The 144179-nt window shown below is 42.5% G+C and overlaps 2 protein-coding genes across 3 annotated transcripts; both read left to right on the top strand.

Moving 5' to 3' along the window:
* Nucleotides 1–33001: 33001 nt before the first annotated feature.
* Nucleotides 33002–89393, top strand: efna3a (ephrin-A3a). The gene is made up of 5 exons (XM_069176410.1): nt 33002–33611; nt 78878–79179; nt 79477–79542; nt 81261–81338; nt 87024–89393. Exons 1-5 carry the CDS (start codon nt 33502–33504, stop codon nt 87140–87142), a joined length of 675 nt encoding a protein of 224 aa, XP_069032511.1. The 5' UTR covers nt 33002–33501; the 3' UTR covers nt 87143–89393.
* A 36663-nt stretch (nt 89394–126056) lies between these two features.
* efna1a (ephrin-A1a) lies at nt 126057–140208 on the top strand. Of its 2 annotated transcripts, none has more exons than XM_069176712.1 (5): nt 126057–126354; nt 136902–137197; nt 138061–138126; nt 138252–138347; nt 138478–140208. In XM_069176712.1, the coding sequence occupies exons 1-5, from the start codon at nt 126257–126259 to the stop codon at nt 138600–138602; spliced, it is 681 nt and encodes a 226-aa protein (XP_069032813.1). In that variant the 5' UTR covers nt 126057–126256; the 3' UTR covers nt 138603–140208. The 2 variants fall into 2 exon arrangements, with proteins under 2 accessions (XP_069032813.1, XP_069032812.1); XM_069176711.1 differs by having other exon boundaries at nt 138475–140208.
* Nucleotides 140209–144179: the final 3971 nt, after the last annotated feature.

The following is a 144179-nucleotide window of genomic DNA, read 5'->3' as shown; positions in this document are numbered from 1 at the left end:
TGCTTCACTAGCCTTGTCTCTTTCATCATTTAGTTTTAAAATGAGTTTGTAATGAAATTATATATATCACATCTCAAGTACCTGCTGAGGAATAAGAGGAATAAAGATTATTGGTCTTGAAAGCGTTTTATCCGTAGATTAACGTGAAGCTGGACTGATACGCAGTTTAAAAATGTACTTCCAATGTGTCCAACTCCTTATTAAATTTATAATCCTTCAGGTTTTCAAGAAATCAGAACCCATTCTTATCTCCGCCAAGGAGGTTATGTTTGCTGTGCAGTTTGTTTATTGGACAGCAGGATTGAAGAAAAACTACCTGCCCAATTTTCATGAAACTTGGTGGACGGATGTTGTATGAATCAAGGAATAATCCATAACATTTTGGAGAGGCTCCAGATCCCAGCTCTGAATTACAGGGCAGATCCACAACTCATTTGCCACTTTCATTAACATTGGCAGACAGGGCGTTTGTTCTACTAAATGCCACATCTGAAAATCCAGTAGGTGATATTACAGATCAATAGTCATTCTTATCTTCTATCCCTTAGTTTTCAGTTCACAGGAGAGTCATTTGCCTCGCGTTATCAGGGCAAATGCTAAAAATCAAAACCGAAAAGTGTCTCTGTCAAAGTGATCTGAGTCTGTCGCACATGCGCAAACCTGTATTAATTAAAGTAAATGGTGCGCAAGACTCGACATGTAACAAAACACAACAGCCACATTAAACATCCATAAAAAGCTGCCACGTTCATGAGGCTTATTCCTTTCTAAGCATTTGATATTAGCACATATGTAGAGGATACTACAATGTTTTCTGTTTTTCACAAATGTAGGCTATGTGTTAAGGGTTAAATAAGCCTCTACATGATTTAAAAAGTATATTAAAAAAAAAGCCGTGGGGACTATAGCACAGTTAATTGTTTTGATATTAAGTTCAAAATTGGACAAAGTAAACAGCCCAGTATTTTTTTTAAATTTTTTTTATTTCATTGTGTCTTTAAAAAGCAGGTAAAAGCCGAATCCATTGTAGTCTTGTCTTGGTATGATGCTAGTGCAGTAAGTGATGACCGTGCAGTAAATCGTTAGGTGATAACGTGCAGTGTTTTGTGTTGAGTAAATCTGATGTAATGTGTAAAAGTAGACCTGTTTAGCCAAACCCTGCCATGCTAGGCTAACGGGCCTGTTTTCATATGTTGTTTTACTGCTCAATATGTAACTGAAGAACATTTATGAACATTTACGTGGTTCATTTCACAGTATGTAAGTTTATTATGTGTTTATACTGACCGAGGTCACTTTTGTATTTTCTGGAGCGGTTGTGACGTCTGTTTCTACGTGAAGATACTGTAAATCACAGTGATTCATTTGTTAGTTACCTCTGGTTAGTCGTTGGTAAGTGCTTCATATGTAGGAGAAAGCAGAATAAAACCCCGCAGTTAAGCTGGACACAAGCGAAAGTTTTCTGCCTCTTAATTTCTAAATTCAGAGCGGCAGGGTTCCCAACGACACCCCTCCCTGACTCCTACCAGGATAAGTACGAAAAGTATTTTCAAATTGTTAAGTACATAATAATCGCACAGCCGAGATGTGAGTCTTCAGCTTTGCACAAGTGTATTATGATAATCTAATACTTTTGGAAATATATGTACACATATAAAATGGTTGTTGTTGCAGATTTGTAGATTATAGAACTATGGACTATTGACCTTGATGGAGGTCGGTGCTCTCTGTGTGCACTCAGTTGTTAATGTATTTACCTTCTGTAATTATCTAGACATAATAGTTTATATTAACAGTCAGGGTGTCCACAACGTCTCCGCTAGATGCAAATTGCCTTCACATGCAAAAGGTATTCACAGAAAACATGTACTGCATCATACAGTTTGTGATTTTATGCATCTTAGTGATATCAATCTAACTGTGAACAGTTCGCTCTCTTAATGTCGTAGCAGAGCTGTATTAAACGACGGTTAACCCAAATGTAATACTTCCTACTGTGGCCTCCTCGCATCACAATCATTCAACCGTCGAAACACAGGGTGGCTTTTCTTGTGGGGCAGTCACAGCGATGTAATGTATTTGTCACCGAGGTTAGATCTAACTGCAATCATTTAAAAAAATTACAAAAAAAAAAAGCATCGGTAAGAATACATGTGGTCATTTTCTGCATTTGTTTCACTGTTGTTCATTTTGGCAGGGAGTAATGGAACAAGGATGACCAGCCACAGCTGTAAGATGAAGAGTTTCAGACGAGCTGCACACCTTTCAACACCTCAGCAAGGTAGGCAACTTTCTTATGTCCTGCTGTCACATTGAAAACTACAAATGCTTAGTGCTTGCCTGGTATTGCCAGACCCAAATTCACATAGTGATTAGGTGGGTCTGGCTATGCTCCATTGGGGATTGTGTCCAGTTGTTGCATCCTAATGGCCATGTACCTCAGGTTAATTTTGAAATGGCTGGAGCAGCTTTTAACCAATCAGTATCGACTTCCATACACCATATGTTGTCCGCTGAAACTCACCAAGCTGTCAACGATGGAGACCCTCCCCCAATATAAGCAGAGTCCAACGCCATGTGGCTAGATTACCTTTCCACACTCATTCTTCTTTATTTTAAGCATTGTTCTTGCTCCGGCTTCAATACCTTAATATTTGATAGCGTTGCTGCAACTGTTTGTATCGCTTCATCTAGCTCTGCCACTGCCGCCATTGTTGGAACTACATTTAAAAAACAAACGCTTGGCGTCAAAGTCTTCCCATTGGTTGCTGATTGGTCCGCCCTTCAGATTGACGGAGCAAACATTCACGCGATCAGGGTTTCTGGACTGTAGTCACAGCAAAGACTTAAGCTGTGAGCAAGAGTCGGATTTAGGCTTGTTTAGTGAAGGATGAAAACAGATGATGGCTGTTGAATGAGTTTTGTTTGGCTGCACTGTAAACAGGTACACCAGTAAATTTCTGATTAAAGGCGTAGTAAGCCACACTTACTATTACGTTCAGTTACGATGGGTTTTGCTAAATCAACTGGGTTTGTAATTTTAAGGATTACACTTTAAATGTCTTCGTCTACTTCACTCTGATGTCACAACGCTGTAGCCTGGAGACAGTGTTTCCACTTTACATGCTTCAGAAAGGAAGCAGACACTTTCAAATGAGTTATTCACATTTTCAGCTCATTCATTAGTGAAATGATATTTGTTATTGTAATTCATTATGACAATCCTCTATCATGTGGCTCTGCTCCACCACCACCCACCAACACACACATTCACACATGCCTCCACCTCCACAGCCCATCCACTACATCATTCACAGATCCATTGACAGCTAGAACACTTTGTAGTTCTATAGAATCGGTTGTGTTCTGCGTTGCCCTCGCTCTCAACACTACTTTATAGCCCCGTGAGTCTGGGGAACTGTGCCATCGATGACAGTAATGTATTCTGGCCCTCCACACAGGCCTCTATGGACCTGGCTCCCTTCCTTCTTCTCCTGGGACTTCCGTGATGTTATGGGAGCTGAGGCCTGCTGACTACCTCCCCACTCATCCTTTTATAACGTGTTTCCTCCCCTGTTGATTCTGTCCCCCTGCCTTTATCATGGGTTAATGTCTTCTCTCCTAGACCCAGCAAACAGCTGGAGAAACGGCATGTGGGACAAAGAGAGGATATGGTGCAATATAGGCTCATAAAACTGAAATGCAGATTCTGTGCTGTAGACTCAAATAATGCCAAGATTACATTCTTGCTCCAAAAATTGGATTATGTGACAGACAATAGCATGATTTGGATTATGAAAAAGTGGCACAAATTGGATGAGCCTTCTTTCATCAGTGCGTTCGTGAGAAGCAAATGTTACAATCAGGCAAGAAAAACAACTTTTATTAGGGTTAATGTCAAGTTTGGGGAAACTAAAATGAATTTGAGCTTAGAAAAGTACAAAAAGATAAATTAAATATCACTGTAGAAAATCTCTATATCCACTTTACTATTACCTAAATGTCTGCACCATTTCCTTTTGTATTTGTAGTATATAAATAATAGACCACAGTATATTTTCACCACAGCTAAATGCAGTCTCTTCTTAGAGTTGTGCTAAATCCAATATAAACACAGTCTACACTTGAGTACTTCACTGTACCTACGATTTTCAGATAGCCAATGTTAAATTTGCAGATATGATTGATAGCCACAATGCATATTAGATTTGAGATAGAAGACGTAGAAGCTGTGACTCATAGATGGAGATAAGAGAACTGTGATTTTGTCACATTTTATACCATTTGATTGTGGGTCCCACATGATGACGATACATTGGTTAATAGCAAAGGCTCACAAACGGTTTATTGCTATCAGTTTGTCACCTAACCCAATGGACACCTGTGGTGAGACATAAATACGTTATGAAGCTGCTGAGGTCACCGTCTTTTGACTGTACTAAACGTTGTGGTTACGGACCTTAATTCTACATTGGCTAAGGGAGCTAATTTTGTTTACCTGTTCACACGCACACAGTGCTCATTTCATCCTGTTCTGCAGTGCACCACAGATTGAAATTCATTAGCGAATAGCTTGTCAATTTCAGACACTGACAATACAAATGCACAGCAGGGTGAGCCTAAAAGGAAAAACAAAAACAAAAACAAATATTTTAGCGTGGTGGATACTCTAAAGAATTTGTTTTTTCATCTTGTTGTCTGCTGAGACAATATCAGCTGCCACTGCCAACAATTTGTAATACCAGCAGGCACAAAGAGAGACCTGTGGCGTTTTTAGCTGTTAGCTGTAACGTGGAAGCACCCGGTTGGCCGGTTCATATCTTAACCACAGAATACATGTTTGCACAGAAGAAAAGACATCAGAAGAGTAATGGCAGTGTCTTTTTCTCTTCCCTTATTTTTTTCCATATCCCTGTGCTCTCTTTGTGTGTGTTGTGTCCTTGTGTTTGTCCTCTAACCTGAATTATCTCATTGACATACTGATAAGTAGCTGTGTCTCACATGCACACACACACACACACACACACACACACACACACACACACACACACACACACACACACACACACACACACACACACACACACACACACACACACACACACAATGTAAACAAAGGCGACAGTCACATGGGCATGCACATACTGCATACAATAAACTCACTGTCACAATGAACACTGCACATTCACTGACACAAACACCTACTGGGAAACTTTACTGACCGCTTGATATCTTGAGCAAACCTGTTTGGCAGAAGTAACATTTGGCAGCGGAGTTCCTCTACAGCGAATCACACTGAACTAATGAGTTCATCTCTTTCATTCCTCTTCTCTCCGTCTCTGTTTTGCTCCTGTGTTCACATTTGCACTCTTGTTCTTCCAGTTTTTCTCCTTAGTCTCACCCTCTGTCTCAAGCTGTCGCTCTCATCCACACTCCTCCTCTTAATTTCTCTGCTAGTCTCTCCTACTCCTCTGTTGTCCCTCTTGGACATCCTCTCTCTATTCGCACAGATGGTTTCAGTGACTCCTCTGAGTCTTAATTATTCCGTCAATTACTGTGGGAAAATGTGCAATTAAAGTGGACAGTTATACAGCGCCGTGCGGCTCCGTATTTATTAGGCTTACACCTGAATTTGGGCCTCGGGAGTTTTCCGATGCTCCATGCCATCTTTTCTGTCACCTCTAGGTACGCGTGAGGGACACCTTGGGGGAATTAGCACATTTTATTTCCCTAATCCTTTTCTCTGCAGGGTTTCCCACTAATGGATGAAACAGTATTGTGAACATGTGGCTATAACATTAGATGACAGACCACTATATCTTTCTGAATTGCTTGACACTGAGCAGGCAGTTCGGTGTTGAAATAGGAAACCATATCAACATGTAAACATTCAGATTTTGTTCTTTGTAGTGGCATTGATCTGTTTTCGTGATGTGCCAATCTCGCTCGGGCACACTGTGTTCATTGCCGGCCTCGCTGCAACCCATAGAGAGTATTTCCCTGGGAATGAGTTTGTCAAATCACACACTGTGGTGCAACCAAACACTTATGTGCTGCGTTAATCCGTCGGAGTACTTTTCCAACCCAACCTTCAGGTCTGTGACTCTCCCTCTGCTCTTCATTACGAGGCCTTAATCCTGACAGCGACACTCCACACACAGGGCAGTGAGGAGACGGACGGACAACAGGAGACCTGCTTACTCACAGAAAGCCCAGAGCAAACATTGGAGCTGCTACGGGTGGGTGATGCTGACAGCTAGAGCAGTGTGTGGGGGCCTAGAGAAGGAGGGACAGGTATAATAAGAGTGATAAGTGTAATATATATTTATATATATTTATCATAGGCTGTATATGAAAGTGGATGTAGCCTCCGGGTCTAAAAAAAAAATGGCCAATGCGCAAGTGCCTTAAACTGCCATACCACTGAGGGCTGCTTCGGGGTTGGCTTCAAAAAGGCTCTGACTCCATAGACTCCCATTAAACTTCTCTCATCAAATATGAAGTCAATACATTTTTTACACTAGTCATAATGGTCTCATTCACTATCGATATCAGTGTCAAAAAGCTGTATTTTGGGGGAGCCTGTCTGTTTGATTGACAGGCCTGTGGTGCAGTAAGGTTTCTGCTATTGGTGGGCGGGGCTTAGTGTCCTTGGATTCCCAATCAGATTGTGTCGGATTCACTGCTTGCTCATCCACAGGCTTGTCCAAATATGGTCATTTCTGGCTCCAAAATAGTAAGATGGAGAGAGCAAAAAAACTAACTTGAGGGTTCATAATAGCTGTTTCCAAATCAATAGAAGACATCACGGTTGGTTGCCGCTCGATATACATGTATATATTGTCTGTATATATACAGACAAACCTGTACCCAAGTATGACAAGCAGCAGAGCAATCTAGACCAGTATGCAATGTAATGACAGTCACTTAGACACAGATACAGAGCGAAAGAGGAAAATGTGAAGAGGGTGCTTGGCTGATGAGAAAAGTGAAGGAGAGAGAGAGAGGCACGAAGGGCGTTGTGCAAGAAGAAAAGACTCAGAGGAGGAAGTTCAGGAGAACAGCACATAAAAAAACGAGAGAGAAGTGGGAGGAAGGGGAAGAAAGAGAAGGAATACGAGTGAAAGATTAATGGGGAGAAGACGGAAATGGAGGATGGTGGTGGAATAGAGTGAAGGGCCCGTAGCGCCACTCTAAGTCATCCTAACCAATGAGGACCTGGATGCTGAGAGGGCTTGTTCACAGCATGCAGCTGCTAACACATAATTTTGAAGCCTCTCTCACATCCCTCTTCTCCCTGTCTTCCCTGCTCCCCTACTTAGATTACATGTCACTTATATGAATTGTTTATTTTAAGTATTTCATTTTTGGTTTGGTAGTGGCTTTATATGAAGCAGCTGTTGAAGCTAGTTAATTAGAATTTAGATCGTAGTGGGAGTATCTTAAAGAAAGGTTAATCAAAATCGACAATAACATGAAAACTCTCCTCCTCCTCCTCATTTTCCTCTGCATTTGTAGATGCTCTAAACGTATGGGTTTAACTGTGCAGAAGCCTCCTCCTCCTGCTCATTAATGAAGAGATGTGAAGAAAGCTGTAAATAGTCCCAACATGATTCGTGAATATTTTCCTGTCAATGTAGAAAGAATATAAAGTTTCTTTACACATTAATGTTGAGGCGCATTGAGCTGCTGATGGAAAACAAAAATGGCCCTGTGAACATATCCATTATCAAGTCTTTGGTGTTGACTTCAATCTCGTCACAGTGATTGACAGATTGACAGGGGCCACATTGTGTCAGTTCAGTGTGCAGGCAAACCTTAAGTCCATATTATCCCTCCATTGAAGTTCAATAATCAAGTACAGAGGGAAAAAATATCGCAGACTGATAATTCTCAGTTAATGGGAAGCAAGAAGAACAACGGGGAACCTTATCAGCTGTGTGATGTAATGTTTACCGGCTTTTTAATTAATTATGAAAATTAGCCAAAGCGGTAGGAACACTGAGAAGTGAAATCAGATCTTTACGCTTATCGCAGCCTCGCAGCGCTCACAGTGCGTCGTTTGAATGACATCTCAAGCAGAACACACAGTCCCACACGCTGTCCCTCACAAGCCCACACACATATACACAGCAGGCCCTCGCAAATATACCTTCGCACACCAAGACACATGCAGAAACGCACACACGAACATGGAAGTTCGTAAAGTTCACAAATTGACATTAATGTACGCAAACATAAAACAAACAAAAAAAAACACAATAGCACTGAAAAACAAATTGGACGGATTTACACTTTTTCAAGGTCTGAGTAAATTTAGATTTTTTTTTTCCTTTGATCCTTGAATGATGACAGAGTACTCCTCATTAAATTCATCTGTCAAAATGGACAGCAAGTGCGAGCTTGCCTGATCTATATTTGTAAGCATTGATCTGGAAAAAAAGGTGAACCAAATATGTACAGAGGAACACAAACAAGCAATTACTCCAGTGGCTGACATGACATTTCTGTGCTGTTAGTTTACTCAAAAGACACATTTTTCTGTGTTGTGTCTCCAATCAGCAATCAGTTGCCTCAGTGTTTAGTCTTCAGAGAGAGTTTTTATTTTATTTGCAGGAGAGAAAAACATTCCCAGACTGTTGAGAATATGACCGCCATACATGATAATGTACAAGTATCGCTGCTGTATTCTCATTGTTTCAGTGTTTATCATTACCTGTGCAGAGCTGGAGCAGGGAATCTCCTCTCTGTTAGGTCTTAATTACTCATAACGCAAAGTTGGTCCCTGCAGCAGGGAGATGGGCAACAAGGCAGAATCCAATATTCCACCTTGGAAGACAACCTGCTCTGTTCCTGTCATCTCCAGCCGGATTAGGGAATGGGGGGTATTTTTGGAAATAAGAGCGCGAAGGAGAGCGGTGGAAGCTCCACTGCCAAGTTTCCTCCTCCTCCCTCTGGACTTGAGTGGAGAAGTAGTGCAAAAGAGAAACATGGACAAGACAAGAGTTTTTTTTTTTTCCCCCTCTGCAACTTTGGATCAAAGGAGGGGAGCCAAGAGAGGAGGTGTCTGTGGGGAGAGGCGGGATTATAGCTGGATTAGCTCAAATACACCAGACTGGGTCCTACTGGACAGATAGTCAGATGCTGGCAGCTGGGATAGTGTGCGTGGGCCAGATGAACGGGGCCCAGCATTGTCTCTACAAAATTGCTCAGGGCTCGGTTCACCATAGAGTAGGCTGCATCTACTATTTTCCTCCCACCTGTGTTTGTTTGTCGATAATAAAAGGGACACGCATTCACTGTCAGGTGCAATGATTTCTAGTTTAGGTCAGTAAGTAGGTCTTTCACCTCCTCTTCTATGGAGAATCTCCTTCTTTCAGCTTCGGTGCCTTCCAGAGACTTGGTGAGAAGGTGTTATGAATAATTATTTCCCTGATTCTCAACATAGCATATTGAGAAAAAAAACCCACTGCTATTAATAACTAATTTATGAGAAATGTACGCAGGGATAAATACAAAAATGAATAAGTACAGTTGGTAGCCATAACATAAACCAGTAATTTATTTGGTTGATTGGTCGTGTGAGACAACATTAATGATCCACTGCCAATGTACCGTGCACTCTTCTAATTTAACAGTGTTTCCTTCTCAGGATGTTCAATTTCCCATGTTTTTACTTCTCCTCTCTGTGCATTATGTATATGTTATTACACTGGAATTTACATTGTAGGTGCTTTGTCACAGGCACAATGCCCATAAGTCCTCCATAGCATCATGTGTGCCACACACTGCTCAATTTAGGCACTATATATATATATATATATGCATCTCGTGTGATGTGGTCTCAGCATTCATTTCTTTGCATGTTGCCTCAAGGGTTCCCAACAGAATAGATTTCCTACACTGTATCTGTAACAGAAATCACAGACAAGCTGGCAAAAGAGAGAGAACCAAACAGAGAGCAGCGGAGAGGAAGCCAGAGAGCAAACAAGAGAAACGAGAGCCGTGAAAAGATGGGAGGGGAGCAATTAAAGGAGTGAGGGAGAAAGCCAAAGTGGGAACGTGAGAAGGAGAGAGATGTGAAAGTGTGAAAAGGGAGGGGGAATTGCATGTTATTAGCCATGCTGGTGTCACATTACAGCACCATGGAGTTTGTAAAGTGGCAAGATAACTCTCACCTGAGGCCGTATGCCGCTGCCATCACTCACAAGGACAGTCATGCGGCGAGACTAATGCTGCGGTGCCGACTGTTTCCACTGGGCATGCATGTGTTTGTGTAGCTGTGCACAGATTTGCACGTTGGCGTGTGTGTGTGTGTGTGTGTGTGTGTGTGTGTGTGTGTGTGTGTGTGTGTGTGTGTGTGTGTGTGTGTATCCATCTCTGTCTGGATTGTTGACAATGTGTGTATGGCCATGTGAATGAATGTATGTCGCGGGCCAAAACTACAGAGGAACATCTCCTGCATGCAGGCCTAAAGCTGGTCTGTAGGAGTTGCGGAGTGGCTCCTCCGGCCGTGATTAATTCTCTGGTCTGCACACGGTCTGAGGAGTCAAGCACGCTCTGGTGTTTATCTGCACCCTGGTTAGTCCCTCACAGGGCTCCCCCTTGGTCGCTTGACACGAGACCACGGTCTTATTGTTGTTCGCTGGTGCCTTATCTGCAGTCCTGTCGGGAAAGACAGAGGGAGGAAAAGGAAGGAGGGGGAGGGGGAGGGGGAGGCGGAGGGGGGAGGGAAAGGGGCAGCGACGGGGCAGAGCTTTACCTGGATTGTCTTTACTCTGGCTTTGCAAAGAAAGATCGAATGTAAAAGAATACGGCATCATCTGTCGGCTCAGGTACTGTCTTTAAATTTGAATGTAGATTAAAAAAAAAAAAAAATTCTCTCACCATCTGAGCATCTCTGATGACAACTTGATGAAACAGTTTATTGTGCACTCCAGATGTAACAGCCTGCTGTATGCATGTCAGGGGTGGCATATGTAAATTTCATACAGACATATTACAGAGATTTACAAGTGGATGTGGGTGTTCAGGCTCCTCTTGAATACAATCCCAGTGCATTACAGGATCTGTGCGTCATGTGTGCGTTGTTTTTACAAGTGCGTGTGTGTGTGTGTGTGTGGGGGGGGGGGGGGGGGTTTGAAGGAGACAAAGACAGAGCCACAGGGGAGGAGAAAAGAGACATACAGTAATAGAGAATGGCTATTCGTTACAGTACATTAGAAAACATTATGCTCCAGTAGCAGGGCCTCAATGATGAAAGAACAACAACAGCAAATGACACGCACACTTGAACATTTGCAGTCTTGCGCACACACACACACACACACACACACACACACACACACACACACACACACACACACACACACACACACACACACACACACACACACACCTAGTAATCACTGTGCAATCACACAGCTAAAGGGTAATTGCACATAGTAGGAAAGCGCTGCAGCTCTGTACAGTATGGCGAGCACGTACTGATACAGGAAAAATGACCTCTACGTTCCATGTTCACTCTCACCTTTTTGTCTTTACTCTGCCAACATCATCACCTACCCACTGTAGTGAAGGTGTGCAGTAACTGCTTGTGATTTTACACAGCGAGGCTGAGCACCCTGGAAGCTGCTCACGGTAAAAGGGAAGGATTGAATCTCTCCCTCAGCGGGGTAAAACTACAGACCAATCACAGAATTATAGAGCCCTGGGGAGCACGACCTGTTTTCTGCTTGTGTTTAAAGGAAAGCGATGAGTTTGACCATCCCTCGGTTTTCTTTCTCCTTCTACAAGTCGAAGGTTTTCCTCTTCTTTTTAATTCCAACCAACCTCTGAGTGATGTGTTTTTTAAAAAAAAATTTAATACCCAGCTTTCCCAGTCTTCTCCCTCTCTATCTTTCTCTTTACTGTAATAACTAGCCTGATTCTCGTGATGCTGGTAAATGGTGGCCCAGTTTGCCCCCCCTTCTTGTCCCCCGTGCTCCCACTAGCCAAATTACCAGTTGGTTACTATAGAGACGTGTTTATAAATGCAGTTTATGACTCCCTTTCTGCCCTTTCTCTCGCTGCATTTACCTCCTCATTTTCCACACCTATCTTCCCCGAGCCTCGAAAATGACATCTTTCTGTTTTCCTTTTTTCTGTTTCCAATCTGGCTCACTGCTTTCTCCTTCACCTGACCCTTCCATCCGGATTTGTTGCCCCTTCTCTCCTCTCTCTTTGTCGAAATCTCATTATTTTGTTAATTTCGTCGCCAGCAGCTGTCAACGCCACTTGCCATGCTAGTCTCATTGCATAGTATTAATACCTAATTTACCCCAATACCGAGATGGGCTCCATTCAAATAGCCTCCCGATTTAGATGTTTACAGTAACACGGGGCTCCCATCTTTGTCTGGCGTGTGACTCAAAACTCGTTCTCCTACGATAAGTCACTGTAGGCCTCTTCTTCATGATAACGCATTTGTGTGGGTATATGCCATATATCATTGCTTGCAAAGCACTCTTCCACCTTTGTAACTAGAGAGATAATGTAAAGGAAATAAAAGCTGTGGGTTGTCTTCCTGCTCCCTCATGAAAGTCTAATGGAGAGCTGATTCATGCTTGTATCTACCCGAGACGACAATGGACGTATGTATTTATAACACTCAAACCAAAGTGCTGCTGAGGCTACAGTTTTACTCCTACTGAGTTCAGGTGTGGAGGGGAGCTAATGCACAACAAAGGGTTACGCTTTATGTAATTATGTAATAAGCAAACTACCTCCACACTGACTCCAAGTGAAACACTTAGCACCAGTTTGATTTTTCCAACAGTTGTAAGTGCTTGTTTGAAAACACATTTATGAGCCTTGTTGTGAAGGCAGCTCTGCTAAAAGTCATATGTTTAACATTTCAAAAACTACTCAACATATCAAAAACACTATTAACCTAAACTAAGATGAACTGAGAGGAAAACAGCTCCGTTTTGAGTGGATGCCTGATGAGTTTGACGTGATTGATATATTTCCTTCAGCGATAGTGATTTTAGTAAAATGTCACTTTTCCCTGCAGCCAGGGAAAGTTCACAATAGAGAGGATTTGGATGCCTCCTGTCTGTTCACCTTTAATACCACTTTGATCCTGGCAATATTACAGTATGCCGATCTGAGTCTATCATGTGTCAAAGGTAACACACTGAGCACTCAAGATGTAGGCTATCACCTTACAACATCGATAAAATAAAGAAATGAAACGGGAAAAAAAAAATACGTTGTTGGCTATTAACTCAAATGGGAACATCATTTTGGATTTTTTTTAATGTTTCAACAATAGTTTTTTAATAAAACATTGTAATTTTACTTTCATAGTGTTTCCACTTTCTTCTCACAAGCACATTTACCCTCAATCTTTTTGTTTGTTTCCAAAAACTAACAGTGGTAGTGAAACAGTGACAAGAAAAGGGTCATTTTTCTTTTCTCCATGAAGGGAAACATTCTTTCTCTTACAGTAGCTATTATGTGGCTGCAATATGTGGTCCTTTTAGATAATTATAGACAGTATCTCCATCTTTTTTCCAAAACAGAATTTTCTCTGAATTACTGACGAGCATTAGATTGTAGGCGTATTAAAAAAAAAGAAGACTTCCTGCAGTTTAATACTGCCTGTCTGTTTGTGCATCTGCCTGCATCATGTCCCTGATTTTGTGTGTCTCGTCATTGCAACTCCATTCCAAGAAGCCATATTGGCACGGCAGAAAAAGCCTGTCTAACACCCGGGCTGGTTAGATTATACCGTACAAGACAGCAGGACGCGCTGCCATGACATCGATGACACAACGCGTGTCACCGCACTGCTGTCTCTGCCATTTAGCTATGTGGCGCTCTGTGTGGGGCCCGTGCCGTTATTTTTTTTTATTTTTTATTTGTTTTGCCGTTTCTCCTTCAAGGATGTGATGAGGTGCAGCAGTATATAAGAAATGACTTGGTGGCAACTCATCTAATATGATTTGTGTAGGAGCTCATAAAACCTCACCAAGCGTAACTTTAAAAGAATGAAATGGAGCTGCTGTGTTGATTCGGCTCCCTCTGTCGCATTGCAGGGATCATAAATGTGTTTAAAATCAGGCCGTGGGATGAGGATTTTCTGTGAATTTCCATCAGCGCTAATTGCAACCACATAATTTTGTCATAAAACGTGTATGTGCACAATGTGTGTCATCGTGCAGCCACTTTGACAACACCGACCTGCACCTCGGTAACTCTCCTTCAGTCTGTATCATCCTGTAAGGAAGCAGTGAGGCGTCTGATTCCCCCTGCTTCTCTCCTGCAACGACTCTGGAAATAAATAATAAACACATTTAATTAAAAACGAAATGCGCTGCATTTCTGCGTTAATCCTAATTTATTCGCCTTAATTGAGCTTCCATTTGCTTTGCCAATGGTTGGCAGAGGTGTTAATAAATAAGCCATTGTCTAGATGCCATGAAGCATTTAGCTGAGCAAATTCTAATATACTGTAGCACTTCACCTGCCTAATCAGCAGGAAGAAAACTCCTCAATGTCATAAACCTCAACAGCAATCACACACAAACTCCAAGCTACAGACACATACTGGCAATTTTTCTGCAATAATTACAGCACCGCAATCAACTGTTGTATAATGTGCAATGATAATATTTCCTCACTCACTTATCTTCTTCCTTGCCCAACATTCAGTTGCTGTTTGGTCAATTGATCCATTTGTCCCTGTGTTCCTCAGCTCAGTGTTGCTTATTAGTGTAATTTTGGTAAGAGGATATCTCTCTGACGGCAGCCTTTACTCCCCTTCTAGCTCCTCATCTTTCCCACCTTGTCTTCTCACTTTACTTTTTCTCTTTTTTTCCACTAAATGATGAAAAGCTAGCTTTCTTTCTCTCAGGGCTAGAATAATCATTTTCCAAAGCGGGATTTAATTGCAAGTTAAGAGTCCTCTTCTGAGTCTTTCACTGTTCTTGAACTGTGCTCCTTTGTCTGTCACCAAACCAGCATGGAAGCGAACGCTCCCTCTCTCGCCTTCCTTCAGTGTCTCTCGTTCTCATTAGCAAAGTTTTCCCTTCATTACCCTAATGTCATAATTTTTTTGTCTCGTTCTTCTTCTTTTCAGAAAATGTAATTGGGCCTTTGCGTGTTGGTGATTGTCTCTGTATCTGCTTGCATGTAAAATCACCCAGAGGGAAGTTTCACCTGAGGCGTATTCTCCCTGTCTCTCATCATCCCTCCTGGTAAATGCAGAGAGCATAAAAAAAGGTTGATATGGGCACATCTCTATCAATCCCCTTCTCTCTGCCCCCTTCAATGACCCTCCAAACATTATTCGATGTAATAGAGGCAGGCCAGCAAAATATTACACCTCATGCATTCAAAACAGTGTTTATTCTGAGCATCTGATTAGAGTCCATGTGTTTTTCTCGGGGCGCAGTAGATATCTGGTATGTATATATATATATATATATATCAAGTGGCATGGTCCTCTTCCATGTTGCCCTAGGCGAAGCATCTGCACACATCTGCAGAGTGCGCAGTATCCCCCGTTGCCTCGTTATCTTCTCCAGAGCTGCTTAGTGATTTATTTACCTGCTCACCACATGCCGCTCAGGCGAAAAGGACGAGGGGCATAAAGAGAAGAGAAAATGGAGTGAAAGAGAAAGAGAAGGGGGGAGGGGGGAGGGTCCGGCTGAGGACAGGTGACGTGAGACGCAGGAGAGGAGAGAGAAAGGAGGCAATGAGCGAGAAAGAGTGTTCAGGCGATGATAACATGCTGACGATGAGAGGAGCAGGTGGAGAGACACATTCAGTTGTCGCTTACAGACTGACAAAGCCAATGAAGGTCCAGGCGCAAGGAGGAAGAAGAAAATGAAAACGACATGAATGAGATTCAGTAAACACATTGCGCCTTCTGGGCCACTTTTAATTCTAATCAGGAGATTTTATTTGGGTAAAATAAAATCCATGCAAACCCCAAGGATGCCAATACGCATTAGTTTGGACCCTGTCATCCATAAGGAGACACCAGGTGGTGGGAGAGAAAAGTCTGTTAACAACTGCACTCGCTTGAATGCATAAATATACCTACAACATATTTTTAGTGATAAAAATATATATATAAAAAAATATATGCTGTAGACATCCATTTAATATCACATAATTGTAAATATAAAGATAATACTTTGGCATGTGTTTTTTTCTCTCATTGTATACTGTACCAAGTCCAGACCTCGAAATCTAACAAGTGCTTTGAGCTTTTTAGTGTTGGCTGTAGGACACGCTAACATGGTATGAGGGTATTAAATGCAAATAAGCAACGTGCCACATTACCTTCACAAAATATGAAGCTGTAGGCTAAATAAAGCTGACAACTTACAACATTAGGATATTTTTATCTGACTTATCGTTGTAATTCAACCTGTTATAATCCCAGGGAGTCAAATGCTGCTGTTTTGTCAAAGTTGTTGGTGTCACACAGATACGCACAAGGTGCCCTTTGACCTTGGCACTGTGACCTCTGGGGAGGGGAGGTCATGTGACGGAATAGAAAGTGACAATGTCTGCATAGTGAGGAGGTGAGTAATGGCTGGGGGAGTGAATACAGGACTGTCAACATGTAGAACAGTGTTTGAGTCCTTGAGGAAGCAAAAGTCAAGTGAATTTTTTCTAAGTAACCAAAGTTAGTTACTTGTGTAATAATGCATAACAAGAAAATGATGTCATATGCGTAACGTTTCCTACATAAAATGACTTATTTTAACACAGACAATAATCTTTTCCTCACCCTAACCAAGTACTTTTGGTGTCTAAACCTGACCAAATTGCAACTGTCACATTTAACCCAAACCATGAACTATTCCTAAGCCTAATCACGTGGTTTTTGGAGTCTAACCCTTCACTGTATAGCCCTTTGTGCGTATCTAAGACGCCAGCAGGCTGCAACAGAACGACACTGTTTGACGCCCTGGGATGAGAACGAGTTGGTTAATTGTGTAGATGTTATGTTGTATCAGGAAAGAAGCTGAAATAAGAAATATCCTGGATAAGATAAAAACATTCAAATCAAAATGCAAAACACTAACAGGCTACAAAATGTTGACAACTATCAACCAAATTGCAGCAGCGAGTCTAAGCCAGGATCCTCAGGTTTTAGGCTCAAAGGCTAACGATTCCGCTGTCTGACTCTGGTATGTGAGCAAATCTGTCACGTCCCAAAACCCCTAGTCAGTCTGTTCAGGATTCCTCAGCTTACCAGTTGCAGTTCGGCATGTATGGGATGTGTAGAGGGCATGGACTATGTCCAAGAGCTGCTATCAGCACCGGCCAAGTCGAGTCAAGTCGAGTCAAGTTGAGTATACAGATTTGCAGGAGTTTGTAGTGCTGAACAGTGGCAGTGGCAGCTTCAGTAAACCCAGAGGGGAAAACATGTATCAGTAAGTCACCACCTGCACTGCTTAAAGCAAGCTCAACTTTGTCACACTCAACTCAGTGAGTTTGGAACAGTATCTGAGGCTTGTATGCTTTCATCTGGATGGCCGGTAGTTAGGTTGGTGATATATAAAAGCCAACAGGGCAAAAGCTTTTTTCATGTTGGACTTCAGAGTACATACACAGGGCGATTACCTGGAGGTACCAGTGTAGACCTGACATGTATCCAGCTAGCAGAAGTACCAGTCGGGCAGATTTCATACATAGTGTAAGCACTGTATCAGAGACTTATTAGTTCCCCTTTATGGTGTGAAAGTATCACTGTTTTAAAGTCATTTTGGTGCATGCAACATTTAAAACAAATTTCTAATGACAAACAAAGATACCCCACTTACCTCCCTAACCACTACATCTCTGTGACAAGCAGATGGGCTGGCAGCAAGTGCAGGTTTGCCAAGGTCAACCCCAGGGTACTCAGAGATATCAGTGCCTGTGAGGCAGCACTTTCATCCACAGCCAAGACTCACGCTGCTCCCTGGAGCTCTGCCTCTCCTCCCCATGCCACCCCCTCTGTCCCCTCTGGATCTGCAGGCTTAGCTAACTCAACCGTGTAAGCACATCTCCCCACCGCTGGAAGCAGCCTCTGTGGGGGCCCTTGCTTGCTTTGCCACACAGCACGCACCAGGCACGCACCGCCAATTTCACTGGAAGCCAGACAGACGTTCGTGGAGAAATCCCCCCTGCAGCCACCCTCCTGTGCTCTCAGCCCTTTCCCCAACCCAGCCTGCTGGTTTTACCCCAGAGGTTCAGTGCCAGTCATGTCGCAGCCAAGCCTTAAACCGTCTAGGGGTCTGAGATCTTGCTACTACATTCCGCTGATTCCTGTCTGCTGCCGTTCGGTGTGGGGGGGGGGGTTAGGACTTGTTCAGCCCGATCAGGGTTTTTGGAGTTGCAGTGCTAAATGACCCTCTTAATGTCACTGGGGAGAAAAATGGGCAATCTCTCAATTTGGCATGAGCTGGTCCGTGGCAGCATGGCAAGAACTTGATAGAGTGTGGAGGTTTTAAGCGGCAGGAAACCTGGTGACCTTTCCCAGTTTTCTGACGCACTGACTCGATTGCCCTTTTGAAAATGCTAATACCGAATGGTTCTCGACAAAACAGGTCCTCCAAGAAGGCCCTTGGCGTGTCAAATAAAAGGGTGGAAGAAGACCACACGCAGCGTGTGTACAGAGGGCACTGTGTTAAGTTTTGGGGTTAAAGCTCTATGTAATGTGAAACTGGCTGCATTTATTACAGACTGTATTCTTTAATGTCAGAGTAACTTTTCAGCGGCATCTAAATAACTTCAAACACTCAATTAAGTTCATGTACAAAACCAAATTCAATTACTCTCTCAAAAATTCATCGTCTAACGCTTTAATTTATAATTTTATGGAGCTGTTATGAATTCACTGTAAGCTTGCATTTTATATTGATTAAGCCAGTCTTATTTTTCCTCTTATAGATATTTATTATCTCCCCGTAGCACCTGCCAAACCATGCACCTGACGTGTAGCTGTTTCGTTTCTTGAGCACTGCAAAAACACATTAAGAGAAACTTAATTATTTGCGATTTTATTCATTCAATAGGCCACAGAGGTGTGCAAAAGGCGCTAGAAAGCATAATTATCTTAATGGAAGACTGAGATGCATGCCCTTTGTAACACAAGCACCTCTTAACATCCAAATCAATAGCGCACTACGGCTGTGCCCTCAACCCAGGAGTGGATCACCTCCATCTCCACTATTGAGCACTGATCATCATAATAAGCCCCTTTGATGCGATTCACATCACCACAAATAATGAGGCATCCTCGATCTAGAGAATGCTATTACCTTGTCTGTCTCCCTCTCCCTCTATCTCTCTCACGGCAAAGTTCAACATTAATGTAGCAAAACAACTTTCTCTTCAAACCTCTCCAGGGTTTTAAAACCCACTCATTTACTATCTCTCTTTCACTTTCCTTCATTTGCAGTTTGGGTGGCATTTTTCAGGAGATTATCGAACAAAAATGATCGCATCATGAGAAGCAAAAATAGAACAACAGAATCTGGTGACAGTGGATTATCAGCTCATTTTAAGAGCACGGAAAAAGAAAAGGACATACTGTTTCAAGATGGCTGCCGCACATCGGGTACACTCTGCTGAGAAATAGATGCAGCTCCACATGAAGTTAAAATCTAGCTCCACGTCAGCTGCGTGTCACTGGGCTATGAACAAGTAACACTGATTGCTCGGCTCATTACTCCTCCTCACTGGACGACTGACTAACAATGCTCCGCTGAGGCACTGCACTTGGCCTCTGTGCAAGTACTTACAGCAAAGCTAGTTGAAATACCTCTTTGAGCATCAGCTGATCGTCCTGTGGCTTATACTTACATTCACTAAACAGTAGAGCCGGGGTGTTCGGGCAGATGCCAGAACAAAGGGGTTTAAATAGAGGAAGATGCAGCTTTGTGAATCTCAGCTGAGGATAGGGTCAGTCTGGAAGAGTTCTGGTGAAATGTCATTAGGGGCAGAACAAAAGGCATCAGGCTTCCCCACGTGTGGACGATGTGCATGCTGTTGGTTGACCAGATGACTCTTATGGCTGATTTTTGCGTTCGCTTTCAGGAACTGCTACCATTACTGCAGAGATGTGGTTGAACTGAACACTTACTGTACAATGACAGCAGAGCTATTTGAATTGTTCCTCCGTCAAGAGCAAGGTCGTCTGTGTGAAACTTACTCGTCTGAAAGGAAAAAATAATATAAAGGAAAAAAATAACATGAAGTTAGTGCTTCTGTCCATTGTCCATAGTGTGAATGTGAGAGTGATGTGGACAGTGTTGCTAGATTTGACTGATATACAGTAACCATTCTTACACTAAAAGTTAAAGTCTTCAGTTGTTTGAAGTGATGTAAAACCTTTACTAGAAAAAGGGAAATATATGAAGCACGATCAAAAAGTTCAGAGACAGTTCCTGTTGTGCGCAGTCATGAGCATTGAGCAGTGTGAAGCTATAGCTTTTGTAAATAAGTAAACAAGTTACATCGTGAGATCAGCAACTGGGTAACACATCTTTTTGTGAACACTGTCATGTGCATATTTGTAGTTTCACGACAATCCTGGAACTTAAGCAGAGAGCACACATTAAATGTTGTTTCAAACGCAGGAAATCAGCAATGGATACCTTCAGAAAAGCCTCCAGCATGAAGCGATAACCTGGTCGAGGTGTCTTTTGAGTGGCCTTTGCATTTCAAGAAGGGCAGAATTTCACTGTCCTAGAATGAAAAAAGCACATCAGGTCAGGAGTTCAGTCAAGAGCATGGTTGCGGTTTTCTTTGACATTCATGATGTTGTAGACCATGACTTCGTCCCCCCGGGTCGGACTGTCATCACCGGGTTCTACTGGGATGTTTTTGAGGTGGCTGAGGAAAAACCTTTCCGAACTATGCTAGTCGCTCGCTACCTGCGACTGCTTTCTGTTTCCCAAAAGGGAATCCAAGTTGCCGTTTTGACGTTGTGGAGGAGACCCAGTGCAAATTACAGATGGTGCTTGGCGTGCTTACAGGATGGGACTTTCATGCAGTGTTCCAATTGTGGCAGGAGCTTTGGGAGCGGTGCATCGTACAAGAGGACTATTTTATACAGGATGACAGCCAGCCTCAAATTTTGGGATTTTAGACTTTTATGTCTCATCACTCAGGCCTCTCGTTCCCTGTTTAGCACGTTCAGTACGTTCACTCCAAGTGAAAGGACCTGAGTCGTCAGCCACCAATTTTTTTTCACTAAAATCTACTTGTCCTTTTCACCAAATGCATCTTTTGTCTCTCCCTCTGCACCTCCCTGCACGTCTCCCATGCCTCTTACACAGATCGGAAACCTTTGTCCTGTAGGCAGGTTGCTCGATATGTGACAGTCCACAGTTGGCTCAGAATGAAAGAGAAACATTGGATTTAATGGTTATTTATCATTTGTTTCTGAGTTGACATTTAGTTGACATTTTTTCGAGATTATAACCTTTATTTAAATGGTATATGACAACTGTATTTTCTCAGTGGAACAGGTTCGAAAGAAACTATTGGACAGATTTAATGGATAAAGAAAAGTGTGATCCTTTGTGAAAAAGTGATTCTAAATGCATACTTTAAAGTGTTATAAGTGGATTAACAAGTGAGGTGAGACTACAGTAATGGAGACTTGTCTACTTTTAGTTCTGTTCACAATCCAGACTCATCTATATGAATGAAAGGTGCCAAAAATGTTTCATTTAATGCCAGCCATCTACCAGATGTCCTCGCTGTCACTCCCTCTGTTACTTAGACACAAGCACTGAAACACACACACACACACACTTACATACATCAAAATCAGCCACATGCCAGGCAGGAAGGCAATTATTCAAACCGCTAATTAGGTCAGTCAGCTCCTTCGGCACCGGAGGCGGAGGGTTGTGCAAGATGGTCAGGCCTGACATACTGACCTCATGATGGCTTGCCTGGGCCTCACTTGCTGAGATTGGTCCAAAGCCAAAGGATGAGTGACCTGAGCGTCAGTTGGACTCATGATTGAAATCCTGAGCATCAAGTACAGGCCTTCTGGGCAGTTTGCCATGTATCACTGTGATATTATACTCTACGGATATAAGACAGCCAAGAGGAAAATCCTTTTGTACAGTTGAACAGGGTTATTTTTTCCCCCAGTAGTCAAATCTTGAATCAAGACAATAAAGATATGCCATTCACACATGTTTATGCAGAAATGTATTCAGGATTTGGTTAAATTGTATTTGCAAATCATTTTTAGATTTTGCTTATCTGCATGAGGTATCATGAGTTTTCAGGAGAAGTGATGCGGTTACCAGTTCTGTTGCGTAGCAGCGTTGCAGGTAGAAGGGCAATGCTGCATACTCATGAGACTCATAACTCATTTTATTTTGTATTCAATAGATAAATATTTGGGCACACCTTGTTTTTCAGGGATCATCATGAATTTCTTCAGGTGCTTAAGTTTTTCCTGCTTTCCCCAGGTTTTAATTTAACTACTTTTACAGACTGGAAGAAGAGAAGAGGGAAAGCAACGTTTTGAAGAAAGAATTATAAGCTACTATAATATTTGATTTTTTAGCTTAATAGTTGATTCTTTACTTTGAAAACAGTGTTCAAGGTCCACCAACTTTCTTTTGTAGCTTTTTCTAGTTCAGCTTTTACCCAACAGAGAAATCAGCAATGGAAAGCCTTATACTCATGCATGACAACACAGCTTCATCTGCTAATAAAGATCAGGTGAAATGGTCAAAAGCTCAAAAGTAAGAAAATACTTGTAGATCCTTATGTACACAAATCTATTCCCATCAGCGAATTTCGTCTTTATTTTCATTTGGACTCAAAGGAAAGTGTTGTTTCTCTAAAATTACATTTATTGGAGGCCATTTACTGTTGTGTTGTTTTGTCAACTTTATCAAATCTATATAACAGATTAGACAAGGTTAGCATGACCCATTGTCAGAAGTTGTTAAAATATGAAGGTTGTAAAATCAAAAGAATTTCCCTTTATTTTTCTCACAACACTTCATCTTTATCTTGCAACCTGGTATTTGTTTATAAACTGTAGAGACTAATGTATGATATGTATATAAATACTATGTAATTTGAACATGTTTATAGCAGGTAAACAAATAGAAAAGTAGGTCAGTGCAGACTGACAGGATGCAATTTGAATGAATGCGGGAAATAATGGCGCTTGAGCCACAGTAACTTGTTGCATGCTGACCATTTGGTATTTACAGCTGTCCACAACATTATGAGAAATAGCCTATAATGAGCCGTGCTGTAGATTACATCGCCTCTTGCTCTCTGCCTGACAGTATATACATAAATAATCAAATCGTTATTTTGCAGCCAGATGGATGTTGAATTTACATGGTCATCATCCCCCATAATCTGCTTGTCTCCCTCCTCATCACAATCACAATCTGTGTTTCCATTCCATAATTTGAAGACATAATCCAGAGGCTCTGTTTTTTCTTCTTCCAGGAAGCACACACAGCAAAAGGTTGATGTCCAAGCCAGGCCTTGCTCTGGTAGTGATTGTGACATTTCTTCTTTTCCCTCAGGGCTTTGCTGAACCCCTCCACCCCCCACCCTCCCTCCTCTGTGCACCCTCTCATCCAAAATGCTTCAATTTCTCAGGAGCAATATCTTCTGCTCGCAGAGAAAAAGGTCACATGCTCCATTATTTCAAAGTGAACTTTCGACCTAACATTTACAGAGGAGGCAAAAAATAGCTGTCAATGTGAGGACACAGCAGGTTTAGTATGGCTGTATATTTTTGGATGAAGGATAGATGGATAGGTGAGTGGAGGCAGCGTGGAAGGATTATCATTGTTTGACAACACAAGGCTCAGTCCTGATATAGAGAAAAGGGATAACAAGGCTGACAGGGATAAGTGGTCACACATTGATCTCGGGTGTTCCAGTTGCACGAGCTGTACAAGATATTTCGGACTATTGCAAGTCGTTTCTATGCTAATAATAACTGTTTTCCTTGTGCATTATTGAGCCTATACATGCAGGATACAGCAGGCCCCTGAGGCTGTGATGGCAGTGACTAACACTGCTTTTTGACTCTGATTCACTCTGCCAAGATCAGTTCTCTGTGCCAGTGAAGCTTTACCTCCATAACTTCTCATTAGAGCTGTGGGCAGGCACAATGATGAGATGCAAAAAGAAATTTTATGCATTCAGGGTGTGTCGTTAAGTTAGCAAAGTGACAATGCGATGGAAGCTGTGTTTACTGATGTCGCCCTTGTTCCAGCCAGTTACTGATCATTAAAGGATTTCAGGAACATTAACTTTACCTACCAACCAATGACATGGAGAGAGAGGAAGGGAGAATGAAGAGAGAAACAATCCTTTATGAATACATTGAGATGTACACTTAATTGCTTCTTCAAGCGATGCTTATTCTGTGGTCAGTCGAGGCTGCTGATTCTTTTTTTGTCTTGTTATCGACTCAGCTGTTATTTGCTTTGTTGTACAAAGCCAATCCTCTAAGCTTCACTAAATGCAAAGCCAAGTGAGGAAAAATTACTTTTAATCAGACAAAATAGTGCACAATAAACATCACTTCCTGTCTTCCTGATTTTTTTTCCTCCTTTGCAACTCTTGTTGCTCCCAGCATGTTATCAAGTTTGACAATACTTGTTCCTGCTTGTGCTTGTCAAATGTTATTGTAGAAGGCTTATGTAGGCATTTTTAATGCTTGGTGTTCTATAATGACGTGCAACACACAATTTCCAAGACCCAGCTGCAGTGAACAAAACACTTGGCAAGAAGATTTGTCATTACTTGCATTGATTTGTAGTCAGTCATGAAGAAGCTGGAAGGTTTTTCTTCATTTTTATCTATCTATCTATCTATCTATCTATCTATCTATCTATCTATCTATCTATCTATCTATCTATCTATCTATCTATCTATCTATCTATCTATCTATCTGTCTGTCTGTCTGTCTGTCTGTCTGTCTGTCTGTCTGTCTGTCTGTCTGTCTGTCTGTCTGTCTGTCTGTCCGTCCGTCCGTCCGTCCATCCATCCATCCATCCATCCATCCATCTATCTATCTATCTATCTATCTATCTATCTATCTATCTATCTATCTATCTATCTATCTATCTATCTATCTATCTATCTATCTATCTATCTATCTATCTATCTGTCTATCTGTCTGTCTGTCTACAAATGGCACATAACATTAACATTTTGTTGAAATTTTTAGAATTTAGATAACTAAATAATCAGCTTAGTCATGGGAAATGGGGGTAGAGTAGGCCCACCGCCACATTTATCACGCCCTCAAATTAAATCCATAAATTTAGAATCAGAGGTTCCAGATTAAGTGTCAATAATTAGAGCCTCCTTTGGGAGTAACAGGTGGAACATGTCTTGATTAAACCTCTGACAATGTTGAAGTTGAACCGGAAGTGACCCTTTCCATAGGTTAATGATCCCAAGCACACCATCAAATCCAGCAAGAAATGTCTCAAAGAGAAGGAAATGTAGGGTTATAGGGGAAAAAAACAAAACTGATTTGAATCCCATCCAAAAATTGTGGAGGGATTTGAAAGCCACAGTATATAAAAGAAAACCATCAAACGTCCTGCATCTTTGTTCAGTAAATGAACATGATGAAGCTAATGTTTGTTGTGGTATTTTTGTACATCACCTTTGTATGTCAGCACTGTTAAAGAAGATCAAATGTTTGCTTTTCCAAATATGTCCAAAAAAAAACCCAACAGTCTTCACATAACTGTATCCATGCAGTTAAACCTTATTAATTTTACAGCCTGTACGCTCCTCCCATCATTATTTATGTAGCATGTCTAACTCACTCATTCAGTTGAGCACTCAGTTCTCTAGTATTCTTCAAACTATTTCTCTTTAACAATGCTCTGGTGTCACAATGTCAAAAATGATTAAAAAAAAATAGCTAGCAACAATTAAAGTTTTCTGGATTTTTGACAGGATGCTGGATAAAAGTGAAAGCGTGTGTGTGCTGACTAATTTGGGTTTTGAGGGTGTCAGTCAATGAGAAGTTAGAATATTCTGTGTGCAAGATAATATAGTATAAATGTTACATAAACCAGCCTACACTGAGAATTATTGAATTTCAACAAAATAAAATACAATTCTGACATTTATAAATGATTGTAAAAGTTTCATAAATGTCAAACAGGTATTTTGTTGATAGTAAACTCTAAAAAGGTTACAGGGAGTTGTATAATTTTGTGGAAGTGGCTGGAGATGTAATAGTGTTTGAAAAGTGACCTCTGCGTTTAAATCGTGACATGCAGCTGCCCATCTTTCAATGTAGTATGAAGCCCTTATTCCATTTTTATACAACATCAACCTTCCTGGTGGTGAAAAAATGTCCCGTACTGTTCTGTTTGGCTTCCTGAAGCTTCTGTGCTATGGAAAATATTCCTTCACCCTGGAACAGTCATGCTAATAATTTCTCCTCTTTTTGTTTGCTCATCAGACGCATGCTGCTCGGCTCTTGTTTTCTCTCTCCTCCTCAATATTTCATGCCACTGAAAGTGCATCTATTCTCAGCAATGCCCGTGCCCTACCACCTCCTGCCTGTCAAAACATAATTTTCTATCATTGGACACCCCTCCACCTTTTTAACTCTCTCTGTGCCTCTCCGTCCTCCAAGCAGAGGCTATTAAAGTGACCTTTGGTGTACTAAATGAGCTTCTCTTTGCCTTCAGAGCCACATTTAGATTTAGGTCAGACTTTTAGTGTGAGGGGAAATATGTGGCCTATCATAATACTGGCCTTTTGTCATAATTGGACAATGTGTAACATATTTGGTCTTCAGAGAGTTTTGAGGGGCCTTGCACTACTTGAACTGCATAGCAAGGGCCATGAATTATATCACATGATCTGTCTGATGAAATCAGATAAGAGTTGACACACATGGCCCAGATATTATGAAGCAAATCTGTTAGATTGCTGAATACTGAATGTGAGTGCAGCCTATAAAAATTGTATTATACATAATTATATATATAATTACTATCCAACTAATTGTGCAGTTGATTAAACATCGGTTTGACAAAAAACTGAATGTGGCACTCTCGTTCTAAAAAGCATTTTAAACATGCCAGACTGCTGCGATGCTACGGTGATATTTAAAAAAGTAATTTCTGAATCTTCAAGTTTTCTTGGCAGCAGTCATCCAAGTTTTAATTAGTTGATCAGTTTGTGTCAGACATTTTTTGGACGAACAAGGTCATAATACTAATATCTAAGTGGGCTGTGAGCCATTGATTTGAGACATTTTGACAACTTCTTGACATTTCTTGACAACACCATAAAGACAACACGAAGCTTCAACTATAACGTACCTTTCAAGCGATTGAATAGCATCTGAAAGCTTCTTTCACACCTCTCTGATGTGGTAACAAAGAAAGCATGATTTGAATATTTCTTCGAAGCGTTCTTTCTTCATTCTTCGCATCATTACTTCCTTCATGTATGTGAAAATGACTGCATCACTATGGATGACTTTGTAGAAAAATTGATCTATAATCACTGTTGCTTACCAAAATACAGTGTCGATATATTTCCAACCAAATAAAACATTTGCAAAGTTGACATTTTTGAATAATATGGACCTGGCATTTTTAACACTTACTTAGTCTGCTTACCAACACTGTAAGGTTTGTTACACACGCAGAAGAACAAACAAAACAGGGAGCCGGTGGTAGAAATCCTACCAGCTCTCCACGGTGCTGCTAATGGTAAAAAACTTGAGCTTTTGTGTAGCTTACAGAGGGCTTAACAGGGCTACCACACTCATGTTTACCTCTATGTCTTTACAGAAACTAGAAACTGCTATATTGTTGTTATTTTTTCAGCTTTTTTTCCAAGCGCTCATATAAAGACAATATTGTGACTTATTGAGAGGCATTGTGCCCTTAAACCATATCAATTTACTCCCATAATTACACTAGTATTTCATTTCTATCTGTTCCACTAAACAGATTGTCCTCACCGTCCATCGCCTTTGCTCCTGTCCTTTTCAACCGTTTACTAACACATCACTCCTTTCCCCAAAGGCTCAGCCTTCATCCGAGCGTCCATTTCCTGGTACTCTGTTTCCATCGCAGCCCGATGCTAAGGAACATTGTTCCTGATTGCTTGGCAGATGCCATTATTCTGGGCTTATATCTTCACAATCACATTAGCCACTTGCACAGCTGGGTACTTACTGAAGCGAGGCAGGTTAAGCGTCACACTCGAGGGGACAAAATGATGGAGGCCCACCTGGAGCTTAGGCCAGGACTCTCCTCAGCACCATACCATTAACAAAACCACTGTTGGCCTTTCTTCCATTTGGATAATGCTTCCATGTCTCCCTCTCCATTTTCTCTCCCCACACTCCTTTTTTTTTGCTCACTTAAGTCTTCTATAACTTTCTCTACCTCTGCCTTGATTCCTGCACTTTAATTTCTTCCTCCACCTCAAACCTCGATCAATTGGCGCCGCCAGGGATTCTTTATTTCTTTCTGTCTTCTCTCGCACCTCTTTGTCCCTCGCTTCATCACACTTGCATGGGCTGGGTGGAGCTAAAAGACTGCAAAATGCATATTCACAACAAATGAAAGAAGTAAAGGCAGGAGGATGAGGGAGGGCGGGCAAGGTGAGTGTGTCACTGTTGAGCACGGGGGGTGGGGGCATGCCAGAGATACAGATTTATTCAATTCAATTTTATTTATATAATGCCAAATCACAACACGGGTTATTTCATGGCACTTAACACATTAAAGTCCTTACAGCATAACTTTACAGCATTATACAGAGAAACCCAACAATTCAACAATTCCCACATAAGGTAGGAGGGAAAAGCTCCTCTTTAAGGGAGAAAAACCTCCAACAAAGGGAAGGAACAACCTCCGACAGAACCGGGCTCAGAGGTGGGCGGCCATCGGCCTTGACCGGTTGGGGTGAGGGGTGAGCAGAGAGAGAAAAGGACAGCATAGAGATCCAAAACATGAACTGTTGCTGGGGCTGACAATCGCAGAGCAGAGACATGGAGCTACCTGGAGATCTGCAAAAGAAAGAACAGAAACTACGCGAGCGAGGGAACTGTATGGAAAGGCAACAGACAAGCAAAAAAAACATTTATGCATTTTTACTTTTACACGGAGATGTTTATTTGTCTGTGTCGCTGAGTTCAAAAGTCTTCCACTTCCGTTGTTATCTTTGTCACAGTCACTTTATATTCAAAGTTTGACATTTCACTAGATTAACTGATTAATCAAATAAATCGCTGTTTACTGACACCGCCACTGGACATTAAGCTCAATCACAACAACCTCCTTTTCATCCATTAACATTAAAGCTGAGATAACTCCAAAATGAGACGTAGGGAAAAGGGGAACAGATGGGAAATTAGAGATAGCACCAATGGAGGCCAGGAGGAAGAATAAAGAAATCTCGCTAAGGGAGAGACCAGCATCACATTTTTTACTAGAATATTGCTTACAATGGGAATGAAGTAGGGTGAGGAAGGAAATCAATATTGAGCCAGCATGGATATATGAAAGTGTTGAGGCAGATTGATGATAACAAATTATCAGAATAATCAATATGCCCATAGCTACTGTTTATGAATTAATCACAAACAGAGTCACAGTCAAGGTAATGGGCCATATTTACTGTTACAATAGTGTACATCCAATGCATCGCGAAATAGCCCACAAAGAGTGCAGCCACAGAGGCTGCAGCAGGCAATAAGCATCATAATCAGACGAAAGAACAAATGTGTTCAATAAGTTATGACACTGGGAAGCTTCACTCAGTCACATGATCAGAATGCACACTCAAACCCACAAAGCATATCATAAATATGCATCTGTGACTCTGCTGGCTGAGACAGGTCCAGGAAACATATTAAATGTCATTCCCTATATTTTCATCTCACTTTCATTGGCACTGTGTGGTCGGCAGACGCTGCAGGAAGCGAGAGATCATCAGTTTATGGAGAATTGGGAGAATATGCTCCTTGTATACAGCACTTTCCCTCCTGAGTGAGAGGCGACAAAAGGATGACAAATGTTAGAGTGGATGGAGGCGAGTGATCCAGTGGAGCTGCACAGATAGGTGGTGGGACAGAGAGAGGGAGAGTTGGAGGGGGGAAAGTGATGGTACTTGCTCTTTCATCCACCCCTTTACTCCAGTCGCCACGGCAACATGCCTGGAGGGTACTCAAGAGAGGCGTCATCACTGACAAAAACAACAGAGGCAGAGAGTGAGTGAGAGCAAACGAGAGCAAACTAGACAGAGTGTGTATGAATGAGAGCTGTAAGAGGGGAAAGTAGGGAGCAGATCTACAACTGATTCGGGCTACCTCTCCTCACTCAAAGAAGTGCGAGTTTTGACCTTCAAGGACTCGGCTAAGAAGTGTAATGAACACTCATTTATCATTGGAGGTAATTCAGATTAATGCTTGGATCGCTCAGCTAAAGTTTCACCAACAGCGTCCATGATCATGTTTATGGGTGTGAATATCACTGATATCCCCTCCAAAAAGGACACTATTACGAGATATGAAATTGGCAGAGTTAATCAAACCGAGGCTAATGCCTAATATTTGGAATTAACTGAGCCATTAATACTGTGGGCTGCCGTTGGGCTAGATAGAGTGGTTAAACCACCACCGGCGAAATTAAACAGGTTAATTAAAGTCTCCAAATTTACATACACTCCCCCTAAGTCTGTGTTTCACTATTCAACACACATATGCACACAGATACACACTCATATAATTACTTAGACACATGTATGATTACTGTACTTGTGATGGCCTTCCACTTTTTTTCTAATATTCATTAGAATCTTAATTCTAACCTTCACCTTAACCCCTGCTGAATTGTATATCTGAAATAACCTAATTTCTACAAAACCCTTCTCTCCAAACGCACAGAGACTAAACAGTTTCTTTTTAAAAAAAAAGAAAGAAAAAAAGAAGCATATCACATAATAAATCACACAAAAACATCCTAATGTTTTGTGCAAAGCCTTTCACTAATCATTACATGTGGTCTTTTTTTTTTACAATGTTCATTTTGTATGTGCATTGGGCATCTATGGGAATATGCTGATTGTAAGACATAATTTTATTCAGCAGGTCCAGGTCATTATCAGCTTTACATCACTGAACACAGTATGAGACGAGGCTCTCCACTGCTTTCATGTTGGTTCTTCCCATAATTTGTCACCAATTTCTGTATCAAACAGCTTCCACATTTTCTGGTTGTTACAGGAATTTGAACAGTGTGTTCATAATGCAGGGTGATAATCATTAAATGTGTGATAATGAGTCATTTCACAGCCGGAGAGGATTTTTGTCATTGAGCGTGTTCTTCCAGCTCAATCTCAAAGTTAAACCCTAAAACTAACCCTCTGTACGTTTCGAGAAAGGAAACAGCTGTAGAACTTCCAAGATGGGACCTGTGGTGTATTTATAACATCTCTTACTGTTCAGTGACTGGAAAGCATTTTATTTCAGTGAGTTACGTTACCAGTCTGTGGGGGGGGGGGTGAGGTCTGAGAATAAAAGACCAAACAAATAAGCAATCCCTTACAGCAACAAAAGTGGCACGTATGCATTTCCCAGTCATACAGCTGGCTGGTTAGCAGTGGTGGAAAATAGCTAAGTACATTCACTCTACATCAGTACTGTACAATTTCTAGACACTTGTACTTGACTTGAATATTTTTGCTTTATCGTGACACTTCCACTCCACTATTTCACAGCTTTAGTTACTTCTAAGATGGAGATTTGACCTTTTGAAATACGACACATTGTTAAAGATTAAACCAGTGGTTTCCAGCCTTTCTGGCTTTTGACATCTTACAAAGTGTGAAGTCTGTGTCACATTTCAGATATCTGTGAGTTGTTAACAGCTCCACCGAATAGTAATGTTTTTTTTCCTCAAAATTTCACACATGGTTTAATTTCAATAAACGTTCTCATGGTCCAATTACTCAACAAAAATCAAAGCTCAGACAAAACTGGAAACAGATTTGTGTATCTGAACTTCTTATGTCCTCTCCCAGTAATCATTTGACGACCCTTCAGATTTGTCTGCTGTCCCTGTTTATAAAACTGGACATAAAGTAGTTCAAACTAGCTCCACTTGCTACAACATTAGCATGCTGCTTACATACAGATCCTTTAGTATTAGCTACTAATCTAATGATGTCATACATACGAATATATCAGTCAGAGGAAACCAAACCCGTACTTGTACTTCAATGTTTTAGCTACTTGCGTACTTTTAGATAAGCAGGATTTTTGATGCAGGACTTTTACCTGTAATGGAATATTTTTACGTTGTTTTATTGGTACTTTCACTTGTGTAAAGGATCTAAATACCTCTTCACCATTGCTCATAATACACTGAAATAGTATATCTACAATGTCATGTGTATACTCACAAACAAGCATGTCTTAATTTGAAGCTATCAAATGGCAATCACTAACAAACGTCCAAATATGGAAATCAATACATGGATTCTGACGTTAACTGTCATTGTTAGTGATTATTTACAGGTAATGTAAGTTACACACAATAAGGCAGCAGAGCTGGATGCAAACTAGCCGCTGGGTGTAGCAATGAATGAATGGCTCTGACCTAATTACTAATTAAGGGGTAGTGCAGCGCAGGCTTTGCTGGGTTTATGGTTTGTGAAATGAATGTACATTAACTAAAGCTGCTCCTAAAGTCTCACCTTCTCTCTAAACTCAAACAAACATTAATTGTAATCCTTATCCTCACACCGTAATCCTTACGCAATCTTTAACCTAATTCCTTACTAAAACACATCCGATATCCTTAAAAGATCGCGGGTGAGTGAAACACACACGCACACACACACACACACACACACACACGCTGCCTGGTTTCAGGGGGCGGGGCAGCAAGATAGATGGACATGTGAGCTCCACTCGGCCATCAGAGGGCGGGTTTGTAGCGTTGTGTGCGCAACGTGCGGCTCCTTCTGCTGCTGTTGATTATGAGAGAGACGACAGGTACATAAACCTTCCAGCAGAGACACATCGGCTTGGATGCGCCTTTAAAGCTGTGTAAAGAACCATAAGACCGACCTCAGATCTTAGCTGTAAACGTGGTGCCTTTTCATCTCCGGTGTTGTCCCCCTCTAATGAAAGCAGAATTGGAAAACAAAAGGAGTGACTTGAAAGTGCGCAGCGGCCACGAGACAGAAGTCCAAACAGATTTGGCACAAGTAGGCTAAAGAAGTCCAAATGGGTCTCGTCGCAATGGGATTTCAGTTGAAGAACACGTAACCACTCAAAGTCACCCCGATTCAACCCGTTGTTAAGGTAACTGGGAACTTGAAAAGGCGTTTTTGACCGCTGGGATGTTGTGAACGACACGTCGCCTGGGACAGAAGGAGCGGGGACGCAGAAGGAAGAGGGGAACCAGGGCTGGACGAGCACCGGAGGGGATTATGGCTCTCGCAACGCTTTCTCTCAGCATCATCACGCTGGTGCTTACAAACTTGCACCTTTCGAGAGCCAGCGACCGGCATGCGGTGTACTGGAACAGCTCAAACATACTGTAAGTGGCTTTCGGCACCCGCAACGCGGTCCTGTCCGTGTTAACACAAATTAACTGGTGTTCCTCTTTGTTGATGCGCACCTGTGCTGATAACTTGTTTACAAGACAGTGGTCATACCCTGCAGCGACGCGTTTCTTTTTTTGAAACACCTCTGAAATGGGCTACATTACAATACATGCAATAGTTATTTTAATTTTTTTGTTTTTTTTGTTTTTTGCCAGCTTTCAGATAAGACAATCAACTGATTGCAATAGTGAATAACTATCTGAATGTTTCTTTTCATCTGTAGAATAATTGTGAGTCATATTTTCTTCCTGTATTCCAATCACTTAATCGGTCTGAGTACAGTAATGCATCTCCAGTGGGAAACTGTTTCTACGACATTGCTTCTGTTCACCCTGCCTGCAGAGTGCTTGCTGTATGAATATTTGATTTCTGTCTCATATTTAGTCCATCTACTGGCTCTCGGTAATGACTCATTTAAGCAGTTATCTTTTCATTTACCTTGCTTTCACATTTGTGCTGTCAGTCACCCTCTCTGCCTCCATTCAGCATCAAAACGGCTCAAACTTCCATAAATCGGCCTGAGTATGTGTGCACGCATTAACTGTGCTTGCCACACACACACACACACACACACACACACACACACAGAGGCATACATTATTGTACAGAAACGCACATCTGAGCCTGTGCTCAGGCCCTGATTCCTCCAACAACAGTAAGGTTGCTTACCTCAGGTAAGCTTCCTCAGGCTCTCCTATCTCTCTACCTGTATAAAGCCAGCTTGCTGTGGGGCAGAGATCGATGTGGATTCTACTGCCTTTGTCTTCTCATTAACCAACAGTGAATCCATCTTTCTCACATTCTTTTATCACTTCTCCTCACACAACCTCCCTCTTGCCCCCCTCCCCCGTCCTCTATCTGTGTTCCTTCTCTGTCCATTTGTATTCACCTCAGACGCGGGTCTCTCCTATCGCCTCTCTCTATCTCATACTTGGTTATTTTCTTCCCTCTTATTTTTCTACTGTGTCTCACCAGCCAGCCTGTCCCCCTCAATTCCCTTTTTTCTGCATCTCATTACCGCCCCCCCCATCTGCTCCTGGTCCCTCACTCACCTCCCAGGCTCTCAGTTGAAGGCACACGTACAGTAGATGATGATTAGAATCAGAAATTTTATGGAAGTTATTTGAATTCATGTGAATGCATTCCGATATTTGAAGGTTTCCTCTCGAAAAGCTGAAAAAAAGGCTATAAAACCTCAGAAACAGTCAATGTGATGCAGAAACACTGTCACCTCCTCATTAATATTAATGTGTAAATGGCAGACTAACATTCAAAAATGATTTTACATTTATGACTGCAGTTAATCCCATCAGTGTGACATGAAAAGACAAGCAGTGTATTAACTCAAACTTGGTTGCATTTAAGTGCTGTAAAAGGTTTTTGAGTGTCGCAATCAGTATTAGTCCTATCTATCAATTTTAATTAGTCTTTCGTTATGTGCTTCATCTAAAATGATTTTCACAGCATGGGTATGGTCGCTCAGTGTAGTTATTCATTATGGTGTTAGCACATTTGGTGGCTATAAATTGACATTTATGTGCTAGAATGACAAATATGTGCTCATATTAATGAATTCAGAATACTGTGTGTGTGAGAAAGGCAGAAGGGGGGCGGGGGGGGGAACGGAGAGAGAGACAAAGTGCAGGTGTGGGTCTGCCTGCGTGTGCAAAACCTTGCTTTTCTCCACAGCGAGATACAAATCTCTAAAATAATGCAAAAAGTGACCCAGTTTGCAGGTAGCAGACAAATCCTCAGAGGCTATGGCAAGAATACTGATGGCCATCAAGCTTTAAAAGGCCTTAGGCTTGGAGCCACTTCTCCACCACTCTGTCTACATGCATAGAGGATCAGCTGAAGGCCTCACTTGTTCAGCAATGCACCTCTTTCCCTCATCCAGCTCTTGTTATAGTGACAAGCTCAGAAGGGAGCAGCAAGAAATGAAGGCAGCAACAGCGAGACAGAAACCAGAGGCCTTTAGGGCCAAAACTCTGGTTGAGGCTGTAATGTTTTACCCTTGAACGCAGCCTTCAGCCCAGATGGTTACGGCACAGCTGCAAGAAATGGGATCACATGGAAGCCAAGCTGTTTGTGCCAAAGCCATGAAAATGGCTTTTTATGAGGACGCTCAGCTAGATATGTCTTGCACTGGTGTACTGAAAGTCAAAAGTGGAATGTCAAACAGGTGCAATCCAGTAATATTGTGCTGTTTGACTTTATGCAGCTTTGCTGAGGTAAATCAGATGATTTATTACAGTTTTTTTTTTTCTGTCTCAGATAACTTGAAGCGAGATGTCTCGATTATCAAAACCCAAATAAATACCTCGGAGTGCTTTGATTACCTCCCAAGTCCGTCACGACTGCACTACCCCCCATTAGAAAGTGTTGGGCTCAGCTTCCGCTCTCAGCAGTGCGCCTGGCCAACTCGTTACAGATGTCCCTGCTAATGGCTGACTGAGGCAAGAAAAAACACACACACAGGCCATTAAATCATCTCGCATCTGAGGCCATCTGCCAATTAGAGGGGGGAGATGTGGAACATCTTGAGAGCATGCGGGAGCAGCGATGCACTGCGGTAGCCTCGCCTACCCACAGGCAGCGTCCTGTGCGCCTGCCACCGCCTCCCATCAGGTGTTTGGTCTCACTGGTTAAACAGGACGCATCTCCATAATTGGGCACCCCATGTCAGCATGATGAAAACAGGAGCACAGCTTTCATTCAATCTCCCACACCTTTGCTAAGTCACACAGTGTCCCTATAGCATTTAACTTAGCAGAACACCAGGGCATAAGTCTTGCATGGGTGTAGGAAGGAATAGCAGGGAATTGAGTTTGAAAATGTCCCACGTCTCTGCTAAATTGCCATTCCTTTGCCTGCTCAGCAAGATGAAAGCGTTCTTTCGCCGTTTGTGGCTGATCCTCAGTGATTTACAGCCCTGTGTGTTTCGTGCTACACATTATAACCCCGATTTGGACCTGAAATGGTGTCTGCCAAGTCCATAGACCACATGATGAAGAAACAACTCAAATTATCCGACACACTATACGTGGTGCTACAAAATATATTATCACCTTGACAAATAGCCTCAACGAGAGTTCGAGGGAACCGAGGCCTGGTGATCAATGTTGAGCCGAGGTGCCGTCTTCCTCAACAGGCTCATTAACCGCCAGATCGTATGTGTGGGCGTACAGACCAAGCTAGACTCGGAGTTGGTTTCCTGTGGGGCAAAGAAAAACCTGGCGCCCTGCAGGGAAAACTTTGTAGATGTTTAGCTGCAGGAAAGGTAATCATTACTGAGAAATAAAGGGGAAAAAAAAAAAAAAGAAGAGATGTGTGGTGATGGATAAAGAAAAATTCTGAAAATAAATGGAGAGGAAGAGAAGGGTGTAAAGTGTGAAGATTATTACTGTGGGGAACAGGTGTGCGTAATGGAGAGATTGTGGCAGAAAGGAAGAACATCATGCTGGAAAGTACAGCAGTCTTTCACCTGAAAGAAAAAAAAAAAGAAGAGGGGAAAGATTGATTGAGTTGGCCAAAAGTCATGAAGGGTGAACGAGAACGTGGGCTCTAACGGATATGGAAGTTCGCTTATTTGGCTGAATGTGCTCTAGCTGCTGTTTTCTGAGGAGATGACACCCACAGGAGTTGATCCGAGCTAATGTGGACACAGTCTGGGTCATTCATGTGGACCGGTGCTCAGAGACAAAAGCTCCCACCATTCACCTGCTCCTCTGCCCCGCGCGACAGACGGAGCATGCAGCAGACAAGCAGATTTGCTACCTGATTACATGCACGTTCGTCCGCCTGCAGCTCCGTCTCTTGGCTGTCTTGGCAAGTTTGCATACAAATGCATCTTATTCACTGGCATTCAGTTGGTTCCTGCACATTCACTGTACCACAAAGCCACCTCAAAGAGCATTAGATACTATGCAGTTTTTTCCCTGCTTGCTTTTGAGTTAAATGAGAGTGAATGCTTGTGAATAGCTGGCAGAAAAGTGCAAATTGTCTTACTATGCCTTTTCGAATTGAGCATGTGTCTCCATTTCTAATGGAGCGTTTCTCTCGCCAACTATTCAAGTTGTTTGTGAACATTGTTGCATTTTTATTTATTTATGTAATTTTTATGGTTTGGACATCCAAAAGATTAATCTGATGAATACTTTTAAATGGATAATTAACTTGACAATGTCACAGAGCTTCATTAAAGCATAGATCTGCAGGGGTGTCTTAAAGCTTATTGGTCTGCCAAGTGGTGTGCTGGCCATTTTTAGCTCATTGGAATCTGCCATGAGTCACATAAATGGATAGAGAAACCCTGAAAGGATATCTAATGGTTCGTATGGATCCACGAGTGGGCGTGAGGATCAATACATTATATGGTATGGGAAGGTGAATGGACCCCGGCCGAACAAAAACACAAACCAGCTTGCTTTCTGAGCAGCAATCAATCTGAGTGCATCAGGTGATCAATTTCCCAAATGCATTTTTAATTTGATTTTGCGGTGTCAGTAAATTGCTGTGAAGCATTTGGAGCTCAGCTCGGGAAGCTCAGCTCCAGTATTGCCTTAGAACAGCATGCTTGAGAATTGATTATTACGGGCTTGTCAGTCACTGCTCCGGGGTTCATGCTCCTTGGAGGCCTTAACTGTGTCTGCACTACACAAGGTCTTGTATCTGCAGAGGCAACTTCAGAGAAAACAGGTTAAAAAAAACATGAAGCCGGGCACGACGAAAGAAAAATACGTTTTTAATAAATCTTTCACTTAAACATAGTGCAACTTAGTCCCATGAAACATAAAAATGAAAGAATTTTTTTTTTTTGAATGAGTCTGTGAGACCAAAACAAACCGTAAATTAATTCTCCATGAGATAAAAATGAAAGACTTTCTTCAGAGCATACTTAAGATTCTGCTGGCTTTACAGATTCAAAGGTTAGGTGAGAACATCAGTGTACGCTTGTTTTTGCCAAATGTCTCACTTAGTTAAAAAAAATCTACCCTATTTCATCATGGGAAATTTTGATTTTTCTATTTGCGTTGCATCGTTAAGAATTCTTAACACTTACAGTCAAACCTATGTGAAAATAATTGCAAAGACTAAAGACAATTACATAAACTTAAAGGCTGCTGCTGTTGGTAAACAGTAATTTGACTCTAGAGTGTAGTTAAATTAAAAGGTGGCTGGTGACGCAGAGGAAACCTCAGGAGGAGGTACTTAATCAACCTGGAATTTAATGGCTATAAACCAGGGGGGGAGATTGTGAAAACTTTGACTTTGACCCTGTCACAATAAAGTCTCCCATCTTGCTTTTTTTTTTTTTATCCTCTCTGGTCCCTCCAGACGTCCAATGCACTCTAAGCCTACTGAGCTTCATTATTATGAGGAATTGGCAAGCTTGGTGAACCATTATAACCCATTCATGGGCTCTGATGGAAAGGTGCCACGAGACTCATCTAAGAGCTACCCCCAGGTGAGGAAGAAAGGCGCTTACTTTCTCTGGAGGAGTCCAAAGAAAAACATGGTTAGGCCCTTCCTTCATATGCCATCAGAAGCCATTAGCATTGCTGTGCTCCAAGGTTATAAAAACTACAGTTAACTGGCAGTGGGAACCCACAGGAGATAGTCTTGATCCCAGCGAGGTAGAACCAATTTCAGACTCAATGATTTGAATGCAAATGCTTTTTAAAAAGAGGGCTTTCCAACTTCTGAATGGCAGCTCCTCAGAACATTACACTGGGAGTCTGCACTGCAGCGCCACTCACCCAGTGGGAAATTATATTGCTGCTATGATGAAAATGGCTGCCATGGAGGAAAAAGATCAAAGCTGTTGATAGGTGGATGGTCACCGGCTGGACTTTGATTATTTGGAGAATGGGCCTTGTTATGCTACATGGCCTGAAAAACGACATGGCAGCCACAGCAGTTGGTCAAAATAATTTGTTTTTTTATTGAAGCAGAAGGTATGGCAATCGAGGTAGTATTTTCCAGCGCCTTCACGAGTTATCGGTGTCCCTTCATAAAAAAGGCAGCGAGTGAGGACACAGGTTTGTGCTCTGTCATATCTTGTTCTCTGTTCATTCACTTCAGGTCTTGAGCCGTGACAGGTCTTCCCTCTAATGCTCTTGGGTGCTTAACAACAGCGGTGTTACGAGAAGTGGAAACTGTCCTCACAGCTTAGTGGGTGATACGGCTCCAGTTTTCCTTTTTATGTGAGGGCAATTTCAGATATGGGCAGCGTAATAATTAGATATTCTGTTATAATTGAGATTTTTCCTATTGAAGATGTAATTATATGAACGTCTGAGACCCTGTAGCAGCTGTCATCTCTGTAATAAGAATATTTGAAGAAAATTGAAATCTCTCTCTTCTGCTCTGTGCATCCAGAATGACAAAAAGTAATTTGACCCCTCAGCAGCAGCAGCAGCAGCACCAGTAGCACCACCAGCAGCAGCACCAGCAGCAACAGCTACCACATCCACCGGCTTAATGTATCCCTCTTATGCTGTTAGAGGGAACATTGAAATCAGTGCATCTTCAAGCGAAACTGCTCCATTACAAATATGATAGGAAAGTCTTTAGAGCTTGAAAGTGTGATGTAAGTGAATTGGACAGGAAGCTACCTACTGGCAAAAATGAATTTTTTATTGTTGTGAGGGAGCTGGAGGGCTCTGCAGCTCAAATTTAACATTTGGAGATGCTCTGCTTGGTGAAGTAGTCACATAGTCATGAAATGAAACGTAATTTTTATTTAATTTTTTAGTTGACTTATAGCTGTCGTAAAATGTACAGTATGACCTGTACCAGGTAGTATTGAGCCGGGGGTCACATGGGCCCAACAGTGCTTTTAGAGGATGTCGTTGCTTCGTTCAAAGGACGCAATAAACAATACTGTACTGTACAAAGCTGTATCCCTGGTGAGTGCAACGTAATATCAGAATATTATGTCTAACTCATTTTAGACATTATATTACAGCATGTCATTTTTCTAACTTCAGTAGGGGTGTCTGAAGGAGCGTTACATCCGTCTTGCCTTCTCATCGCCCCCCCGTAGTGGCGTTACTCTGAAAACTGTTGAGTGACAAGGACAGATACAGGAGATCATTCCTGCCCACCACTATCAGACTACACAATAACTCACCTCTGGTCAAATCCATCACCCAACAATAATACCGTTGGTTGTTTGTTTGCTTGCTTAATTTCTTGCGCTATTGTTGAGTTAGTTTAATTTAATATTATTCTATTTTATTGTATATATTGTGCATTTTCATATTTAATATTTTTTACTCTGTTATTTTTATTGCTTTACCTGTATCTATAATGCTGCTGTAGTGAAAAAATTACCCCTTGTGGGATTAATAAGGTGTCTGTCTGTCTGTCTGTCCGTCCGTCCGTCCGTCCGTCCGTCCGTCCGTCCATCCATCCATTCATCTATCTAAATATCTTATCACCATGTTGGTTTTAGAGAACAGTAAAACTATCACATCCTTGCCCTTACGTAATACAATACACAACACAAAGTCAGCAGATCAGAATACAACTCAGTGGTAGCACACTGCAGGCTTCCATATCTCCAACCTCATCATTTAATCAGGTCTCGTGTTGGTCTGTATCAAAAATCTATTCGGAATTCATTTGCCGCCTTGATGTGTAAATTCAGCTATGGTTAATACATGAGCCACGGCAGATGCATAATCATGTCTCTCTACTCGCACACATGTTCTCCTTTTCCTACCTGGTGTTCTCACCCATTGATTTATATGAACAATACGTGACTCATATCTGGCATGCTCCATCAATGGTGGCGTAGAGGGTGTGTGTGTGTTCCCCTTCCTTCTACGGCCTTCTCTCCTGATCGGTGCGTTGGTAAAAGAAAAGATCTACAGTGCAGTCTGTTAATGGTATTTGTTACGATCGGGTGTGCAGTGTGCGGAGGGATGTGGAGGGGCGGTGTCCTGCGCGTCATCACAAAACTTTGAGTGCCGTGGTATTAATGACGGGGTTATTGAGGAAATGTACAGCAGAGTCAATCGTCTATCTGTTCAATATGTTCCCCTGATTAAACTGTGCACACTCTCCTCTGGCTATGTACCAATCTGCTGCAATGCTTTGTTTGTTAACTTATTTATTGGGTTGGTTCAGCTGCTTTGCTGCTTCTGGCTTTGGGCTATGTACAGCAGACATCTGTGGGTGGTACCCTCATGACCGGAACTGTGTGAAAGCCCCTATTTCTTACACGACTTCTACTTTGTGTGTACAGTATGTGTCAGAAAATGGCTTGCGTCTCGTGCTCTCTCTCGTGTGCGTGTGTGTGTGTGTGTGTGTGCTGCCCGGGACCGTGTCTAGATGCGCATTGTGTTTAAAGCTGGGAAACACAGAGACGAGCCCAGCTCCTCACCATGCTGTGTGTGGGTGTATAGAATATCAATGTCCTGCTGTGCTCTCTCACTCCGTGTTGGTCTGGCTGCTATTAGGTGGCATTTAAGGTGTTTTCATGTCTCATCGCCTGTCTGGGATATTTTGTGCGTGTGCGTACGTGCTTGTTTGATTGATCGTCTTAATGCAGAATAATGATTCCGTCTCCCTGTCTCTTTTGGTCAGCTCCCCCACCCCCTTCACCCCCCCCCCCCCCCACGACGTTTGCCTCGCGGAGCAGCAGCCCTCGCGCTCTTCCTGCCGTGTTGTTTGAAGTGTTTTTGCTCAGCCTTCTGTTCCTGCTCTGTTCTCACCTTGTGTGGAGTCAATGGGAAGTCCCTGAAGACTGCTCCGCTCAACCGCATTGCCGTGCGTGGGAGGACAGTGGGCACTGCCGCCCATTTGCCTCCCTTTAATTTATCGCTCTGTGGCAATTGAAAGAGTAAATCGCATTCGTTGTGTCATTATGTAGAAATCCTTTTTGCTCACTGCACGTGCACCTGAGATGAGCTGTGGTGTTCTTGTTCTCTGCAGTCTCCGAGTTTGCAGTGTGTCTTCCAGTATAGGATAAAGTAAGTATAGGTACAGTAAGAGATAGATGGTTATGATAAATAGATTTGCTTTTGTAGCACTTAAAGGGATTCTGTGCCACTTCCCAGGAGGAGGAGGTTGGAGGAGGAGGAAGAAAAAGTTATGACAAAAAATAACCAAAAGGGAGGTTGGGGGGGGGGGGGGGGGGGGGAAATGCACATAAAAAAAAGGCGATGCAGGAAGGAGATACAAAGCAGAGATGTAAAGGCAGAGAGTGGAGTGTAAGTTGGGGGAGGGGGACGGGGATATTCGCATGTAGAGGAGAGGAAGAGTCTGTATGGAGAATATTAATGGTGTGTCAGGAAGTAGAGTATCTTTAAAGACCTCAACCTTTCTGCTGTTGCTCATGCGTACTGTATCGGAACAAGCAGCTCAGAGGCACCGCTGTAAAACCAGGAAAAACGGCAGAATATGCATCAATGGGTCGACTTGAACCCGCACATTTTACTCCGAGTATTTGTCAGGAGCTGATCGCAACGGCCAAAACAGCTGGAAAGGAAATCTTATCTGTCCCCGTTCAGCAGATATTTCCCCCTGTGTGTCAAACAGCATTTAAGAGCATTTGTTCGGCTCGATAAAACATGTTTATTAGAGGCGACTTGTTTGTCCCTCTCTCATTATCAAAATCAGTGTGCCTAGAGGTAGGGATCTGGCCTGCAACACCTGCTCTGCTTGTTGACGTAGATACAGCAAACATTTACCCTCGTCCTCACCCATTCACTCTCCTCTCAAACTGTATCTCTTTCTGTCTGCATTGTACGCTCAAAAACACTCGCTGATCTTTGAGATTTTTGTGTCGGGGCTCTGAAATTCCTCCCAGCACTGACAGACGCTGGGATCTACAAGCAGGAAGGAGAAGGAGCTGCGGGAAAGAAAGAAAGAGAGACACTGAGACTGAGGTGATGCTCATTTACCACATGATGCAAGCTAGAAACATGCTGTCGCTCATGGAAGCGTGTGTCCTAGGTGACAGTCAATGACAGGGCCAAGAACCAGAAGAGGAGGAAGCACAGGAAATAATAAATAAAGTGTTCCTCTTGTAGAAAATGGATGGAGATATGGAGGGGGCGGGGGTAAGGGGGGAGGAGAGTGGGGGAGGGGGTAGGGTGACGACAACAACGGGAGAACAACAGAGCATGTTGTTAAGAGTTAAATGATGTAGTAAGGAGAATAACATATACAGCCTGAGGTCATCGTTATGATGGGAAAAGCAAGTGTGACACACGGCGACTGCAGAAGATGGATTGTCCCCCTGTGGAAATTGGTCTAACACCAAGGGATTTATTTCCTGGGAGCCTTGACTGCTGTTAAAAACAGCGCGGTCTTGATTGAAAAGAGGGAGAGACTGTAGATAATCAAATTCACATCCCTGGCTGTTATTGTTTTTCATTTGATCTGGAGTAATGTAAATTGGAACATCAGGCTCTCTAGTTGTCATTTCTGTCAACATGAATTCTGTCTGCTGAAAGAAAGTTGTTGTACTTTGATCAATCCTTGTGAAGATTTCTTCAAATCTATAATACTGTCCGACTTGGCATTTGGCAATTCATAAAACAGATTGCAATCCCTAATTAGACGGCTTTAATTTTCCAAACGGGAATGAACTTTTGGTCAAATTAGAGGTTCCATTAAGTTTTGATTCCAGCGCCTGCGCTGTTGGGGTAATTTAGTGCCAAGGAAACGATATCTCTCGCTAATGTGCAGCGCCAGGAAGATAACGGCAGTTTAAAAAAATGCAAGGGACATTAGCATTCCTGCATCGTGCTACGTGTGAGAGGTCTCCGTTTTTAAGTCTTAAAAATAATAATAATAATAATAATAATAATAATTGCTGTTTGTCAGCAAAAAACCCTCTCCCGCCTCACACACCTCCTCTTCATTAGTCAGTTCATCAGCAATCTATCATTATATGTATTATTTATGAGCAGAGTCAAGTTAATTGTAAACACAGTGCAGGTTTCTCTAGTATTTAAGTTTTAGTTATATTTTCCAACTGGTGTCAGCGCTATTGTAGAGAGAGAGCACCCCGAGCTTCGGAAAATGGTGCTTTTCCGCTTAATGAGGACTCATTCCCTCCCTGCGTTGCCACCTCAACCTGAGCAGAGAGCCAGCGTTCGCTGCTCTGCCTGCCCCCCGCGCACAGGTTTGTATGCAAATAGCCATTTTTCAATCAACCTTGTGGTTTGCTCTGAGGTGTTCAATATAGAGGTCTGGCCTTGTGCGAGTGTAATTTACCAAGAATTTCTTCGACCGCCGAGGTCGCCGGGTGCAATGACACCTCTAATCACCGACCTCCACTCGGTGTCATCCGAGACAGAGGGAGGTCACTAAAAGTAAACTAGCTCTTGAGTTTTTATGTAAATAAGAAGCATTGAGCGAGTTATGTTGCCACCACAGACTGTGCAGCCCGGTATAACGCCAAAGCGTGTAATACGCTCATCAGGCAACAAGACAATACCGTGTCAGTGTCACGTTTTGTCTGGTTTAGGCTTGAATAGTACACGCATGTATGACCAGGTTCGAAGAAAGACTTTCACTTGGGAGCAGCCAGAAATTAAAAGTCAACATGAATTTTACTTTTAAGGAAGGTAACTAAGTTACATACATAATGTATTTAACTTGTGTAATGTACATTAGGTAAGTTACATGACGTATGTACATAACATTTTTTTTAATTTGAACCCAAACCGTGATCTTTTCTGAACCCTAACCGTTAGTTTCGGTACCTCAACCGAACGACATTGCGTCCGTGTCGCATCTAACGCAAACCGTTACATCTCCCAAACCGAAGGCGCCCTTCGTTTCTGGCCCAGCTAAGGCAACATGTGACACTGACACAGTATCCTCCAGTGGACTGACGGGTGTAATACATGCCTTGGTGAGATACAGGTTTCGACTTTAACACAATCAAATATTTGAATCCAGTTTTTGGAACTTTAATAGGCAATTCTGCATCATAATAACAGAAGCCACTGACCTAAGATTGCAGTTTGTTAACTTACCAGGTGTCTTCTTTTCCTCGTCAGGAAAAACTCAGGTGCCACTAAAACAATCTCTGGTCAGGCAACATTTTACTGATGAAAAGTAAGAGGACACATTGTCGGGGACAATATGCAACAAGGTCAGGATGTCAGCCGCACGAATGAGGCAATTAAAAGTGAGCAAAGTTAACTTAATATCCCACATTTTTTTAATATTGTAATATTGTCTTAATGAATTGCAAAGCTGTTTTAAATGAACATAAGAAATGCAGATATGAGATTTTTACCTCTTTAGAAAACGTTGTTGTTGAATTAAAACAAGCAACCGAAAGTAATGGATCTTTAAACAAAACAAAAACCTATTTGCGAAATATGCTGAAAATATATTTAGGGTTTACATCCATATTTGAACACACTCCACCTCACAATTTATGTACGATACCGGAATTCAGTAGCATGTTCTTTATGTGGAGGTGGATAAGCGTGTTGCACGTCTGACTTTCAGAGTCCTGTCACCGACCTAGAACTAATGTTCTGCTTTTTAACCGTTTCAGGCCCCAGCTAAAGTTTTTCTATAACTTATTTACCATAATTGTTGTCTTTTGATGACCTTGCTTGCCATAAAATCTAAGAGGCAAAAAAAAGTTGTTACATGTTGGCATTGAAAGTAAAAGAACATCTTTGAACATAATTTTGTAAAATAGTCCAGCGATAAGCTTGAGCTGTCTATTTGTGAACCATTGAAAGAGAGCGACTCCACCCTTTTTCAACATTTACTGCCAAGGTGCCCTTGAGCAAGGCAATAAACTATTAATAACTCAAGTGAGGCAGTTTAATAGCCAACAGCACAGGACTGATTTTACTGTGTGTGTAACCCTCCTCTCTTGCGACTTTGGGCCGCTGCTATAAAAATCAGCGTCGTCCGTGTAAACAAGTCCGGACGCCAAAGAGTTGGAAAACACGATAATGAGTCAGCCAGCGGTCCACCGGTCTGAAACTGGAGGGACGAATTACGCCTTAATATTGTTCACTCTCATTCCCCGAGACTCTCCCCTCACTTCAGCATCGAGTTACAACCACTGAGCTGTTTATCTGAGATGAGCGTCAGTCTCCGTGCAGTAAGACATCTCGTCTCACACACAAGCCAAAATGCCAGTTCTTCTGCTTTCCCTCCGTAAGCCCTGCGATTTACACCGAGATACGCCGTGAATCCACTTGAAGATGCTTTGCGTCTTCAGTGGACGCCAACAGACACGTGGCTCTGTGCGCAGTTCTCTTCAGCTCGACTGGAGGTTCTCAATAAGGAAATAATTGTGAAACTGTATGTATTGAGAAATTATGCTAATTTGCCAGTTCGACACATCATTTTTTATTTTTTTTTCATCAGAAACATGTAGAGTAATCACGACGAATTGATGAAAGTTTTGATTAGCTGAGAGTTTTTGAACGATGTGGAGTTATCAGTGATGTGCTTTTACAAAACTGCTAATCAACCCAACAAAACTAAAGTTTTTGTACGACCAGAATAACATAATGTGTAACTAATCAAGGAAGAAAGGAGCTGCACGCACGCACGCACGCACGCACGCACGCACGCACGCACGCACGCACACACACACACACACACACACACACACACACACACACACACACACACACACGTTGACAGAAATCCGGTAACTCTGATTCTTCTCTGTCGAGCCCTGCAGGTGTGGTCCACTCCTCCTGCGCTGGCTATTAGCACAGCCTATCATTGGTATTCATTTCCCGCTCTTAATTCCCCCACAGTATTTTTTTTCCCCTCCTCACTTGACAGAGGACCGCGGGTTAAACGCCGGGGGGAGAGCTTCATCACGACTAGATCTGATCCAATTAAATACAGATTTAATCAGCCCCGCAGTCGGCGAGTGAATACGCAATGCGATCAGGCTGCTGGTAACTGGAGGCCCGGCTCCGTTGGCGTTGGTTTCCATCCCCGGGACGGAAAATTAGCTTAATGGGTGAGGAAGGTACCTTGATCCTATCTGACCTGTTGGTTGAGCACATCCACGTATCTGCACATACGTTTTGGTTTTCAATTTGAATAAGCTGAGTGCATGTTGAAGCTGCATCTAAATTCTCTGCAGCATTCTGATGACCCCTGACCTTCTGATCGAGTGGCGTGAGATGCTGAGGCATCTGTGGAAGATCTGCGAGATTCAGTGTTGATGAAAGCGATTATTTATCGACATGGGAACTGGATTGTATTGGTGGCAGGTGGGAGCGATCTGCGGGGGGTTAATCTTTCATCTGTCGACTGTCCACCAGCGGCCGCACGGAAAGCATGTCGAAAAAACATCTCAACCTGCCAGAGAAGGAAGATTTTTACCTCCTTTTTCCCAAATGGCTGCAGCTGCTGATTTTTTTTTATTTTTTTTTATTTAAACCTTTTACTCTGCAGAGGAAGCAGTCCTGTGATATGAAGTACAGCTCCCCAGTGCCCCATCAAAGTCCACTGTAACTGCTGTGTCACCTTCAGAGTTCCAAGGGAGGATTGTACATGGGGAGCTGCTGCAGAGCCTACTAATGAGAAGTCATTGGAATCAGGTTGCTTTTTAACATAGCCCAGTGTCTGGGGTCATTTTACTTACGACCCAAGACTTAATTACAAATCCTGCTATTTAGTGTATGGTGGTGTGTGTACTCTTATGCGACTGCCAATCTGTGACTAGATATCACCGTGAAAAATAGCGAGTCTGGCTGTCACTCACATGTGTAACTGTAAATAAGTGATCCCTGCTTCAGTTCTATAGCCACGTCCCACGCAATGCAAACATAACACACCATGGCATTAAGTGCACTGTTTAGTGTCTGAACCAGATCCAAACTGGCAAGCCCATCGTCCTGGCTGCTGAATTTAACAAGCTGGGGGTTTGTTTCTCATCCAGCATGCCAGTCATTTATGTTAATGCAAACAAGTTCCTTCATTTTCTGTCCCTTTAATGTTTACACTGATGAATTATGTGTTATCAGATCGCAGCATCCCATCCTGGGTATCATTGACATTCAAACCATCCCGCAACCTTTTATTGAAAAACCACAGACCGAGATGCTTTTAATGCCTGACATTGTTCAGGAAAGCTTATCACAGTCTATTGTATAGAAAAACCTGGAATGAGTACAAAAATGAGTTCAGAAGAATTCAGAGTGTTTACCAGCGACAGGTCTAAAGAGGTGTAATTTGTTAATTACTCCGTGAAATGATTCCATTTTTGGACTGCGAGCATTTCAGCCACATCCTGCCCCTGGGATGGCCATCTTTCACTCTTCCTCCACCTCAGATCAGTAGTCTTTAATTGCCTCTTGTGTTCGGGGGGAGCCTCACCTCACTTGTTATTTCCACGTGTAAATGAGATGAGGAGAGAAAGGTTACCCTGAACCCCACAAGACTGCGCAGTCCTCCAGTATGGTCTCCGCTCACCCCTGATGTAGTCTGAAATCTCAAACAGAGCTGTGTTTGAAGTGCGCGGTTGGGTGCCTTCGCGTTCTGCACTCGGGCGAGAGTCGTGGTGCTTGTTCGACTCTGGCAGCCCTTCTGTAAGTTGCTCCTTTTGTATTTGCATACCGAACAAACAGGAAATTGTGTTAATTTGTATGCAAATGTGTTTGTCCCCAAGGCTGGGATTTTGAATTAAAAGTTTTACCGTCCCATTAATTCCAAATTACACACAGGCACTGACATGGGCTCCTCCACCCAGCAGGGGGGGTATCCGATTTGCCATCCAAACGCATCTCTGTCAGTTTAAGCCGTTTAGTTTGCCATCTGCGAAACTGAGTCGGAATTTGGATTTAATCTGGTCCACTGATTTGCAGATTGATCGTCTGCACCACGTCGCAATCTCCTCTTAATTATCTCACGAAAATATGCAAAGATTTTGGTGTGATTGATATTCGAGAATACTACTAGAGACAGACGTGAGGAGGCCTTGGAGTGTCTGACTGACAGGTTGAGGAGCATGGTGAATGAGAGGGAGTGGTGAAGGCCGTCCGCCATGCCGATGCAGCACACCTCATCAGCCCCGCTCATTAAAATACATGTACAACCTCATGAAAAATGCATGGCCCCATCAATGACGTGTGGCATGTATGGCCTGATGCTGACAGTCAAGGTAATATGAAAAATTAGCACCTTTACGCATCTGCTTCTCAGATGGAATTTATAAAGGGCCTTGTCTTTGCCATAATATTGCAGATCAAGCACTAACATTGTACTAATTCCGTCACTCTATGTATCGATGATAGAGATTGAATATCTGGTGTATCCATAGGTGTAGGCAGACAGCACGTGGCACTCCAAGTGCTGAATGAGAAGTCAGCTTGCAAGAAAAGATGAATTAATCAAAGAGGGATGGATCGATAGATGTTCTGATCTGAATTACGCCCTTTCCAGCACAGAAATAAATACCACCAAATGTCACATTTTTTTTTATCTTCATGTTTATTGTTTCAGCCAGAATTATGGAAATACGATAACAAAGGAGTAATAAAGTCATTTCATTGGAGGTTTTTGAAGGGCTTTTCTGACAGTATTAAGTGATAGGCTTGATATTCTTTTGTCTGTTCCTGTCTTTTTTTGTTGTTGTTGTTCTACTGCTGCTGGTATTAAATTTTTATTGTAGTTTGTCTGAGAATACTTTTAAGTCATGCACTTTGAGGCTCATGCTTGTCCATCGGTTGTACTTCTACTTTTAATGCAGTGTAAAATATATTAAAAAAATGTATCAAGTAAACCTTTTATATAGAACTTTGCTGCAGCTGCTGAATGAACATCACCACCTATGCATGTGTACAAATGATTAACTTTAGCGCACAGAGAAAAGCACACACACGTACACACAATACTGTTCACAAATTAATAATGCATGGAGCACATCTTGTACACACGCCGACTTTTGGCAGACATCTAATGTCTCTGTGTGATGAGCCAAGTGGGACACATCATTTTTGACTCTGCAGTCAGAGAGGGATGGTGGCTGAGTGCTCGGATGCCAGGTTTGCTAATGAAAGAGGGAATCTGGCTTTGGGTCTTTTCAAAGACTTTGAAAGCGGCTATGATTTGTAGGTGGTACAGTAGCTAACCTAGAAGGAGCTAATGACTTGACAAAAAATGACTTTGACATTGAAACAGACTTGAAATTCGAAATGTCTTCTCTGAGAGGAATTTTCCTGTTTGCTAGAAAACACTTGCTATGTCTTAGTCTACCGGGTTTAAGAAATTCAGTTAACATCGCTAGATTGGAAAATATTTGATCAGTTATTTGTTTAAATCTGGTCCTTGGGTGTTATCATTTTTGTCTCGTTGAGATTTTAAGAAAGTTCTAGTAGTATGATTACATTTTATTTTGTTAGAATAAACACATTTGGCTGTCTTTCTTTCTTGAAAATCTGCCTGGAATAGAAATATTGCTATAATTGAAAAAATAAACTGGCTTTTAAAATAGATAAATAAATAAGCCATATAATGCATGAAACACAGCATTTTTCATGCGAGCAATCTCCTTGTATTGAGTGCTGCGGACACAAAATGTCGTTATTTTAGCGATACTTTATCTCAGTAATAGAACAATATTCAGAGCATCTATTCAAAGAAATTGGTTTGCGTGTTTCATACAGTTGTTTATTATTTGCAATGGGGAAAAAAAATCAATGAAATTCATCAGCAAGAGATGGAACCAGGATTGTTTTGCACTTGAACAAAACCATTTTTCAACACTCTGAAAATACGAGGCAGATTTCTGTTTTCATTAGCAGGACTGGCCTCCACACTTCCTGCTCATCTCACAGGACTCTGACTGCAGAGAGGATGCTACATCTCTCATTGGCATCTGTCGTCATGTCAAACACCCACCTGAAATCTGTATTGGTAAAAAAAAAAAAAAACATGTAAATTTCAAATATAAACTGCATTGTATTTCTGATTTTGTATATGCCTGAAAACATAGATTTTTGCTTTCCCAAATGTTTTACACACAAAAATTCTCAGAAATTTGCATTTGTTTAAATATCTCTGGATGCGTTATGATAAAGTGAGTCCGCATGCTAGTCGCTGTTCATTTCAGTAACTACTGTTGATCTAGAATAAATATGAAATAGATTTTTGTTCAGAGAATTGGAACGAAGACTGAAAACGATTGCGCTGTCATGTTTCATGCTGCATCACCATTTCTCTCGATTTTAAAGGACCTGCTGCCTTTGTACCATCTGTGACAGAAGGTACTGCTTTGTAATGGGAGTTGTTGATGTGTTTCTGCACCAGCGCCACTGAAACAAAGTAGAGCCTGATCATTGTATTTAGTGGGCAAGGTGAATCTGAGATAGTAAGTGAGAAAAATAGAGAAAGTCGTGTTGAGTATACATGTATTAAATATCAGAGCTGCTAATTCTTAACTTGTAATGCAACGCGATAATGCGGTTGATGTGCTTTTTATGAAATTTAGATTAACGGGCTGCTACGTCTCGCTTGGAATAAATCTGTTTGGCATCCCTGGTTTTGTCAGTTACACATATTTAAGTGAATGCATGTGGAAAATAAGAGGCTACTTTAATCAATCACAAGACGGAACAAGTGACAGCTGATTAATATTCATCAGGAGAAAAACCTCTACTGTGCTTCGAAACCCAATCCCGAGCAGCATATTCATTGAATGAATCTGCTGACTGCTCGCGTGCTGTTTCAATACCGACACCATTGTTCTGTCTTTTGAATGAACTGTCGGAGAGCACAATATGGTCTGCAGTGTACATTTCCTGAGATGAAGAACGTTGCCACAAGTTATTCCAGGTGTCATGAGTGTCAGAAAGAAAAGCGGTGACTTGGAACTTAGACCAGAGGAAACCTGCGGTGTGTGGGAGGCTGCAGCTGGTAAAAGTGGACGTTAAAGGTTAAAGGAGGCGGCAGAAGAACGTGACACAAAATGTACCTGCGCCATTATCACAACCCCCCCAACATGGACACCGTATCCACCTACTATGAGCATTGAATTGGGGGGATTGAATTAGACTGACTTGTCTTTAAAGGCTCCTCGCTGCCAGAGACTTGCCGCCTTTCTGCCCGAGAGCTAGCGAGGGTCAGCGGGAGTGCGTGAGTGGGCAACAAGCGGCAGTCGCAGCCACTCAGAGACACCCTGGAGGGGGGGGAGAGAGGAGAGAGCCGACCACAGCTTGGCAGCTCCACTGGAGTCTGATAAGCTTTAATGGCACCGCCACAATGATTCACACCATGTGAGACACACAAACACACACGTACACACAAGCAATCACGCACACACGCAGAAACACACACACACACGCACACACCTCGAGCAGCCTTGTGAGGAATAATTTCTGGACCCTGGATAAATTTGCAGTAGCAGGGAGTCTCTATTTACCAGTAATTGCATTTCTCTGCCCTCTTTCAGCCCTGCCTTCAAAAATGTTCTGTGCCTCAGGAAGTTGAAGGTGGCTTGGGAAAAAGCAACAGAACATGTTGTCGGCCTCACACGGTGCTCTGCCACAAGTTGACAGCTTATAGGCCAATCTGTACCACACACGGATACAAGCTGTGTACGATACATAACCTGTCAGATGGACATGTTGCATCATCTGCATTTCCCCTGAAACCTGTTCAACCGAAACCGAATATATTTAACAAGTGCATGTGCGTCTGCTCTCTATACAATGACTTAATAGATCCATTACTCACCATCACAGACGCAGCAGAACTATATTGCAGTAAATGAAGATGTTCAAACACAACATCTGTATTCTCTGCAGCTGTCTGTTGATGTAAATTATGATGAACGGTCCCGGTAGTTTGGTTAATTTTTCATGGTGGAAGCGACAGAGGCTCGTCTGTTGGCGGTGAGTGAACAGAATAAAACAGCCCAGCGTCTCTGGAAATTTAGCTCATGTTGGATGATTCTGAAGCACACAATTTACATCAAGTGCCAACGTTTGGTGCCAGTAGAGGAAGGTTGGATAAGAGACAGACATAACAGGGGTCTGGGTGGGGGGGGTGGGGGGGGGTGCATCTGATTTTTATGCGGGTGATCTGGTGAATTTGCATGCTGGCACAGGCCTGATTTTAATGACCTTATTTTATAATCACCATCTTTCTCCCGACCTGAAAAAGGGTACTTCACTGAGATTGTGTTGCATTACTCTGATAGTGGGGCATTTCCAAGACATATTAACAAAAAAAGCAGTCAGAAAAACCTCCCAAAACACGAGATCCTATATTTCCCCGTACTCCAACCAAAGAGCGTGCTTCATTAGAGCTGGCCTGCTGGATTTAACTCTTCCAGTCTTGGAAAAGCTTGAAAAAAAAATGACATCATTAAGAGAAATTAAATGCAATATTTAAGAAGCGAATGTTAATAAAGTATGCTTTGTTAAAGCATCTTTAAAGGAATAGTTTGACATTTTGACTGGTAGCTATAAAGCTACAGCAAGTTAGACTAGCGCTGCACAGAGACTGGAAACAGCGGGGAACAGCTAGCTTGGCTCTGTTCAAATGCAACATGTTTGGGGTCGTTGTCATGCTGCGCAAAGAATTTGGGACTGTCTTTTTTCCCCCGTTTCATTCCTGATGGTATCGTGTGATGGAGAAGAATCTTTTTTGTTGTATATTTTAAAAAAAATGTTGTGCCTTTTTCCTGATCAAATGGATTGGATCAATAAAGTTAATATTGATTGTGATATGTGCTTTAAGGAAACACGTGTTGCACACGTTAGGAATGGAGTTCAGAACAATCACAAAGTAGGGCCTCCGCTTAACCTACCATGTTGGAGACATAGGGAAACACCACATGGACAAAAAAAAAAAAAAAATCAATGGTGTGAAACAACCACTTAAATAAAATACCCAGCTCTGTCCAGCTCACTGTAATTTTTGCAGAGTGAAAATTCTTAAGTCGAAGAAAATATCTGATCCTTGTTAGGAGGAAGTCACCACAATGCAATAATGTACTAAGCAGCTTAGTGTGTGGCGAGTGACTGCTGCACAGACTGCTCGCAAGTGGAACAGATTGCAGTATTGCATATGACTCAAAATATCCATCTGCCCCCATTATGTGTGCAGTGTCTTTTTTTTTTTTTCTTTTCTTTTTTTTGCTGCTTTTTTGCTGCATTATGTGTAAAACATAATCACATCTCTCTGCTTTTTAGAGTTTTTTTTTTTTTTGCACATGAACATGCAGGGGGAGGTACTTAAACAGACACATGCAGGCAAGCCTGAGTACAACAGGTAATTATTTGCAAAGAATGGAGCAAGTGCGTGGGGTGCAAATTGCATTGTGGGGTGGCTCTGCGGGAATGAAAGATGTCAATTGGAGAGGCTAGCGTTTTTATGTCCACCTCATCCATTGTTGTCGGTGGTGAATGGCTGGGGGCAAGGTCAGTGTATTTACATGTACCCGTTAGAACCTGAGTGTGGGTGTATTTGTTTGTCTTTGTCAGAGAGGATGATTTGCCCCTCGCCTGGAGAGCACTGGCTGTGCACAAACTGCCGGTAAATGGGAACACGAGTTTAGCGATAATTTTGAACCCCTCCTGAGAGTGACACCGAGGTGTGCAGAAAGCCTGTCGCCACCTGTCATAACCCGCAAAACAGCAGGCAGGGCAGGAAGAAAAAAAAAAACTGCACACACACCTGCCTGTCAAAACTCTTTTCTCTCTAATTGTTCTGCGCTCAATCGCAGGATTGCCGGTTTAATTCCGCTTTATAATCACTGCACATTGTTCCCACTTATTGTTTCCTTGCTCAATTTGTTTGTTTGTGTTCACACTTTGGCAACACAAATGTTCTTTTGTCATGCCAACCAAGCGATTTGTGTTCAAGGCAATTGAATTTGATTTAATTTAAGGAGAGCGTAGAGGAAGCAGGCGCTAGAGAAGGGATCGGGGGGACGACTAGGCACCTGCGGACATGGGCAACAAGTAAAGCAAAGTATAGGGAATGCAAAATTAAGACTGCTTTAGTAATTCTTTGAAGGCTGTGTGGGCTCAATTTTAACCAATATATCTTGACAGTAAATGACGGATTGTTCATTTAAAAGGACACAATTACCATATTAAGTAGGCAGCTTTTCAATTCATCAATCGGGCTGCTAACCTATATGTGGTGCCTATTCATCTGGAGATACAATACAATAAGAACAAAGCAGCCTTATCACTTTTGGTTGCCCGTGCTTTTGCCTTACAAGATGGTGTTCGATGATCACAGGTTGAAGTTTTACACTTCTTTTGTTGAGATTAAGCTTCAGGACCAAAAAAAACAACAACAAATAAACAGATGCTGTGGTTGAGATTGGGTTACAGTGTTTTTCAGCTCCAAAACAGAAGAAATATTACTTATTTTGTCAAACAAAAACATGTATTTATTTGATGTATTAAAGTGGAAAAAGGGAATTCGCAGCTGCAGGATTAATAATACATATAATGGCAGTAATTTTGTAATAAAATAATATGTCTGCTGCTTATCACTATTATTAGAGCTATTACTGCTGCTAGAAATTTTTTTATGACATACTGCAGGATTTTTAAGTTTAATCAATCCAGTATTTACAGAACCGGTTAAGATCGGTACCTGTTTTGTGAAGTGTGACTTTCCACAGGCTGGAACGTGTCCAGCTCGCTCTCAGCTGGGCTGCTGGGTGGTTCAAGGCCTTTTGCCCAACACGTAACGGTGCCGAGGAGCAGTGAGGGAGGAGACTGATCGAACTGGTTTTACACTGGGACTGTCACAGGTCTCCTGGAATCAATATGGGCCTTAAATTGCAGCCAGAAACTGGCTGCAATTTCCTCCAGGCTCAAGCTCTGTCCACATGTCTGATCAAGTAATGACTAAACAGTTTGAATTGAGCCAAACGCCCCTGTGGGGTCCGGAGAACACTGACTCATGTTGTCCGCATGTATTAATAATGCATTATAGCATGTAGCACAGGATAATTAACTCTGCTGTTAAATACAAGCTCAGTCCAAAGTGCCATTCGGCCAGGATGCTGTTTGCTGAGAGTGAGACAGTGTTGGGTGATGACTAAGCCATCCATCTTTGTTGTGAATGATTGTAGGTTTTACACATTTTGTTTAGTTTGCATTTTGCGTCATCATTATGTCAACAAAAAGCGCTTCAATTACATGAATATTGCTCAGTTATGTGCCTGTATTCAGTCTTAGTGCAGAATTACAATGTGTGTGTACCATAACATCTCCTCCATGCAGGTATCATTCAATATTTTAGCTTTCGTTGCCAATACAATATGTCAGTGTCAGTATTAATACCAAAGTAAGGAACATTCATTTATTAATGTCAATTAACAGAAAAGTGATCATTCATTTTCAGCAAAAAATTAATTGCCTAAACACATCTGACAGTCTTTCTCAAAACCTCACCACTGAGGAAGACTGTGAGATGTGGTTAAAACCTCTGGGGGAAAAAAAGCTAGATAGGACCCCAAGTTAAGATTTTTATTTTGTAAATTTGCTGTTTTCATTATCTAAATTCGCAAAAATACAAATAAACCCCAGAATTGGATCAGAAAATATCTGGTCAAACTGTGGATAAGTCAAAAAATGCTAGCAGCCATTTGACGCTAGGTTTTAGTACTTGACAGTTATTGATACGCCTCTTCCCCAGTACACAGCATGACTCAGTTGTTTGTATGCTTTAGTTGTCTGGTGCCTCTGAGCTCTTTTAGTGTTGTTTCCTTGTACTGAATGTGAAGTCTTGTCTCTTTCACTCTCTCCTGCTGCTTTTAAGTTGAGACGGTCCACGTTACATTTGCTGCACATTACAAATAGGCCGATCCGAAGTGTGATTTGCATTCTGCCAGCCCTAATCTAACCAATGTAACAATCTAATTGATCACTTACGTGTAATTGAAATCATTTGAACCTCTATGCTCCAATCCATGTTAGCCATGCTTCAGTCCCCTCTAACACTGCCCCCCCCCCACCCCTCCTGGCTCTCTCTTTCCTCTCGCTCTCTCTCTATCCTTGGTGGTTCTGGTCCACTGCTCTCCCTCCATCTCCCTTGGCTCTTTATTGACTGTTGAGTGTAAGGCGGTGTTAAACCAGCATCGATGTAATAGTGGGCATTAGCCCTTTGAACTGCCCTTAATCCGGCTGCAATAAACTCACATTTATTTTGACATTTCCACACATGTATGTATAAATTATATATAGACACACACATGTGTGGATAGATGTCATACGGAGGTGTGTGTGTGTGTGTGTGTGTGTGTGTGTGTGTGTGTGTGTGTGTGTGTGTGTGTGTGTGTGTGTGTGCGCGCATGTGTCCAGACTTGGTCTGATGCAGAGAGCTGGTCCCTGCATTAATGGCCATTGTAATGGGGATAGCATACCCAGCGATACCCTGTCAAAAGCTCTCGTGTGCTGCGGTGTACTAGAGCCGTGCTTGAGACTCGCCTTTAATTGGAATGTAATTGGAGAAGCACCATTGATCATGAATCGCATTTCGGCTCCAGCTCCCTCCTCCCTGAACTCCGTGCTGTTCTGTTTTCCACTGATTGACTCGGACTCTTTTTCTCCCTCTCCCTCTCCCTCCCTCCCTCTGTACACCCCCCCCCCCCCCCCCCCGCTTCCTCCTCCCGTAAGGAGAACGTCAGTCATGTGCAGTGGAGCGACGCAGAGGAACAAGGCCCCCTACCGGGTCCAGAGCGCGTGGGTCAATGTGCGTCTGGGGCACGAGCCACAAGAAACAGGGAGGTGGGGGGACGGGGGGGGGGGGACGGGGGGACGAAGGAGGAGTGTGGGATGTAGAGAAGGGAGAGAGATAAAGGGAGAAGAGATTAATAGAAAGAGAGGGTGGGAGCGATGGGATGGAGCGCACAAGTGGAATCATTTGTAATAGCTTGCGCGCTCTATTGCGCCATTTCATCCAGCATTTAGTTAAACGAGATTTGTTTTGTTTTGCCCATGTTGTTTGGAATGCTCGAAGAAGTCAATTTGTTGGCTCATTTGTCAAACGCTGGACTGCGTCAGTGGCATCTCAGCGGTGTCGCGGAGCGGAGAAAATCTCTCTCACTCAGCTGGTGTGTAGATGGGAATGAGGCTGGTGAAGATTGCCTGTGTAGCGTCTAAAATGTGGACTGGAAAACAACGAAAACTAAGGCCACTGGCAGAGCACCTCTGTCCCAAATTGATTTTTAAGCGGAATATGGGCAGCATGAGTGAAGCGGTGGGAGGGAGATAAAGAGGGAGAAAACTATGAAAAACAGGTGAAGATTGCTATTCACTGCTGGTATCTCGCAGGGCTGAAAGATATTCAACGCTGCAGTTTTTGAAGGAGCCTATGTTTACATTTCAAAGGCCACAATTGAAATCATAATCTCAAATAAACAGCAAGCTGAAGGAGGTAAAAGCTTTACTTGGTGACCATTGATTTCCCAAACTATAGTGACAACTGTTGATGGCAAATTATTCATCCGTAGCAAATTCAAACTGGAATTGGTGACTAAACATCTGATACGCTCTTGTCTGATTAATATGCTCTCTGCACGCTGCTGTTCATTTGTCCCAATGTTGTGCTTTGTGAAGGAAGAAACGCAGCTTGGTTTAATTTTGATGCTGGCCTAAACACTCCAGTTGGCTTTATGAGACTTTTGTGTTTAGACAAACGATCTCGCGGATCAAGTTAATAAAGGAAAATAAGCGGACAGCTGGCGGCCAGTGTTGTGGAATCTCCCAGTTTACGTTGTTTTAGTTTATAAGCCTTTTTTTACAGGAGACATTTTGACACGTAACAGATTGAAATGCACAGATGAAAATAATAACTTAAGTGATGGCTGAGTTCCATTTAGCATCTTCTCTTTGTACTCCATGCATGATGCATGCTGGCTCTCTGGAAATCTTGAATAAAACAGAAACACCATTAAAGTTGTTGGTTACATTCCTGCTGACAAAGTATAACTGACAGAATATGTCTCGTGTGGTCAGTATGAATATGATAAGGAAATATGTCTCGCATGCGTACCTCATTTGGAGAAAACAAAGTTCATTTAGAGGTATTTATATGGTCTGTACAATGTGTTGTGGATTTCAAGAGGGTTCTTAATCCAATTATTTTACATCCAACAATCTAGATCTAGGTTGTTTATGTTTTAAAGTTGTAGTTTTTGTTATGCTCAAAGCAGGAATGTATGGGCGCAGAAGGAGCAAGTCATACCATCATTTCAACACGTCCTCCAACCCATATGATCATAGATGTTGTTTGTACCATATTTGAGCGCTCCTGGTCAGGTTTAGGAACAAAAACCACTTGGTTTGGATTGGATGTATTTGGACTAAAATTGATAGAACCTTTGTCGTCATGGCAACAATACTTTTTTTATTTTTTTTTATTTTAAACTGTCCCAACATGTGGTTGGCAGTTTCTTGCATCCCAGTCCGTTGTCTTATTTAACATCTGCTAGAGGTTGCTCTACTCTAAAACATAGCTGCGGGTCATGATAAGCTGCCTTCACACAAGACCTATGGGTTTGTTTTTTTTGGAGGAGGACGGTGTCCATCATTTTAAGCTACCCTTCAGGCTTCAGGACTGTGAAGCAGTGACTCTCCTCAGTCTGTGAGACTAAGGTTAACTCAAGCAGCAACAGTGCAGAGCTGTCAAAAGTGCTATTAGAGGTTGTCAGTCAGATATCAAAACATTTTTAGATGCAACTCGGAGGCAGCTTAACATCGCTTTGTATCTTTACAACTCTGTAGCCATTATAAGTCCAATTTTGAATGAATCTGTGTTAGATATAGTGTGGTCGTTTTTAAAATATACATTTCAGTAATGCTTCTTTATGCATTACATCCTCTTCTTCAAACCATTCAGCTCTACCAAGGATTCAGGAATGAAAAGGAGAAGAGAGAAGCGGATTGAGTAGGGTCAAGGATCCTTCTTGGATATGTATGAGGCATAAAGAGTGACATGAAAATGATCAAATGGATGAGACCAGAGTGAGAGATGAATATTTGAAAGAGCAACGATCACTGATGAGACGCTGAGAACCGGTGTCGGGTTTCAGTATTAGAAAGAAATAAAGCAAACAGCAGGCAGAACCCGAGCAATCAAAAAGACAAAACGCAAAACGGCAGATGAATACGAAGCTGCAAATGAAAATGAATGGCGAAATGAGGAAATGAAGTAGGGGCAGTCGTGAGATATGAGGAGGGTAGGAGAGAGGCCAGAGGGAGATTGAGAGTCGGTGTGAAAAGAGATGGAAGGGAGGGTGCAGAGAGGAAGAGGCGAGCGAGCAAAGGAGGAGAGGGAGAGGGAGAGGGGGGGGGGGGAGAGCGGGGGGGGGGGGGGGGTTGTTGTTTTAAGATCAGTACGGATGAGTGCGTTTCCCCTCTCTGGGGAAGGTGCCCATCGGCTCTCTGTCTGTCACTCCACTCGTTTATGCCTCGCTCCGAGGGAGAGGTAAAGGGCACTGAGTTGTTGGCGTGTGCTCGTTTGAGAATGAGGGGCAATTTGGCAAAGGGAGTGTAATGATCTTTTCATCATCAAATGAGTCACCCTTCCTGTCGTTACGTTGCTTCTCTTCCCTCGGACACACTTTTTTTTTTTTTTCAAACACTATCCCCAATCTCTTCATTGTTTTTCCCTTCCAAGTACAGATTATACTGCTCCTCGCTTCTGTAGTTGCTTATTGTTATATTCTTGTGACCATATCTTTTTTTTTTATATATATATTTTTTTTTTTTAGTGACAGGTTTTGAGGTTTGATTGATCGAAATAATTGTTTGGTTCGGTTTGTGTTGGTGTCTTGAGTCTGACCAAAACCAAAGCAGCGAGAAGGAAACACTGAGGTACTGCACATGGGAAATCATGTCATGGAATTTAAAAGGAGTACACGCGGTGGAATTTATTAAGAAGTTATCAAAAATGTTTGAAACTGTTTTTAGCCGGTACTTACTGTAAATAAATTGCTCATTAATTTGTTTATTTATTGACATGTTATGCTTCTTCAAATTCCCACAGAACTGGGTTGGAAAGTAGACTTAAATTTCAGTTTTCTTCTAAAAATGCAGGAAAGCAAAAAGTAAATTTGTTGCAGTAATGGTGTTAATGGTAATTATTCACTTTCCACCCATGCTGCTGATTTAAAATCATTGACTTATGAAATTAATTGAGACTTGGCAGGACTCTGCACACTTGCATACACAAGTATGGAAAAGTCTGGGTTATACTACTGATTTGAAATACAAAATGAACCTTAAACAACTAAATCAATGACAAAAGAAATCACAATAAAATAAGACGTTTTGACATATGCACATACTTTTACTGTGCAGCGATAAAAGTCCATGATTTGACTTTGTAGCACCGACTGTCTGTCATCTGATATTTAATTAAAAGCCAGTATCAGTCAAATATATTAGCCGATTTAGCTGTCCAACCCAAGCAATAAGTAATATCCGCTCTGTCGTAAAATTAACGCTGAAATACGACTCTGTTTCAATGCGATAACATTCATTTGGCCTAAATTACATCATGTCAAATGTTCCATTTTTGGGGCAAATAATTTGATCAGTATTGTAACTAACTGGCAGCAGCCGGAGAATCCCTCCCAGACAAAGTTATCATTGTTTTTCCAGGTAGGCAGACCTGTCACCCTGAGTGTGTGTTTAGCCCAGTTGCCATGAAGGTTATCAGGCCAGCGCACAAACTAGACTGGAGGTGGAAGGGAGGCAGGGTGGGCTCCCCACAGGTTAGGAGGCATAAGTATGCAGCACCAGGTGCTTATTTTTACCTGTGTGTGTGTGTGTGTGTGTGTGTGTGTGTGTGTGTGTGTGTGTGTGTGTGTGTGTGTGTGTTTACAGAGCTGTCTGTCCATGTGTCTGTTTATCCACCTCTCTCTTTGTGTGTTTGTGTGTGCTCATGTGCAGAACCTCCCAGCAGGAGCAGCCAAAGTGCGTTCCTCTAATGTCATCCCGTGGCCGTCCTCCAGCTAAAAGCCAGCGGCTTGCTCTCCCCCACTCTCCTCCCCCAATGTCACCTTTCCTCCCTCCACTTTTTACTTTCTCCTCTTCTGACACCTCCTCCTCCTCCTCCTCTGCTCTCTCACTCTCTCTCGCTCTCTCTCTCTCTCTCTCTCTCTCTCTCGCTCTCTCTCTCTCTCTGTTTGTCATTTTTCATCATCCATCCGTGTTTGCTAATCTTCGTCCTTTCTCTGCTCTCCGTCTCAATTCATCATCTCTACTTGGGTCTTGTGCTGAAGGTTACCGAGTCACTGATAGAGAGGAGACGAGGAATAGATGATCATAAAGACTGACAAGGATGGAAGGAGGGACTTTTCCTCTAATCTCTCTCTCCCTCTCTCTCACTCTCTCGCTCGCTCTCTCTCTCTCTCTCTCTCTCTCTCTGTCTCTCTTTTCCTTCTGTCTCTCTTCCTTTTGTTTTTCATCCTCCACCTCTGTCCCTTTCTTTTCGTCCTTTCCCCCCCCCTGCCCTCTGTTCCTCCTCTCCCGATCTCTGTCCCTCCATCTGCTTCTTCCTGTCATCGCTACCCTGACACCACTCACCTCTCCCTCCCTCTGCTCCTCCTCCTGATCCCCTCTGTACTGACAGCCATCAATTTCAGACGGACGGACAAACATCACAGAAACAACATGTGAAGTGTGTGTGTGTGTGTGTGTGTGTGTGTGTGTGTGTGTTGCGTGTGCGTGACCTGTTTGTGCTTAATATAAAGTGAAGCCTGTTAGGGTGACCCACGCACGAGGTCATCGCTTAACCCTGTGTTTCCTGTCGCCGCTCTGACCAGCATGTGTTTATAGTTTGATGTGTGCATGTTAAATACGGTCACATCACCTTGCCCTGTCATGCTTCAGCACATACAGCCGCACACTCTCCCAGGTCTGTACATTAGGCTGTTGGACGATTCTATCTTGACGCTCGTAAGGTCACATTCAGAGCTCCTGCACGCCTCAGTACACGGGCCGACTGCATTAGGCCCAGGAATCATGGCAAAGCGGCCTGCCTGTCTGTATCTAAAATTCTAATCACCACTCGCAGACATTACTATTCAGTCTGTGCTCCCGCTGGCTGCCAGCAGCAACGGCTATGCACTAAAGTTCTGGTTAAACCGTGAAGGCCAAAGCCCATTTCATAACACCCACATTTGTATTACATATTGATAAACACAATCTGTCTGTTACTTTCTGCCCCCAATCTGCCTTCTCGTTTCCTCCCTCATTGCTGTCGCTCTCCCTTCACCTTGGCCTCCGCCGGTCCCAGCTCCAACTTCAAGACAATCTTTTTTTCTCCACATTCGCAGCGCATTCAGCGGATCCGTTCCTTTTGTCAACAGTTATTTATGCATTACACATCTTTTCTTAATAATCTGTTCTCTCATCTTTCAATTTTCCCTACTTTGCCGCCCCCTCCCCCTCCCCCCGTCTCTGCATTCCTTTCTTCTGCCTCGCTTAAAGCGTTTCACCTCTCTTCTATCTCCATGCCTGGCCACGCTTCCCCCATTCGACACAATTCTTATCTTCCCCTCTACATTCCTTCATCTCTTCTTTTCCTATCCTTCTTCTCTATCTTTATGCCCAGCCACCTTTTGCATGCTCCCTCTGTGCGCCCTCTCTCCCCTCCCTCTCTGTCCTCCTGCCCCCCTCCTCCCCCCCGGCTGAAATTAAACCCCGCCTGCGCGAGCCTGGCCCGACCACGTCTCCCACCGAGGCTCAGCCGCACGGACCCAAGAAAACAGACCTTGAAAAACAAGATAAAGTACATCAAAACTGCAATGGGTTCACCGCTCCATGGGCAGTGTATATTTTTGGATACCATTTCACATTTTTACACCCTCCCCTCCCTCCCCGCTCCACCCTTTCGGTCTGTGTTTCTCTGCCTTCGTCTATTTTGCTCCGTCTCTCTTTCTCTTCATTTCCTTTTCAGACAGACATTGTCGCAGTCTTGACAGTGAGGCGAGTCTGCAGTGATTAACATTGATTAAAGTGGCTAACGAGTCTCCTTTTAATTCTGTGGGTGTGAGGCTGTGCGTGTGTGGTTGTGTTTGTGCGTTTTAATGCATGGGTTTCTGTGTGCATGACTTTGTTTTTTGTGTTCAGAACGTGTCCATAAAGCTGTCACTCATCTGGGCCTGGGTGGGTGAGAAAAGATGAGCCCAGCTGTGAGTGCTTAGCGGCAGAGGTGTCTGTGTGTTAAATGATGATTGTGTGCAGGGTTTTTTTAAACGCTACTTCAGAACTACTTGTGATTTCAGCTACCTGTTTAGCGGAGACTATCATCCTTGGTGTTCGTGCCACATGGAACATTTTACCCGCAGATTTGCTCAGTGAGAACCAAATGTCCCCCTCCGCTTCCTGACCAATCCAATCTATCATTTTACATCATGAACACACTGAATTTGTCATGGTGGCTCATCATTTGAAATCTGTACACGCATTTCTACACATTCCGATTTTTCTTTTCTTTTTGTTTAATATCACAATAGAGACAGGCATTGTCTGACAAGTTCCTTTCAATACAGGGATATTTAAAGCCACTCATTATTTTACATTAACATTGAATTTATCAGACCCACAGAGAATTCTCACGTGACACTGCAGTTTCCCTCACTTCAGAGCATTTCAGTATCTTTATGATCCCTGTTTTCATCATTATCCAGCAAATTGGCTGATAACCATAGCGGAGCATTTAGCCGTTAAAGAACCTGAAATGTCCATCAGGAGGAAACCAGAAAGAAGTGAAATCACCAGAAACGACATTCAAACAGTTTCTAATGTTGCAGTATATCTGCTCGATGTGCAAATAAACAATTATTTGCCACAACAATTTCTAAGGTGATAATATGTGCTCGTTGTGCTGCCCAGGTGGTCTAGTAGATAAGTAGTAGAGGTTCATGGACATTAACTAATCACATTTAGTTACACAGTATGGACACTGCATGTAAAATCTGATATTCAATCATCAAACTTTCTTAGTTTTTAATTGCCACCACTTCAGAATCAGAACTTAAAAAAAAAAAATCTTAAATACTAACATAATACAATCATGTCATCACGATGCAATTGTTAAATAATAGCATTCTGATTTTTGCTCAAGCCTATTATTTGCTGCATAAAAGCATACCAACGGTAGAAGCCTGTAGTCTGTGTAGGTTTAAAGAAACGCAGACAATTTGCATGTGCTGCATGATTCGGATGTGATTGAGTGTGTTGATTTAGTCCTGTATGATACCTGAGCACAGTAGCTCGAGCGGTAACCCTCCTGGCTGAGGCAGTGCAGGCTGAGTGAGCCTCTGAGGCGCACAGATTCACATTCGACATGGCTGCCTGAGCCATAAGAACAACTCCATGAATTATGAAAGGGCACAAGCCCATTGCTGGGCCACTCTGAGAGGGGAAGAGATGGAAGGAGAGATAACTACACATTGTAGATAGATAGAAAGATAGTGTAGAGTGAAGCAAAGTGGAAAAAATACAGGAGGAAAAAGATGCACTGGCACAATAAGAGGGGGAGATAAAGCGTGCATGTGTAGTGGAGTGAAAGAGTGTTTGTTTTGGGGTGAGGAAGAGAGTGTGTGCGCTTGTCTTTGTGTGAATTTGTGCTTGTCTGTGTATGTCGGTAAGATCGACACTTCATACTTCCCAAATCCAACCAGCTGCGTGAAGAATCGCTAACCATGCCATTGGATTTGGGCTCATCACTGGGCCCACAAAGACAACATTTTCACACAGACATAACATACAGCACACAGGCTTTGTTCCAGCCTCTTCAAACAGTTTTCACTGTGGAGGTGTGACAGCACGCCAGGCGGGGATCTGCTGCCCACCATTTCCAAACCCCAGCAGAAAAACAGAGGACAGACAGAGATGGGGGATTTTTTTTTTCATTTTTTTGCACCAATTATCTAATGTGTGATCTTGGTTCCTGGCTGCTTGTCATGCTCAGCCTCCGGTTTATTCAGTCTTTTAATCTTTCTAGTAATCTTTTTGCCACTGCTGAGCCAGTGTCACAGCAGTGAACTCCAAGACAAGGCAATTCCATTAGGAGATGGCATGAGGCGGCATTCATTAATGGCCCCAGCCAGATGCTGCGCTGCACATGGAAGGGAGCGGGGAGGGGAGGGGAGGCGAGGGGAGGCGGCGGCGGCGTTTGAATTTGATTTGATTCCTCAAGATAATGTATTGTGCCTCTCCAGAAAGGGGGTTTCCGTATTCGAAGGGAGATACTGTGGCTTTTGAGAGAGCAGGTGGATTTCCTCAAGTATCATTGTGTGGTCTAACCCGCCTCCCTCCCTTCCCCTCCACCTCCCCTCCCATCCTCTGCCATCCCTCACTCTGCTCCTGGTCGATCTCCATGAAGCCTCATCTGAGCCTGCTCACTATTCAAGGCCCTCAGCTGTCCACTCAAATCGTCTCTCAATCAATTGGAAGTGTTTAAACAGCAAACGGTAAACATGTAGCATTTCAGCCTCCTGCACCCAGTGCACCCAGTGCTCCCTCTCCTGTCACCATCTGCCTGCATTGCCAAACAGCAGCAGCTGTGGTGTTAGAAATCGTCCAGAAGAAGTAAACACGCTAAAAGATGCGTTGCCTCTCCCAGGATGCCTCACATCTTTCACTCTTCTCCTCTGTTTATGTCCTCGTTTACCTATAAGCACCTATATGTACAAGAAAACCTTCACAATTCATACCCTTAGGAGGTGTACAGTGGTGGAAGCAAAGATGGAAGAAAAAACAAACGTCAGAGAGATGGGGGGGGCACAATGGAAGGAGTGGAAGCGTGCAGGTGAGGAGATATAGAGGAGCGGGGGAGGGGGGGCACAGCCAGTCAATTATTCAGAAGAAAGGTCTGTCGTACCCTGGGAGCAGCTTTGAGCGCTCCTGCCTGGCATCACCTGCTAATGGGCCACAGATTGACATGCTACCTGAGCAGACTCTCCTCATCCACCCCAGTGGCTCGCTCTCCTCCTATACGGCCTCTTATCAGTGTTCTCTGGTGGAACGTGTAAATAATTACTCCATGACCACTCTGCCGTGCGAGCCGGAGGGTTGTTTGCACAAAGAAAAGAGGATATATTTTAAAAGGACGACGAGTTATTTTAGGAAAATGGTTGAATTATTTATGGTGGTCTGCAAGGAAGTGTTTGTGCACTTGTGGTTCTGTGTTTGGTGTTTTTTGGGTATACCTCAAGCTGGAAATAACATAATAAGAGGGTGTTTATCTGTTAAAAGACGTGTACGTTGATTATATTTAGCTGAAGTAATTAGGAAGTGTGTTCATATTGCTTTTTGAAAGTGCATGAGTGTGTCTGTCCTTGTGTGTTTGTTGGTCTTGAGGGGCGTTACGTACCTACATGAAACCCTGCAGTTGCCATGGCTTGGAGATAAAAGACCAGATTATTCCACTTGGCATCCATTAGGTTGGCGCTGTCTGAATATCAGTTTAAAACTGACCCAGAACTACTTTCCTTCATCTTCTTTTCTTCCTCTCCACCTCTCCCCCTCTCCTCCTCTCCCTATTTTTTTTTGTCTTTGTTCTGTTTCCTCTTTTTTGTGCTGGCTGAGAGGGGGATATGTGCGGCAGCCCAAAGTAGGGGCTTAAAGAGAGTTATTTATTTTTAAATGAACACCCTACTGTGGTTGACTTCCTGGGAGAGCCGCCGAGCCCCTCGCACACTAAACTTCAAAGCTTGCGTACTGCACTTTATAAAGATAATGTAAGTGCCACTGTTGTCTCGTGGCTCATGGGCCTCTCTGTGGATTTACCCTTGTGTTGCGTTGCACTGTGCCTAAATTGCCTTATGTGTTGTGATTGTTTCATGATCACTTTTACCAGCACGCCGGCTGAGACGCCTGATTTGTTGAAGATTTACTTTCCAGGCATTAATACTGGAAACTGATGTGTGTTGGAAACCTCTTAGTCTTCTTCCTGAGCGTGTCCTCTGCTCTTTCATTCGCTGGACAGTTGGAGATTGGTTAGATAAGCACTTTGTTTATGGACATTGCCATGTGGGCTAGTGGGTGCTGCCTGGCACCCATGTGAGGGTGTGTACTGCAGAGAATTCATCTTGATGAGAGCTCCTATTGTGCGTCACAGCTTCTCTGCTATCTCACTTTCTGTCAGTCTGACTCTGTCTCTCGTAGGCCAGCACGCTTTACTTTTAAGTGGCAGCAGACAATAAACAAAATCGAAGTTGACCTTTTGTTACAGGTAATATGGTGGATTTAAAAAAAACAAAAACATTTTTACATAAATACACGCCACATGGGGCTCTGTTTGCCACAATGCGCTGACACCTCTGGTGTGAACTGGTCAAAAATTTCAAGCGATCTTTTTTCCATGTTGTGTTGCTGGACAAGCTGTAGCACGAAGATGAATCAATTCTGGGTGAAAAGAAATTGATTGTGGATGTTGCTGATATCATTTCAACAAATCCAAGAATGTGTTGCAGCAGAACAAAATGTATGAGCCAGAGCAGGCTGGTTTTTTTTATTTTTATGTTATGTAATTTTTTACAGTTTTATCAAATAGTTATTTTATTGCAGGTTAGGAGATCCATTAGGTAAAGGCTTTTTTTTTTTTTTTTTTTTTAATTATAATTGTTTTGTCAATGGGTTGAATGGAAGTCATTGTTTTTCAAAAATTACAAGAAAAGAAAAAAAGGTAACCTCAAAATCCTCAGATTCAAGCATCCACTCACACGGTCACCTCCACCATGCTCCTTGTGTTTGGCTACATAAGACTGCATGATTTCTAAACCCTGTTGGATTTAAGAAACACGCCATCTCTGGATTAATTTTTCTATTTAAAAAGCAGTAGCCGATCAGATCATCTTGCGCGCTACTGAAAATGAATCACAGCCATAACAGCATTTTTTTGGAGATTTCTTGATATATACATATTTTGGGCATCACCTGCTTAACAGGCTCCAAATTGTTCTGATTTATTCCCAACTTTGTATTCAATGACAGAACATGTCACATCCCATCATGTTCAGAATGTATCAAGCTGTTACTTGAACATACACAGTCCATGAACACACACAATCATCTGTCTGAGGTCTGGTAAGGTAAATTATGTCCATGTATGAATGTGGAACCTGGGAGAACACGATGGAGAGAGAGAGAGGGATGAGTTGCCTTTTTCATGATCTGATGAGAGCAGATAGATAGCGAGGGAGAGGTAGGAGGGGGTTCGGTGTGAGACAGCGAAAGAGCAGCAGGCTCGCAGAGAGAGCAGATGTGGGCGATCAAGCCTTTAATAGTGAGGTACAATTAGAGCCTCACCTTGAGGGAGATGGACCCTTGTTATCACGGCATGTCGCAGGATATAATCACACCAAGCACTCAGTGGGATGGATCACTTTTCTAGACTGGCCGGGACTGTGGATCGGCAGCATCTCGTTATCCCTCTGAAGGTTTTCTATCTGCTGTCATTTGGAGAGGAGGGATTCCCGTGTCCTTTTATTTTTCTCTCATTCCTTCCAGTTTGTAATTACAATTTCCCAAATTTTGGACATAACAAACACTGCGGCACTGATATTTTAGCCCCTCAAAAATCCCAGTTGCAACTAAACCATAGTCATTAACACGGGGACTTTAATTGCTGTATTTGAGTGCTCACTAAAGTGTGAGCCATATTGCTGCCAGTGTGAGTTGCCACACCAATGCAAAACCCAAAGCCCAGGGGCCAGTTATAGCCAGAAAAACATTCCCAAGTGGTTCATTGGAAACATTCCACTGTAATTAAAGCAAAGAAAAGATGCCTACTGGCCTCTGTTGTATGTATTCTGTGCAAAAAGTCTTTCTAGAGAAGAGCCACAGTTTAATATTCAACCGTGTCATCCATATTTCCGTTTGATATTTAAACCTCCTCTGTGGATGTCTAGAAAGTAAAGAGCAGCTTAAGCCACATAGATTAATCAATGAAATGTATGCCTGTTCATATTTCCTCTGAACAAGCTGGAAGCAACCCATAATGCTGTGCAAGTGATTTAATCAGAGGTTGGAGCTGTGGAAATGGCATTATTATGTTGATCTTGATCAGTTTGGTTTCCCCGCTGTGACAAATCAAATAAGTATGCCCAGTGAGCCAACAAGCAAACACCAAATGCCCTTTTGCTTCAGGCCAAAGTCTCCCAACATTTTGGGTTTTGACTCTTTAAAACAGAGTATTGTCTATTTTTTTAAGTGTTAGGTCTGTCCAAATGGTGATTTTTCACTTCAATTATGAAGAGACTAGAGACCTGAGGAGGTAAAACTTTAAAATATTCCACAAGAAGAAAGCTGAAAAACAATATTCAGCACACATGTGAAATAATGAATAATTTGTAATGATAATTAGTTAATTTTCAAAGGCATTAATGAAGCAAATTCACCAAACATTTCTAGCCTCTGAAGTGTGAGAATTTTCTGTTTTCTGTCGCTCTCCACTTTTCTATTTAATAAATTGAATATTTGGGGATTTAGGACAAAGCTAGTAATGTGAAGACCCCTTGGGGAGCGGGGATATTGATTTCTTGACATTTTATGATCATTTAGAGACTGAATGAATTATGAATTATTCATAAAAAGAAAATGCTAACAGAAGAAGCTCTTGTATCAGACATATTGAATGTTTCATTTTCCAAATTGAACTTGTGTTTATCATCTTCTGAAGTCGTTGGCGGGTCCGCTGTCTATACTTTTCATTTCCGAGTGGATCCCTCAAGCTCCCTTCACCTACTTTACACACATCCGGAGCGAGAGACATTCTTTGACCTAACTCAAGGATTAAAATCACAATGCAGCATCAGCTAAAGAACAAACGGTCTACGACCCCACCTTGCCCCACCAGCAATTACAGGAGAAAGTAAAGAGATTTCACTTACAGTAGATCAATAAAATATCACTTTAAGGCTGCATCTATATCCGTCTGCATATTCAAACTACAGCATCACTGACCGATTATTTAATGTTGCTCTTATGAAATTGTTTCCTCTCACTGTTGTTGGCATGTGGTGTAAATGTCATGGTGAGCCAGCATCAACACAAATGTATTAATCACCGATATTATTAATTCATTTGAAAGCTTTGGCATTTCAGTAGTTCTCTGTAGCAGAGCAGACAGTGTCTCCAAGCAATTTTCTGTGTTTAATCTCAGATCTTTGCACACCGTGGATATTACGACAACTGAGTCATTCATCGGTTTATTCGAAAACATCCCTTCTTGTAGCTCCTGCTGCAGGCTGATGTTTGGTTTATGTGGAATGTAAAGCTATATGCTGTGCCAACACAAAGGTTAGTCAGTGATTAAAAACGCTGACATCTGATTGGTTTGAGTCGATAAACTGCTCTTAAGGCGATTGGTATGAAAAGGTAAATTTTGTCAGTGTCCTTGACCGAGACTTTTAATCACCTTAGCAGAACTATTTATTGTAAGTGGGTTCGATACATGAACACTGCAGCTTCACAGAATAGATCCTATATGTGGATATCTGTAAATGTTAGCCATGTATTGCAAAATAAAAACATCCCTCAATAAATAAAGGCAAGGGTATCAACATGGCAGAGCCTTTCAAATGAAGCAAGCGAAGGTGGAACATCAGAGAATATATGTGGGGAGTTTTGTAGAAGAATGAGTAAATACAGTATGAAAAGGTAATGTTCCTCAATTTTCTCTGGACAGAGGTGGTGGAGGAAAGCGGCGGATGACTCCCAGCGGTCTAATAGTACCAGAAGAGAGTTGCTGCGTCTGCCTCTTCCCACAAACTGGCTCAGCACTTGTTTCTCCCTCAATCCTCCATTTTGGATCGAAACATTGTAAACCGGGCCGTTAATTGCAGCGTTAACTCAATCAGTGACGACTCACAGGAGATATAGCGTTTGTGTGTGTCTTTGTGTGCGCGCGCGTTCGTGTGTGTGTGTGTGTGTGTGTGTGTGTGTGTGTGTGTGTGTGTCTTATGTGTGCATGTGTGCGTGCACGAGTAATGAGTTTTGGTGCTGAGGTACAGAGAAAAACAGCAGAGTCGAGCGTGTCCCTGCCAGAGGACTTGATTGGAGGAGGCTTGTTGGTGGTAAACAGATGATTGGTGAATTGCATTTAAGTCATGCCATTTCGTGCCTCGGTAGTTCATCCTCCTGATGAGGCTGATGTTGATTACCCCAGAGAGCGTGTTTTTTAAGGTCATCAATGACGATGCCATGCTGACTTCATCTTTACAAAGCGAGGCTTCTACGACTCTGAGAAAACACCGTGTACCTCTCGCAAACACTGCAGAGGCACACAACACATACAACATGACTTTAATAAAAGGTTCCGTTTACAAAATTTTTCATGGCAGCCGTATTGGAAACCAGTAATGGCAAAAAAAACCTCTGTTGTGACATTGATAGTGTCAGTGTATAGTGTGATTGTCTGTGCATTTATCCAAAAAGTCCTCTATAAATTTAATCATACTAACATTATTGTGGTATTTTGGACGCAGAAAAGCGCACATAATTGCTTTGTCGGTGTTCAAGCACAAAAAGCAAAGACATTTTCTGATTTTGATTTTATCTGCTGAAAGAAAGCAAGGTTTTGAAAACTGCGAGGTATCGGACAAAATGAAAGCACTTTGCTTTCAAGCTGCTTTCATGTATGATTGGTATTATTCCATGAAAGTGAGCCCCTAACAGTTGTTGAAATGTGCATTTGCAAAGGATAATACTGGTGTAATTTTATTCTCTCCAGTACCCATCAGCATGAATACCTGTGAAAACCACAAGTGCTTCGCTCTACAGTCAGAAGCTATTACTCTCTTTTCTGCTGCAAGCTTTGTCAAAAGCAACAACTTGTCTCTTCCAGCTGTTTTTAATAGATTTTTGAAAACAGCAGGAGCCTCTGGTGGTAATGTAGGACGAACCTGCAGCAGAACAAACAGCAGTAACTTCTGTGACAGTGAAGAATACCTCAGTGGGTTTAGACTTTCATATCCATTCTTGTCAATTGACAAAAAAATAAACAAATACTGTGGCAGTATTGTTCTCCTTGAAAGTCAGCAGCGGTTACGCATCTGTTCTTTCCTTTTTATGCAATCCTGCAAAAATTCTTCTGGATGTCGGTTTGAGTTTTAAGCTCAGTAAATGCAAAGCAATAAAAGATTGACATCTCTCATGTTCAAGTTACTTGAAAACTGTAATCAGTTACATTTGAAACAGAGTTACAAAATCACAAAATAAAAGTAATTGTAATCAGTTACATTTACTGAGAAAAAAATATGTAATTCAATTCAAGTTACAATTCAAGATATTGGTGCGTATAAAGGGGTCATACGCGAACATATTTTTTTTTTGATACAAAGCTTATATATAGAATATAATAATCATTGTTGCTCTGCATCTTTTGGCAGGAATCTCATAAAGACCCCATTTGTTTGGCAGTATGCGCTTTGTTTTTGAATGGTTTTCTTGTTTCAATTTGCACCAGCTCTCGTCTGTCAATCAAATTAATCTGTATTGCTCTATGCAACCGCGCCAAGGCGGTAGGCCTATCAGCCTATCATCAGTCAGCATTGAGTTTACCTGAATGTTGACTTGGTTTGAGGTTCTGGGAACATTTTTCTGTTACTGCAGTCACCTGTGATGTCCATACTTGTGATTTGTTTTGTTTTTTGTGCTTTAAAATCAAAACATTTTAATCTTAACTCGAGTTATATTGAAGAATTTTTAATAAATGTTTGACTGTACTGTTGAGGTTTACACTGCCTAGTTTACGTAAAAAAAATTTTTTTTAGGACTTTTCAATTTCATTGCTCACTTTAAAACATTTGTGGAAGAGTAGCAAAAAGTTAACAAATGTAATGAGTTTCATTACTTTGATGATGTTCTTGAAATAGTTGCATCACTTATTGCATTTTTAATAGGATAACTAGCAATCTCTTACTGAGATATTTGTATCTGTAATCTATCCATCCATCCATTATCTATACCCGGTTTATTCTGAACAGGGTCACGGGGACAGGGGGCTGGAGCCTATTCCAGCTCACTTAGGGTGAAGGACATAGAGACAGACGGAAACAAAGACCATTCACACTCTCATTCACACCTAAGGGCCATTTGTAGAACCACCAATTAACCTGAGACGCATGTCTTTAGATGGTGGGAGGAAGCCGGAGTACCCGGAGAGAACCCACGCAGGCACAGGGAGAACATGCGAACTCCGCACAGAAAGGCCCAGGCCCGGATTCGAACCCTGAACTTTTTTGCTGTGCCGCCCTAGTATCTGTAATGTCATTTCAAATTACACATTACTTTCCACAGAGCAAGTAATCACATTACTGTAATTAGTAATCCCTTATTGTCCCATAACACACAAATGATTCATTATAGTGTTGTCCTGTCTTAGTTTTTAATGGGAGAACTGATATTTTTTATGTATTTTTTTATTCTATAAACGCTGTGTTTCTGTATGTTTGTAAGTGTCTTCCACAGTAGCGCTACCTCACCATCGTTATTTATTACCATCAGTAATCTCCAAAGACTCTTTTTAGCGCAGATGTGAAGGGTGCAGTGGTGCTATCTTTGTCTCATTCTTCCTTGCTTGTTCTGTCTGCCCCCCCCCCCCCCTCCCTACCGCCACCACCACCACCACCTCCTCTCCTCTCCTCCCTCCTCTTTCACTCTATCTCCCCTGCTGTCTGCCTCCCCTGGCAGTCTTCACCAGCTTGTGCAGCCTTTACTAACTAGCTGCGCACTCCCACTCAGGAAAATGATGATGAGACAGCAAAACCGGCTACAGAGACAATGCACAGCGGAAAGAGAGGGCGAGAGTTGCATGAAGGGAACGGGCTGCAGGAAAAGAGAGACAACGCGCGAATGAGAGCCATCAGTCTTTTTTTTTTTTTTAAAGCACTTTTACCACATATATGTTCATCCCTGGGGAGCACTACGTCTCTGTCTCGGCCTCTGCCTCCCTTTCTGTGCCTTTTCCCTCCGTAGTCATCATTCAATGTGTTTTCCTCCCTCACCCCTTCCACACCCTCCTTCCCCCTTCCTTAAGTTATTAAATCTGTTTTCACCCCCCCCCCCCCCCCCCCACCCTCCCTCTGCTCCTCTCTGCCCCGCAACCTTTTTGTCTTGTGCCACTAAGTGGACTGCTTATATAACAGTGTACACCTAGAGGGATCCCCCGCCTCCTTTCGCCCAGCTAGCCCGTTCTTCTCACTCCACCCTTTCAGCCTCCTCTCCTCCTGTTTTTCTCCTCTGCCCCACCTTACCTTCTCCTCGTTTTCCTCCTCCTCCTTTTCCTTTCTTCTCGCGCCTCCTCTATTGCGGACTATGTTTTGGAACAAACGGTCCTCCTGCTGTGTAGCCACGGCTGGTCAGGCTGAGGTGATAACCAAAACAGTAAACAGTAAAGTAACAGGACTGCGTCTTTGTTTAATGCAGAAACAGTTAGTCGAACAGCAGAATATTAAATAGTAGATATTTTGATAATCACATGCCAAGAATTATTTAAGTTATATACAGAGTTAAATTCTAAACATTCTCAATAAAAAAAAAGAAGCAATTTGAAAATGTCCCACTGGCTTTGTGAGATTGCAATGGTCATTTTTCACTGCCATTTTATCGACTTAATGATCAGTGCATTCATCTACAAATGATTCAGTGAAATAAATCACTACGGCGGTACATTTATCCCCAGCTTATCCACTCAAACCACACGGATGCACCAAATATGGTTAAATTCAGTAGCCTCCCATGTACACTTTTGCATATTTTTCCGTCCGTCCAACCAGTAAATGTTCAAGCACAAATGCTTTGCTGACAGGTGTACTGCGTTCGCTGTTCTGTCTCAGCAGTGCCCAGCAGCCTTTCATCCATAAATACTATTGAGCATTCAAACACAGACGCACTCTCTTCCCCTGATCTTCGTCTCCTCGCGTTCAGCTCCTCTCTCTTGTCGCACACCGCTGTCCTCTCACTTATTTCTCAATGACTGTGAGTCTGCCTGACTTTTTACACGCCACTCGCATCCAGGATTCTCCTCGGCGCATATTTTCATATTCAGCACACCATCTATCTCGCACTTTCATCTCGGCTCTATCTACCGTTCTCCCTATCCCACACCCATTGTACTTCTTTATCTATCTCTACCCCTCCGTACCCCAACCCCACCCGCATCTCAATCCTCCTCCCCTCCTCCTCCTCCCCCTCCTCCTCCTCCTCCACCAACCCCCCTCTCTAAATATAGTCCTTTGAAGCATAGCTGTGTTGTCTTCTTCCCGCAACACAAAACAAAAGTCTGTCATCTCACATCTTAGCAGCGGGGATAGAAAGCACAGATAAGATTGATGGCCCAAAAAGAACACTGGTTAAGAGAACTGATATTCATCTGCCTCAGCATGTGTGCAAATGAAGAGAAGGGAAGGGATGGATATGAGAGGGGGAAAAAGCAGACCAGAGTGGAGGAGAGGATCCAGAAAAAGGAGCAGTTGTAACACCACAGTGAGACAGAGAGAGTGAGAGAGAGTGAGCGAAGGGTGCTGTGACATTTCTGATCTTCATTTTGTAATTGAATGATAATCTCTCTGGGGGCCTGACCGAGTAACACGTGCGCATGTTTGTGGGAGCCAGCTGTGTGTGTGTGTGTGTGTGTGTGTGTGTGTGTGTGTGTGTGTGTGTGTGTGTGTGTGTGTTTGTGTGTGTGTGTGTGTGTGTGTGTGTGTGTGTGTGTGTGTGTGTGCGCGCGCGCGCACAACGTATGCACAGTGAGCGCTGGTTATGTGAAAGTGTGGGCTCCTTTGTATGTGTGGAACAGATAATGTGTAAGAAAGAGGAAACAACCGAGAGGGGGAAAAAAAAAAAAAAAAAAAAAAAAAAAAAATGGGTGCAGAGGATGAGAGGGGAACTTTGCCCATAAAGGGGGAGGTTTGCGCACATAACACAGCACAATACCTCCACCTAATGGTGCTTATGAGTCATTGCAGCCCGTCGGTGCAGGTTACACATCACTGCTGCCGAGGACAATTCCCATCTCATCAGCTCACCTGCAGGAGCCCTTCTAATGACTTCTACTTTGTCTAATTACAGATTGTGTAATTTACATAATAAGTATACTTAGTATTATAAACAGTGAAGGTAACAGCATGGCAGCTGTACATGAAATCATATCACATCATCCCCCTGGTTGTTCGGTGAGGAGTTTTAAATCAACTAAAGGGTTACTGTACCGTCATGTACATCTCACACACACACGCTCCAGCTTTGAGTGCTTTCTTTAGCTGCTAACAGCCTGCTCGTCCATCAGCAGCGGTTGCCAGGGGAGCTTGGTCCATGATATGTACAGTGCTCAGGCCGTTTCCCCTGCGGCCAGAGCATACATCGCCACGGACAGGATCTACTTCCACCTCAATGACCCGGCCTCGAGCTGGCTTAGGGGTGGAGGGAAGACAGGAGTGCAGATTATCATTCTCAGCGCGGTTCTCAGCACTCGTCACGAGGCATTTAACAGAAGAAAAAAAACCGTGTGTTTTTATATGCAGAGGACAAAGATGTGATAGTTCATCTCTTGAAGAAAAAAGGTGTTAAAATGCTGAGGGAAAAATCCATCCCTCTACAGCCTCTTTGCACTGCATTGTGTTAACCATAGTGCTGAAATTATTAGTCCATTCATTTCAGCTTGTCGATGGGCAGATCATTAATTGAAAAGTAATTGATCATTTTTTAAAGTAAAACTGTTGATTATTCAGTGTCTCGCAGAGATTTTCAGCTTTTATCTGTTTCACATCATTGTGAATTAAAGGTCTGTGTTTTGGTCATAAAAAATAAGCTATGTCAATTTTATGAGTACTGAGCAATTACATATTTAAATAGGAAACTAACTATCTGTGAACTTGAAGAAATACTTGGAAATTTGCTTTTTTTGCTTAGTTGCTGAAAATCAAATGAGCAAACTGATTCCTGTCTCCACCTGCAAGTACTGCTCATGTTCACTCATCATCACCATGTTATGTCTTGTTTGTTTGTAAAGTGGAGAAACAAGTTGTATTTTTCCAGGACGTTTTGTGCAGAACTACTTTTGGCTGAAAAGTGAGTTCCCGGAGTACTTGGCACCTTCACAATTACAACAAGCTTCCAAATGTAAAACTATTCCTTTAGTCGATAAGGAAAACACTTATTTGCGGCCTCGGTTGCTTTCTTCTTTATGTCTGTCTTTGTTGAATTTTTCTAATCACCTTCTGTCTGTGTTTTTATTTCAGGCTTCGAAAGGAGGGATACACGGTGCAGGTTAGCGTCAATGACTATCTGGACATCTACTGCCCGCACTACAACACCAGTCAGCGGGGCACGCTGGAGCGCGTCATCGCCGAGCAGTACATCCTCTACATGGTCAGCTACCGTGGCTACCGCACCTGTGACCCCCAGCTGGGCTTCAAACGCTGGGAGTGCAACCGGCCCCACGCACCCCACGCACCCATCAAGTTCTCTGAGAAGTTCCAGCGTTACAGCGCCTTCTCGCTGGGCTACGAGTTCAATGTGGGCCAGGAGTACTACTATATCTGTGAGTCAGGCCAACAAATACCAGCGCTGGTATATTGTGATGGATAGGAAAAAATGCCTGAGGGTGCAGCACATCCAATATTTTGATCCGAGATTATAATGAGGAGCCGCTCTTCAGCTGCTGTCACCCACATGTATTGACGGCGTGTGGGTGTTGCTAATAGATTCTGGAAGTTCAGCTGAGGACGGGCAGTAGCTCATATGCACTGCCGCAGTTTACACAGCTGGTTGTTGAGGGTACTTTGGCCTGCAGAGGGCACATGGTTGACATGTTTTGTGTGTTTGCTCTCTGTCTTAGCCACGCCCACCCACCACCACGGCCACAGCTGCCTGAGAATGAGGGTCTTCGTCTGCTGCTCCACTGGTGAGACTCTGCCTCAGCTCCACATGTCTCCTCCAGTCATTGTGTAGCATCTCTGCTCTTTCTGTGTCACTTTACTTCCCCTCCTATCTCTTTGTATCTCAAAAACACACAGAGAAACAGAAAGAGGCAGATAGGGAGAGGAAAAACTAAGATCTGACAGTCTCGTCTCAGAGAAAGGCCTTTCTGTCTCATGGTGTTTTGGCGAGGTTTTGATGGTGCCGTCTTTTCCCTGGAAGCAGTGCTTTGAGAGTGATGGCTTAATGTTATTCTCTGTCTCGGTGCTATTACGGTAATGCTCCTTCTCTCTCTGTAAAGGACACACTCTCGCGAAGCCGTACAAAAGATGTAAAATGACCAAAAAAAAAAAAAAAATAGATTCAGTTGCAAGGAGCAGCTCTCTCTGCCCTCCTCTCCCTCTGTCATTCCTCATACCTCTCTCCCACAACTCTCCTGAGCACCTCCTCTTTCTCCCTCTCTGTCTATCTCTTCTCTCTTTCTTGCTCTCTGATGCCTGCTGCTCTGTATAGTGTGTGTGTTATTTTTACCCCGGTAGCCTGCTCTCTCCCCTGCAGGCCTTTGATCAGGCAGCACAGTGCTGAAAGGCTCCCCCTCTCCTCTAACCTTGTCAGCACTAATACATCCCACACTCAGGCCAGTGTCAGCCCCTGTGTACACATCACCTTAACACCCCCCCCTCGCCCTCCGCCCCCCTCCCATCCCAGTGTCAGTGCTAATCTATTGATGTGGCTACCACGCCTGCATTTGGCTCGGTTTGCGTGCATCTATTTGTGTTTGTTTGTGTGTGTGTGTGTGTGTGTGTGTGTGTGTGTGTGTGTGTGTGTGTTTTTAAAGTTTGAACACGTGTGTGTCTGTCTGCACATGGTCGTAAGTCAGCCGTAAATTTTTCTAATGTTGTGTGCGTGTGCGTGAATTGCCGTGTGGAAGGGTGCATTTAGCCGGTTTACGATCCACAACCTTTGCTTCGCAAGGTCATTTTAACACCCTGCTATCAAAGCCGCTGTTGATTTCAGCTGCCTTCTTTTCATTCTCTCCAAGTGTCTCCCACTTTAGCCCTCATAAGACTTTGAAACAAGAAAGCCACGTAAATATTCATGAAATACGCTTTACATCTGCGAGGAGTTGCAGAACTGATTGCTACCAGCATCTGTGTACATCTTCTGTAAAAGCTATTTTAACCTCCTAGCAATGCATCACAGTAACAGGCTCACACAGACACACATATTTAGCTGAAGAAAAACAAAGCAAAAACAATGCAGACGTATACGCATCAACAAACCCACACATCATTCATTTGCAGATAATTTGGCAATGTAGACTGATTATAATTCCATGTCTAGACAAACAGTAAATGTAATAATGATTTCTGTCTGCCAGTTACAAATGCTTTTAATCGTCAGATGGGATTCACAGTCCAGGATTTCTCCGTTCATTTTCTGTTGCAGGAGTACTCTAACTCATGTTTTCATGTAACTGTGTACTATAACCGTACACAGTTTAATGGTACCTAAATCACACATTTTTCTTAGTCTTGTCATTTTAATGTGTTTTCTCCTCCTGTCTGTGTCTCATTTTCTCTCTCTCTCTCTCTCTCTCTCTCTCTCTCTCTCTCTCATATCTCTGTTTCTGTTCTCTGCTTTTTAAATCTCCCTCTTCTCTCTGTATCTCTGTGTTTGTTGTGTGTGTGGTGTGTTTCTCAGTCTCCCAGGCAGATGATGAGTCCAGTCAGACCTCTCCCGACTACACAGTCAGGCCGAACATCAAAATACACAACCTCGGTGAGTGACTCTGAAAATGAACGGCAGCCAGTTGCCAGATGCAGGTCAATATTTGGCTTTGGCTGCAAAGCCTGATTTGTGTACCAATCATTGTGGGAAAAGAACCAAGCATTTGTTAGTTCTTTGATTCAATGGTTGGCAAAAGAAAATCCACAAGTCATAGCTGGTCGATGAATAAAACCTTTATTTTCTGCTTTTGAGAGTTGTGCAATAAGGACAAGACCATGAACACGGCAGCTTCAGGGATTTAGCGATACTGTATTCTTACATACTGTATTTGTGCGGTATGTGTCAATTTTATTATATTTCTGGTCCCATTTTCATCATCATTTCTTTTCGTTATAATATAACAATCCCAAGAAGTAATGTGGAAGCATCGAGCCAATACACTGAAAAAAGAATGGGCCTCAGTATTGACCTTATTACACCATTCATTCGTCAGTGTCGCTGCAAGATTAATTGTTTCCCCTATCGGTTGCATTAATTCAGATATGATGCTACACAGCAGTCTCTGACCTCACATTATCTCACATAAAAATGATTTTAATGAGTTTCCACACGGTGAGGAATACAGATTACAAATTCAGGGAGCACCAAAAAAAAGGAGCGCGCTATTTGATGCACAGCAATGCAGACACACTGAGGTAAAGTATCAAATTGAGCATAAACTGTTTAGCCAGATTATATAAAGTCTTACTCACAATCTCAGTAAAAATCTGTCGTCAAACCAGAAAAACTGCTTTCAACTCAGGGAAGTACAGCAGGTCATTGTTGCTCCAAGTCCGTGAATTATGAGGGATGTGCACAATGGACTCTTTTGGTAATAATTGTACTGTTTGCCTTCTCTTCCAAATAAGTTTGGCTTTGAAAGCCGTATCTAACAGCTTGTCTTCCTGTCTTTTTTATGTGATCAGATTCCCAGATCTCAGCTTGTAACTAGTACAGTCTTGTTAAAGAATGAAAAATCTGAAAATAATCATTTGTTGTTTTTAACAATCTTCAAATGTGGTAATCTGTAAAACAAGAACAACACAAATCCCCTACAACGTTCCCCTCACACAGGTCAAACCTTCCTTCTTCCTCTGTGGAAAATACACAAGGTCAGTAGAGGTCTTGTAAGAAATGAAAGGTCCATGTTTACCTAAGGAGAAAGCATGTCGGCAAGCGAGTCAATTGTGCAGCTGAGTGGTTACATAAACCCTCTATTTTTCTTTCTCTCTCTCCATCCCCGTCTCAAACAAAAGCCTCTTGCTGGCAATCATTTAGTATGCTTGTTTCTGGGAGCTCTAGGCAGTCTATGACGAGGGCTAAGGGAGTGTGACCTGCCAGGGATGGAAACTGAGACCAACAGAGACGAAATGAAAAGAGCTCTTGAGCCATCAGCGATGAGTACCTTCAGAGAGAGCGATAAGCCAGAAAAGAGAGAAATAGAAAAACAGAGAGAGAGGCAGGCAGAGAGGGAGAGACAAAGTAGAGACAGAGAAAGTCAGAGAGATGAAAGACAGGAAGGAGGCAGTGAAAGAGAATTGCAGCAGGAGAATGTCTGACTGAAAGGACAGATAAGGCAAAGTGAGGCAGAAAAAGAGATAAAAACCGGAGTGGGGGCAGAGAAGGGGGAGTGCAGAGAGAAGGGGCAGAGGAAGAAAGAAAAGCACAGTGGTGGGCGAATTGCTCAGCAGTAACTTAGGCTCCAAGCTTACGTAGAATTTAATATATAAAAAAAAAAAACACATTGGCAGGGAATCATAAAAAATCATAGCCTCGAGCTTTGTGATGCATTTTGCTGAATACATTTGGTGGAATAACAAAATCAGGGCATGCACACACATGCACACGCAAACACGCAAACACACACACACACACACACACACACACTTGAAAACAAGCCATTGCCCTGATGGCCTTGCTGACCGCTGGACTCCCACTCTCTGACTCACCCTCAGGACCAGACCAGCCCACAGACGAGCATCAACAGATCTCTCCATCGCTCTTCACATATGTTCGGGCTTGCTGTCATCCTCGTTTCTTTATTATTAGCTTTGCTCCTGCGTCACATTTTCCTTATTTACCACGGTGTTTAAAGGATACATTGGCTCTTTGACAGCTAGAGTCTCATTGTCAAAGTTTTACACGTTATTTCTTGTGTAATAAATGCCGAGCTCTGGAAACCGAGACGTTGCTGATGTCAGACAAGAAACATAACATACAGGTTTTAAACAAATCCCCAGGTCAGCCAAATTTACTTGGAAGAGAACATTTAAGGGCAACGATAAAAATGCTATCCGGGCTGTCCGCCATTAACATTCATCACAATTTATCATCTGAGAAACAACATGCTGATACCATTTGCAATCTGCATGTAAGCAGTGCTTACGAATCGCTTTTGCCTCTGTTGGTTTATTTACAATCTGTCACATGGTCTGATTTGCTTGCTTTTCTTTCCCCATTAAAAAGTGTTTCCAATTATGAGTCCACTGCATAACACAAAACATTATTCATGAAGTGTGAAATGTCTGGATTTTGCCATTTTTATGTTTACTTCCTTAAACTGCTTTCAGCTCACCTCTCCACTGTTTATAGCTGTGGATGTATTCAAACATGAATTATGAATAGCAGAGATTTGTTATGGTACAGCTTTTTACTGCAAATGGCTACCAGTATTTCCATAAATGCGCTACGTGATTCAGCATCAGTATTGCCTCTTCCTGCTTGAGCCAATCATAAGTTTCTAGTTTCCTGTAGCAAAAGCAAAAGCTCAGTATACATTCAGTCATGTGTGAAATACTTGTCCTTAAACACTTTCCACCTGAGTATCTGCAGCCACAGAGGAGGGCTAAAGGCTGAAACCTGTATATAGTAGGTTAGAAAAGAAAATACAACCGGAAACAGAGTTTAAAATGTATAAATTAACATTTAAAATACTTGTTTCATCTGTTTTGTGTCTTCTTTTATGCAGATTTCCTCAATACTTCTTCCGATATGTTCAGTCTGTAAACTCGTTTGAAACCCTCGTTCACAAACGTGACAGCTGCTGCTGTTAACAGATGCCATGTGTTAGCAGCAGACTAACAACAGACATGTAGCCTCCTGACCTCATAAATTCATTCATGCAGCCTGACACAGCAATCATGGTAGCCATTTTTCTCTTGTTTTGTTTTATTTGTATTGTGCTAACCAATCACTAATGTTCTGACAACATATTCAATTGACACAGAAGCTGCATTAGTGATTGTTAGTAGCAATTTAACTCATGACAGTAGAAGAAATATTTTGACCAAGTCATTCTGAAAGTTAACTTAAAAAGACTTGTACAGGTATATCGGTGTCATCCATGCTAGATGTCTTCTTTTGTTGCTATGTTTTAGGAAGCTACTAGGAGAATGACAACCCCTGATTAGAATCAGTGAACATATCAATGTAGGCAGCGATTCAGAGATCTGACACCAGGCTAATAGCTTCCTGGTCTCAAAACAGGTTTAACTGAAAACATCAGTACGTTGTCGAATTGCTCACGGTTAATGAGTGATTGGTCATTTCTCTGGCGGTTTTACTGATGACAACAATCAGTGGATTGTTATTTGGACAGACTGTAAGCCCTCTGAATCTCTTCCACATTATTATGCCTCCCCCCACTGACCTGTAGAGCTGTAGGCGTGCATGATGGGCCCATTGCCTCATGTTGCTTACGCCTCGTTGCGAGTCTACCAACATTGTGGCTTAGCTGGCACAAGGATTTATCAGAGCAGACAACCTTTTTCCTCTCATCGACAGTCTAGAGCTGATGTTTCTTATCTCACTGTAAATGCCTTGGGCGTTTTACTGTGGCCAGGAGAGCTACTTTGCCTGCCCGTCTGTTGTTATACCCCATACAGAAAAGACTGCACCGGATTCTGCGCTTGGAAATTGATTGCTGTATCCCACAATTGTACTGTGATAAGTGTCATACTGTGGACCTTTTGATAACTTGTTATGGCCTGAGGCCCTCGAAGTCCCCCACATTCATCTTCCAAGGCCGGCCTCCCTAAGTAGCAAGTGGTTTTGAGGTGGTGCATATTGTGCGGCTTAGTGATCGTCAAAGCTCCTGGCGCCCACAAACAGGTCTGTGAGAACCCGTTAATAAGCAAATGAACTGTGGAGATGTACTTGTTTATTTTAAAGGTGAGGAAGGGCCCTCTTCTTCTACAGGGGACAGCATGTCTCTTCTTCTGGTCCCAGACTGTGCATTGCAGCTCAGAAACCTGTCTGATGAAACCTTTTGGAGAGACAATCCACATGGTTTGACGGCCCTGCTGTGACCTGTGGGTCCCACCTGAGGCAGTGCTGGTTTATATTCTCCATCCTGCCTTCGCTTAGTGTTTAATGTCCGAGTTCATCCCCGGTGCACGGCGGTGTGAATGTCAATGTTGTGTGTCATCAGGGCAGACAGATGCCTCGTGTTCCTTTAAAACAACTCTGACGTGGGCTCAAGTCACACATCACCAGGACAAACCAGAGCGGTCGGATGGTTTGCTCTCAGATAGAGACGGCAAAAACAAAATTCCTTGCATTCATCAACCGTCACCTGCGAGGCCACTGTTGTCTCTACCACTTATGTTATCATCTTCCTTGTTTTTACACACAGCCAGAGACTGTTCTGGCTATATTTAGAAAACTCCAGACAATTATCTTCAACATTGCACTGATACAGAAGAAGACGTCTTGCTCGCTCAGGTTCATGCTTTTCCTACTAAAAGCGAGTTTAGTTTCGTGGAAATGTCTGCTGAAACTTTTACACAGAGATATCATGATGACAACATGAAATGACAAAACATATGATTTTGTCAGCTTTTGCCTGCAATTTGTGTGTATATATATCTATATATATAGATATATACTCGTATGTCTAAGGTTTTTAACCCAGATTAATTTACCATTGATGCGATTTAAGAAAAGTAGGTCACATCTTAAAGCTTTAAACTTTAAAATGTGACACACTTTGAACACCATCATCTCCATCAACTACATCTATCTTTCATGTCTGATGTCGGCTGTTGCTACTAACATCAGTAAGAAATTGCAGCTTTCCTCTGTACTTCATAGATCTCAATGCAGCTCACCCAGGTTGTCCTGAAACTGTGATGGATGTGTAAACGCTGGCTTTATTTTGATACGTAATAACTCTCTGGATACAATGGGGAGCTTTATGTGAAGACAGAACATAATGACTCACTAATCCACTTTTGACCAAATATTACTAAATGTGTTCCTCCAGCTCTTTTCCATCTTTCCCCTCAAGCTAATGTTCTGTTGTGTCTAATCAATAGCAAGGCCATAGTAATTTGGTTTGATTGAAATCCCTCTAGGATAAAAACATCATTAGTGTGAGGAATACATGAAAAATATAAAACAGCTCAGAAACAAAAGTGTTTTTAATTTTCCATCCCACGGGGGGAAACGGCCATATGTAGCTGATGATAATTGGTGGTTTGTTGATAATTGCATCATGTCTCTCTGCATAAGTTGAAGCACAATTTGCATGCATCACACACTTCCTTTAGATTGATGAATTAATAATGTAGTAATGGTTCGTTTCCTTCTTTCTGGCACACACACACACACACAGACACGCACATTATCTCTCTCGCTGTTGCACACTCTTCTCTTTTCTCACTTTCTTCTTTTCTTTTTCGTCTCTTTGCTCTGCAGATGAATTTAACCCTGAAGTTCCCAAGCTGGAGAAAAGTGTCAGTGGCAGCAGCCCATCACGTGACCGCCTTCTTCTCACCGTGGCTATGCTGCTTGTGTCTGCCGTCCTTTTGTCCTAGCGACTGTCGCTGAGAGACACTTCATGCATAGCTGGACCGCCTTGTCCAAAGGGCTTTGTATCCACCCAGTTTTTGATGATGTGAAAGTTGACAAAAACACAGAAGTGAATCAAGCGGAGGTGCAACAACCACAATCAAAAGGATACGGGGGGAAAAAATCTTGAACTTAGCTCATTGGACTTAAAAGAGAGGCCTTTTTGCTGTCATATTTACACCAGTGTGTTTTGACACTCCGTGTGTTGTTGGACATCATCGTCACATGAATACCACAACATTTTCATGCAGGTGTGGTGACCACATGGAGACCACAACCACAACCGATATTCAGAATCAGACTTGCGTGCTGCTCTCACACCTGGTGTAAATGAGAAACCTGACTTGTATTGAGTTGGGTGCAGACTACACACTCCTATTGTAGCATGGATATTAAATCACCTGAGTAATTTAAGCTGCACTGTCTTCAGCTGACAAAAACAAAATTTTTGTAACTGTGGCAAGAGTGGACGCTGCTGTGGATTTTTAGGCCTTGGACCACGGACCCAGTATGTTTGTTGATGTATTAAACCCAACTTTGATGCAGTAAGGAGCAAGATGGACTCTGGAGCTGTTCTGATTTTAACGTGGGCTATACAGGATGTTTGTATAGTCGATCGATGATGAGAACGGCTGACATTGTCCAGGATATTGAAGAATGTTTTCACACTGGTGAGAGGGAGCTGCGGGAAATAAGAGCCCAAGAGAAAGGGAAAGACTTTGTGAGGATATCCGCAGGCTTTTCAAGAATCCATTTTCTCCAGACATCAAAAATACCCCTGGCTTTGTGATAGGTACAGATGCAAAGCCTGTGTTTCTTAGAAGGTAGCTAGTGCCCTCTTAGAACTAGTCTTTTGTCTGCATTTCCTGCCTTCACACTGTAACAACCTTAGAAAAATACAGACCTTGGACTAGTAATTTGACGGCACTTAGACGTGGTAGATGTGTGTTTTATTCCAATGCATTTACCTTCAGCACTTGGCATAGATTTTCCAGATGTCAAACCTTTCTCCTCGCAGCAATCAGCACAGTCATTCAGAATGCCAATAATTTATAATTCCTCAAAAAAAAAAAAAAAAAAAAAACTCAGCATCAAGTCCCCTGTTAATCCCAGACAACCCTGTCTATTCCTTTTCCACTTCAGAGGTTCACAGCCTACCAATGCTGATGGCCATTACAGCTGTCACAGTCACCACGGGAACGACCCCATACAGTCGCCAAAGTGCGGCAGGTGCCTGAGGAGAAATTGTGCTTTGACTCTCAAAGTAACGCTGCCGCCATTTTGTTAAAAAAACAAAACAAAACAAAAAAACAGAAACACGTGTGAATGTGCAAATAAAGAGAAGTTCACTTTTTTTTATATTGTAATACAGGACAACGTAGGCTGGCGTTAATCAGATTACAATGTTGTGCTTTTTTAATTTATTTACTTTTTACAAGTATTTATTTTAACATTAAAGTATATTATTTATCTACCTAATTTATCAGTGTGCATTCGTAGGCCTTTGCTCAATAAGCTATTGTGCCATTTTTTTATTGTTTTTTTTAAACAGTGGAATTTTTACTGCAGCATTTTGCTTGTGTAGATAAATAGATGTAATTCAACCTGACACAAAGAGAGGGTTATTGGTTATGACTAATCAGTAGGGAAGTTCACTCAGTAACCCCACTCTCATGTAACAGATACTGCTAACCAGATTATGTTGCTGAAGAGCACGTCATAAACCAATTGTGATTGCACAGACAGAGTCGATGTTGATAGAAGTGCAGCATTCCTCAAGTGCTGCACTCGCAAACCGAGGGAGTCAGCATTGTAATGTATATTTATGCCGGTTATGGAATGTGTATGCGTGTGCACATGCGTGTACGAGTGTGTGTGCGTGTGTGCGAGCAAAAGGAAAAACATATGTGTGCACACTGGTGCGTATGTATGTAGAATGTGTTTGTCCGCGCTTTTCAAGTATGTGGCATTTAGAAATTTCGTACCCTGTTAAGGAGTCATTTGTAGGATCTGAATATGCAAGTGTGAATGAGAGAATATGCTCTTCTGTAATGTTACTTTATGTTACAGGGTTTGGGAAGCGGGCAAAAAGCATTTACTGATGTTGAAGACAACCACAAGAAATGTGTTTACCTTTGACAAGAATGAATAAACAACTGTAAATTGAACCAAGAATGATTAAAACAATGCCAATTAAAATCTTTTTGCAAATTTAAATTCTGTATTTGTTTGGAAATGTTTAACCAACCGATTATGTTGTTTCTTTACGCAATTTCTGCTCCCCTTTATATTCCCTCTTTATCTGAACTTTCACCTTGACTCACCCTGCACCCACTCGTTTGGTTTTCTTGTGCACTACCTCTTTTTCTTGTTTTCTCACACCCCACTTTTAGATATGTTGGTCCCGAGCAGACGTGTAAACAGACAACACTTGTGCTGCACATAAAACTATCGCTCCTTTCCACATGGCCTATCTTCTCAGCACCTCGCTTTAGTTTCACAAACACTTTTTCTGCCATAAAATAAAATGACAGCATTGGGGGGTGGGGGGAGAAGTCACGGTTCCGCATCTCACCCTCGATCCATTCCTCTTTCTCCTTTTTCTCAAAAAAAAAGGGAAAAGAAAAAAACACCTGCAAGCCATTCACGTCTCCACAAATCTGTTTCTCCATGTCGTTCTCTTTTCCCTTTGCTCCAGTCAGTTTCTTTCTAATCTTTGCACGCAGAACCGAAAGGAGCTGACAATCGGGAGGGACTTTCTCGGAGCCATGTCCATGTCTAAAAGGACTGAGGGGGCAGATAAGATTTTGTCTTTGATGTTACACGTCAGGCCTGAAATCACAAGAGAGAAAGAAGTGGAGCAGAATCTGCTGTCTGCTTTTGGTTTTCATTTCCAGACATAGGTCAAAGAGTGTGTGTGTTGAGGGCTTGTGCCAAATTAATTTGATGTACTTTGTGTGATTGACAATTTACTTGACATAATGTGAGTTACCCTTACCCAAGCAGGTTACAGTGAAGTGATCGCGTCTATTAATGTCTGTTTCACAGCCGTTTGACTCCGCTGTGAGGGAACAGCTTCTGATTCTGTCTGACATTTGTGCGTTTAGCTGACAGACTGATAATTGTTGAATATTACAGTAGGTCTTGGCTTACAGTCTCCTGCCTTTTTATAGGTCTGGACTTGCACATAAACGTTTCAGGGTTTTGACACCGTGAAACAGTGGAAGGGTTTTAGCTCCTGCTCCGGGGCCCAAGTTAACAACTTATTTTTTCAGTAAATCATCCTGCTTAGTTTTTTTGGCAGCGAGGATGTCTGTGCTTCGTTATGTAAGGGAATTAACACTGTCATATTTACACCTTAAATTCCTCCCTGGAAAAGCTTATGCTTTGCTTTTGCCTAACTGAAACATTAATTGATCTGCTTACTATTCAAATGAGAGGATCAGGAGTGTTGCCAGAGGATTAAAGATGCCTACCTTTCCATGAGCAGCTGACAGAGTTTCATGTTTCCACCGTGAAATGGATATTTACCAAGTGCTCTGTCCAGACTCTAACTGAGGAAGACATTCCATTACCCGAAAGAGATGACCTCTTCTCTGTTTGGAGGCATATTATCGTTTTCTGAATCATTTACTGTGAGATAAGCCATCTGTAGCACAGGCAGGTCTGTGCCATCAAGAAGCAATTCCCCTGACAAGCTGCACCGTCTGGCCCAAACAATGAAACAGATGTCTTTTCCACAGAGAACTTGTTATAACTCAGGACATCAATGAGAAAATCACGGAGAATAGTGCAGCATTCAAGTGCTGAGTGGAAACTCCTGAGTCATAAAGATGAGTTGTGGCTCATTCAAATGTCTATGCCCCAAAAAAATTACGTAATTGACAATAGCTCGTTTTCTTTAAGTGTTTTAGCACAAGAAACAAACAAATATTTTAATTGTAGTCATTGATTTAACAAACACTGATTTAATATGTAAAATAATATGTGAACCCTTTCAGACAATAGCTTGTGACAAATTATGTGAATGATATGTCTCCAATAACAAATAATCAGTCTCACATATATGCTTTGGGATTTTTGCTCACTCATTGTTGCAGACTTCAGCCACTTGAATGAGGTTGGATAAATGTCTGTCACAACCTGTTCGCTTCATGTCGAGCCACAGAATTTCGATGAGCTCTAGAGAAAGAAAAGCCCAGATCTCCACGTATTCCACCACCATGCTTCAGGGCTGGGATGGAGAGTGTTTTGGGTCTGTTCAGGTGCTCTGTAGAAAAGTTCAGACCGCTTGGTTCTTTTTGGAGAGCAGAGGCTTCCTCTGAGCAACTGTCCCATCAATTTTATGTCAATTCATTTCCTGTGATTTATGATGCATGCACATACAGTGTATCCCAGATTGAGCACATCTCGAGATGTCATGTTTGCGTTGGCTCTTCCCTCACTTATGAGCTTGCTTGTGTTTGTTGTGGATATTTTAGAAAGGCGCCCACTCTTAGGCAGAGCTGCATCCATGTTAAATGATGTCCATTTGTTAACTATTTGCTTCACAGAGGATGGATAGAGAGGATGTTTCAGCTCTCCACAGACGGATGTGCTCCCTCTCCCTGGTGTCCTCAGAATGGATCAGTTCAATGGGTTTACTTTGGTAAGACTAAACTGACCTGGTTTCTTTTCTGTTTGAATCAGTGCCACCCAATCTTTCATTAAGATCTCTCATTTGATCAGTTAATTAAGCACTCAATTATGCCTCATCTGATTTCCTTGATTTACCACTTGAATTAAACAGCACAGTGAGGCTCCCTTCCTTTTGTACATATTCCTTTTTTAATTTTATACATGATTCCTTCTTATATAAGTAAAACATGGAATTGATCAATATAAAGCTGGATCTGAGTAAACAAGTGAAAAACATGGTAAAACAACATAAATTCTAAGGTCTATGGCAGCTCCACATTAAGCAGAGGGAGCAGGAAAACATGTATTAGAGTCAGCTATTTACAGAAAATGCTTCACACTTCTCACTGTCCATTTTCTTTGATGCTGAGCTTGTATTTGTGGTATTTCTTTTTCTTGGATGCTTTCAATCCAGAGTAGCTGCAGAACCAAACCTCTCTCTGTGTTCTTTAAACCATTCAACGCCTGCATTTTTGCACATCTTAAGCATATTACATTTCTGCATTCGGCAGCTCCCCTCCGTTTTTCTTTCTATCCCTGCCTGCTGTGGGGAAAAAAAATGTCTGCAGTTTTTCTATGGATATCTGGATTCTTTTTTGACAGTGAGGTGAAATACCTACAGTCTATGTGCAACCATGAATTTCTTGTGTATACATGTAACAAGGCTGGTTTCAGTTTCCTGTGCTCTCTAGTCATATGTACTCTCAGATCCTGTAGCTTCAAGAAAGAAATCTAATGAGACATAAAACATTTCTAACATGTTGGCAGACAGCAGATGTCATGTGGAGTGTGTCACTCAGATCAATGTGCAACCAGCTAAACAACTTTCCACCCATAGATGTCACCAAATCTTTCTCACATTCCATATTTCTCCTGGTGAGAAATACAGAATAAAACATGCAGGACATCTGAAAACAATATGTAACAGATTTACTGTAAGTATGTCTGCCAATAAAATAGATATTCAGAAAAACAATAACGACAGCACTGAGCTGATTTCTGAATTACGTGATCCCTGCCCTGAATAGATTTTGGTATCTCAATCAAGCAGATTTAAATTACGACTAAAGCTGCTGTTCGGTAACACTTTAATGAGATCTCTTTTCATTCATTCAAGAGTTACGTGTGCCATCACTGCTGCCCATGTTTGATATTTGTTAAATGGTGCCAGTGAGGCGGCTCTGGGACACTCGGTATGAACAACAACATATTGAATTAGATAAGAAATTTAAATATAAATCAAACTTTGATGAAGCCCACACAGGACAAAATAGAAATAGCTGCTTAATATTGTATATTACGTAAACACTGACAAGATGGCTGACCTACTGTACTAAAAAAAATTCTACACTTTGCAGGATTATATTGCTTCAGAGGTGATGACTGTATCATAATGCCAACTATTTCTGGCCAACATGGAAATCAAAGTTTATTCTTATCATAATCTCTGCACACGGGGGGACAGTTTTGTTGAAGATTTTTGCTCTTTTAATATGTTTTGATATCACAGACAGAATGTTCGTTTCACATGTACGGGTTTCAGAAAGACCAGAGTCATGCCAACTGTTGAAGAAACTGAAGTCGACCTCTGTATTTCTTCTTGTGAATTTTAGAGTTTACAGACATTCTACACTTAAAAAGGTAACATCTGGGTATTTAAAGGCTGGTGCCAGTACATTTCTGACTTTATATATTTAAATATTATTTTATTTTAAAGGTTCCATATTTTCCCATGCCATAACTCCCTTCCTGGCTTTGTGGAAGAGGCTTTAAAACAACGTTTTTTTTCATGTTATATAATACAATTAATACATGACCTGAGTGATTGAATCACTGAATTGTACTGAACTGGCGCTGTCTGACTTGTTTGATGTTCAAGAGCTTACATTTGTTAAACAGAAAATACAGTACCTTAGAATATCAACGTAATCACAGTAAAACACAAATAACTAAGAAAGGACTCCGTGTTCTGTTAAAGCACCTTGAAGTTACAAATGTTATAAAACTGTCATGAAGGGGAAATCCCTCAAATATGTACTTTTAGGAATAGTTCAAGATCTTTGGAAATATGCTGATGTTTCATTGACTTGCTGAGATAGTTTAGCTTCGCAAACTTTACCCTGGCTCTGTTCATCATCTACCCTCCAGCAGCTCTAGTTAAGCCCCTCTAATTAACACATTTGATCTTATTTATATAATTCATTCAAAAGCATAATATGACAAATTGCCCTTTTACAGAAACCCCAAGGACATCCCTGCACTCAGACAAAACATAATCTGGCTCATTATCCCCTGAAGAAAAAAAATGTCATCTTTGCTTTCTGCTAAGCTAAGCTAACTGGCTGCTTTAGTTGGCATACAGATGAATGTGGCATCAGTATTCTCATCTAATTCTCCGCAGCAGTCCATTTCCCAAAGTGTCAAACTATCCCTTTAAGTACAGTTAAAGTTGAGCATTACACTTCTAACCGTACTTTTTAAGCGCCCAGGGACTGGCAACAAATCTATTGATTCTGTGATCAGAAAAAATCCTCCTGTAATGTGACTTTCGGAGCACTGAGTGAACCATAATGATTTTAGATCCAAAGCTGTATTAAATGTACCTGCTCGCCTTGAAACAGGTGATAGCTAAGATCCATGCTCCCTTGGTTGAAAGTGTCCTAATGGGACCTCTTCAAATCTTCTCAGGAGTTTGGATCTGACTTGACACTCCCACAGCTTCAGGTCATTGTGAGGCAGCACTCCTCCTCCACACACAGAAACTGACCCAGGTGGAGGTTTGAGCTGAGGAGAGGTGTGGAGATGTTTTGGGATCCAAAAAGACGCCATTTGATCCCCTGGGAAATAGGGGAAAAGATACTGACAAGAAAGGGGAGGATGGTGTGACAATGCACTGGAGACGCAAGCGATCAAGGCAGTTAACAAGTGTGATATGTCAGCGTTCGCTTTATTGCGTTTCACAGCTGCTGATCTGATACATGCTGCACTCAGGGTGAAAGGGATCTGCAGGGATGGCATTCAATTTCATTAATAGTCCCTTTAATGCTGCTGATTGGCCCTCTGAGCAACAAGAGTCGTGATAAAATATAAATGTGAAACCCGAGAGCAAGAACATTGTAGCTTCCTTGAGATAAGCAAAAACTTACATTTATTGATAATGGGCCTAAATTAAATGAAAACTTTGCACTTAACAATGACAGCCCACTAATTTAAGGTTTTAATGAACAGACTTTCTTTGACATGTTGTTAAAAGAGGCAGGAAAATGTGAATGTGCATCTTAATTAGAACAGCGTTAAGCTTCCTAGAGGCTTTGCTTTTGCGCACATTAATTTGGGCTCTAGCCAATCCTCTCCAGATCAGTTGACTAATGTGTTGACAAGTGGAGGAAAGTTATCACAGAATATAAAACAGACCACATTTGCCAGCTGCATCAGCCTCTAGTACTCGCCGTCAAGGTGTGTGTTTGAAAATGCTTTGAATATTAAAGAGGGCATTGACTGTAACCCTGGGCTGGAAGAAATAGAGGTAGATATGAGGCAGCAAAACAACCAGGTTTTTATTGCCCTAGTTGAGATCTTCTATATGTATTACATTTACATGCATATCCACGAAAACCATCTTTTTTCTAATGTAAACCATTATCTGTTTCTCCATTTAAGAGGATGAAATTCCTTATGAATTGTTGAAAACACAGCAGCACTGTTCTTTTGCAGAAATGCTGTGAGGGAAAAGATCCTGGCTGCATACATGCGAGTGTATAAATGGATGTGAAATTTAATTTAAGATGCTTTAACTGCAGCTTCTTCTTGCATGCATTAATGCATTTTTGTCTTGGTATTGTGACATAAGTCAAAGAAATAAATGAATTTGTTGTCAAATGGCAAAAGAAGGAGAAATTATTCTCAGCAGGGGGGTATTTTTTCTTTCTAACAACAACCTTTTTTTTTTTTCCTTCCCTCCGGGCTTGTTTGAAAAATATCTGTTCATTTGCTTTGTCACATTTTCTCAAATTTCCTGTACATCTCACCCTGTGGCCTCTCATCGTTTGGGTCTAATCTTTTCATCATCAGGTTGCCTTTTCGCTTACCCTCCTTAACACTTGTCTTTGTTTTTGACAGTAGCTTCCCTCCAGTCTCCACACTGTTCTCTAATCACCCTCACCCTCCTCCTCTTCCTCCCTCCCTCCAGATTTAGCTGTAATCCCTCATTTCTGGTTGTTACATCTGCACAGCACTCAACAGCTGGGGACCAACTCACACAAACAGCCATAGACATTGTGCGTGTGCGCGTGTGTGTGTGTGTGTGTGTGTGTGTGTGTGTGTGTGTGTGTGTGTGTGTGTGTGTGTGCGTGCGTGCGTGCGTGTGCGTGTGCATGTGCGCAGATGTGTCCGTGTGCCCATCTGGGCATCTGGTCAAAACCTTAGTCCAGGAATAGCTAATGCCTCTCTCCAAAAAAGATGTTGTGACAGAGTATTCATGTTGAGCTGAACAATTCAGGATGTTGACGACTGACAAAAATAAGTCTTGTATATTAAGGATTTTTCTTCAATCTATTTCATTAGGATTCAAATTAGCTAATGCAAGACATTAGTTTCTGTTGCTGGGATTGATAGGAAGAGTGTTTAAATATAGCAAAAGCACTGAGGAGAGTGCATGTTGTCTGGTTTGTAAACAAAACTAGAAATCCAGCCCAAAGAGGATATATTTCATTACCAAATATGTTTTCTCTCTTTTGAATCCTGACTCTCAACTTCTCTCTTTCAGAGTTCACAGATGAAGCAACATCACTTTGCCATCAACTGATACATTCGAGCTGCTCCACTCGGGCGCCGATAAAGTAGCCACATTTCTTCGTGTTTACACACACGCATACACACAAAATCTAGTCAAGCAACTCATTTGGACTGAAAGGTAAACAAGATTTCGAAGCCCCCAGTTTGGCATTTTCTTTTTTTGGAACATAGCTGACCGTATTCGGATGAGCTGTGGAGGAGCGAGGGATTGATCTGACTGAGAACCAGAGGAAACTGAGCGCCTATCTCTGCTGGAAACCTGCTGGCACCACAGGCATGTCAATTAAAGCAGGTACGCCCAAAACACACCTCTCTTTTAGCCCAAGAATGGAATCATTTTCAGAAGGACCACCAAAACACTGATCAGAAGGAGCTGGTTTAGCAAATGACATCATTATGACTTGTGAAAACAAACGTATCGACTTTTTATTTTATGAACAAAGTTGACAGGTTTTGAATGGTAGTCAACTGGAGCCAGTGGTTTTTTTTGGAACCAGCCCCTTAGTGGCCCTCGGTGGTATTGCACTTTAAGGCATTTCTGCATTGGCTTCACTTTTCAGACCCAAACTCTATTTTTATACACAGTCTATGAATAAAACACACAGATGTAGAGCTAATGGGAATGTCATTACTTTGGCAGGTATTCCATCAGAAACTATACTATTGTGGAAAAGTACAAGTTTGACCAGATGACAGGAGAGTACACGGTATCAGTGAGGTGATTATGATTAATCCTGAGCGGAACATTATTGTTTGTACCAAATTGCATGGAGATTCATATGAAACGTCAACCTTGAGGTAACGCCAAAGGTCAACAATGTTTGTCGGATTCAGCCTATGATATGGGAATCATAAATGTCTCAGTTTAAAGATATGAATCAACTGCATTAATATAAATTCAACTCAATAGGATCATGTAGGCTGAGTGACGCATTGGTTTTGTCATATCTGGACACATAACTTGCTAAACTGCGTCTGATGAGGGGGGATTTTATTAAAAGTTAAAGCTTGCCACACTTCATAACAATATTTTGTACCTTATGTGAGCATGTGTCAAATCCACTTACTTCAACTGACTGCCTCAGATGTCACAAGGTATCCTGACTCACTTCCCTCAGGCAATGTTTTTCCTGAATGTCATATTGACAAGCTAATTTTACAAATGTCTCTCGGTTTCAATTTTTTTTTTCTGGTTTTGATGCAAATTTAGACAGACATGTTGTGTCATTCCAAAATATTGAAAATGAAACACAGACATACAGAACATGATTTCATGAAAACATTTATGCTTTCGCAAACAATCTGTGTTTATAGGTTGTCATTGTTTTCATCGCGTTTCATCGACAGTTACGCGCTGGTTTCAGCAGGAAGTTTTATCTTAGTCTTGTGAGCGCCACATGAGACCGGCAGGCTGCAACAACAAGCAGTCGCGATGAAAAATGACATGTTAACACAGACGTACGTATTCATATGAAGTGAAACAACAGACTGACATCTTGTTGCTCAAACTTGAAAGTGTTGGAAATGCACAAATGAAAAGCTATTTTTATTAATCAACGGCATTTTCATAGTTTTTTTGCGGTTGGTCGAACCATTTTTCTTATTTTTGATCGGTAACATCTGCATGTGTTTGCATTGTTCACGAATTGTTGCATGTCCTACTTACAGATGGATGGTTTTCCCCAGCTTGCAGCTTATGTTTACGGTAAACCCAACATGACGTGAACGCAGCGTGACTGCTGGTGAGAAGCCAGCAGAGGGCCAGCCTTTAATGAGCCACACCTGTGCCTAATCAAACCCCTGCCTTTATATCTGTGAGTTTCAGTAAACACTGAGGGAGGCTGGGACCGAAATAATGGATGACTTTCACTTTACGCGCTGCACGTAACGCTGTGGTACAACGTGGTGTGTTTCGTACTGTAAAACCCATGCAAAGTCAGCCACGGTGCACCAGGAGGCTTTCATTTAAAATATGAACCAATAAAATCAACGCAGACGTTTGCCGCTCCCCTCAAACCAGCTCTTTAACTGATATCCTGCTGATTTACACTTCAGAAAAATGGATCCACTCCAACAGACTGGAGACAATCAAAGGGATTAGTGAGTTGGATGGAACATCAACAACAACAACTTTTCATAGTCTGTCCAAGATCCTGTTAAACCCTTCGAACATCAAATATAGTTTGTGTAGGCAGCAGTGTAGAGCATAGAGATTCTCTCTAACCCATTTTGAAAATGTACCACCAGGTGTGTATTATGGTGATAGCAGCTAGACCATTTTCCCTGGAGACATTTTGACTTGTTGTAGGGAAATTACAGTATTAATGATGGCTGCACTCCACTTACGGCAGGTTCTGCGTGCATGTTGGTTCACCGTCACGACTTACTGACGCAATGGAACTGAGCCATCAGTTGACAAGTGAAAATGTGAATGACAAGTGAAAGTGTCTGCCCGTGAGAAAGGTCTTATGTGGCTCTGGTCCGTTGGTGATGAGCTGAAGGTGTCACACCCAAGCGGCAACCTACCATGACGTTAGCCGTTGGTTTGTGAACACCCGTTTTGAAGCCTCAAGTTTGGCATTTTAATCATCTCCAACCTGTTTTTCTAGAGCCAGAAGTGACCTTCATTGGATGAACCTGGGAGGACTGAGCGGTGGGTCTGACTTGATCTGATTGGAAACCCGAGAACAATTCGCTCGTCCACCTATAGCGGACACCTGACTGCACCACAGGCATGTCAATTAAACCAGACACGCCCCCAAATTATAACACTTTTTGAGGCCTAACGTTTAATTCATTATGGGACTATTTTCAAATGTACCGCCAGCCAACTAATTAGAAGGAGTGAATTTAGCTAATGACGCCATTATGACTAGTGGAAAACAGTTATTGACTTTTTATTTCATGGCAGAAGTTGACACTTTTTTAATGGATGTCTATTGCAGCCAGAGGTTTTTTTTGGAGCCCTTAATGGCCGCCTTTGATATTGCACTTCAGGCAATTCTGCATTGACTTCACATTTCAGACGCTTCGTCCATTATTATATACAGTCTATGGTCACACCCCGTTTGGACCCTATGTAATCGCTTCCTATTTTATTTTCGAATCATCCACCTTTAGTGTACATGTGTTTTTTATTTCCTGCCACTGTTTAATTTCCTGCCAGTTTCTCTACCCACCTGTGTCTTATTATCCTATCAGGTCGCTGTGTAGATAGACAGCCTGTTTGCCTCCCAGTTGCCAGATGGTTATGTTGGATTGCAGGTTTCTTAGTCTACCTGAGTTTAGTTCTTTTTCTGCTTCTTTATTTCTATTTGGGTTTTTGGATGTTGCCTGTTTTTGAATTCTGCTCCAGCCTGCATCCTATGTTTTCAAATCTCACTTAGCCATGACTTACTGCCAGAGTGTTGTTGTTCTTCCTCCATCTTGTGGAGTGTAACGGCAGCTGGCTACGCACCCACACCCCCATATTTTCATTTTCATTCTGAGCTGGCTCCGATTTATCAGATTTTACACTGTTCCCTCTTCTGCCTCAAAAGGCTTCCACTAATACAAACTGTAATTTTTTTGCATTAGTACTACTTGCCTTTTTAATTTGAAGTATTGTAGCTCTATTTTTGGCCTCTACCAACTCCTGGGGGAAAGATCTGCTTCATTAGATGCTAAATGCTCCACAGTGTTCACCAGCTAGTCATTAACCTTGTCTGGTGTTTGTTTATTGCAAGGCAAGTAAATGTGTGTATGAGTTTTGGTCATTGTGTTTAGACTTTGATAAATCTACCTGGATGGCTGTTTTATATTTTAGTTTTTAAGGTGTAAATATTGCAGAGTAAGGGTACCATGTCATGCCATTTGTCACATTAGATTATTCACACAGGATCTGATGGGTAAAACTTGATTATGAAACCAGGAAGAAACCCACGTGGTTATTAGAGTTAGGAAAAACAACTAAGGTCACCGCTCATACCTCGTTACATGTAGTTCAGCAGCCTTTCGTGTCATTACATTCTCACGTCTAGACGACAGAAGGCGTGTCAAAGACACCGCTTTTCTTTCGTGGATGAATGTGCATATTACTCACCTTGCTGTGATAAAAGCTGAATTGTTGCACCTTTATATAAACAACAAACTAGAGAGTAGCCTGTAACTTATATAAGTAGTGTTTTCTTTCACTTCAGTAAAGGCAGTTTCTTTCCACCATATTCACTTTTTCCACTAACTGCCGTTGTGAGATACTCTGAATGTATTAGCAGCTTATGCTGAAAAACTGTGATCTCAAAAGTAATTTTAAAGATTAATTGATGTTAAAATGCTAGTTCGCACTTTTAATTAAAGCGGTCACTAATGGATCCAACTTCTTTAGTCCTAACATATCTTATTTCCCTTTTATGCACAATGATAATGATTTTCAAGTATTTCTTATCCATTTCTATGCAATTTAAATAAAAGAGACTGTCATCCTAGCTCATTTCCCACTAAATGACCCGGAACTAGCATCACTCCCGCTGTGGCATCGAGGTCCCAGAATGGGCACAAACGTCTGTTCTGACAGACACTGATGACTTCCAGGCATGGACTTAGTTTATCCCTACGCTGCTTATAGCTTCTATCCCCAACTACACCCTATTAGCTGGAGTTTGAAAGCAGCTTTTTAATGGAAACCTTGGTGCAGACAGATTAATGATTGAAAGACCTTAGCTGGCCTTTTATCAGTAATCAACTAACCTATATGGGGGCAGTCCGCATTTGTGGCCTCTGGCCAGACATGCATGTAGCTAAGCCCTTTTAGGCCATCAGTATGTGTTCTGAAATGACATTGATTTTACTGAGTGGCGGTGAATACACACACATCTGCATCACTGTGTAGTGCTTTAGATTTCTAAATGGATATTTTTTAAAAAGGAAATGAAGTAGGTGCAGGGATAGTTCAAAGGGATGATATGTGAGACGTGTGTGTGTGTGTGTGTGTCAGTAGCGGCCCATTTGAGTGAGCTGAGTTAAAATGTGTACAAGTGTGTGCGTGTGTGGATACATGCTCAAGGCAGTACTTATTCAACAGAGTGAAAACAAGTCAGAACATGGTTACATGGTTCACCTGTCCTGGAGAGCTGTTACACAATCCCTGCTCAGTTAAAGACACATCTCGTGAGACAGAATAGAAACTAGTACAACTGCCTCATGGTTATATACCTCCTCCAAACAGTCAATTTGCAGTTTACATCCATGGTTGTCCAAACTCATACATGCAGTGAACAATCTGAAGGAATCCCTATGAGTTTACACGCCTGGCCAGTAAAGCTGTTTCTGATCAAACAAAAAGTTGCAGCCATATCAGTAGATAATGCTTCAAATATGGACGCCCAGGATTGATGTCACTAATCCAGTGTCTGACCAACTATGGTCACAATCTCCCCTTCTGTTCCTTCGTTATGGCTTCATGTTCACATGAATGGGGCAGACATGAAGTCACCGTGACCTTGACCTTTCACCCCCAAATTCTAATCAGTTCATCCTTGTGTCCAATTGAACGTTTGAAGAAATTCCTTTTAAGGATCCTCTGAGATGTTAAGTTCACAGCAATGGGATGGATCTGAGGCCACAGTGACCTTTCACCTGTGACCACCAAAATGTTGTCAGTTCATCTCTGAATCCAATGCCTGTGCCAAATTTGAAGAAATTTCCCCATGGTGTTCCTGAGATTCTGCAATCACAAGCATGGGACAGACATGAGGTCAGATTTACCCTGACCTTTGACCTCCAAAATCTTTTGTGGTCATCATTGGGTCCAAGTAAATCTTTGTGCCAAATTTCAAGAAATTCCCTATTGTGTATTGTGAAATATTGTGTTCACAAGAGTGGGACCTTGACCATGACCTTGACCTTTGACCACCAAAATGTAATCACTTCCTCATTGAGTCCAAGTGAACTATTGTGCCAGATTTGTTTGTGCATGGGCACCGTCTCTGCATCCCAGGCTTGGCACCACCCAAGACGACTGTGATTGATTTAAAGAGATACCAACATGACAGAGTGTTTTCCCTACACCAGAATGATGAGCCGCCCAGCTATTCTCCAGCACTGGCAAAGCCCCATGTTAATAGATTTGGCTATGCAAGACCAATAAAAGGAGAGCTGTTTGCTCCTGTTTCCAAGAGGATCAGGACTGGTTTAGGACAAAAACAGCCTGCAGTGACCTTAATCACCGGGCACGACGTTTTTAACTTTTAACCCATATCCTAATCTTTCTCTATCGCTAGCAAAAGTTTTTCGTTGTCCAGACTTAACCATAGACAGGGCTTAGGATGCAAATCCCAAACTGGTGTCAAAAGGTCTACACTTCTTTGACCACCACAACAATCTCCTTGCAATTCTGGGGTGGTTGACAATGTAGCAATTTGTTCACTCAAACTTGTTGCCTGCCTGTTTTCTGCAAACGTTTGTGAAGCCTGTCTTTTAGGGGACAGGTTTGCAAGGTTGCATATTGGTTGGTTCCGTTGACTGACTCCACTCGCCTTGAGCGTTTATACCACGCTGCTCGGGACAACAGGCTCTACAACACTACGATCACCAATCCATTAATAGCAGACCACCAGCAGGGAAGGCCAACATGGACACTCTGATTAATGTCACTAATACGATTTTTTTTTTACCGAAACAGTGAAATTTGCCAATAGCAACGGCATGATTTAGAGCAGCAGACTGGGCTGAGCCTCTCATATCTCCTGAGATGAACATAGCTTACTATAGATGCACTAATGCCTCCTTGAAGCTCGTTTGTGAAAATCCAAATGAAAGCATCATCCCAGATAGTATCCATATGTGTCAGCCCACCAAGAGGCCCAACAGAGGTTGCAAACAGACCATCCAGCTGTTATGCCAGTTGTGTGGTAAACACAGCAAGGATTAGCCCCTACTCTTAAGCTTGGAGATAATGATTTGAAATGGTCCGGGGTCAGAGGTTGATTGCATCTGTGATGCTCTGTGGGCGGCATAATATGCAGCCTGTATCCTGTCTGGTTTCATAAATAAAAAGACCTCTGATCTGGGTCGGTGCCCCAACATCCGATTTAGTCACAAATGACAAACTAATATTTATGGTGCACATGCACAAGCAATCAGGCATGCACATACATATACTATATGTATACTATATATATATCCAGCATACAGCATTTCATTTGCACTTTTCTCTTATGATTAGAACTAAAGACCTTTACGGTAACCTCTGGATAAAGTGTATAATTCACAGCAGGTCATAGGAGGTCTTTGTCAGCATAAGAGACATTAATGGATGTTCCAATGTATGAAAACAGCTCACCTCATTAAGATCAACTGATGAACATGACCTTAACTTCCCTCAAATAATAAATACTATTACACAATATCACCAGACCGGAAAGAGCAATCTGTCACCACTGTGGCAGCAGCAGCTATTTTATATATTCATAGTAAAGTTCCTCTGGTCCAGAGATTAAAGAGATCCATAAAGGCCTATAATGTACCTTTGGAGTTCATAACCATGAAAGGCTACAGCAGTTATTGGAAAGTAGAATTGTGTCCCAGAATAAGTACCAGTATCCTTTTTTTTGGCAGCTATTTTTTCCACCAGGTTAAATACACCACCAATTTATTATGATGAATACTGAAGGAAGAAATTTCTAATTATTTGATTTAATCTTAGTATATCATCATTCAAACACTTTTCAGTTTTCACATCAGTAAGTAATACATGAATATTGATGAGTCCTTGACTTTAGACTAATGGCGTCAATTCAGCCTCAGACTGGTCTGTTAAGGCGCTGTTGGATTTAGGGTTTAAGTTTATTAACAACACTCCAACACATCTACAAAATTGTTGAACATAAAGTTGTTTTTTTCTGAGGTCCCTTAAGTTTACACAGTCCACCAACCTCATCGAGCTAGTGACAGGCTTTCAGAGTCCAACGTTAAGATATTCAAAAACAAGGCCAAAGAAAATTAAGATATATTAAAAGAAAAAAAGAAACAAAAAAATAATTGAACTCAAGGTCCACTTACTAGATTTTCTTTTCATCAGTGGACAGTATCCCTGGTTGTCACAGAGATCATGTATCTATTGACGTGTTTACTCAATTGTTTTTATTTTGGCATTGAAAATTTCGGAATTTGAAATTGTAGTTTGGCAAAAAAAAATATCTCCATCATTCACATCAATCTCCATGAAAACTGATTAAAAAAAAAAAAAAAAAAAACGTGATATAAGTTATGGTAAAACTGCCACCAATTTTCAGCTTATTACTGAAACCTGCAAAACTGATGACGTGAACGTGCTAAACATGTGACCATGTTAGCATACTGACACTAGCATTTAGCTCGGAGCACAGTGGTGCATAGTTAGAGTGGCTAGCATGTCTGTGTTCCAATTACTGTCCAGAATTCAGTTATTTTTGGATGTTTATGTTTATCAGGAAGATTAGCAACTGCAGTAGCAGAATTTACTGTAAATCCTTTAAACAATAAATGGTTTAAAGTGATACTTAATGATTAAAGTTTGTTTCTAGAAGGTGTACAACATATGGGTATACACCTCTTTAACAGCGATGAAAAATGCTCAAGCGCCCTGCTAACTCGTGTCCAGTCACTTTCTACTGCAGAACCTGTTTAACAGACAGGACTTGTCTCACACTCCGCTCATACAAACAGTTCTTCCCTGCACAAACAGGTTTCTTTTTAAAGGGGCTCCTACTCTCCGGAGAAGAAAATAAGTGAGCATGCATATTTATGACACTTGCATGTATTGTCATGTCACAGTGAAAGACAGGAAAGCATGCACTCGCTAACCCTCCCTCAGGTAAAACGTAGGGGTTTTAACACGCCGACAAACACAAGTGCATGATGCATAGTGGTTATGATGCACAGGAGGCCATGCAGAAATATATATTTCCACAATAATTAATGTGTAGTGCCAGCAGCAGAGAGCAGCCTGTTTAAGAATGATAGCTGAAAGCCAACCCATTTTAGGGGGCAGATCCATAATGCAGAAATCCCAAGGGGCAGCACCTGCCTTCTTATACAGGCAAGAACACACTTTTTTTTTTCTCAAACACACGCACACACAGTATGTAGGGCCAGTGGAGGCAGTTGCTGAGGTGCAAAGAGGGGCCCACTTGGGCAGAGGCTCTTTGTTCCTCTTTCATGGGTTCTGCTTCCCTCTGATGATGGGCCTATTGTCCCTGCTTCCAGTGGACCTGCACCATTCAGGCCTGCTGATAAAGCCCCCTTTCACAAAACCAAAGCAGGGGAAGAAGGGGGAAAAGTGGGAGAAAGGGGAGAGAAAGGCAGTGATGGAAGTGTGGAAAGGCAAAGGAGATGGGAAGAAGAAATTCAGTAAGAAGCAGCAGAGGGTTAAAGGCAAAAAAGAAAGTGCTGTGATGGATGAGAGAAGGAGATTTGCAAGGGTGAAGGGTGAGGATTTTCAGAAGCTCGACTCAAAAAACAGCTGGAAAAAGAAAGGAACAAAAGAATTCAGAAAAGAAAGCAAGATTGAAGTTGAGTATTTCAAAGTGCATGAAATAATGAAAGGTTTTACTTGCTTCCTTCACCGACTCCTCATCTGCTGATTTGAGATTAGCCAACAGGTGAAGAGAAGATCTTGTCATTCCAGTTGTTTGGAGCATGTGAAATCACACACTGCAGTCAAGACCAACAGTGTGCATTGCATGACCCTGAATGTTTTTCCATCGCTGCATGAAAGAGAAAAAATAACACTTGATGAGCAGGAGCCATTTTTATTCTGAACTTTGAGGAGAGTTTTGTGGCACCCTTAATGTGAACTGACATCAGCTGACATCTGCAGTTCAGCAAATCACTGCTTACGTAATTATGCAGATTTATTTATTTATTGTGTGTAACCATGCAACTGTCCCAAACATGCCCTTTTTTTTCTCTTTTTTTTTTTGAGACGGCAAAAATACGAAAAGTGACCGCTGTCATGCAAAGCTGGAGGGGAAGCTGCTGAGAATGGTCACACAGTGTTCAGTCATACCAGCAGGGCTTGGCCTTCAGGCAGCCTCTCCCCTTTCTCCTCCACAGGATTAGAGGGGTGAATGGTGAGCACTCATCATGGTCATGCGTTTTCACTAGCCTGCTACACGGAGGGAAAACGCACAAGCAGGAAGCAGTTACAGATGGTAAACAGTAGCCAAGGACCGCAGGAAAACAGGGATTGGGGCCACAGGCCATCGAAGGACAAGGAAAGAATGAGGCAGCTGGTCACTTTAGATGGTACAGGATCCAGTCGCCTTTCACTCCCACTGAAAAGCAACAGAGCAGAAATAACAGACTTGAGCCGAGAGGTATTAAAGCAGATTTTCTCCGAAGATTTAATGAGATCTTTCTACCAAGAAGTTCATTAATCTGGCCTGGAAAGTCATAATCTAAAATTAGAAGATCGAAACCATCAGAACATGTCAAACAGACTCTGTACTATTTTTGGATAAAGCTTTGTGATGTAATGCATTGCGGCGGAGGTGGTCATCATAACATAATCTGCACTGAGCCCATCCAGAATGCTACATGTCAAAGTGCAAAAGCCTCAACTGAGTCATCACTCATTATTGCTTGCTTCTCGCTATATAAACACACTGTTTATGTAAAGTAGGGGAAGTGGAGTCTTCTGAGCAAGCTTGTTTTTGTCAAAACTTGAGATGAAGATGCCCTTTCAGATACCGTAAAAAATAAATCAAAGCTGGTGACTCAGTTTGCCAACTTGAACACTTTCATTTGGACATTTTTAAAGCTTGAATGTTTACCACATCTGTGAGAGAAAACTAACAAATTGCCTTGTATAGCCTCATCAGAGGGAGCTCAAAGCAGGCTGGTACATCATGTCATTTAAGGTCAAAATAAAAAGTGAACTTTCTGAAATGTTAAAAATATTCAGTGATTATTACAAAGCATTGCCAAAAGCCTCCGAGGGCACATTAGTGTGCCAACGCAATGAGCCATTTCAGAGGTGCAGTGTCCGTAGAGTTTTAATTTTGATTCTGTCATTTTAATCCTGTGACTGAACCCATTACATGTCTGATATCTTACAGGCTTGGGTGTGTGCAGGGTCACTCAGAAGGCCAGAATAGATTTAACAGGTATCAGGAATAGAGCTGAGTAATTATGTAAGCAAAGAGAGCCACTAAATGAGCATTTGCATAAATCCTTACACCAACAGACATCAACTGAAAAAAGAAAAATCGTTCAGACTCAGAATTAAAATACCCATTTTGTGAATGGAGAGGGGGTTGCACATCCATAGGTTATGATGGTAATTACAGGCGGCCAAGAAGGGGGAGACAGGAAGCCCAGAAACCGAGTGGCGAGTAAAGCCGCAGGGAGGATATGTTTTTAGAGGAGACATGGATGTGTTTAGGACTTCCATCCGCACAGCAACAGGCACAGGGACAAAACAACAAGAAGAGAAAACAAGAAACGTGGAGAGAAGAGAGGAAAAAGATGAGAGAGTGAGAGAGTTTGAGAAGGAAAAGATGAAGGCTAGAGAGAGCATGGAAGAACTCGCGTGCCTTATGACTTCAACATATATCCTAACAGTTGTGGCACGGTGTAAAACTTTAACTTAAATCAAATCACATTCAAGAAATAGGACTCGCTAAAAGTATACATATATTCAAATAGGAAAACTGAGATGGCAAAGTAGAAACAGAAGGATTTGTGTCACTTGAAGAAGGGAGGTATAGAGAGATAGGGGAAATAAAGAAAGGCGGAGGCAGAGAGATGGAGCAGGAGGGGTAGGTAAAGTACAAATTTGGAACCGCACAAGCCAACCACACGCTGAAAGACTGTAATTTGGATTTTCCCAGAATAGCCGGTAAACGAGGGAGAAAGGAGGGACAGAATAACATAAACTCTTTAGCAGCACGCAACACACACAACAACAACACACTCCCCAGGACAGTCATCACATGTCCCACACACACACACACACATATGCATATATAGGCAATGCGTACACCATGTACTTACATACATGTATAGATACACCCACATGGATTGCAATTACACATACATGTGCAGAAGCAGTGTATATAGTGTGACTGTGTACTCTGTTTAACACATTATAGGTATAGTTTCACATCTTCCTGAGAGTTGGATGAGAAGGTCGATACAACTCTCATGTCAGTATTGCTACTACAAGCAGCTGGTTAGTTTAGGTTAGCACAAAGACTGGAAACATGGAAACAGTTGGTCTGTGTATGTCGGAGTAACACAATCCACCCACCAGCACCTCTAAAGCGCACTCATGTTTGTTAAATCTGTACAAAAAACAAAGTATAAACACGACATGTTGTGGTTTTAAAAGGGACTATTTCTTGGTGGGTCACAATGACTTGACTCTAGGAAGTCACCACAACTCTTTTGTGTAACTCCCAGGAGAATTTAAACTACATTGTAAATAGTATGCTATTACATTAGCATTCCTTTCAACAAGTGATGATGTTGCAGTATGGCGGCTAAAATACTGCGTGAAGCAATCACAGACTGTAAAAAGTGTATGAGCATTTGGGGCCAAATGGGGAACAGCCTGAGGAAATAACATGGAGCTGCCACCTGGTGGGCCCACCACCTGCAGGGCTAGAAATCAGGGTTGGGTGCGATAGGCCGGGTTGGAGTCCTGAGCATGCCGATCTCTTGCTACACAGACTTGTTCTAGTGAGGGTAGGATAGAGCCAGAGGTTCATGCATTGGTGTAGCATTACAAGTAACACACGAGCAGTTATGGTGAAGAGGGAAGGCAAAGATTTCAATTTACCAGTTGATCTACGTTCCGACCCTCATCTGTGGTCATGGGCTTCAAAAGAATGAGATGGATACAAGCAGCTGAAATGAGTTTCCCCCGCAGGCCTGGCTCAACCTTACAGATATGGGTGAGGAGTTCCAATATCTGGAGGGGGCTTGGAGTAGAGCCACTGCTCATTCACGCCGAAAGAAGTCAGCCGAGGTAGTTCGGGCATCTTATTAGAGTGCCTCATGGATGCCTCCCATTGGAGGTTTTGTGGGCACGTCCAACTGTTATGAGACCCTGGGGTAGACCCAGAACACACTGGGGGGAATATTTACCTCATCTGACCTGGTAACTCCTAAGGATTCCCCAGAAGGAGCTGGGAAATGTTGCTTGGAAGAAAGACGTCCTGGCTAACTCACTTTGCCTGCTGCAAACCTATCTTTGTTTTTGAATGGATTAAACAAACGCGATATAATGTGTGTGAGATTCAGATTTTTTTTTTTCTAACCTTTTGACGGATGACTAGCGGCTTCTTCTTAATTGTTTCCAGTCTTTAAGGCGAGCTACTCTACCTCCCTCATGGACTGGTATCAACCCGTTTTTGTCAAGAGTGCAAATATGCTCATTTCCCAAAACATTGCACACTTCCTTTTGCATTAGTTTTCTGTTTCTCCTCTGTGACCCAAGGTACTAGGGTTACCTTCAACACTCTTCGCTGCGTAGATGTTGAAACATTCATGTGCGTTCAGAGAACCATGATTCCATCTTTAGATTTTGTAGCTGTTGTTTTCGATGCGAACAGCATTCATCCATTTCTTGGTTTTCTGTTATTTCCTCTGTGGTTGTTGTTGTTCTTGACTAAAACAAATCTGCCTCTGTAACCAACCACACCACTAATACTTCTGCTACCTCCTAAAACAGCTGAAACCAATAATCTCATCAGCAGCAGTAGTGTCATGGCTGATTTATGACTTAGCGTTTAACACTCCTATGCAGGCCTGCAGAGCACCGCACACGGTGAGCTCTTGATATCCATCTCCGTGGAGGTTACGTCCTAATCAACACACTCTCAGCTGCATGTCAGTTGTGCAGACAATGCACAGGCATGCAAGGCTCACAGCAGCTGTCTATCAAACTTACCGATAGATTTAAATATACATGCACTGAGCGTAACTGGACACAGATGTTGTGTAAAGCTCTGCAGGATCTGACATGCTGTCTAAAACTCCAACCGTGTGGATTGCAGAGAAGTATAAACAAAGTGTCACTCATCACAGCACTGAAAAAAGTTTATAAATCAGCTAATATGTCAGGCCTGTGCATATCTGGTTTACATTCAGCTTTACTTCATTGGAATGGGAGTGGAGGTTGAGATAGCACGATTCTGTCTGGAAGATAGCTGTTTTCAATTCGTGCTCAGCTAGGAAAATCTTAATGCGGCAGAATAATGAAAAATAAAAAAATTAAATATGTTCACTTTAATTTCAGTATATGCTGCTAAAGTGCCCTTGAGCAAGGTGTTATTGCTTCGCAGTGCGATGTTGTGGGTGAATGAGCTAGCTGTAATTGAAGCAAGGCAGCGAAACAGGCATAAGGCTTGCTCCCACTGATAAAGGGGTTAAATAAAAGTATTTTCATGCCTACTTCTGTCTTTGATACTGCAGTCTAAATGCTTTTCGACTTTTTTCTTTTTGACCACTAAAGGAGACATATATGGATAAAAAAATAAAAATAAAAATCAAGAAATAAACAAATAATTACACATATATACAGGAGTAGTACACGGTGGAGCTAGTTTCTTAAAAATAGGCATTATTATTTTAAACAACTTGGCTCTTTGATGTTTGTAGTGTAGAATAATTTATCAAATTTAACAGCCCTCGAGTGTTGTTGGAAAAAAATCTCTTGCCATTATAAAAACTAGGACAACTAATATATAAAGTTGTCTGTTATCTTGATCTCCTGCAAACATAAAGCACTTTTCATTGGTATATAGTCATACAAATGTGATTTTTATTTTACATTGGCAGATTATGACTGTAAGATTGAGATGGATTGATTCTCTACTCATAACTAAACAAAACGTTTTTTTTCCTAATAAAATAAGTCTTAGTATAGTATAGTTATTACACTTTGAGTTATTATAAACCTCATGATGCCAATCCTGGAGATCCACATTCTCAAATATCAGGTTAACCTGAAATTGTTTGTGGTATAAATGTGGTAACCCACAGTCATTAAGACAAATACGCAGTTTGGCTGTCTATTTCTAATGTAGTGGTTGACTTTATATGCTGGCGGGAACATGTACACAGTCCTTACCATGCTTACGTAACCTTAGACTTCTTTTCACGTTGTCTGACTTCTTGTACATTGGCGTGGACTGACAACAGTGAACAAAGCTAACTGCGACCGTGGTGATGCCGTCGGCCCTCCGAAGAACGTTCTGCTTCAGCAGGTCAAGCAGAAGAAGTGGGTCAGCTGTTGATTTAAACTGGGTCACATTGGACTGCTGCTGATAGCCCTCTGGCCAGCCAACATGGGTATTAAGTGTATGCTGTCCTCATTAATAAACAATAATTTTCAGTCGAGGATTATCACCCTATGATCCTGCTGGATGAATTAACCCAAGTGTCATTTTGACTGTTTAAACTAAAGACTGTCTCGAGGATAGAAAGAGATTAAGAGTCATTTCCATTTTTAGGTTTTAAGCATTCGGCAAAAATTAGAATGAGCTCAGATTCCTACATGTGCAAAATCATAGCAGCTAATTATGTTTCCTTACAATATTCTCACAAGACTGGACTGGGTCATGCAGTATTTACAGCTTTATCAGGTATCATATGAAAAGAAATGCATCAATGTAGGAAGTTTCAGTGAATTTGCATCTTGCCAGACATTATCTGGATTTTCATCATGCACTAAATATCTTTCATCGTATCTCAGCTCCCTTGGCATCAGAGGTTTTCGGGAAAGAAGAGCCAGCATGAACATCATCAAAGCTGTCAAAAAAGACTCAAGGATCAAGAGAGGAAATCCATGGTGAGGCGTTCCATTTGGACACAAGTCATGGACTGATCACCTCCGGCTGGGTCGCCCAGGTGAGTGTCTGTTGACCTGGAACCCAGAACGCCCTATGACCCTGGGTTCATCACTGATGATTAATCCAAGTCAAGACACTGAAAATAGGTTAAAGCGGTAGCTGGAAACTTTGCTTGTTTTCTTTATGGCTCTGAGAGTTGGATGAAAAGATGCCACTGCCGTGCATGTACAGTAAAACTGAAGCTAAAGCCAGCAGTCACGTAACTTAGCCGAGCATAAAGACATTAAATTGGGGGAAGCCGCTAACCTGGCTCCAAACGCAACAGCATGCTGTTAAACCACAACCTGACATCTTTGCACAGATTAAACAAACAGCATTTGACATGTTGGGGAACTTTAGGTTTTGTCAGGTGGATTTTGGCATGTTTGGACAGAGCCGGGCGAGCTGTTTCCCCTTATTTCCTGTCTCTATGCTAAATCAAGCTAACTGGCTGCTGTAGTTCTGTATTTAATTGACAGTGATAAGGGTGGTATTAATAATTTTATCGAAATCTTTATTTTCTAACTATTTTAAATAGCGCAAAAGAAATATTTGATGGAACTATTTGTCCACCTCTAATCAGTTCCGTATTTTCTCTGCAGTTGTTCAGATGTCCTCTTTCATTTATCTGCGACGTTAACCGCAGAGGAAAACCCTCCTTCCTGTGGGATAGTGCTCACTTACTTAAACACATTTGGGATTTTACTGGCTCAGTGTGTGTTAGTACCACAATGCTCTTTTTCCCCATGGTTCACACAAAAAATAGAAAAACTGGTTGCAGAGCTCATCACTGTTGAAATGAGTCAGCCATTCAGAGAAAAGCAGTATCACCACCATGTGTCATTATTTATTCCCTCAATTTTCCTGTCACAGCTCTGCGGCTGTCCTTTGTGGTCTTTCCAGATTTTGAAAGACATCGAACACATCTGTAATTTTCACCCTTCATTAGTTAAAGCAAATAACCTGAAGGTAGAGCATCAGGGCTAAACCACAAGGATGGGCCAGATCTGGTTTCAGTTGTTTGGGTTGATTTGATTTGAGATTGAATTTCTTACCAGCAGCAAACAAGCTGGAGGGCACACTCGACAACAGTGGGAAAAAACTATGGTTGTCATGACAAGTCATGCAGATTAGTTTGATGGCATTGTTATACACAACGTGTGAGGCATTATCATCCAAAATGTTGGCAACAAAAACAATATGTGGCTTTCTTAGTTTTCCATTTGCATTTTTATGATGATTTCTCTTTTTCCATGAAGCCAAAATCAGCAAAGAGCTGAAGTAGGTAAAATAGATCATGTTTTGGCGTTCTGTTTATGCAGCCAGTTTTCATGCCCCAAGCATCAAAACTGTCATTTTGTCAAAGCCATTGGCGTCAAAGGGAATAGCATAAGGTGCCCTTTTGCGTCAGCACCGAGACCGTCTGGATTAAGAAAGGCGTGTGATGGAGTAGAAAGAGTGACAAAGACTTTGTAAGTACAACGGCGTTGAAGTCATTCCTACAATGACCGCAGCGATAGAGTTAAAACACACAACATAGCTCATACAATGGTCAATGCTGATTGGATGAAGGCTGCTTCAATAGTTTCAAAGTTAACCTGAGGTCTACGTCCATTCGGATGCAACAGCTAGAAACAGTCCTCAATAGAGCATGACCAGACCCACATATTCACACAGTGAATTTGCTTCTGGTAATTCCAGGCTAAAACTAATTACATACCGAGTCACATTTAACACAAACATTATTTTTTCATAAATATAAGCATGTGGTCTTCAGTGCCTAAACCTCAGGTACCTTGTGCATATGTCTGAGACTCCAGCATTTAGTAAATAGACAAAATGGTAGCATTAGATACCCCGGGATGAGAACAGGCTGATTAATCATTCAAACAACATTGCACATTTAATAGTGATGACAGCTCCCCAAATTGTCCCAAAGGACTCTTTGTTTCCACTTAATGTAGATTTGACCACATTCCTTTGTGGTCTGTGAATGTAGTGACATTTTGCACTTTAGTTAATGCAAATCCCACATACACAACCAATTATTTCTGTTCCCAAGGTCATCTTGCTCTTCAATCCAGAAGTCAAGACATCTTTGGCAAGCCCTGAACCACGCTTGGGTGTAAATAAATCATTCTAATAGTGCACACTGACAGTCATGATCTTTTAGTGGTTTTCATGCAGCTTTGAGCCAAATGTGAAGGCTAATTATATTTGATCCAGGGATCTCTACATCACACATTTCTTTCAACAACAAAAAAATTGTGAATAGGGCTTGATGAAAAATTGTTATCACCAAGCTGGATGTGCTCAGGTGTGTTTGTTCTGCCTGCAAAGGTGCTGCAGGTCATCAACGCGCCCATCAAACATGCACGCATGCAGACAACATTTAATCATGTGGACACATGTTCACACACACACATGCCTGTGTCACTCAAGGGAACACATGATTTATTATCAACCGCTTCTTTTAAGAAAGGCTCATAATTATATCGATAGATACACTTCTCAGTTTCAAATATCCCTTTTGCCCCAAACTGTGTAGCTGGTTGAAACTTTAAACCATCACGGCAAAAGAAAACAAGATTATTCTTGCCAAAGGAACAAAAGTCTTTTTCCCACAAAGCAGATACCAACACAGCATTTCCAAACTGTTCTCAAAGGTCATATCATTTGCTTGTGTCCTGGTCTGATCCTGCTGGCAACAGTCACCTCCCAACACGCACATGAAATCAAAAATGACAGATGAATTGAACCAGTTTTTGGAAGGCTCATTTCCATCGATTTCATTTTCCCCGACTCGCAGCCACAGGCACTGCTGAGTGCTTTTAATCTGATTAGTATATTCTCTGTCATGTCAATAAAGTTTTGAAGGGTTTAAAGACTAAATTAGATCTCAGGAAGCCTGGACCCTCCAGGCTTCCGCCTAAAATCTCTTGTTTTTGCATCGAGTAGTGTACTCATGTAAGAAATTTTAGGCGGAAAAAGTCTTTTAATTGAAGCTATATCCATAAAATATGTACAGAATTCTCTCCTGGCATTTGCTCATCCAAAAACATACTGGCCTGTTTTCTAAGACTGAACATGGACTCTGCTGGTGTTTCAAGAGATTCAGTTAGTGTTTTGTCTCCTAGTGACACCCCCACGTCTTTGTTATTGAGGATAAACCCAAGCCTGTCCTGACCCATGGCTGTATTTAGAGTTGGTTTTCAGTGTATTGTGGTCTTTTGTGTTTGGTATTACACTGAGTGTTTTGTTTGAGCATTTGTAATGTGGTCGGCGCTCACACGAGAGACCTCTCCAGTTGTCGAGGGTAAAAGCATGATGTTTGTGAGTGTGTGAACTGAGCTGGCTTCTGCAATACAATTTGCAAATACAGACCAAAGGAAAATATCTGTACTTTTGTGTTTAGGTTTGTTGAAAACACGTTTCTACATTTCTAAATGCATGTGTCTTTGCAGTTCGAGGAAGTCTTGTCTTACTCCCTTTCTCTCTTTTTCTTTCGTTTAAATTTTCCATCTGCATGTGTTTGTATATTTGCATTGGGAGAAACCTGGGAAGGGCGAGCGTCTGGACAAAAACAGGCAGACAGACAGACGAACATGCCAAAATGTGACCAAAAGAGTCGAAGGAAACGTTGAAAACAAGGGAGGACAAGAGGAAGAAAAGGCAGAGAGAAGTTGGACAGTGGAGAAAGTGGAGAGAGACGGGGCCCCTGACCTGACCACACTGACACACATCGGGTCTCTCTCTCCTTGCCAGCTGTGCATTGTGGTCAACTCAGAGGACACACTCGCACACACATATACTTATCTACGCATGCTGGCGATGAGGACATACTTGGCTCGTGTGAATGTGTGGTGTTTGAGTGTGTGTTTGGATGTGACAGCCTGTCCATGCGTGCTAAGAGAGTGCAAACGCTACCAAAAATCCTACCGTCTGTGTTTGTTTTCCTTCCAGCCTCTGTGCCTTTGTGTTCACGTCCCTGAACCTGTATGCACATCTGTGTGTGTATACGTATATTTACACGTCTGCTGGAGTGTGCCGGTGCTCATTTCCATCTGTTTTTCTTGCTCGGCCGCTCTAGCGGGCAGGATATTGGTGTGCAGCGTGTCCCCATGTACCACTCCATCATCTCAGTCGCTTCACCGTGTCTACACATGTGTGTCACGTCTGCGAACCATTAGCAATGTCGAGCACAAACGGAGTAATTAGAAATAAGTGCTCAAAGGTGCAACAGTTGGACCCTGCAACCCCCCAAAGATTCCCTCCCACAATCCTTTGCCGCGTTTTGAGGCCGCCGTTCCCACCGCTGGATTCTGAAAGTTGCCCAACGCGCACGTCTCCGCAAATAGAAACGGCCCTGCTAACAGGCGATGCGGGCACCCTGTGTTTTCAGAGCGGGCCCCGATTGGTGCTGACTGGCCCTCCAAGTGGTTATTTTTACTGTGTGTGTGGAGTTCCATTGGACTGGCAGGCCAAAGAAGTGCAAGAAATGCAACATGGTCAAAGAGTCAATGGGGAAAGTTCCCTCTTAAGACAGCGTTTGTCATGTTTGTGGATCACTCAAAGTATGTGTGGTGCATTTGATTTATGTTCATGTGTATCTGTGGGTGTGGCTATTACACTGTAACCAAATGTGGGTGGGCTTTTACAGAATGTGCGCACTGTGTTTAGGCGAGAAGAACCGTCCGTGTGTTTGTTTGCATGAGTGTTGTGTGTGTTTGTCTCCCCATTTCTAGGAAACGGGTTTTCCTTGGCAAACCGACAACACACAAATCTGCTGTAACCTCCATAACCCCCACCCACCATCACCACCACCACCTCCACCCTTCCTCACCCCCCAGGAGAGAAGCTGGGAATTGATACTCCGCAACCTGAGGGAGTGAGCGTGCCGGCATCCGTAAGCTGAGGTTTGGGCACTGAGCATCAGTCAGATCCACGCACTCATGGACATCCAAACAATTACACATAAACACATACACGTGCATGCGCACACACTGCACACACATGTCGACGTTTGCGTGAACACGGGGACTTCCCACACAAACTCGTGACATCTTAATTCAGCGCCACCAAATGCAAAGTGGTGTAGAGAGGAAGGAAAGATGGAATGGAAAAGCTGTAATGCTCCAGTTGAGGTCAGTTTTGGAAACAAACCCGATGTTGAGTGAGCAAAGTAGAAACCTGAAATATGTGCCTTAATCGCTGTCCTCATTTTGCCCTCCAGCATTACGTGCTCTTGCCCAAGTCAAACAAAGGACGAAGAGGGAAATCAGCACAAACATATTTGCATTCGCTCACAGTTTACTCTTGACCGAGTGCAAATGTTGTGTGGAAAATGGATCCAAATAGGTGCGGCCTAATTAAGATAACGCTTTTTTCAACTGTTCTAATCAGTGACACGCATAAACAAATGTGCTCGCTATGCAAAGATTTTATAGATAAACACACCTTCTCATACACACGCGCACATGCAAATAAATGTAAACACACTGAGGCCACCATAAATTACAGTCATCCCATCTGGGAGCATTAAGAAGCTGTTAATGAATAGGGTGCTGCAGCAGTGGCCACAAGTGGAGCAAGACAGCTGCAGGAGGGAGGGGTGTTGGAGGCAGAGAGGGTGGAGGGTGGGTAGCATCTGGGCAGCAGATATGCGTGTAGTCATGTAAAAGAGGTTGCGGTAACAGTGCACGTCTTGGGGGAGGAGAGGAATCAAAAGATCTGTTTTGAAGCCAGAGCTCTCTGTGACCTGCCTGGTAGAAAATGCACAGTAGGAGTGTATCACGTGCAAAAACCCTTCATCATAATAATGTTCTCTTTAAAGAGTAGATCAGCGGAAGGTCAAACGTGAGTGCTCACATTTTAAGCTCAAACATTTAACATTGTCTACCAAGATCAAAAAACCAAATAAACCCAGTCACCCCACACACTCCCCTCGCTGCTGAATAGGAACTCTGGGGTCTGCTTCAGAATGGGCTGCAGGGAAAAGACATCTCAGCCTCAGACTAATGGACTTTGCCTTATCTATGAGAGGTGTCAGAGGAGGTGTGGCAACAGAAGGGCCAGTTATCTTAAGTGACCTTTTAATACCCTCGGCCCTTTCACAATACCTCCACTGGCGGCCGTTCAAAGTGGACACATGGGCAATAGACAGAGCAGAAGTGTGCCTCAGAAGCAGACAAAAGACACCACCTGTATGCTAATGCATCGTGAGGCTTTCAGAGAGGGCAGCAGTGTAGAAGCAGAAGGGTGAAGTGTGCTGCTCCTTTAGAGAAAGCCTGGGGCTGTAAAACGGAAACAGAGGCCAAAAATTGATTTTGGACCCACGTGTTTTTTTTTTTTAAACAAGGAGTAGAAAGGCAAGAAACAAGAAAAATCTGAAGTGTGCCACTTTATGGGGGAGAGGGTGCTGTAAAATTGATTTTCTCCTTCTTTAAGACTGTAAAGGAGAGAAACAATAAGAGCAATGTGGATGAGTAACTACAGGATGGTGCTGCAAAGAGAAGGAAGGGCACAGTCAGTAAAATTCATTTGCAATCTTTGTGTTAAGTAATGAGAAAGAGGGAGGATGGCAGAGTGTGCCACTTCAGATGGGAGGCAGGGGGGTGTCTGAGGAGACAGATAGAACCAAAGGCTGTAAAATTCATTTTCCCTTCCGCTCTTTAAGTAATGGGAGAGCTGAAGTCGCTGAGGGTGAGTGTGGTGTCTTTGTCAATAAGCAGAAGGCGAGAAAATGGGGCAATAAAATTCATTTCCTCAGTCTTTATTCTGTATTTTCTTAAGAAAGAGAGAGGGCTGACTGGCGGAGTGTGCTGTGGCAGAGGGACGGCTGTTCATATGGAAAAAAGGAAGCGAGGTCAGAGCCTATAAAAGTCTTTCTCTTATTGCCACAAGTAATAAAGCAGAGTAGCATGTGCCTGTTGAATGGAGGGTGGAGTAATTGCTATTAATCTGATTTTTAGAGTGCCACGCTTGCACTAAGGCATAAACAGTCCCTCCTTTTGCAACCTTAGACCACACATGCATGCAGCACTCTTTGCTCATTCATAAAATGATTCATGTAAACAAATCTTCAGCATGCACACAGGCACAGCATTTGTGTCGGTTGGATTTACCACTATCTCTGTGCTCCTCCAGCACCTCTTTTTTTCACACTATCTTGTTTCAGCTGAAAAGCCCCGAGCCATCTATTTACCACACTGTCTCTCAGTGTGTATACATCCCGACCTCTGCGCTGCATATTTTTCACACCATCTATTGCCATATTTCAGCTGCAGAGTCCTGAACCCTATTCAATTATATAACACTCTGTCAGTGCATGTTTTTGGTTTTTTTTCGTCACATTCACACTATCAGCAGAACAAGTTGCAAAAAGCAACTTCAGAGTTGGAAAGTTGCATCGATACTATTCTTCCCATCTGTCAGCAGGAGACAGCAGCAATGTGTCTGTAGCTGCTGAGCGAACATGCATGTAAAGTATAACTTCTTGTTAGCAATGGTGTCACTAGCTGTTGGTATCAGTGTGACAGACAGGACGGCACTATTCTAGGCATGCCTTTTGCTGATGACTCCTCACTCCCTTAAGGCTCCCCGGGGTCTATCAGTGCTGGGAAGGTTTGGGCACTTTGGACAGATCGCTGCTCTTCAGGGGGAAGGCAGAGCATGTCACTTCCACTTCAAAATATTTCAGGGGGTAATGAGCAAACATGGATGGCATCCTTTAGAATTGACAGTGCGGAGTACATCCTGTTCTCGCTCAAATTTGGTTATGTTGACTCTTCTGTGGGATCAGGTGCTTCTGGCCCACAGCTTCTGCCAAAAAAAAAGAAAACAAGCCTTGTCATTACTATTCAGCTTCCCCTCTACCTATTTTCTCTGGAGGACGGTGCTCAGCCGGTCCCCGTGAGATTGTTTGAGCTTTTCTGTTTAAATTCTCTCTGTATAAGTGTAACGTGGCTGTTTGCTGAGCGATATGATTTCACTTTCCCTCCAGTCTTGTATCTATTGTAATGATGTAATTGTGCTTTGGTGTGCTGTTGCAATTTAGTGAGGCGGCTTATTCGCACCGAGCCCCCCTATACACTCTCAAGCTGTTGTGTTGTTATGTCAAGGAAAAGCAGGGGTTGGTAAACAGAGCCTCTGGGTGGTCCCCCTTTTTCTGCGGACTCAGACTCCCTGGACACACTGTAAAGTCTGCTGACAGGAGAAGAGCTCTTTCTTTACCGCACGACCTGCGTTGCTGCTCTCCTCTCCTTTCTGTTCCGTTGCTTGTTTGTGGCTGTGGGAGTCTATGGAAACTGCCCTCATACATATTGAAGGAGCTTTTGAGGAATCCACCAGTGTGCGGCTTTTTCATCCTCCTCTCCCTATTTACATTTGAGTGTCAATCTCTCCCTCTTTTTCCTCCCTGCATCTGTTTGTATCTCTGAGAAGTACTTTTGCATTCCACTATTCAATTTCTGTTTTTCTCACTCTCTTCCACCTGCCCACTTTAATGCAGGCCCCCTTTCTTTCTCACACCACTCGGCTCCAAATTTCTCTCTGCCTAAATATTTTTGGTCTTTGTTTTGTAGATTAAAACTTTTGTGTGCATCTCTAAAACCCTCTTAACTCTCACTCCCCTCGATCCTCCCTCCCATCCCCCCAAAATATTTATGTCACTATATCTCTATTGCCTTAAAAATCTTCCTTGAAAAGTAGACTTTTTCACCATCTTTTCTATCAGCTATTTTTCTGTCTGCGTTTCTCCACTCTGCTCCACTTTTCCTCCAGTAAATACAGTAATAATCTATTTCAGCTACACTAAGTCATTCTCATACTTCTCCTCACTTCCTATTTATCATTTTGTTCCATCAGTCCAGCCACAGTCTTGCATCCTGCTTGCCTGTCTCCACTGTATTTGTATGTTATGCCTCAACTGAACATCTTATTACATCTTGTGCCTCTCCTCTCTCCCTCCGTCCTCCTTATTTGTTTCTCGTCTATTTCTATCTTTCTCACCCTCATGCCAGCCCCCTCTTATTCATTTGGCATCCGTCCCTCCTTCCGCTTCTCTTCTGCACTCACTTTTGCATCAGATGTACTTATGTGTGCACAATTGTCTCTTTTACCATGATTCTCAGCCTTCCTCCTTCATATCTCCTCCTTCTTATTAAACTTCCTGTTGATTTCTGTCTCACATGTAGGAGTTTTGTGCTGTGTGAACTGGAAGGGACAGATGAGGTGGACTCCATCCCTTCATTGCTACTGGGCCTTTCCAAAATTACTCTGCATTCCCACGGAGAGGGCACTGCATTGTTCATCTGTTTGTCTGTGAGTCACCTACAATATCTCAGACATCACGTACTACATTTTGACAGTCTCAGGGAAATGATGCATTACACTCTAAAATTTCAATTAGCCCAAGGGAGGCAGTGATAATTATAGGTCAGTAATAGTAACATGTTGGCTAATTACTGGCCCAAAGGTCTCCCTGCATCATTTATCAGTGAAACATGTTTATTGCTGCCTTATGATATATCCCTCCTTTACTGTAATTCTCCTGCATCCTTTTACTTTGCACATTGTCCCTCTTTAATGCATCTTTTTTAAGCTCCTCACTCTCATCTCACACGCCTCCTCACTTTTTGCTTTCATTCTTGGTCTTACACTCGTGTTATCTAACATTGTGTTTGCATTTCTCCTCAATCCTCCTCCTCCTCATCCGCCTCCTTCTCAGCTGCTCTTTGTCTCTCAGTTTGGCTTGTATGGTGGGTATGCAGGCGTAAATTTTTGTGTGTCTGTGTGCGTGGGTGCGTCTCAGAGTGTGTGTGTGTGTGTGTGCTTTGCTGAATGTCTAAGCACCGCGACTGCCCAGCTATCAGCAAGGCCACTCACTGAGATGTCAACTTAATATTGCTACCTGGAGTCCAGTCTCTGAGCCAACACGCTGATCATTAGATATGGCTACGCATAATCAACCAGCTCTTTATTTACCGCTGATAATTAACCACAGCTAATTAAGAACTGGCACTTCATCTCTTTGCTGTAAAACAAGGGCTACTCACTGATTACCTTTGCTTTGCTTTAAAAAAAAAATTGCTCTACCCGGTCATTAACTTTGCTTTCTGTCGCCTCTGGAAAGTCGAGAGAAATTCATTTACACCAGGACAAGCAAAAACAAAACCACGGATGAGCTTCTTCACAAGTACAGAGGGAGGGATGGTAATGCTATCTTTACCAAGTCTCTGTTTCATAAGAGGAGGTAGATCTGCCTCATGCTAATTACAGGAAACACTTCAGGTCTATTGTTTGCAAGGAAAGAACTCGTAGGTTCAGGAACAACTCCTGCCGAGGAGCTGCGATGCCTAACAATAGAGGACAAAACCCCAAAGAGGCCGATGTAGAGAGGCACACAGTGGACTTAGCACCGCTGGGCTGCTTCACAGTTCACACCAACACAGTTCACTTATGTAAATAGATGGTGGGCTGTTGTTTGGGGATGGGACCATGATGATAGTCTGTCATTAAACCTCTCATTTGTATTCACGGCGAAGGGACCAAACACTTCTCCTTTAATGGTTATCCTGGGGAGCATGAAGGAAGAGAGTCGGAACAATCTTGAGCAGTGGACAAGGAGGTAACTCAGGAGGACTAAACAGCAGATTTAACATGGTCTGGGAGATCATGCAGCAAGTTAGAAAAACTTTCCCAAATATAACATGGAATCTATCCTCTGTAAAGGTTGATACTATGATAACTTTCATAGATTTCAGAGGGAAGAAGTCCTCCATGTTTTGATTTATGCTTTCTGGATCACAGAAAGTGCATTTCTATGACCTCATCTAATTACTTCGGTTGAAACGGTTGAACAAACAAATTACGGACAGTCAAGTTCCCATGCCTTCATGAAACGGTCGTCCCTATCATTTTCCTATTTCTTATTTTCATGCCGCAGAGAAGGCTCGGTGCTAATTCCGTCAGGATTTGAAGTGAAAAGGGTTGTGTTTATGTGTGTTTGTGCATTTGTGTTGGTGTCTGCATGGACGTGCAAGCCTCAGAGATCCATGAGTGTGTTGTTGTTGTGTGTCTGTCTGCTATAAAAAAAAAATTTTTTAAAAATTATATCTGGGCTGAGCTTCAGTTTTGCTCTACTTCATCTTTCTATTATTCATTCAGAAATCCAGGTTGGTATGAAATTAAAGGTGTCCTCATTTGGCTCCTGATAAGGGTTGTGACATAAATGTTGGTGTGGTGAAAAGCTTTTCCACAACAACTTTTGATTGCAATGCAAATGACAATTACGCTGGAAGTCCCTCTCACCTTCTTATCTTCCCACTGAGCCTGAAAAAACAATTGGACTCGAAAAAATTTATCCACGGGGATGAGCACTCTTCATGAATACAAAACACATTATTTTGAATGACCTGCTTGACACTGAATAGCACACAATTACCATGTATATTTGCCTTTCTGTATTGGCACTGTTAGATCTGAAATGACTTGTCAGTGTGGACAGAATTCAAAATTCAGGCTGTCGACACTGCAAATACTCACAACCACTGAACATAGACAGAAGTGTCTTTAACACATATGAAACACTCTCTTTAAGTTTGGGACCTATAAACAATAGAAATAGTTTATGTGAAACGCTTAATGAAGGAAAGCAGAGCACAGAATCAGACCTGAGTTAAACAGGAGATGCAAACTGATATTAGTAGTTCCTTTAATCTGCATGGAGAAAAAGATGAGCTGGCTGTAACTGTATTGTGACAATTAAACTGTCAGATAAACTGTTGACTGGTAAATCAACAGTTCACCTGCAGTCCAATTATCTTGCGAAACTGTCTGCGGTTACCTTGTAAAACTTTTGTGTATTGTCTCATTGCTAAACCAACATGCATGACACCACTTCTCAAATTGAACATAAAATCTTGAGAGTTTCACCTCAGGGCTGCAAAGACCTAATAAACTGTAACAAAACACAGATTTATTTCTCTCTTATACTCTTCTTTTCTGTAGAATGGGATACTTTTCAGATTAAGTCTTACACGCTGGTTACGTCAGGAGTGTATCCTGCACCCTGTGCATTCCTTCACTGCTTCCTAAAATATGGACCAAAACCCTGCCGAGTTAATCTGATCATATCCCTGAATTTGATCAGTGTCCTGAAATGGAACCAAACTTTTTTTTTTTTTTTTTTTTTTTAACTTTACTTACTTTTACTTTTTGTTGTTTCCTGTGATATCTTTGAAATTTGTTGTGCTACAACGCAGGCACAGCAAATAAAGTGCCACGTCAAGCAGAAGCAGGCTTGAAAACCCCTTCTGGCAATATGGCTCACTACGCTGAACAAGCAGCTCGCGGTCCAGATTATCCATGTCAATGGAACAGAAAATGAAAATCAGGATTAGCAATGTATCTGACAGTGAGGAGGTTGCATGTTTCTAGTTAAAGCTGCAATCTTTGTGTTTGACCTTTCAGTTCTCTTTGCGTTTGACGTGATTTCAACAGCTTGGAAACTCATTGTATTTAAAGTTACGGTGGATTTTCCTCATGTATTAATATTACATATTCACACCCTGTAATTAACTGTGAGATTCACACAATGATGGGGCCACTAATGTCTGCAGTTACACAAAAGAGCCATAGAAAACCTGTCAGATAAAAATAATAACTTCATTTTAAATAATCACAATGCAAACACAGATGTTGTCAGACCAGTACTCAAGTATGGTTGGTGCACTTCAATGATAGACAAGGGCTCAGGAGAAAAACTGCTGCTACACAGTGTATAATGCAATGCAATGCAATATGCTGTTTTGGTGCCTGTAATATGCAGAGTTTGTTTATATTGTGTGGGTAATGTAATATTTTCTGCTGTATTTTGTGGGTCTGTTGTATTAGGTGGCATTTTGTTGCTTGTGTTTTTGATAATCTCCTGTGGGAGTCCAAGTCAGAGGTCTGAACAAAAAGAGAATAATGTTGCAAATCCAGAGAAAATGTGGATGTTACATAAAAGCAAAGTATTATGTATTCTTATTATATGAGTAAATATTCAGTGCTTCCCTGTTTTACAACATTTGTTTTTAAGCAACCTGCAAAATAACAAAAGCAGTGCCTTTTATTGTGCTTTACATCTTTTACTATTCCCAATGCCAGATCTGCTTCCCTATCTGGAGCTAATGTAATCATATTGGAATAGTTCTAAAGAATATGTTAAGATAGATTAGAAAATATAATATGAAATCTGCTAAATGTGACATTTAATTACTGATAAATACCATTACTGTAAACTTATATTTAACTCGACTCAATTCAAGCGGCAGAGGCTGAACATTAAAACACAGTGAACGTTGTGTTGGGGCTCATCGAGACACCCCGTACACGCCGGAGTTGTAATGATATACAAGTAAACACACAGTGCATGCAGAGAAACCTGCGGAGCTCGCGCTCTCGGACAGCCCTCTGATTGGTCCCCTGCGGTCCGGGAGGCGGGGCTCGAGGCTGTGGGCGTTTCACAAAACCAGCCTCCACGCAGCTGAAGCTTTCATTCACTACGGATTTGTCTAGTTCTCTTGGTCTCCACACATTCCTCTACGAACCTACACGTTTCCGTCGTCCAGGTCCACTGCGTGTGTAAAGTGTTTATTTGAGCTTGAAGTCTCCAGGTGCGCGGACAAGGTCTTTTCGGTAAACTTTTTTTTTTTTTTTTTTTTTTTTTTTTGCACAACTTACCTGAGTTGCACGCTTCCACTCCTCTCCACCATGGATTTGGTTTGGATTGTGGGCTTCGTTGGGAGCGTCTGCGCCTGGTCTGCTTCAGCGGAGCGGCACAGCGTCTACTGGAACAGCACGAACCCAAAGTAAATATCTGTTTTCATTTGTGTTTTCCCGTGTGAAATTAGCGCACGTGCGCCCATCCGTGCAGTACCTTGTTTCTTTAATGAAAGCACAATCCTGATTGTGCTAGGCATGAAATATAGATTAAGTTTTAACCCACATGGCTAAAATCAGTGTGATCTGTATTCAGACGCATATGGTTCGAGTTGCAACTCGTGCATATTCAGCTTGTTGTGATGAATCTGTGATGGAAGCAACTGGCTCCTGTTGTCATGATAATATAAAACAGTTTGGAGTCGCTCTCCCCCCCCCCCCTTCACTCCCTTTGCCCGGACCTGTTATTATTTTTGCTGGGTACCTGTAACTCTTTGTCTAACCTGTTCAGATTTAATCTGTTTCTCAATCTGTGTGCTGCAGGATTAGTTACATCAGGTCATGCCACCTTTTCATCCAACAGCTCGTATTTTAGAGACAGGATGGCAGCTTTAAATGTAAATACAGGGTTTTTGTGGACAGAGAACAGAAGATATTGTGGAGATAGAAAAAAAAAATCCGTGGTGCTTGATTTTTTTCATTTGAGGACACTTGCTCTATCAATATATCTTAAGTATGTCAGCATTTGGATCTTTTCTGCGTTCATTTATTTGTGTTTGCAACAAGATGTCGGTGAACTTTTCTCCCTTTATTCATGAGCTGAAATCCTTTAGGGGAGGGCTTGATTTTTTTTTTCCCCTGGCAAGGGACTTTGTTGATTTTACAGGCTTGACTCACAGCAGAACGTGTTGAAATATCTGTTGCAATATCCTCCCCTTCTGACAGAGAGCCCTAACCTCTGCGCGGAGTGGGAGGTTGCTGTCTCTCCTAAATCAAGAGATATCGCATGGGGTTTTACGTGGCTGTCGGGGAGACGTAGGGGTGTTCATATTTCAGGTGGTAAGACGAGTAATAATGGTGTATGACAGAGACAGAGGAGGTAACTTGAGGCTTGCCCAGTAGGTCACACTGTGGGAGAGAGATGGATTGCTCGGGGAGGAGAAATTGGAGCTCAAATTGTTGGGGTTAGGGGCCACTCGGAACAAGTGGGGGTCAATTAGAATTATGGTTGATGATGGCTCGGGGTACGAGGAGGGTTAGGTTTGCACACCACAAACAAACTTCGACATGCACCCGCACATATAAACACACCCACCGACGCACACGGAGGGGCATGCACAAACAGAGACTCCCTGCAGACAATCACTCAGTCACAAACCCAGGGCTCTCAATCACACCTACAAACGCCATGTAAATCAGTCAGCGTTGGGCTCACGGTCTCGCCGCTGTGCAAACACGTATATTCAAAAATGCTCTCCCACATTTAACCACTTTTTCCCTCCTTATCTCCCCTGTGGTCAAAACTGTAGCATTTGCAGGTCTCGGGAAGTCCACAATTACGGTGACGAAGCCTTTCATTGAAAATCAGAATGAAATCAAGAGTCCCGGATGGAAAGGTGTTTTGTTGTGTCCCTGTAGTGGGACTACAGTGATCATTCCTGTACATATACTCGTAATCCGTCCTTTTGCACTTGCTATTTTTTTCCCCCAGATGACTGTGCTAAATCTCTCCCTTCAGCTACTCTTAATCCTGTATTCACAGAAAAAGCACAGAGTTTCTGAGATGTTTTCATTTGGTACTCTTCATCATTTCCAGCAATCCCCCTCTCCCCTTTGACCCGTTACTTGATACAGTGTGTTGACATCCATCTTTGTCATGTGTTTTTCCTTGTTTTTTTGGGGGGGGGGGAGGGTTTTCATTTTCCTGTCTGGGTTAATTGTTCCCTCGCATTGGTTCAGAAAGCTGTCGTTAATCAAATTGATCTCAGATTGATCACTTCGGTCCGTATGGTACAGGCTCATTTCCTTTTCTCAGTGTGTTTGTCGAGGGATTTAGCAACACACTCTCATACATATACATGCACAGTTTCTCCACTCAACACTAATTTCAACGTGTCTGTGAGTACGCCTTGGGCCCTGCTGACTTCCAAGGTCGAGCCTGCCTGTTCTTTAATGACTACTTTGTTTCAGCACGAGTGAACTCTATCCCCGCACAGTGTGTGTTTGCAATTCAGCCCTTTCTAACCTTTTAGTATACCTCTAACCCTTTGTTTCTGATTAGCAACAGCTTAATCAGCAGTGAGGTTTGATTCCCAGAAAGAGAGTCACCAGTGATCCCATTCAGTTTGGATCCTGGCAGGCCTGTGTGAGTACATGTTTTGCACCAAGGGAGTGTCTTGCGTGAAAGCTTACTCGCATGTGCAGCATCACCAGATTCAAGTGACTCACACACTGGCGTACACATTGACCCAGTCCTCCATCCGCACGCGCACACGCACGCACGCACACACACACACACATATACATGTGCCACACTATTGTGACTGATGTTAACATTGTCCCAGGAGCCCTCTGGACTCTACAACTCAATAATCCACTCTTTCACTGCTACTTTCTCCATTTCTCTTTCTAGACCACCACCTCCACTCATCCCTCCACCCCCCCCCCCCCCCCACCCACCTCCACCCCCACTCCCTCCTCCCCTCTCCTCTGCTTTGTACCTGTCTCTCCCTCTCTCCAGCACCTCCCTCCCCCTCTTCTTGGCCAGGTTCCTTTTTCAGCTTGGTTCTGTGGTCTCCAGTTCTGTGACTGTTAACTCTTTCATGGCTCACTCGCACATATGTTTGATCCACTTGCTTCTTTACATCCCATTTTCTATTGTAATATCACATTTCAGAGATTAATCTGTTCTAATTCTGCAGTATCTGTTTTTATATGCCTTTCTAAATCGTTCTTTGATTTTAAGAAAAAGCCACAAAATGTTTCCGGTTTGTTTTTAGCTCACCATTGCTGGCTCACTGATTTAATTCATTTAATTGAATATGCTTTTTGTGCAGTGTTGGCTCAAATGATAGTTATTTCAGGTATGTTTTGCCCACATGGTGGATTTTCTTGGTATTTATCCAGTAATGTGGCTGTTTTGTGATGCTTCCCATACAAATTGGGGAATGGTTTTCACGGTGGGCCACAGAAAGAGAATAGTAACTGGTGTGACTGATCGAGGGTCAGAGTTCGCTGTGTGATGAAGTGGCACGGCCTCTATCAATCTGTCAGTCATTCTGTCACGGCGGTGGTCCCTGAATACTGGCTGCCACTCAGGCCGGCCCCTCTTCACACAGCCGTGGCTCTGCCTCTGGGAAACTCTCATTCTTTGCCCTCCTGTCTTTTCGGTCCCCTTCGCTCCTTCACCAGTTTTTTTTTATCTCAACTTTACAAGCTGTCCCTTTTCAGTCTATTATTTCCTCGCCTCCAACTCTGGTTCTCAGAGAAGGGGGAAAGGAGGGAAGCATGCTAAGAGGTGTGGAATTTTTTTATCGTTCTTGGCACCCATGGCGAGTCGTCACAAGGCACTTTGCCCTTTCCTTCACGCTTTTTCCCCCTTCACTCTCTTCTTTTAAAGCTTCCTTCTTCTACTTCCCTTTTGAAAAGCCACTAGTCTTCCCAGCAAAACTGTTTTTTTTACTCTTCCTGTTCTTTTCACTTTCATGTGTGTGTGTGTGTGTGTGTGTGTGTGTGTGTGTGTGTGCGCGCGCGTGCGCGTGCGTACCCTCTTGAAAGTCTTGCTACAGCAGTCTGAGAACTCAGGTCATTAAAGGAGAAAAATTTAAGAAAATGTAGTGTACGTGTCGGACGAGGTAAAAGTGCCTGTTTGCCATCCATGCTTGTGCGTGCGTCTGTGCATGTTTGTGAGATGAAAGATAAGATTGGGTCATCACTTCAGCGGGCGTGATTAGGTGGGTGCAGTAGATAAGGGATTTCTGCAGTTTCCAAGTAATCTGAACCCGAGCTACTTTCCTCGAAAAACATGCAGGTTTCCCACTTCACTTCCTAATCCAGCCTTGTCTCTAAACCCCAGCGCATACCCCTCTCCCCCCCCGTCTTTGGTAGGTAGTCCATCCCCATCTTTCTCTGGAATCGTCGTCTTCCCCTCCCTATCCTGGTTTTGTAATCTGTCTGATGAATTCAATCAAAGGAAAATACACTGAGATTGTCAACCGTAAATTACAACTAGTAATTGGCTCGTAGAGGGTCAATGATCACTGACATGTGTTGACGTCACTTATCTTTACAGTCTGTAATCATAAGACTTTATGTTGTTGACAATATTGATGACGTTGTTCAACATTTGCTTGTATTTATTGACTGTGCTAGATGGTGAATCAGGCCAAAGGTTTTAACTTCCCGCAGGTGTGCTGTCGGCTTTACCAAAGTCTGCAAACTGTCTGCTGCGTGTCTCCTGTGAAGTGCTGCACTTCCTGGTTACGTCTTTTCCCGGGAAAACTGCGTATCCTGTCTGCACAATAAACAATACGTTTCTCACACACCAACACACCCGAGACTGTAGAAGTCTGGATGCAGGAGTTGATTGACTTTCCCAGGCTAGTGTGAGGAACAAATCCAAGGTGAAAGAAAGTAGTGATTAACAGTGATTAATTATTTTACGAGGGGTGTGTTCGACTTTTGAGCCTTGAGGAGGATTCGGGATCCGCCCAACAGGTCGGCCCTGCTGTCAAATCTCTGTACGTCTCTATTTGGGATTCTCCTCTGATCCGTGTCACCCCGGTCAACCCCGCCAGTGTTTCTCTACCCCCTGCCCGTCCTTGTGCCTCTTCCTTATCTACACACCAGACTTCCCCTTGCTCCTTCCCACTGTGCTCCTCCACTTACAAGTGTTCAGTCCCACACAAAAATTACAGAGGAGGAAAAGCTTTGTTAGTTCACAGATTTACGATTATAGTCAAATTACGAGTGGAGTTTTGCACTTTTTTTTTTTATTATTATTATTATGCTGTGTGTGCGCGTGTTCTCTGGACTTGTTTGTCGTGTCTTGGTGACATTCAGTGCCCCAACAGTGCATATGGGTCGGCATGAGGAAGAATTAGTCTGATATTATCTGTGAAATGATCCATTGTGTTTGTTGTGTTGTGTAAATATGGACTATTGTGAAACTTTTGTTTCTCTCTTGCCTTTTTTTGTCCTGTTTGTCAAAAGTCTATGTAGTGTGTAAACATGCCCCCCACAGCAAACACTGCTGCCCTTGCAGGTCAGTTGTGTTATTTCCAATACTTCTAGATATCTGTGAGCAAGAGCTGCTTTTCCATCTAAAGGATATTTTTTTCAACAAGTGTGTCCTGTACTCACATTGTTCATTCATTAAGCTGCAAGCTCCGATTGTGTTTGCAGAAAAGAAAAAACACTAAGTATGAAAGTTTTATCTCGTAGAAAGCAATCCACCACAATCGAATTCCTTGTACAGATATTTGGCTCCTGAGAAATGCAACGTCAGTGGCGACCTTTCTGCTCTGGCCCTTATAAGATACAAATGGGTCAGGGGACAGCGTGAGACAGTTGGAAAGAGCATATGTATTCATCTAAGCCTCCTTAGTGCAGTGCATTGGAGTCAGCCAATTATTTCTCCGCTGGACTTCAAGTTTTATCACTTTGCTGGGTGGCTAAAGGAGCCCGTCTGGTCTACTGGAGCCAAGAACGCTGGCAGAATGACCAATGATCCGGACAGACGAAGGTTGAATGACAGAGGGGAGAAAGCTGATTGAGATGGATGGCAAAAAGTCACACGGTGCAAAGAATGAAGGTTGGAATATTATGTTAACAGGGAGGAGCCCAAAGCCCAAAAAGCTGGACCATATTTGTTTCTATGACGACCCCATCTCATTGTGCTCTGCTCGGCAAACGGTGGGTCAGAGAACCGCATATTTGGAATACCAACAGGACAGGTTGTGATTGGTTCACCAAGTCTGGCTGGTGTGTGTGTGTGGGGGGGGCAGCAGAGCTGACATGAGGATCTGGTTTGCTTATTGAGTGATGAAAGATGGACAGAGAGTGGGAAGGGACGGCTGATGTTGATGGATGAACAGATAGACGGATGAAACAAGAGGAATTTGAACAATAACATTAAACAGTTCAGTTTAACTAAGCTCAGGAGACTCTGAAAGGCCTCACCTTTCTCTGATGTGCCCCCTACTTCATGGAGTCACGCGGCTTTCACACATTTATCTTGAAAGAAAGCTGCTCCCTTGTGTCCTTGAGTCTTTCATTATTCTGTTAACACCTCTCACTTCCCATTTTGCAACCATGGACACCGCACACACATATACATGGACAGTGTGTCTCTTTTGAACTCCAAAACGCCAGTGTAAAGGAGTAATACCCCTTCTCTATGTGAGAACAATAGAAATGGGGGGGGGGGGGGCTCCACCCTGCCTGTCTCACCCCTCACTCTGTCCCCAGCCCGCAGCCCCTGCTCTGGGACTCGCTGTCCACTCTAAGCCCCTGTGTTAAGCAGGGTCTGATGCTGATGAATGGACCCCAGCTCAGCCTCTGCTCCACCCAATAATCCAGGCTTGGACGAGCCGATTAGGTGGTCCCCGCATTCCGGTTCACTCGTCCGTGGCGTAGGCCGGTCAACTTTTGGGGCACATTAGTGGCATGTGTACAAGCCGGGAGGAAAACAATCTTGTTTGTGTGGTTTGGGTGACTGTATAGGCAGAGGTTTAACAAACAAGAGATGCTGTTTTTTGGGGTTTTTTTTTTACTGGTGCAGTGGTCAGACTGTCCTACGATGACCTCCACAGACCTGAGAATAGATCTCAATCAATCTTTAAACAGAGCGATTCCCGACACGGCGTCCGTCTATAGAATTGCAGTGCATAAGGCCTCTTCTTGATGACTGTCCACGTATAAAATTCTCTGGTGCTGACTTGGCGATTGTCCGACCTTTGAGCCACATCGCGGCCTCTTCGCCTCAGAGGTCCGGCATTCCACAGGGTGATAGAGTGAAGAGATGAGAGGTTGATGGATGGATGAAAGGAGGGGATCGAGGTAGAGAAGAAAGCAAAACGCAGGGCAGGGAGATTAAAGAAGAGAGATTAGACTCCTGCTCCTGAAAAGACTCCAATAAATCAGGAATTCCTTTTTAGGAGAGGAGGACGAAGGCCGGCAACAGTTTGGAGTCTATTTTTCACCAGATTGTGTGCTCACGCTCACACATTTGACTACTTGACATTCCCTCACTTTTTTTTAATTGCTGCTCATTATTGGCATTCATTATCCACCTTATCATAACCGAAACACACTCCCAGATTCCTCTAGAGAGGCATCACACACACACAAAAAACACCCACACAAAAAACACAAAAACACACACACACACACACACACACACACACACACACACACACACACACACACACACACACACACTCAACTACTCGGATGTAAACAATCACACGGTTAAATGTATCAGGCGGAGATAGACACAGGTATACAGAGTCCTGGCTGCATGTTTGCCATAGCTTCACAAATCATCCTTAAGTAAAGAATACAACAGCTCCTCCACGCTGTGACGTTCACCGAAGCTTCAAGCGTCAATGTCAGTGTGAGAAAGCATTCTGGGCCAAACAATGGGAATAAATCAAGACAGCCTATTGACACAAAGAGGGAAACAGTCTGCACGAGGCAAATAACAAGGGAAGACGGAGAGAAAGACGATTTTGTCTGCTAAAGAGAAGGTGGCATGATATGACTCTGTTGGCGTCATTTTTTTCCACGCACAGGCTTGAAGCTCTCTTTGAACTGCATTACTCCAGTCAGTTAATTAAGCTGATGATGTGGAACGTTTCAATGCCGAGGCGTTAGAGGGGAACAAAAGGCAGCAGGATAATTAAAACTATTTGCCATTAATAAAAGGCGCTAGCCAGCCTCCCCTGGTGCGTATTCAGCAACTGTTCCCTCTGCTAAGTGAGGCACTCCATCAGTGCGGGCGCGTCGTGAATAGAGACACTGTATGAAACAGTGGCATTGATAAAGCAACTGTAGCACTCACATGGAAACACTGAGAGAAACTTCAAAAGCCATTCCCAACTCAAGCCCTTTGACCCTCCCCCCCCTCTCGCCCACGCCTATTCATGTCCTCTGTCCCCCCCCACCCCCCACCCTACCCTCCCCCCACCCTCTCCAGACTCTCAGCCTAAAGGGGCTGGGAAGTGCAGAGCAGGAGGGCATAATTACCCCCCTCCAGGGCAACTTTTAATACCCTTTTTTGTGTTTTAATTGCACCCCGCTTCGACCCCCTTTTGATGAACACATTGGGACCATACCACAACCACTGTGTAATCAGGGCTCGGGGTGAGAGAGAGGGATCGGGTGAAGGGAGTTTGTTTGTATGTCTGTTTTTCGGAGTTTGCAGGGGGATGATAACTCTGTCAGGCAAAAGCAGACAACAGTGTTTGTTCAATAGTGTTATCGATTCGACTGGAATTGAAAGTGGCAGGGGGAAAAAAACACTTTAGCGCCAATCTGGTAAACAGAGCGTGGCAGGCAAACTGCAGATAAGCACTAAGCTGTGTGGACCATGGCAAAATGATAATTATTGCTTCCCCCCCCCCCCCCCCCCCCCCTCCTCTGAAAGTTGGCTGCTGCACACTATTATCAGCACAGTTAGATGGAAGTTTCATCAGTGTACTAAAAAGATGCTTGTTTTCTAATGGGCCTGTGGAGCCGTTGTAATGGTGTAGCTGGCTTATCTGGTCATCAGTATTGAGGGAATGCAGTCAGGCGGAGAGAACTAAAGGGACACGGGGGAAGGGAGCCAAAGGGGGAGCCAGGAGTCAGGGCCCGGAGTTCCCAGCCACAGCGTCTGTCCTTTTAGCAGGGGGGTACCAGGGAGACCCTTGGCAACAAACAACAACACCAGCTAACGAGTGACTGGAGCCTGCGCGCTTTGATCGTTCGTCACACATATGGACCTTGTCACACAAACTCAAACTCCCCAAATGCTACTTGTTATATTTATGGGGGTTTATGAGAAATGCCAGAATTCGCAAAGAAATCTCTACATTATAGGAAAGAAATGTCTCTCGTGGTTGAGTTTTTTTTATTTCATGCTAAGGGTGTCAGTTTAACACCCGCCAGGCTTTTAAGAACTCCTAACTCCTTGAGATCTGTAGATCTGATTAAATAGCTGTGAGCAGGCTGCCTGGTTTTTTTTTTTTTTTTGTTTTTGTTTTTTTGGGGGGGGGGGGGGTGTTTAAAGCCGTGCATATATTCATTGCAAAAGCAACAAAACCCTATATTACACACACATTCTCCACGTGTGTTGTGAAAATATTTAAGTATGTCAAATTTCATCCACTCTCGGGGAACCCCTGAAGATCCAGAACAGTAGGAGACAGTAAACTGATAGGCATCGCTTGGGAGCTCAGTACCCGGGGAGGAGGTGTGTGTCTGTGTGGTGGGGGAGGGGGGGATTCAGTGGGTGTAAATAGTAGGTAGCTACAGCTTTAGGTTGTTGATAGATGGGAATTACTGGGGTGTGTGTGCGAGTTTGTGTGTGTTACCAGCGGTCAGCTACCGCTCCAGGGCCAGTGATAGATGGCGATGGCTGAGAAGGGAGCATTTGCTGTGAGCTTCCCCGGGAGCTCTCACTCAGTGAGGGCGAAAGGGGAAAAAGCTGAAATACCTTTTAGTGACAATTCTCCAGGGATAAACTCATAATATGTCTGGAAAATCAAGCCAGGAGGGAGAAGGAAATCATAGACAGTGGAGATAAGACCAATTTAAGCTTCCTCGGAGCGTGCTAAATTGTTATTTAAGTCAGGTAAATTTTCTGTAATAATCACATTGTTTATGTGCGGACACGTGAAGCGGGCTCTATCTGGGCCGAGAGGAGAGGGAGGAAGTTTAGTTTACTCGAAGAGTATCGTAAAGAGGGCGGAGGAGTGAAGGGAGGGATGGAGGGAGGCAGACAGTCTGACTGTGTCTCTCGGTGTTTGTAATGAGAGGGAGTGTGGTGGAAGACAGTTACAGACTGTTACCAGACGCATGTTGTATATGAGTCTGTCTATCTGACCCTAATGAGTGGGTTCAAATATATACGACCTTTATTTTTAGCCTCCTCCCTATTTCTAGTAAACTCAGGTGTGTTTCTGCTTCTGTTGAGGTGAATTTGTTACCGTGTGTGTGTGTGCGTGTGCGTGTGTGTGGGGGGGGGCACTGCAGATGTCGATACTCATCTCCTGTCTTGATGGGCTAACTGACTGCTAATGTTTCTCTGTAAACATCATTCAGCTCCTGAGGGACACGGGATCAATGTGCACTCGGTGTTAACTCTCAACACAACGGCAGTCAGCAGCAGCAGCTACGCTGGCCTCACGTTCATCCATATTTATGTTCTCTGCAGATCATTCCTTCCCTCATTGCGTTTTCCCTCTTCATTCCACTCCAGCTCACACGTATATCTTCTCACACAAACATTCTCTCGTTCCCCTGCTCTCCGTCTCTCATTCCCAGGCCGCTCCGTCTTTCCTCTTGATTTCCCTGTTGTACACCGGCGTCTATCCGATCAATATATAATCACGGGTTTTGAGGCTTATATTTGTTACTGCTCCAACGCCATGACCACGGTTATCAGTCTCCCGCCACCTGCGTAACCTTTCCTCCTCTGCCTCTTCCCCTGCAGGTTTTTATGGGACAACTACGCCGTGGAAGTGAAGCTCAACGACTACCTGGACATCGTCTGCCCCCACTACCCTCAGGGCGAGGTTCCGCTGCTGGATGCCGAGCGGTACGTCCTCTACATGGTGGAGCGCGAGGACTACGAAACCTGCAAGCCCGAGTCCTACGACCAGATGCGCTGGGAGTGCGGCCATCCGTTTGCTCCTCACGCTCCCGAGAAGTTCTCTGAAAAGTTCCAGCGTTTCACTCCGTTCACTCTGGGAAAAGAGTTTCGCCAAGGAGAAAGCTACTATTATATCTGTAAGTATAGCTTTCTTGCTGATTTGTCACTGCGTTTGCCAGTCTGTCTTGTTTTCCAATAATACGAGAAGTCTACTGCAACACTGAACTGGCTTTGAGCTGAATACTAACGTGTAAGAATTACAGTGCTAACATGCTGACTTTTGGAAGTTAGTTAATCTTGGCATGTTACCACAAAACATAGACATCCTAGATTGATGTATGTCTGTACAAAATTTTATGGCAATCCATCCAATAATTATTGAGACATACAGCTGCGAATCGCAAGTTAACCTCATGGTTTCCCTTGAGGAAAATGTCATCAAGAGGATCACTGAAATCATTACAATTCATCATCTGAGAATGATAAATGTCTGTACAAAATTACATGAACTTGTTTCTAATAATTGTTAAGATATTTCAGTCTGGCTGACAATCTTTCCTTCCTTAGAAAGTGTGCTGGGGGCAGTTTTTATATGTTTGCGTACCAGATTGTGATATGCCAGGGCTCGGTGTCCAGCTCTTTGAAACTTAACATTCACATAAAGCTGGGCTGTCGGCTCAGTTTGCCGAGTTTATGTAACACCATCCCTGCTAGAATGTGACCAAAAAGCGCAAGCAATGTTGTCACCCTGACCATGGTTGTAATTAGATAAACGGCAGGACAAGACACACTTTGCCTGCTCACAGATGGCTTCCTGAGGCTTTGTCCCCGTGTCTTTCTGCTGCCAAGTGTGTGTGTGTGGGTGGGTGGGTGTGTGTGTGTGCGTGCGTGCGTGCGTGCGTATGCGCGCATGCATGAAGGTGGATTAAGGGGCCAGTGGAGGATAAGTGTATTAGTTAGGATGTTGACGCCTGTGTTGTTTCTTCCTTCTTCCCTGCAGCCAAACCTTTGCACCACCACGGCCAAGAGTGCCTCAGGCTCAGGGTGGACGTCATTGCTGCTGATGGTGAGCTTAACCTCCTTTCTGGCTATAACACAATTCCCTCTAACAGTCATGTTAGGCTATGGCAAGACCCAAGCTGACTATCTGATGTCATTTTTGTTTATTTGTTTATTTATTTATTTTTCCAGGCTCCCAAGAGGCCAGAGTGGCTAAAGGCACCGCAGGTGGGGCCGGAGTTGGAGCCGAGGGAGGAGTTCACAACCCGTCCAACAGACTGCCTGCAGGTATGTTGACCAACCCGGCGTCCTCTCTAATTATCCCTGACCTTAAAACAATTCGGGTACATTCAGGTCTTCGTCGGGGTGTAAATTGTTGGTACTAATGTGTCTTCTTTGTCTCTTTATCTTCAAGCAGACGACCCAGTGGTAATCCTGCCAGATGTCCAGAAGAGCGTACGGACAAACTCTGCAGTGGCAGCGACAGCCCTCTCAATGCTCTCATTGCTAGTCCCGTTTTCATTACTGCTTTTGTTGCACTGAGAGCGCATGAAAGGAGATCTGTTGGCAGACTTTTTTTTTTTTAAGGGACTACAATGAAGACAGTCCGTGGGGTTGGAAACCACCGACTTAAAAATCCACGCCCAGTGCTGGCCACAGGGAGAGACTTTTTGAAACATGTAAAGTACAGATGGACTCGCTTGCACAACATGTGCTGAGTATTGTTGAGCATTAGAGACAAGTATTTGTGCTTTCTTATTTTTCAAAAGATGACAGAATTTCTTCTTTTTTTTTTGAAAGACAAAGCTCTCCTTGATTTGTAGTGTTTGGGACTCTCCAAAAACAAAACAAAAACTCTTTGGAGGACATCCCTATGACAAAATATGAAGAAGATGAAGAGGAAGACTAAGTGGCTGAAGCACAATCAAGAGCAGAGACACCAATTTGACCAAGAACTACATAGATCTTTATTTAGATGGGATACATCAGCATTTAAAGGAAAAGTAATCTCAAACTTTTTGAGCCAAAGATCAGTCATCTCTCCAACTTGTACACTATTCCACCCTTGAGTATCGTGTACTATTTGTTGTATTGTTCTCGTAATGGTATTGAGTGGAATTGATGTGATTACTTTCTCTAAATGTAGCATTGACAGACACAGGAGCTGTTCTCATGACTACCATTCCTTCACAGACCATGTGCGTATATACTGTAGCACTAAAACTGCACAGTACAGACACACTGGCACACACACACACACACACACACACACACACACACACACACACACACACACACACACACACACACACACACACACACGGTCATCAGACGCTCTGTAACACATGAAAACACATTGGATCATGTTACGTGTACATTCTGTGAAGATAATTTATAACATTTGCAGCTGAGAAGTTTTACTGTATATACCATGTGCTCTCACAATGAAATGTTTACTGTTGTCAGCGGGGAAGGCTTTTCCCTCTCTCCTGGTGGAGGTAGTACTTGTGTGAAAGGGAATACGTGTGTGCTGAATAGAGACTAGGAGACTATACGCGTGAGCTGTGGAGCGTTTGATTGAAAGAGTGTTGAGACAACATGTTTTTCTGCCAAACACTGAGATGTTGTGTGAACCGCAGAGATGCAGGACTTCTCTGTTTGTTGGATCTTGCCCCTGTATTGGTCAAACTGTCTGACACGGAGAGCTGGTATCGAATCTTTCTGAGTGCAGGACTCAACCCTGTTTATCACAGTGCTTTCTTGTCATGTTTTCAAGCTCGGGTAGAAAAACAAGCTTGTTCTTCTAAACACAAAGGGAAGTGATTTACTTTTAGATCATTTTAAAAACATTTTGCAGTCACCAGTTCACAGCAGACGAGACACAGCATCAAACCGAGTTGCCAAGACATTCTTCACCCGACAGGCTGGCTTGATCAACAAAGCACAACAGTGTATGACTACCATTGAAGTCAGTCTTTTTTTTATCTGAATTCTTGTTACCTGTTTTTGTACATGTGTAAGTAAGAGAAGTGTATAATATGTACATATATAAATATATATAGATTATATAAAAGACTTGTTTGATAAATATGATAAATGTGAAACATTTTCATGTGAAATAAAAAAAGATATTTTTGGAAAACCAGAATGGCATTCTTGTGGTTATTTATAGCCATTTATGTAGCAATGGCGGTGTACGAGTTGGTCCATCTTTTTGACCTGACACTAAATATCTCAACAGCTATTAAGAGTATTAGCATAAAATTTTGTTAGCACAGAATTAGTGTTGTTGGATTGCCATTAAATCCCTATATTTATTTTATTTAGTGCCATCATCAGGTCAAAATGATAAACTATTCTATTCAGTTTATTTAGCACTAAATCACAACATCAGTCATCTTGGTAACGTTACATAGAAAGGTCCTTTGAACAGGAAAAAAGTATTTGTCCCAGTACCAAACCCTGTAGAAATCCATGACTAACTCTTATGTACATGGAAAAGTCATTGTTGACATTAGCAAATTGAAATCTTCATGATAAATATGGTTTAAGCCGAGTGCTGTTCCATAAATCCCAATGATATGTTCCAGTCATCAATATCTGCCATTCCCATCAGCCTCGTCTGCTCTTTGTCCTTGTTACCAATTAGGTCATGTTAGCGTGCTATCTCACCAAAATAAAATGTGGAAAACACTCAATAATTTACCTGCTAAACAATTTTAAGTCAATATTGTTATTGTAAAAATGATGCAATGCCAGCTTTAGCATTTATCTCAAAGCTGCTCTGTGCCAAACTACAGCCTCACAAAGGTGCCACTGTGGGCTTTTAGTGCAATATTGGAAAACACTGTAACAAATCAGAGAACGTTAGAGTGACATTTAGCTTTCTCCTTGGCTGAGCTCCTCTACCACAGTAAGTGGAGTAAAACGTTAGACCTTTTCAGACCACCTCTCAGGAGTGTAAGGAACAAATGGTTTGCCACACTCCAAATGTATTTCCTTGTACAAATGGGGCTTGCAGGATTCCACCACCGTGTAGAGCTCGTATTTCTCAGCCTCCTGCAACGGCACATCAGCATTAGTTAGACTCTTAATAAAAAATGGGGCAAATATTCATATATATCCTAAAAAAGAACCAACAATCTAATTTCCCAGCATCATCCGAAATGAAAAAGTACTTTTCCCTTGGTATTGAAGTGATTTCTGTGTTAAAAAGCTTTCAGGAAACCAAACCCATTTTTCCTTTTGATTACACCGGAAAGATCTCCAGAGAAGCCAATATCACAGATAATGGCTCACACACACTAATGTGACAGGAGGCAAATAGAATCAAGGCCAAGGTGGCCAGAGACGGGAAAAGCTACATAAAAGAGATAAAGGAAAAACGAGGTGCAGGCTATGTTTATTATTACCATTAGCATTGTCTTTTGGCAGGAAGATTAAATACACAGGTGTGATCCCTCTGCTATCTTTATTTTGACCTTATGGTGAGTTTTTACACCCACTCTTCAACCTAACCACACCTCCTTCTTTTCTTCAACCATGATCCCTTGCTTGTCTGCAAGCTGTATGTCAAACCATTGTTTTTATCTCTCCCTCTCTTGTCTCTCCCTTCCCAGGGGAGCTTTACGGCCGTGACAGTAAAAACAGCTGTAACATCAGAAACTGGTGCCACAGCATTACAACTCCCCAATGTTTTCAAAGAGATGGCCATAAATTAGGGCTGTCATGACAGGCCCCTTAGCCGCCCGACCCCTGCAAGAGGCTCCACTGAGTAGAGTCTCGTCAAGAGGAAACAATTCTTTTTATTTACTCACTCGTTCGGCATACCAGCTTGAGTAAATGTAAACAGCGAGTGTGAAACCTTTTAATGCTGCAGTAAATGTTAAGGGCAGTCGGGAGATAACCAGCGCAAACATGGAGCACAGAAAACAGGGACAATTCCTTCACAAGCTTCCGACAGGGCAAACCATGTCATTTTAAAGCCCAATTTCATAGATTAGAGGCCTTGCAGCCAGTAGCACGGTTTTTGAGTATTGAGATTATGATCAAAGGCAACACCCTGCTATAGAATATTGTACAGCATATATTAAATCTAGGCCTAAATTAGGCCTCTCCCATTACATTCCAGTCACAGTAATTGCATCCTTAAAGAAACAGTGAGCGTAAAGAGTCAAAAGATTTGTCAACAACACTTACTGTTGTTCTGTATATCCATAATCCTCAAAGACTTTTCTAACCATCTGGATGAAAATTTAAATCTGTCTGCAATGAATTTTCCCAAGTAGTGACTATACACTAACAGTAGGCTTCGGCACCTTTTAGCCACAACAGCAGCATGATTGGATGAATGGTATTGCCTGTCTATCCTAATGACTTCGGTAATACTTTTCATCAGTGCCACTAGAAGGTCCGATTTTTTTACATGCTCTGTGAAATAGATCAACATTTACAGAATGGATTGTACTTGCATTGATAATTCCCAAAGGACAAATTGTATCGCTAATCTACAGATTTTTACTCTCATGCCACCCTTCATTATTTGACTTTGTCCGGTACTTTGTTTTACAACAAACACCTGCAAAACTATGGGCATGAATGAACGGTGTTTAATGCTAATTAGAAAATGTTAGCGTACTAACACAGTTACCTCATATGTGTAAGTACAGCCCAGAGATGAACTAGTAAGGCTGCCAAACTCATTTAAAAAAAAGAAAAATCACAAAGAATGAATATTTCTGAAAGATTCTAGGCTGTGTGACTTGTATGTAATGGAAACACACGAGAGGGACAAACTGCAGCGATTAAATCAAATATTTCTCAGCAAGCAGAAAAATGGCCTTGATTTGTCAATTTATCATTTGTCAGGGTTTAACAGTGAAAGCTGAGCCAACAGCGTGTGACACCGAAACCTGGGACGAAGCCATGAAAGCTACGATTCCGAGTTGGTTTGGCACAGCCAGCTGGTCTATCTCTGCATCTCTGGGCTGAGTCAAGCCTCCTATCAGCAGGACACATGATGACCGGTCCCTGTCTGCCTGCTAGCGTATGTTACGACTCAGAAGAGCCAGGAGTATCTGCCTTACAGGGCCATTGGGAGGTTACCTAATGTTATTGGAGCTATTTGTAGCATTTATAAGCTTCCATGCCGCCCGAAAATAAGAACCCAGTGTCCTGTAAGTATCAAAGCAGCTGTTCATGTGCGGCGAAAGAACAATAGGCTGACCCAGGATTGACTTTTGAGCCCCGTTCACATCATTTTTATGCAGTAATGATGCACTGCATGTTCGGATTAAATGTCAATTTAATGTAGCAGCATGCTCGGAAGTGCCTTTATTCTCCCCTCTGCCTTCATGCCCGTTAAAGCTGTAGATGACACAGCAGGGTTTAGATAAAGATGATGGGAAGGAAACACCTTAGTTGTGCAGAATAAGCCGGAGCACAGTTTGGTCCCCTGCCATCGGTGGCGGTCGGGGTGTGGTCTCCTCTTCCCGAAAAGTCCTGTCACACACTCTCCGTCACCACTGCCGGGGTCATCTGTCTTGTTCCAGCTCATGCTTTGGTTTCCTGTCTGCGTCACTTGGTCACTTTCCCTTTTTTTATGCACTCTGACTTCCACACTTCTTTTGTTCTGTACTTTTACTTCACTCTCTGTGTCAATCTCCTCTTTCAATATGTCACTCTGTCATCAACTGCCGTTGTTCACCATTTCTGTGTCTGTATCAAATGTACCAAGTCGCCATCTCTTTCAGCTCTGGGCCTCGATTACGAAGTCCGTCTCCCTTTCTGTCTGTCTCTAGATGGGTTTGAGGTTTTGCTGTGAAATGTGTGGGTGGGGAAAAGAACTCTTTTTGGTGCAGAAAAATGATAACCTATCATTTTTCAGTCTTGGTTCTCAGCCTGTCGAGATGGATTTGCTCTCAGCAATGTTCCTGAGTGTCTCTGGAAAGGTTTTTTTATAGTGTCTCAAGGTCTCAGTGGGGCCATGCTAGGGGCACAACCCTGTGACCTGCCACTCTCATCATCTCTATCCACATAAGGTTTCCTCCTATTTTTCGGCTCCTCTCCCAAATTAGCTGACGCCACTCACCTTGCCACTTAGGAGTTGAAGGTTAAAAA

The sequence above is a fragment of the Embiotoca jacksoni genome, unplaced genomic scaffold (genome assembly GCF_022577435.1).
Source record: "Embiotoca jacksoni isolate LCO1_2020_lvr unplaced genomic scaffold, fEmbJac1.0.p SCAF_7, whole genome shotgun sequence".
NCBI classification, from domain to species: domain Eukaryota; kingdom Metazoa; phylum Chordata; class Actinopteri; family Embiotocidae; genus Embiotoca; species Embiotoca jacksoni.
This window is presented reverse-complemented; position numbering and strand designations above follow the sequence as displayed.

Bases quoted from the DNA above. Each gene is read 5' to 3' on its own strand.
- efna3a (XM_069176410.1), top strand. From the start codon at position 33,502: ATGGCTCTCGCAACGCTTTCTCTCAGCATCATCACGCTGGTGCTTACA. The intron at 79,543-81,260 runs GTGAGACTCTGC...TGTGTTTCTCAG, and splicing joins CTTCGTCTGCTGCTCCACTG to TCTCCCAGGCAGATGATGAG. The intron at 81,339-87,023 runs GTGAGTGACTCT...TTTGCTCTGCAG, and splicing joins CATCAAAATACACAACCTCG to ATGAATTTAACCCTGAAGTT.
- efna1a (XM_069176711.1), top strand. From the start codon at position 126,257: ATGGATTTGGTTTGGATTGTGGGCTTCGTTGGGAGCGTCTGCGCCTGG. The intron at 137,198-138,060 runs GTAAGTATAGCT...TCTTCCCTGCAG, and splicing joins AGAAAGCTACTATTATATCT to CCAAACCTTTGCACCACCAC. The intron at 138,348-138,474 runs GTATGTTGACCA...TTTATCTTCAAG, and splicing joins GTCCAACAGACTGCCTGCAG to CAGACGACCCAGTGGTAATC.